The sequence below is a fragment of the Chaetodon trifascialis genome, chromosome 2, assembly GCF_039877785.1.
Source record: "Chaetodon trifascialis isolate fChaTrf1 chromosome 2, fChaTrf1.hap1, whole genome shotgun sequence".
In the NCBI taxonomy this organism is placed as follows: Eukaryota; Metazoa; Chordata; class Actinopteri; order Chaetodontiformes; family Chaetodontidae; genus Chaetodon; species Chaetodon trifascialis.
The window spans coordinates 21,837,479-21,958,679 of NC_092057.1; the positions used below are offsets into that span (position 1 = coordinate 21,837,479).

General features: G+C 43.4%; 14 protein-coding genes across 21 annotated transcripts in view; 6 read left to right on the plus strand and 8 right to left on the minus strand.

The window, feature by feature from the left end:
• The window catches only part of nt5c2b (5'-nucleotidase, cytosolic IIb), a 21,297-nt gene extending 20,917 nt beyond the window's left edge, over positions 1 to 380 (minus strand). Inside the window, exon 1 of one of the 2 annotated variants that reach the window (XM_070975006.1) lies at positions 175 to 380. The gene's annotated coding sequence lies outside the window, so the exon portion shown is untranslated. The remainder of the gene's footprint in view (positions 1 to 174) is intronic. The other variant, XM_070975015.1, reaches the window with a different exon arrangement.
• An 8,189-nt stretch (positions 381 to 8,569) lies between these two features.
• inab (internexin neuronal intermediate filament protein, alpha b) lies at positions 8,570 to 13,430 on the plus strand. The gene is made up of 3 exons (XM_070984886.1): positions 8,570 to 9,645; positions 10,188 to 10,312; positions 10,534 to 13,430. The coding sequence occupies exons 1-3, from the start codon at positions 8,599 to 8,601 to the stop codon at positions 10,820 to 10,822; spliced, it is 1,461 nt and encodes a 486-aa protein (XP_070840987.1). The 5' UTR covers positions 8,570 to 8,598; the 3' UTR covers positions 10,823 to 13,430.
• An 18,954-nt stretch (positions 13,431 to 32,384) lies between these two features.
• taf5 (TAF5 RNA polymerase II, TATA box binding protein (TBP)-associated factor) lies at positions 32,385 to 36,960 on the plus strand. Of its 2 annotated transcripts, none has more exons than XM_070990253.1 (11): positions 32,385 to 32,811; positions 33,146 to 33,371; positions 33,468 to 33,783; positions 33,886 to 34,049; positions 34,379 to 34,514; positions 34,615 to 34,735; positions 34,841 to 34,970; positions 35,279 to 35,443; positions 35,539 to 35,716; positions 35,966 to 36,143; positions 36,378 to 36,960. In XM_070990253.1, the coding sequence occupies exons 1-11, from the start codon at positions 32,403 to 32,405 to the stop codon at positions 36,590 to 36,592; spliced, it is 2,238 nt and encodes a 745-aa protein (XP_070846354.1). In that variant the 5' UTR covers positions 32,385 to 32,402; the 3' UTR covers positions 36,593 to 36,960. The 2 variants fall into 2 exon arrangements, with proteins under 2 accessions (XP_070846354.1, XP_070846363.1); XM_070990262.1 differs by having other exon boundaries at positions 32,403 to 32,811; positions 33,149 to 33,371; positions 36,378 to 36,953.
• On the minus strand, positions 36,945 to 38,362 carry atp5md (ATP synthase membrane subunit k). Its single transcript, XM_070990274.1, has 4 exons — positions 38,277 to 38,362; positions 37,385 to 37,489; positions 37,183 to 37,276; positions 36,945 to 37,074 (listed from the first exon to the last, which is right to left on the minus strand). The coding sequence occupies exons 2-3, from the start codon at positions 37,469 to 37,471 to the stop codon at positions 37,187 to 37,189; spliced, it is 177 nt and encodes a 58-aa protein (XP_070846375.1). The 5' UTR covers positions 37,472 to 37,489; positions 38,277 to 38,362; the 3' UTR covers positions 36,945 to 37,074; positions 37,183 to 37,186.
• Positions 38,363 to 38,505: 143 nt separating this feature from the next.
• Positions 38,506 to 50,834, plus strand: pdcd11 (programmed cell death 11). 3 transcript variants are annotated; one of them, XM_070974433.1, is made up of 36 exons: positions 38,506 to 38,552; positions 39,084 to 39,206; positions 39,361 to 39,507; positions 39,636 to 39,800; positions 39,922 to 40,083; positions 40,189 to 40,309; positions 40,542 to 40,717; positions 40,905 to 41,012; positions 41,260 to 41,472; positions 41,605 to 41,729; positions 41,827 to 41,887; positions 42,187 to 42,333; positions 42,452 to 42,703; positions 42,823 to 42,948; positions 43,041 to 43,232; positions 43,383 to 43,553; positions 43,652 to 43,865; positions 44,041 to 44,190; positions 44,661 to 44,773; positions 44,947 to 45,437; positions 45,581 to 45,643; positions 46,112 to 46,211; positions 46,376 to 46,465; positions 46,560 to 46,662; positions 46,748 to 46,925; positions 47,111 to 47,167; positions 47,276 to 47,398; positions 47,599 to 47,721; positions 47,893 to 48,061; positions 48,355 to 48,495; positions 48,640 to 48,786; positions 48,940 to 49,190; positions 49,341 to 49,509; positions 49,618 to 49,771; positions 49,935 to 50,100; positions 50,310 to 50,834. In XM_070974433.1, exons 2-36 carry the CDS (start codon positions 39,096 to 39,098, stop codon positions 50,479 to 50,481), a joined length of 5,451 nt encoding a protein of 1,816 aa, XP_070830534.1. In that variant the 5' UTR covers positions 38,506 to 38,552; positions 39,084 to 39,095; the 3' UTR covers positions 50,482 to 50,834. The 3 variants fall into 3 exon arrangements, with proteins under 3 accessions (XP_070830534.1, XP_070830525.1, XP_070830544.1); XM_070974424.1 differs by having other exon boundaries at positions 38,508 to 38,585; XM_070974443.1 differs by having other exon boundaries at positions 38,515 to 38,585; positions 48,643 to 48,786; positions 50,310 to 50,812.
• Positions 50,835 to 50,866: 32 nt separating this feature from the next.
• On the minus strand, positions 50,867 to 56,897 carry LOC139339034 (RING finger protein 122). Its single transcript, XM_070974466.1, has 7 exons — positions 56,596 to 56,897; positions 56,034 to 56,402; positions 54,451 to 54,604; positions 53,520 to 53,562; positions 53,025 to 53,066; positions 52,257 to 52,339; positions 50,867 to 51,762 (listed from the first exon to the last, which is right to left on the minus strand). Exons 2-7 carry the CDS (start codon positions 56,056 to 56,058, stop codon positions 51,642 to 51,644), a joined length of 468 nt encoding a protein of 155 aa, XP_070830567.1. The 5' UTR covers positions 56,059 to 56,402; positions 56,596 to 56,897; the 3' UTR covers positions 50,867 to 51,641.
• A 413-nt stretch (positions 56,898 to 57,310) lies between these two features.
• calhm1b (calcium homeostasis modulator 1b) lies at positions 57,311 to 61,796 on the minus strand. Its single transcript, XM_070974455.1, has 3 exons — positions 61,251 to 61,796; positions 59,587 to 60,088; positions 57,311 to 57,342 (listed from the first exon to the last, which is right to left on the minus strand). The coding sequence occupies exons 1-3, from the start codon at positions 61,794 to 61,796 to the stop codon at positions 57,311 to 57,313; spliced, it is 1,080 nt and encodes a 359-aa protein (XP_070830556.1).
• Positions 61,797 to 63,745: 1,949 nt separating this feature from the next.
• On the plus strand, positions 63,746 to 65,972 carry LOC139337299 (inositol 1,4,5-trisphosphate receptor-interacting protein). The gene is made up of 2 exons (XM_070971831.1): positions 63,746 to 63,795; positions 64,092 to 65,972. The coding sequence occupies exon 2, from the start codon at positions 64,101 to 64,103 to the stop codon at positions 65,970 to 65,972; it is 1,872 nt and encodes a 623-aa protein (XP_070827932.1). The 5' UTR covers positions 63,746 to 63,795; positions 64,092 to 64,100.
• Positions 65,973 to 66,062: 90 nt separating this feature from the next.
• zp3c (zona pellucida glycoprotein 3c) lies at positions 66,063 to 69,265 on the minus strand. Its single transcript, XM_070986996.1, has 8 exons — positions 68,679 to 69,265; positions 68,474 to 68,580; positions 68,188 to 68,291; positions 67,227 to 67,410; positions 67,017 to 67,143; positions 66,847 to 66,935; positions 66,564 to 66,637; positions 66,063 to 66,294 (listed from the first exon to the last, which is right to left on the minus strand). Exons 1-8 carry the CDS (start codon positions 69,222 to 69,224, stop codon positions 66,122 to 66,124), a joined length of 1,404 nt encoding a protein of 467 aa, XP_070843097.1. The 5' UTR covers positions 69,225 to 69,265; the 3' UTR covers positions 66,063 to 66,121.
• Positions 69,266 to 69,903: 638 nt separating this feature from the next.
• LOC139347447 (ras-related protein Rab-40C-like) lies at positions 69,904 to 74,449 on the plus strand. The gene is made up of 6 exons (XM_070987069.1): positions 69,904 to 70,614; positions 70,727 to 70,787; positions 70,935 to 70,995; positions 71,089 to 71,166; positions 71,357 to 71,579; positions 72,162 to 74,449. The coding sequence occupies exons 1-6, from the start codon at positions 70,461 to 70,463 to the stop codon at positions 72,461 to 72,463; spliced, it is 879 nt and encodes a 292-aa protein (XP_070843170.1). The 5' UTR covers positions 69,904 to 70,460; the 3' UTR covers positions 72,464 to 74,449.
• A 1,289-nt stretch (positions 74,450 to 75,738) lies between these two features.
• wfikkn1 (WAP, follistatin/kazal, immunoglobulin, kunitz and netrin domain containing 1) lies at positions 75,739 to 77,612 on the plus strand. The gene is made up of 2 exons (XM_070987057.1): positions 75,739 to 75,999; positions 76,095 to 77,612. Exons 1-2 carry the CDS (start codon positions 75,739 to 75,741, stop codon positions 77,610 to 77,612), a joined length of 1,779 nt encoding a protein of 592 aa, XP_070843158.1.
• A 658-nt stretch (positions 77,613 to 78,270) lies between these two features.
• mettl26 (methyltransferase like 26) lies at positions 78,271 to 80,781 on the minus strand. The gene is made up of 6 exons (XM_070981760.1): positions 80,438 to 80,781; positions 80,043 to 80,205; positions 79,170 to 79,229; positions 79,001 to 79,068; positions 78,637 to 78,715; positions 78,271 to 78,547 (listed from the first exon to the last, which is right to left on the minus strand). The coding sequence occupies exons 1-6, from the start codon at positions 80,629 to 80,631 to the stop codon at positions 78,491 to 78,493; spliced, it is 621 nt and encodes a 206-aa protein (XP_070837861.1). The 5' UTR covers positions 80,632 to 80,781; the 3' UTR covers positions 78,271 to 78,490.
• A 95-nt stretch (positions 80,782 to 80,876) lies between these two features.
• Positions 80,877 to 100,436, minus strand: ccdc88aa (coiled-coil domain containing 88Aa). 4 transcript variants are annotated; one of them, XM_070978708.1, is made up of 28 exons: positions 100,016 to 100,224; positions 99,843 to 99,934; positions 98,153 to 98,258; positions 96,416 to 96,485; positions 95,734 to 95,792; positions 95,564 to 95,647; positions 95,296 to 95,436; positions 94,872 to 95,050; positions 93,725 to 93,806; positions 92,705 to 92,863; positions 91,391 to 91,537; positions 91,072 to 91,216; positions 89,920 to 90,597; positions 89,617 to 89,822; positions 89,336 to 89,530; positions 88,904 to 89,034; positions 88,659 to 88,800; positions 88,376 to 88,549; positions 87,981 to 88,142; positions 87,552 to 87,829; positions 87,314 to 87,457; positions 87,030 to 87,216; positions 86,555 to 86,700; positions 86,311 to 86,403; positions 85,562 to 85,773; positions 83,866 to 83,946; positions 82,828 to 83,321; positions 80,878 to 82,596 (listed from the first exon to the last, which is right to left on the minus strand). In XM_070978708.1, exons 1-28 carry the CDS (start codon positions 100,115 to 100,117, stop codon positions 82,591 to 82,593), a joined length of 4,695 nt encoding a protein of 1,564 aa, XP_070834809.1. In that variant the 5' UTR covers positions 100,118 to 100,224; the 3' UTR covers positions 80,878 to 82,590. The 4 variants fall into 4 exon arrangements, with proteins under 4 accessions (XP_070834799.1, XP_070834809.1, XP_070834791.1 ...); XM_070978690.1 differs by having other exon boundaries at positions 80,883 to 82,596; positions 82,828 to 82,893; positions 100,016 to 100,436; XM_070978717.1 differs by having other exon boundaries at positions 80,883 to 82,596; positions 82,828 to 82,893; positions 88,659 to 88,797.
• A 2,222-nt stretch (positions 100,437 to 102,658) lies between these two features.
• Positions 102,659 to 113,283, minus strand: pld5 (phospholipase D family member 5). The gene is made up of 10 exons (XM_070984738.1): positions 112,911 to 113,283; positions 110,600 to 110,736; positions 109,790 to 109,973; positions 109,461 to 109,569; positions 108,897 to 109,024; positions 106,636 to 106,833; positions 105,765 to 105,916; positions 105,456 to 105,621; positions 105,207 to 105,297; positions 102,659 to 103,634 (listed from the first exon to the last, which is right to left on the minus strand). The coding sequence occupies exons 1-10, from the start codon at positions 112,941 to 112,943 to the stop codon at positions 103,393 to 103,395; spliced, it is 1,440 nt and encodes a 479-aa protein (XP_070840839.1). The 5' UTR covers positions 112,944 to 113,283; the 3' UTR covers positions 102,659 to 103,392.
• Between the last annotated feature and the right edge of the window lie 7,918 nt (positions 113,284 to 121,201).

Consider the following 121,201-nt stretch of genomic DNA (forward strand, 5'->3'; position numbering starts at 1 on the left):
TTGTGAGAGCTAGCTAACAGCCTCTGTCCGGCTGGTTTTTATCTGACATTGATGAGAAGGACAGCAGCCGGACAAAGCTAACGCGTTAGCTGGCTTTCATACAAAAACAAACGCCACAAAGTATCGCAGCAGATTTCAACTGCGTTTAGCTGCGGCTGGCGTTGCTGTACTCACCTTTGACTTCCCGAATAAAACAACTGCACCGTCGGTTAGTCTGAGCATGCGCTGTGTGTAAGTCGGAGAAGTGTCTGATGTGTGTTTTCTTCCAGAGAGCGCAGTCAGAGCGATGATGTGTTCACTGTACAACCAAGCAGCAGATGAGTGTATCTGCTCTCTCTCTGTCCCTCTCTCTCCCTCTTTGAGCAGCCAGCTGTTGTTATGACATCCAAGGGGCGGGGTTTAATCCTGTCTATCAGGAGGAGGCGGGACGATCTGTCGTCGTGGCACAGACACGTGACTCGCATCTGTCATTGGTTGAGTACATTAATGTGTAGAACTGCATCTATTTGATTTGGTGCAGGGATTTATTGGATTTCGGTGAACCTGCGGCAGAGTAAATCAGTGATCTACCCAAGATGAAATACTATTATATTACTAACATTTGTTTACTCAACTAGAACAACAAAAATTGCAAGTGCACAAATAAAGTCAAGCACTGTTGTCTCATGTGAGCTGATTACTTAGATGCATTCCCATTTGTTCAGGTGCTGAAACATCTGACAACATTGTACTGTACCCCGTGGTGGATATATGCATACACAGTATATACGGCTATTCCATTACAATAAAAGTCCTGCATTCAATATCCTCTGAAAGTAAAACGTCCAAATGTATTATCAGCACAATGCAGCTGCTTCTAGTGTAAAAAGTACCAAAGTAAAAGCATTATTATATACAGTACGACATTACATTGTTAATTACTGATGCAACAATGCATAAGTAGCTTTTTTTTTTTTTTTTTTTTTTTACTGACTTTTTTTTTACTTGACTTTATACAGTTAGGTAGTTTATTCCAGGACCTTCTAAAGGGTCAACCATCTGAATCTGAAGGGTCCGGAGATAATTAATGGGGGAGAAAGGAGGAAATTTTAAGTTTTGCTTCACAGATTGTGGTTATTTCTGTAATCTTTGCTAGTTTTACATCTTTGGGCCTCAAACAGTCAATGAAATGAAACCATGTGAGAAGTTTAGAGGGGAAATGAAACTGCTAACAACTCATAGACATCTGGAACGTGACTAGAAGCCCAATCTACACACTGCTCTGTTTGTTCATTTGTTTGTTTCTTGTAAGGTTAGGTTATGTAAATTCTTTAAGGTGATCACAGCTGTCAGACAGTCCAGTAAAAAGTGCATTATTACTCTCTGAAATTTAATGGAATAGTAGTATAAAGTAGTATAAAATGGAAATACTTAACTAAAGTACAAATACCTCAAAATTGCACTTATAGCACTTGAGTTAGCATACCTAACCACTGTCAACCATTGGATACTACACAGCAGCTTTAAAACTAAATGTCAGTTCACTATCATTGTTACATTTCGCATACACCAGAGAGGAGAAACTACTTTGTTGCTTCAAATACTTTTTGAATATGTGCTATAAGCACAAGTAGGGTTTTTGAAAAATACCCCAATTACAAGCACAAAAAAATGCACAAAAATATACTCAGTTACAGTAACAGGACAAAATACAACCCAAAACATTTAGATGAGATTTCACCCAGGTCAGCATTTGAGGAAAAAGTCAAAAATGCATTTCTCCAGATAACTCTGGGAATGAAATATTTCCCATTGACATTGTCACTATAGCGACGTGCCTCCCCAGCCACAAGCTGATTTTGGCTTGCAAGACTTCATTTTATTCACACAGACTTCATTATCACAGACTTTACAACACTGTTTGATACCAGCACAGATTCCTGGAGAAAGGTAAAAAGGTCCTCCAAGGTATTTGTAGGGCAAGTCAGAGGCTCAGGTTTGAATATCCTGCATAAATATAATGCGTGTCATTCAGCTTGCACATGCTTTATTGAGGGAAATCGCTGTCATCTGTCAGCTCACCTGTTCATCCATGAATTCACCTGAACATTCAAAATCCAGAAGGCTGCATTCATTATTATACTTTATATGTTCAAGAAAAAATATGATCTGAATTTGTGGCATTGGCTGACTATATGTAGTTTATTATGGTGTATGAACATTGAAGTTAAGTAGGTTATTATAGATAAAATTCACTGCTCTATCCCCCATAGCTGTTTTCAGCCCTGTAAATACATTTGCCAAGTTCTAAACCTTGATGGTGAATCATGCATGGAGGCCTTTCATCCAGCTGCTGCAGCCGTCTTGTAACCTATTATGCATAATATAAGGTGAGTATCTGCAGTGGCATGCTATCTGCAATCATACGCTGCGATCATAAGTGCAGGTAAAGATAATGTGACCTGTGGCACCTCCAGGCAGCGTATGTTCTCAGGCTCTGACTGCATTGTTGCACAATTTCCACATGTGCACTGATACAAACAAATAAAAAAAATGACAATTCATGCATGTATAAAGCTAAAGAAATAAGAAACCTTGCATACCAGTATTTACAACCAGTAATAGCACCCACATTTTAGATTTGAATGTGTGTCCTCTAGCTAGCTGCTTTTTCTCAGCCTGAGGTGAATGGCCAGTAGTGCTGGTCGGCAGTGTCGTCTCTGTGCGCTCTACCCATTCATGTGTAAATGACAAAGACCACTGAAACTAACAGCATGCATAGACCGGTCAATGTCTCAGCAACCCAGTGGTCAAATATGATGATCGACACCTCTATTGACCAGTCAGAGTCAAGAGAATCGAGGGGCAGCACCCAAGTTCACCATAGAAACATCAATGATAATCCAGAAGGAAGTAACCCCAGAGATATATTGCATGAAGAGCAGCCCCCCCACTCTAGAAATCCCCTCCTCTTTATGTAAACAACCAAGGCCTTCAGACTCTCTGCTTTCATCTGATACCTGGCTTGTGTGGTTTGGAACTGAAAGTCTGAGGTGTACAAGGTGAAGAGAAAAGGAGACAGAACAGTCCCCTGTACTACTTTCCACAGTCTCAGACAGAACTTTGCCCAGTCGGACAAACTGCGGTCTGTCTGTCAGGTAGTCAGTAATCCAAGAGATTGTGGGCGCGTTGACTCCCATCACCAGCAGCTTCTCACCCAGGAGCAGCGGCTGGATGGTAGTAAATGCACTGGAGAAATCAAAGGAGGTTATCCTCACAGTGATGCTGCTACAATCCAGGTGGGCGTGAGCACGCTGCAGCAGGTGTATGATGGCGTCATCCACACCCAGATTTGTTTGGTAGTAGAGGGTCCAGTGATGATTTCACCTGCGGTCAGTGGTAGGCCAGGACCAGCCTCTCCAGCACCTTCACCATGAGCGATGTAAGGGCAATGGGTCTGTAGTCTTTGGGGCCAGATGGAGATTTCTTCTTTAGAACAGGAACCACGCAGGACGTCTTCCACAGCAGTGGGACTCTCTGCAGGCTCAGGCTCAGGTTGAAGAGGTGACCCAGGATCACGGACAGCTGGCTGGCACAAGTCCTCAGGACTCTGGAACTAATGTCCAGCATCTTTGCTGGCTTGTTTGTCCGTGAGACTTGGATCACAAATCTAGTTGAGAAACACAAACACTGGAAAACTGTAAGCTGAGGTGTTCAAACCCTTTACTGAATACAAGAAGAAGTACCATAGTTAAATGGTTTACAGCACAGTACAGTACAGTACAGCATAATACATGTCATATATATTCCTACCCACCTATATACATATTATGATTTTTGTAAATGTTTTTGTACAGTGTAATGCAACTCCTCACTGTTTGCATTTTTCTCTATTATTGCCATTTATAACATTTCCTGTTATAATGTGTCCACGTGTTAAAGCTAGAAACAATACAGATGATAATTTGTTGTGGTGATTTATATCAATATTGGTGTCATGACTGAAATTTTGCTCAGATAAACTTTATCAAGATCAGTTCTTAACAATACATTTTCAATTTTATTCTTCTAGTGTATGATTTGCCCATCAGAGAGAACACATGAATTCTCATGTACTTACATATCACACTGCACATTTGCCATGTATTACTCATCTTACTCATCTCAACAAAACACAACTCCCCACAATGTAAATCATTCAATTGTAGGGCGAAGACTCACTGTAACAAATTACTGTATTAAAATACAGGAAATTCTGTCTAGTAATGTACTTTTCTTCGTAAATACAGTTCAATGCTGCACATATCAGAGTAACAAAATATTAGGAACAGCAAACTAACGTCAAATCTTAACAGACGTAATACATCATAAATTATTTGTCATTTGTGTCCGCCCGTTTCTCATCTCAGTGAAGTCGTGTTGAATCCAGTCCCATCACCTCACTTAGCTCACAGTCAGTATAAAGATACTAACAAATAGGCGTAAATATTGTGGATCATTGATCGCACGGCGCAGCATCATCCATCCTGCTCCCGTGCTTTACTGATTGAGCGTGACCCTGTAATATATCCCACTTTATATTATATTTACATAACTTTTCTCTTTCTTGTTCACCACATGATGCTAACATGCGTGCAGGTGTTTCCAGCTAACGTTAGCTAACCCTTCAGCTGCTCAGTGGACAGCATCTGATATCTGTCTGTCAAAGCACCGTAACAATAACATGGCGATTTATTTGATTTTTATGGCCACAAGGTCGGATTTATACACAGCAACAAACTACGTTGAGTTAGCTAGCTCGATGATTCACGATCAACTCATGTTAATTTAAAAAAAAAAAAAAAAATTGATCGTCTATTATGTGTTACATGAGGGACTAGGGTGTGTTTTTTTTGTTTTTGAGCTATTTCATGTTCTTTATGATGTGTCGTGTTGCTTTTCTCCCCATCGTTTCTCATTATGATAAAATAGCTTACAGTATATTGAGACCATTGTCTCATAATGATGAGTCACAGACGTGAAGAAAACATCCTTGAATTTTCCTTTGTTGAATGCATTACGTGCAGCCAATCTTTACTTACCACACCAAATATATACTTTCTCTGTTATTACACATTCAGATTCAGGCTTCATTGGTATCAACCCCAAAGAGGAACAAAGTCCAGCGAGGGGACGGTGGTGTCCAAGAAGCAGCTGTTGATCTTCATGTGACTTTAGGCCACAACACATCTCCACATGGACCTCACTTTGACAAAGGAACAGCCCACACTGCAGCCAGATGGTCCTGTTATTTCAAGGTAACATGTCTCAAGTTCAGTATAGTTCACTGTAGTTGTCTCTTTTCTGCAGTTCCAGACTTGCTCTTTCACTTGCTTTTTATTGCACATGATCAAAACTGATGAAAGAATGGCACTGAAGGCAGGGTGCAGTTTGTTTGATAAGTTTGATATGAAGAAATTGTTGAAAACCTTTTTCACATGATTAATTACTCTCATGGATTGTATTTGGCAATCATTTTATTATTTGAAGTGCAGTGGCTACTGAGCGAAATAAATGTAATGGGATATAGACATCACTTGTCATAGTTCAAGACAAAAAGAAAATGAATTGAGGGCACGAAGACGAGGACATGCAAGCTGAAATCCTGTTCAGCACGAGGAATGGTGTTTTTATGGATCCTGTTTTATGTTTTCTACAAAAATGAATTGACTTTAATAAAAGACTGTAAGGCCATCACTTGTCCAGGTCATTTCCGTGCTCGCAGGGTTTTCATTCTTCATTCTACTGCTCTGTAATACAATACACCAGTAATACACTGGATATGGACATTACAGTAGGACTACTAAAATAACAGTATCATGCAACCAACCAGCTGACAGTATGATACTGTAAAGCTAAATATTATACAACACACACATTCTTTTACAGGAATAAACTGTTGTTATAGATTACAGGAGGTACTCTGCTGAATAGCAGTTTCATGCTGGCAACTAAAGCTGCCCATATTTACTGTAATTTAACAGGGAAATTTCTTACAGTGTGGGTGAAGGTTTGTGTAAGGGTTGGGCAAGCATGGTTAGGATAAGTCTCCAAGAAATGAGTGTAAGTCTATGTAATGTCCCCAGAACTGATGGAAACATGACTGCGAGACAGATGCAGAGGCTTTTAAGTATGAAGTTTGCAGACTTCATGGCTGGATTAACCTATTTGGAAAAATGGGCAAAATTTGCTGTTGGGCCCAACTCCTCTACATGACAGGCACCATCCCAGGTTTGATTTCTGGATGCCATTCCTCCCTTTCATCCTCATGTTTCCCTGTCCTGCTCCTGTGGTTAATTAAATGTTAGGCAGAGGGCCTGAATGATTTCTTTAGACCCAAAGGTGCAGACCAGAGAGGGAATCTATCAAACAAAAATAATTTATTTTAAACAAGAAATATACAACAAAAAACACACTCATAAAGAGTGGACAAAATAAACACAAAAAGCACTCAAAAGGAGTGGAGAAAGAACAAAGAAAAGCGCACTGATGAGGCAGGCAGACAAAATTGAAACACAGAGCACACTATGATAGCAGTCCAAAACAAACTCACTGAATGAATACTCACACTGAATGAAGAAAAACAACGCCAAGGATTCAGGACAATCCGGCCACAGGTAGGAGAGAGCTCTCCCCTTTTATCCTGCGCCTATAACAGGGTCATGTGCATCAGGTGTGCACCTGAGGAGGCGGAGCTGGCCAGGTGTAGAGACACACCCAGATAGACAGACAGGGGAAAAAAGACAGACAGCACATAACTTAACCAACATAACCTAATTTACCACATATTACCACCCACATCCATGTGACCTATCACAATCATCATAATTACGAAATAACAAATAAACAATCAAAAATAACCAAATTGCAAATATATAAACCATAACAAAAGGATCTATTAACACTAAATCCATTATGGCCATTACATAACAATTACTCACATTACACACATTAATAGGAGGCATGAAGTAATTAAAGCTCAATAAAAAGTTCAGAAAATTACTTTACATTTCTGTCTTCTTTCTTCCTCCCGATCCTGTAAATGGGTCATAAGTCAGTAAGACCAGAGGTTACTGGCACATAGCCTTATTCAAGAGTGATCTTCACCATCACTCTGTCAGTCAAGGTCAGGGTCAGAGTCAAGGTAGGCGTCACAATGTGCAACTGCCACTCTTCATCCAGGTTTGGGCTCCTGTAACAGACAGACCTTGGTTATTGGCCGGTCCATCCAGCTGCTCTTTGTCTTAATTTGCACCTGATGCACCAAGCCTCTCCTGTCTGGAAAGGTTTGTGGGATTCTTCCCATAACCCATAACCCATGAGTTGCAAGGTGCTGTGTTTTGCACTATAAGCACTATATCTCCAGGGACTAGGTTGCGTTTCACTCCTGACCATCTCTGACACTCCTGCAGTATTCCTTAAACCATCTTTTCCAGAGCAAGTTTGACATGTACTGGACCTGCTTCCATCGCCTCTGAGCGAACAGTATAATATACTGCGAAAATATACTGTGAAATATTCGTGGTTGCTTGCAGTGTGCCACAGTTTGACAACAGAGGGCAGCAAAGGCCTGTCAGCAGGACGCTGTTTTCAAGGAATGTGGAACAAAACCCCAAAGTCCATGACTTTGTGTGAATAAAGATCTTAACGTTTTTCTTCTTCTTGAAGATTCAACTCTAAACTCTCCAGCGACACCTTCAAGGCCAACCCGAGGACATAAGACGCAGTTTGTTGCTTCCACCTGTATGAACAAATCCATCTCCATACGGAGAGTCCTCACTCGCTCCTCTGCTGGTGGTCAGCGGGTGCACAAAAATCTCTCCCTTTCGTTCTGGAAATTTTCAGCATCTCTATTTAGCCTCATTGTCCCTGCAGACGCCCGAGAAGAAGAGGTGCGAAACACGCACGCTCCTTCATCATTTTAAAGGTGTAAAACCAAACATTTTGTCCAGGACATTTGGGGAATAATATCTTTGAATATACACAGAAGTTTAAAGCTCATCAGAAATATCATTTTGTGGAAAGTGGAACTGTAATGTTTTAGAGAGCAGTAACACTGTTAGTTGTCAACTACCAGTTGCAGCTTTGTACAACAGCAAAAAGTTTTGAAGCGCACCTTCGCCATTCTGCCTGAAAACCACTGGACTTTTAAGGTAGAGGTATCTCAATGTTTTTCTAGACACACTGAAAGCAGGCTGGAGGTCACCTTGACATCAACATCTTATGATCTGCTTCTGGAAGAACATTTCAGAGTTTTTTGTTTGTTTGTTTGTTTTAAGGGTAAATGTGCATCAAACACTGACGCATCACCACTGCGCCACAAAGGACAGTAGGACAGTTCCATCTGCTGCACACAAAGAACAGTGTCCAGAGCGCACATCTGGACTAATGTCAGGATTATAGTAGACTAATTATGAGCCGAGACGAATTAATGTATGACACAAAATTCACACTGATACCTGACGCATGTGGAACGAATGAGTCCTGATGTTGCCGTCGGGCATTAATTAGTGATTGGGTTGGTCCCCCTATATAAAGGAGACGCGCCCACTGCTCTGCTCTGTCTCCATACAAGCCAAGATGAGCTACGGATCTGAGGTCTTTTCCTCCTCCTCTTACCGTAAGATTTTCGGGGATTCTCCCCGTTACGCGTCCTCGCCTTCACGGACACCGGTGAACATGTCCTCTCGGGCAGGTTACCGCTCCTCTTCTCTATCCCGGAGCAACATTTCAGCCCCGATCTCGTACAGCAGAAAGTCCGGCCGCTCCTTCTCCTCCATGCCACTGGAGACCTTCGACCTGACACAGAGCAGCGTCCTCACCAATGAGTTCAAAATCGTCCGCACCAATGAGAAGGAACAAATGCAGGGTCTTAATGACCGCTTTGCAATGTTCATCGAGAAAGTGCATAACTTGGAGCAGCACAACAAAGTGCTGGAGACGGAGCTGACTGCGCTGCGCCAGCGGCAGACCGAGCCGTCCCGCTTGGCCGAGATTTACCAGCAAGAGATCCGCGAACTGCGCTCGCAGCTCGAAGAGCTGAACGGGGAGAAGTCCCAGCTCTTGATCGAGAGGGATGCTATTGAAGACGACCTGCAGAAGCTCAGGGGGAAATATGAGGAGGAGTTCCGTGCCCGAGAGGAGGCAGAGGCCACCCTAAAGGCTTTTAAGAAAGATGTGGACGATGCCACCATGGTGCGCCTGGACCTGGAGAAGAAGGTGGAATCTCTGCTGGACGAGATCAACTTCCTCAGGAAGGTGCACGAGGAGGAGGTGGCCGAGCTGATGGACATGATCCAGGCTGCCCAGGTGTCTGTGGAGATGGAGGTGTCCAAGCCGGATCTCACCTCCGCCCTCAAGGAGATCCGAGGCCAGTACGAGTCCATGGCGTCCAAGAACCTGCAGTCCGCCGAGGAGTGGTACAAGAGCAAGTTCGCCGACTTGTCCGCGCAGGCCAACCGGAGTAACGAGGCCATCCGCGCCAGCAGGGAAGAGATGAACGAGTTCAGGAGGCAGCTGCAGTCCAAGACCATCGAGATAGAGAGTCTGAGGGGAACCAACGAGTCTATGGAAAAGCAACTCCGGGATATGGAGGACAGGCACAGCGTGGAGATAGGAAACTACCAGGTAATCACATTTAAATTACTCGACAACCCAAAGATGATTAAAAAAATCATAACGTCATAAAAGTTGATTATTATTTCCATCGAAATGAATAGACTGTTTTTCATCTGTAGAAGTGAACGTCAGAGCAGTGATCAGATGAGGGGCAGCTGCTGCGGGTCGGGCTCTGTCCGTGGTGCTGAAAGTCTCTCCCACGGGACAGCGCGCTCAGCAGCTGCATCTGACAACGCCCACTGAGCGTATATGTGCTGCAAATGAGTAATTTCATCAGGTGTTGTTTTTGATTCAGCACTCCCAACTGAGAATATGCTTTAAGAACAAACATTTCAACCCAGTTTTGCTCTTAATCGACTCTAATCTCCAGCTACACATCGCACAGCCAGAGGTCTTTGTCTGGCCACTGTGATTCTTCCTCTGCCCACCATGTGGTCACAGATTATTATCTCTGACTTACTTTGTCTCTCTCTCTCTCTTTTTTTTTTTTTTTTTAAATCTAAACCCTGGTCCACTGTTCTTTTATTGCTTTCTTGATGTGTTTTCTTTAGGATAGCATGGCAGAGCTGGAGAATGAGCTGAGGACCACTAAGAGCGAAATGGCTCGTCACCTGAGGGAGTACCAGGACCTGCTGAATGTCAAGATGGCTCTGGATATTGAAATAGCAGCTTACAGGTATGCTGCTCTCTCAAAAACAACGCACACATTATCAGCTGTGATAAGTTCTATGACGTGGAGGTGAAAGAATTTAAAAGCACTAAGATAGAGATTTTCAGTGGGGAAAATGTCCCCCTCTCCCTTGTTTAATTGCTGTTCCTGTCCATTACCCTTTATCTTTATCTCCTCCTCTATATGTCATCCTTTCTAAACCCTTCCCTCCATCCTCCTCTGTGCAGGAAACTACTGGAGGGCGAGGAGACCCGCATTGGGACTGGGATCACCTATCCTGGCCTCGCCATGAGCTCAGGTGGTGGGCAAGGCTATAACTACCAGTCCCGTATTTACACCAGCTCCAGCAGGGGCTCCAAGAAGGAGGGCAAGGACGAGGACCAGCAGCAACAGCAGCAGAGCAAGTCTGGAGGCAAGGTGTCCCAGCGCGAAGTCTATGAGGAGACGGTGGTCACCACAAAGAAGATGGAGAAGCAGCAAGACTCCGGTGATATTCCCACCAATCAGAAAAATTAAGAGCCTACTGTAAGCCTGTTTTTGACCCCTGAAGCGTCCCTTTTACCCTGCAAACCCAAACCTTTCTTCATTTCCCACCCTTAAACAAACCCTGAGCCTTTACACTCAAGCACTTGTGGGGATCTTAGATGAAAGCTCTGCTTTCGTCTTTATGTTCTAATCATAGTAAGATGGTCATGGTTTCTATCTGAACTATTGTGTGCTGGATGTCCACAAGTGTGTAGAGTGCGGGACCTGGATGTTTGTTTTACGTAGGGTTTATTCCTCCTCATCCCGTTGGTCCCCCACATGTGTTCCCCAAAGGAAATCCATTACAACTCTACTGTCACTCTATTCAAAACCACACTGCATCTGTTCTCTCTCTTTCACACCCTCAGCATCAGACAATGACAAGCACTTAGGTAGCATCTCTTACAAGTACGGTCTTTCTAAATACAATACTCTGGTCTTTCACACTGTGGGCTAATGTTACATTAATATGTCATACTGACACTCAGTAGATGATAACTCTGGTCATTCACTATTACCACAAGCTGTGAGATATTCTCAACACATTCCAATGGAGGCACAAGTGTGCGAGTGTTACTGTGCACATTTCAAAAGAACAAAAGCTTCAATTCACACCAGCTGGTGTCAGTTATTGCTTCTACTTCCACTTATACATTACAAATAAAATTATTCTTGATATAACAACAATTTAGTAAGGAAGCACACACTCTACAGTTGCAGGAATCCAGACAAAAAAAAAAATATATATATATAAGATTGCGTCTTGCTGAGCCATTATTTTGAGTCTCTAAAAATGGAGTTTCTAAGCAAAATGTCTGCTTATATCTCCCATTGCACAATTTTTTTGATCACAGTTGGTGCACTGACAGTTTGGCTGTTGTCCAATTTGCTCTGCATGACAACAGTATGAAAGAGGATGAACAACCTCAGACTTCACTCTCCAAGTGGATTGCTGAAGCTATTTTAAAAAGATCTGAAGCCAACACGAAAACAAATGTATCAAGGATAATTTGCATGGTGTATGTAGATGTCATGCTTGCATGGAAATCCATCAGCCCATTGGTCATTTGACACAATTTTGTTGTTTAAAATTAAAAGGTTGGCCATCTACCATGCTGAGCATCATCATGCAAAACACTCAACTGTAGTAGACATGTGCTTGTTAGCCTGTAGGCTAGATTAGAGGAGGATTATCATAGCTCCCTCTGTAGGATGTGATTTAGGTAGGTTACAGATCTTTGCTGCTGATGCTATGAGAATAAGAAGGGAAGATCCTATTTAAGGCACTTATACAGGATTGTCAAACTACCTATTTGGAACAGTTTGCACAATGTGATATGAAGGATTCTGGGAAAAGGGAAGAAAAGATGCTCTAAAGGAGACAAAATGCAGGTAATATGATAAGAAAGAGGAAGGGATTTTCCTCCAGTCCGTTAGAGACTGAATTGTAAATTATGCTTTAGCACAAATGTGCAAGATTCTGTATGATCCATCCATGTAACACCATTACCCATGTGCCATCGATGATGCTTTTGTGCCCCAGAATCCATGTCATATCACTCAGCCAGAGGACAAACCAATGCCATCAACACGCAAAATCCATCTCAGATTCAGTCAGAAGCTGCTAGACCACGATGTGTTTGAAACAACTTGACCTCGCTCTTTATAACTGTGGCCATGACTGGATACAATGTCTGTTGTAGTACGACCTCACCACTAGAAATCCTTCAGTATGAGACTTATAGCTTGTTTTTCTGCTTGTGCACTGCCAACTTTAACACAATTATCTTATTCTATTGCTGCTGCTAGTCACGGTGATCCACGCCCTGACAAACTGCACTCACACAGAAAACAGAAAACCACTGACTGTCCAGCAGACTGCTCTGGATCAGGTTCCTTTTGTCTTACTTTAGGCTTGTGATAAGTATCTTAGTACTGTAGTGAGTGTGTTTATATCTCTACACAGTGGCCTATCATAACTGGAACTATTTGAGGGGCAAAAAATCTGAAAGTTTGGCAATTTCTTTTATGGATTGGTGAATTTAAGTGTAAAACCGACATAAAACGAACAAGAACTGAAAAATATAAGCAGCATTTTATAGTATGCAGCTATAACAATGTATGAATGGTTCATGGGTGCAAATATCAAGCGTTTATCTTTACACTGTAAACCAAAAGAGTTTTCATTGGTGCGACGTCTGAAGAAAAAATTTCACGACTACTTCTACAGCACTGCCAAACCTTTGTAAGTGCGCACACAGAACACCACTTCATGGAAAAACATCAAGTATTTTCTGAAAATAAAAAGTGTCACTGTTCCAAAACCAACAATCAAGATTTAGCCATAGAACAAATACTGTAGGATATAAAATGCCTTAAAACACCAGCAGCTTTTATTCTGGCCATGTGTGTGATGTGTATGATTCTGTTCAGTGGGGTGTTTAATCATATCTCTTTATTAGTATTTATTAGAGCTACCATGACTACAAAAGCATAGGGATTGAATGTAGTTGATGTGCTATTCTCTTTACTGTTGTTACTACTTATGTATTGCTATATGACACAATATGAATAAAAACTTGACATTAATGAGGCTGCATATGAGTTCATTGTGGTTATTTGAATGCTACACACACTTTTTAGGCAAGGATAACCTATTGATAAGTGTAGCCAGTCAGTCTGAGTCATCAGTCCAAGCATGCATTATCCATTAGCATTCCATTAATGGTGTTTTAATAACTTACCTGAACTCTTTCTTACTCCACTGCATGTATATGAAAGCTATAGTTACTATTGACTTTGCAGATTCAGATTAATAATACAAAATATTGTGAAGAAAATATGTATTATTACAGGTTAAGATTAATTATTGAGATCTGAGGGGAAATTCACAGGTTATGCAGCAGTACATAAAGTTATTGAAATTAACTCCATGTAAAACTGTAATATAAATATTCTTCCAGCATGTTCTCAAGTCTGAAGAAAAAAAATCTCTTGCTTTGATTTAGCTGTAAAGGTAAATATTGCTTTGCACCAAAAGTCACCTTGACCTCTTCCTTGGAGATATCCTTTGCTTCTCAGGGCCACAGTGCAGATGTGTACTAAAGAGATATGATGGATTACATGCTGCTGTACTGTACATTGATCTTTGCTCCACACACTTACACACACATACATACATACACACAGTCCTAGACCTTGAGACCCTGGGTCCATGGATTATCTCTGATAAGCTCATCTCTCCTCGCCCACCAACTGGGTGGGACAACCTCAGCACCGGGTGTGCATGTGTGACGCAGGTTGCAGTTCTTCAAAGATTTATACCCCTGCAATGCTGCTGAGTAGAAGGTGTGGTGAGAGACATCCACTGAAATGCCACTGTAAAAGCCCTGTTATGAAACAGCCCTCCCTGCTTTTGCTTCAAACTTGAAAAGTGCTTCAACTTTCTATTCTCTGTCTCACCTTACAGCCACCCTGCCCCTTCTTCATAACCCCCAAACACGAGAGTGTTATGAGGCTATAAAAACATATAAAACTGGACTGACTGTGACCACGTATACATTTTTGCCTCCTCTAACAAACTCTGGGATTAATTTCAAATTTATAGCTGCTTAAAGCCATCAGTGGGTGTTGCACCTTCAGTACCAATGCAATCAACATGCGCTGTAGCCAGCTGATTTCTCAAGTGTGTCATTCTATGATTATTGCACACATGCTTGTCTTAAAACAGAGGCTACCAGTATATTGACACAAACCAATTTTTCTCTATTGATTTCTCACACCTCATTATAGTAACATCTACTTTCCCCCTTTTTATTTTCCATTGGATAGCTTTAAGGTTGGAAAAATATCTAATCGCAAACTCTCTACCTATTGATTTGTTTCAGCTCTTTAAACCCAAGAGTCCATGTTTTTATATTTTTTATGTTCTATATGACTCATGCATTGTCTTGTATACATTTTCACAAAATTTTGCTTGTCCATATTCTGCAGTTTTGCAATCTCCACGTACAAATTAAAAGCAGCTAAAGTTCTGTGGGTCTTAAAAATGTTTGGATGCATGGTATGAGAGGTTTGAGAGGTTAATAAATATCAATTACACATGCACACTCCTCACTGACTGTGGCAATCTTTCCTTTTCATGGCTTCTCTTTTGGGACAAAGGAGGCTGTGTGGAGGGAGAAGCATGTTTTATGTTCTGTCTGATAGTAAGTGTCTGTGTGGGGTTGTGATGGTGGTGGAAATGAGAGTCAGGCGGTGCAGCGAGGAGGCCGCGGCTGTAAATTTCTTCGGTTTGATAGCGTCTCTCGAATCAAACCCATTCCTCTTCCCTGGACGGAGGCGTCGGCTCTGCAGAAATATATAAAATGTGAACGTGTGTGACCTTACAAACAGAGAAAGATCAGATACAGAAATACGTTTGTTTCTTGTCTTAGTGGCAGTTACACAAGAAGATGCTCTCTGTGTAGGATGTGTTAGCCTAGCTTAGCTGGCGCAAACAGGAAAAAAAACAAAAAACAAAAAAAAAACTTCCAGCTCCAAAATTGTCTTTTTACATGTTGTAAGTAGCTAGCTAGCTAGCAAACTCACTCATTAGACAAAACACAAAAACAAAAATTCAATGTGTAAATGTGACTAGCTAGCTTTGTGCTATGCTAAGCTAGGCTTTACACACCAGCTCGCACAGACTTGAAACTGCAATGAAACAAGCTGATTTCCTAAAATACCAGAGTATTCCTTCTTTATTCATTACACACAGAGAGGCAGACATTTTTCCAATACGCCTTTGGTGGGACTCATTGTGCCATTTGACCATGTGCCAGATGCTTGTGCATACTTCACTCCCTGTACCTGCACAGAAAGTGTTATTTTGTGAGTGGCTGGTGCCGTTGCCTTGGAATCTGTTGCTAGCATCCCGCTGTGCTTCAGCAGCCTCGGGGAATTACCGCTCTGAGAGCGGCAGAATTCACTCTCGTCCGCACGGGCAGACAAAGAGGTCTGAAGAGAGGCATGTGAAGGGATACAGGAGCCACTCAGCAAATAGAATAACAACAAACAGATTGAGGAGAGCAGATTTGTCACATGTAAGCTAATAGCACACCGTGGTAGATGTTGCATGTAAACTGGATGAGCTTAAAAACTGTGGAGGCAACAACATAAAAAAAGAAACACTTTGGTGACTATTTAGCATTAAATTACCAGTTCAATCTTTTTCCTTGCCTGGCAGAGAGTGCTGAATCATTTTGAGGTAGGCCCTGTGTGTGACGTGACGTTCTCTCACTCACTGTGGGTTGTTTTTTTTTTTTTTTTTTTTGCTTGGTGCTAATAATAGCAGAGGCAGGGCCAGAGAGAGCCAGACGTGCAGACAGACAGACTGTTTTTCCCTGAACAAAGGGGAAGGTCGTCGCAGCCCTGTGCTTAACCTCTGTTTAAGCGTCTGTGAGGGTGGATAGAGTGCTATTTCAACCTGAGAAATGCAATTACATTAGCCGGAAAATCCATCTCACTAATCAGACGCTGGAGTGGACGTGGCCGTTGTTGTTCTTCAAATATTTCTAATATTGTAAAGAATCGGATTGAGGTTTAAAGATTTGATTTGTAGAGCAAAGGTTACCTGATTTAATCTAGTATAGATGTGCTCCGTGTTTTTCTTTGTTTTTTAGTTTTATATTTTGACAGATCTCTTAAATGCTGGTTCAAACAGATATTCGGTTTGCACAGGTCTTTTATACTGAACAGACCTGAATAAAGCCTTTCAAGGACAAGCAGGAGTACTTGTTAATAGGTATAAAGCTACACACACTTATGCAATAATTATAGGCTACACCAAAACACAGAGTACTGACAGATATCTATGCTGATATGGCTAAATACATTTAAATACAACTGTGTTTCAATTAGACTACCAGAAAACATGCATGTAAAATGCATCACACAAGAACTATTTTAGGGTGAAATCTCACTCCTTTCTCATGTGTATTAAAGTGTGATTTATCATTTCCTCCAGTGATTGAACAGATTTCATAACGACCCACTGTAAAACCGGAAAACTTCTGATGAAATGTTAAAAAGGTAGATATTTTTAGGTTTCAGCTGGCTGCAACAAAAGCTGGAGAAGGAGGAAGGTCCTGTATTGAGAAACTGTTATGTGCATCCTGAGCAGCAGAACTGAAGCTTTGCAGACTGCCGTTGGATGCACTGGAGGCACAAAATGTCGCTGTGTAGATAAATCTGATAAATGAATCTGCCCTTCACAAATTTCAAACAGTTCAGCAATATTTTGATATGTGATGGCCATCAGTTAATAAATATCATACATGCTAGTCAAAGTCACTTATCTGTTACAGTTACTGTCTGTCAAACTTTCGTAGAGGCACAGTCACTGACTTGAAGCAGAAGTGCTGTTCCCAATTCAGATGGGACTCATTATATTGGAGGAGGCTGGGGAAGGTGCAGGAGTGCAGCAAAACAAGTTCAACCAACAGAGATCCTCTGTCCTTAAAGCAACCTTGTGCTGCAGTGTGCAACTGCTGACAGTATTGTCAGATGTAATGTGGAATCACACTCACATTAAGATATCCATTTGGATAATGGTTTATAGGTCAATAACAAGGCAATGGACTTATAAAACTCCAGCCAATTCCAGAAGTATATTTCATATTGGCTGTTTAAGATCTATAGTCTTACATAATACATTCTTGTTATTCTTGATTCAGACGTGGATAACACAGAAGTGCATACACAATTTTTTTTTTTTTTAGACAAATGGTGCTCCTAATGATCACATTGTACCATCATGTTTTAAAATGTTCCCTCAGCTCCTTGGGGGAGGTGAGAGGTGTGTGCTGCCGCTGCCTAATCCATAATAGAGCAGCTGAGCCCAGCAGGGCTTTCGATTCAGCATCCAGCCTGCAGACTATGACACAGCATTTTGAGAGTGAGAGATCAAAAGGAAATTGCAAGTATAAAGATAGAGCTGAGCTCAACCTGATGTTGAAAAGAATTCTCTCCAAGGCATCATGAGGGATTAAAACCCAGAAGTTAAGCAGTTGTAAGAACAGTAAGAGTAGTGAATGTGTCAGATGGAATAATTAATGAACAGGAGCGCAAAGCTTTGAAAAGGAGTGAGGCCTCTGATCAGTTTTATATGATTCTGTTTCAACGGTCGGCCTTAAGAATTCCCTTTTTCACTTATGACAGAGCTGCAATGACAGATGTAGCCTGATCGGATAAAAGGTTACATGAAAGCTAAACTTTTTGCCACGATTTTACTCAAAACTTTTCCTTTCTTTGTTCTTATTTCTTAGTGGTAAAATATTAAAATGGCCTCGTCGCTGTCGAATATCTGATCACCTACCAATTACTGTTGAATGCCTGCTGCTGGAGAGTTGGTGCAGCAATGCTGTGATGATACATGAATATCTACATCATACCACTTCCCCTGCCCTATAAAAAAACATCCACTTATTTCCAGTGATATTATCAGGAAGAACACTGGTTAAATATTGCATTTTATTATTAGCTTTTTTTTCTTTTTTTTTTCTTTTGCATAATTAGGCCACATCATTGTGAGCATTAATTTCCTCTACTGAGCAGGTGTAAAACAGAGTAACTGAGCTATTATTAATCTTCAGGCCCTGAGGTCTTCAGTTCAGGCCATGCACCTTTAAAATTACACTAAGGGATATTTCATTAAGGCCATTAATATCAAAGTAACATCAAAAGATTACTATAAAGTTACCGGCACTGTATGCTTGTGTGGGGATAAATCAGCTTTGCTCTCTGTTAGCGACTGATCTTCTCCAGTCAGAGATGTTCTCCTGGTCTTTGCTCTTATTGAACCCAGGGACATACTACAAAATATAGAGGCCAATTAAAACCCTGTTTGACTGATTTTCAGGATGATGGACTGTCTGCACTGGTCTGTGCTCACAACAAAGGGCCACCTTGGACAGTCTGCAGGTATTATCCTGTTATGTGGTTGTAATGGGATTCAGGATTTACATCTCATCCCTGTCAATTGAATCTCACACATGTTGGAGGTGTCAACATGCTTTGGGGATTAATCTGCAAGTGAGCTGATTGACAAAAGAAATATGAAAAAACTTTAGAGCGGATTATCTTAAAGGAATACATTTTAGCAAATACTGTTATTTGCTTTCTTGCCAAGAGTTAGGTAAGAAGATAGACACCTAGTTTAGCATAAAGACTGGAAACAGGAGGAAACAGTGTGCCTGGCTCTGTTCAGAGATAAGAAATCAGTCTGCCAGTACCTGAAATGTTCGCTGAATGACACATTATATCTTGTTTGTTAATCTGCACAAAAAAGAAAGTGTTAAAAGACCATCCCCTCTTTCCAGTCTGTGCTAAGCTAAGCTAACCCGCAGCTGGCTGGAGCTTCATATTTGACAGACAACAGGAGAGTGGTATTAGTCTTCATATCTAAAATCCTGTGGGATTTTAGAGTTTCTTCCCAACCGAAATAATTCCCTGGAAGATGCAGAAATGCTCCATAGAACTGAGGGGATGTGCAGAGTCAGGTGATAATTCCCTGTGTGTTCATAGAAACAATCCCTTTTGTATGATATATTATCAGCTGACCCGTCATTGATGTAAAGATAGTTAATAGTGGAGCTTAAAAGAAAACTCCGCCAGTTTCTACCTCCTCTTAAGATCTCACTTGTGGGGTTGGCATTATCTCTTTATCTTTAAAGGATTTGTGTCATTGTCATTATATAGTCTTAATTTAGTGTGTGATTATGTTGAGCACATCATTGCAATTTTCTAACAGAGCTGTCAGTTGAAACATGTCGAGTGCCTTATCTACAAAAATGAAACACATGTAGCCTTGGCTGCATTATTGAGGCTTTTGCTTCTCAGGCTGCTGTGATTATTTAAGCTCCACTAAAACAACCAGCAGGTATTTTTTATTTCCTTTCCCTATCATAGACCAAGGATACATTCTACAAACAATATCACGTCTGAAGTTATCCTCTCATCTAGTTTCACAGTGAGAGTGAGATTACCGTATGATTCATACATTAAACTGCCTCAGTAGCTACCTACCAGCGTGCAGCAGAGGATGTAAGAGGTGGAAACGGACACAGAGAGGGACCCTCCCCCACACAGAGGGCTGCGGGCTGTCAGGCTGGAGGAATAAAGATTACCTGCCTCCAGAGGCCGACTATTGACAAATCTCCCATGCTCCAGTCACTATATAGTCTTCAAACATCCAGACGTGCACACCGCAGCTGGGTGGGGGTGGTCAGGGCCTGCTTGAAGGGAGGAGGCCCTGTTTTTGTGTCTGTCTGCTTTTCACAGACCTGTCTTCTATGAGGTGCAGGAACAATAGTGATACCAAATGAGACATAAAGGTGGGAAGTCTCTGCTGCTGCAAGCCACTCCTGCTGATTCAGCACTGATCAGTCACTAGTGACTGATTAAAGCACTTATATGTCCACTAATTTGTGTTTTTTCACAATGCCTACATAGCTGCCACACCTTCTCCTTGCAGTGCTTTCTGTTCGGCATCCTAACACTCACCAGTCATCTCTCACTCTAACCTCATTTGCTGAAACGCAGTAAGAACTAATGGAGAAATCCTGCATCACGTCTGAGTCTGTTAGAAATTACAATGTCTCCCAGTGCAGGAGGCGGCCCATCAAAATGCAAAGCACACTCATGATGTTAAAGGCATGAAGGTCATTCATGTTTGAACGTGTCCTAGCCGTAAAGAAAATGAAAAATGCAAAATTGCCTTAGAAGAAGTTGAAAAGATATTTGTTGAAAAGATATCATGTGTATGCAGTGCTGTTCATATTGAGATGAGGTCAAGAAAAGGAATTATCTTAAATCATCCAAGGACCCGTGCAGCGACAGTCATTGTGCATAGGTTTCTCATAGAAAATACAAATCACACAAAATTAGCTGATTAAAGGCATTTGATGCAGGTCAATGCACACCAGTTTCAACTCGCAGTAAGGAGTTTATATTTTTTATACTCACAAAGATCCTTAAAAAATTAAAACTTTCACATCAATGGTTGGACTTATTTGCTTTGCATTTCTAAATGTAAAATAACCATCAACAGCAACATGTATGAGGAGCTTACAGACACTGCAAATCCTTGTATGGAAAGTGTTGGCCAATAATAAGAGTGCAAAAATAACTCATCAGCTCTGTTGTGGGATGGCACTGTTTCAATGGGATGGACAATATTGGTGGGTTTCAAAACATATAGTACAACTTTCTAAAATTTTGCTTTGCAGTGTTGTGGAAAAATCCCTTCAGCTGGTGCTTCTCCTTCTTTGCTTTGTCTTTTGTTTTTTGTTTTTTTAAATCTAGCTCTTAAATTCATCAGTAAGACCCTGATGCAGAGCATCCAAACCAAAAATCCATTTATTAAAAGAATACTGTTCAACATTTGGGGAAATATACTTATTTGCTTTCTTGCTGAGAGTTACGTGAGAACATTGATATCACTCCCATGTCTGCACAGTAAATATGATGCTAAAAGGTTAGCTCAGACAGGAAACACAGGAAAACAGCTAGCCTCACTCTGTCCAAAGGAAACTAAATCTGCCCATCAGCACCGCTAAAGCTTGCAAATTAACACAATAAACGTTGTTTGTTTATTTTGTACAAAAACTGAGGTGTAAAAACATCAAGTTGTCATGTGACTTCTCCTACAGTGATGAGCGGACCCCAGGAAATCACTCAGACACATTTTGTAGCCTTTGGACAGAGTCATGCTACCGGTCTCCCTCTGTTTCCTGTCATTACGCTAAAAAACCACAGCCTTTTATTAATTAAACTTAGCCTCTTTCTTAAAGCCATCATGTGTGAGGAGTAAATGATTTATGAAGCATTAATTCAGCCATTCGGCGCAAGTTATAAATGGTTAATAAAGTGTACCTTACTGAGAAATGGTTTTGGCTGAAGAATTTCAGCTGCTTAAACTGTGAAGTGGCTACCAGATTTTATTGTCCCATTACTGCTCCATGCATCTTTGAGCCTTCACCCACTGGAGGTGCTAATGGCTTTGTATATGACGTGTGTGCTCTGTGGGCAGGCGGTTAGGTGGGTGGTGCTAAAGTTCCAACAGCACCAATCTTACTCCCCTGTGCCTGTCTGAGTGGCAATGTCTATTTCAACCTTGAAGCGTGACGAAATGACATTAAGATTAGCGATGGACTGCTGCTCAGTGTTTACCTGGAAGAGACTCATTCAATCTAACCTGCTAGTCATGGGTGAGCGCAGGGCGATAACACAACATCATTCAAAGATCTTAAGGCAGCAAAGAATGACTTCATGCCATTATGATCTCCAATGACTGTCATTGCATGGAGAAGAAATGGCAGGCTGGAGTTAACAGAGTAATTGTTCTCTAAATAAAAGCAGACAGTTATGGGAACAGATCACACTAATGCCTGCTTTCATTAATCAAACGTTGTCGTGGAAACCTTTGGACAGATGTCCTTAACTCAATGATTCAATTTGTTTTGGCAGCGCAGCAGATGTGCCAAAAATCATGGCGCTTGAGAGACTATGGATGACAAAAAGTCTTTTTTTTTTTTGTGAGCACGGCCATTTATTTCACTTGTCTCATGTGTGGTGTCCCACGCTTGAGACACTATCGGCAATAAGTGTGAGGGTTTGAACATCCATCAGTGAAGAACCATGAGCATCTCTATCAACGGCTGCAGAGCCTGACAGAGGACCAGGTGGTGGCTGCGGGCCTTCTTTGCATGAAATAGACACAAAATAGCATGAATTCATACAACTTTACACTCACTCAAGCATTCATCATCATCATCATCATCATCATCAGTCAGCATCCAGATTGAATTCATTTTCATTTGTTTTCTTGTGCATTTTGTTTTTTCTTCTCTGTGTCTGTCTGAGTTCACATTGCGGTGTTACAGCTTGCAGATCCGTTAGAGACACCGTTTAAAGCCACCATGCGAGGAATGCTGACACCGCTGGCTCCACCCTCTGTGCTGCACTGCATCAACATGGCAAATACATGCAATACCAAGGCATCCCATGCATCTGCAGGCCTACAGCGTGCATATGCCTGTGTGTGTCCCCCTGCCTGCCTCCTCTCCTCCCCACTCCTCTCCCATCATCCAAAGTGCTGACTGGAGTCATTCTCCACCTGCTGGCAGTCTGCCCAGAGGCTGATATACTGTGTCACTGTACACACATAAACAGCTATTGATCGGCCAGAAAACACCAAAAGCATTCCATTATCTTGACGCAGCCGTAGTTAAAACTGTCGTCTCATTCTGAGCCCGTGGGACTCGTGGCTGAAGACTCATTCAGGCAACGTTTCTGGCTGGTAAAATGTTAAAATATTTAACTCCCACAGTGAAGTGGCTACAGTGAAATGTCTGGCTGAGTGGTGCGGAGGTATGCATGATGTGTCTGTATGTATGTGTGTGTGTGTGCAGATGGTTTTGTAGAGGGGGTTGTGTGTATCACAAGGGCAGCTGATCTATGGTGAGCTAACGCCCCATAATTAGAGAGCAGATCGATGGAGCAGGATCAGCTATTAATTAAAAGGCAGTTTAGAGGCTTGTATGGCAGCCTGAGAGGTCGTATATCACTCGTCTGTGTAAATCTCTTCAGGCCTGTTCACAGCTCAGTCTATCTGTTAGTGTTTTGGTCTGCATGCTCAGATTTAAGCGTCTTGTTTCAGTTGTAGCTTTCGGAGCAGAGAGGTACAGTATAAGATGTGTGTGTGCGTTGTGAGGTACACATCTGAGACTATTGCCTAATTGACTCTCTAACTGGTGTTCACTGTGCACATCTTTTTTCATCAAATAGCATAATTACAGGCTCTCTGAGGGTGAATATGTCCTGCTATTGCTCAGGGAGATGGAAATGTCAATGGAAATGTTAATTACACTGAATAATTTGCTCTCTAAGCCTGAGACATCTCACTGTACAATATAAGTGGACATTAAATTCATTCAGATTCCATTAGAGATAGATAGAAAATAACTAACTCGCTCCTCTGGTCAATGCTCTATGGGCAATTTTAGATGTAGCTAAAAAAATCTATTAATATTTCATGTTTTGGAGTGTATGTCCTTTTGAGCTGCTTTTTAGTACAAATAGGGTCTAGATCTAAATGTTCTTCTTATTACTCTTCCCATCAGCAGAATTATATTGGCTACATATCTGTTTTTGGCTTAATACATGTAATCTCAAGCCAATAGAGCCAAACCTGCAGACCCACTGACAAGAAGTGATTCCCACAGCATCTATTTATATTCTCCGGACGTCACTGATTACTGTATTTCTAGTTAGAGTGAAGATTCTGAGGGCTTTTTGGAGTCGTGTTTTTAATGGCTCAGTGTGTCATAAATCTGTTGTCTACAACCAAAATTGAAATACAGACTGGTTGTTTCTGAGTGAGTGTAAACGTATATGCAATCGTATGTATTTGTGTGTGAAATCTGTGTGTTTCTGTGTGTTCATGAATATACCAGTCTGTGCATGTGCCTCCACATGTCTGTCTGTCGCTGTGTTTACACAGGTCGGTCGGTCCCCAGGGACATTCCCATCCTCCTGTTCACCCTCCCCTTCTGGTGACATCATGTCATGGTAACAAAGGAAAACCTGGTCCACCCCCTTCCTCTATTTTACAACTGAGACTCACACATACACACACACTTCAAGGAGAACAAGGACGATTTGCTTTACCATGAACAGGTTTGTTTATGCATTTGCCTGTTTGTCATTTTTGATGTATAGTTTTGCTGCAGAGACAGTGATTGACTGTACGTTTGCCCTGCAGTAGCCCAAGTCCCTGACCTCCATGATGAAAGGCAACTGAATGAAAATCAATGTATCCTTTTCAACAAATTAACTGATAACCTACAATGAAAATGTGCTCTTGAACACTTTGCAGATCAGATCAGGATTTAGTCCAGGTCCCATTGACAGACTTCAGGCTTTACCACAGCTCCCTATGTGCGTGAAAGGGGTCTTTGTATCTGCCAGTCTGTTGTCCTGGACGTTCTCTCAGGAGATTTGCTGTCAATGTGACACACACTAGGTGGGAGATGTGCAATATTCCTTAATAAATTATTCTAATTTATGATGGGATACCTCAGGAAAATGTGAAATGGATGGAAAGGGCGAGGACAGTGTTTTTTCACTTCTATATCCACACAAGCACCCACACACTTTGAAGAAGAGCTGCTACTCTACCTTTACTGTAAAACCGCAGACAATAAATGTATACCGTAATCCAGATAGTACACCTGCTGACAAAAGGAATGCTATAATGCGTAAATCATAAAATTATCTTAATTATTTGTCTCTAAAATGTTTGTGTTGCCATTGGTTACAAAATTGTAATTATTGATTAGGGCTCTGAGTACTGGGGTGCTGACCTTTAGCAAATTGGATACCACCTCTTTATCTTACCCTCACAGTAGCTGTCAGATAGTGTGTGTGTGTGTGTGTGTGTGTGTGTGTGTGTGTGTGTGTGTGTGTGTGTGTGTGTGTGTGTGTGTGTGTGTGTGTTTCTGGCACAGGCTGCTTTCGGGGACAGATTTCAGACTAAAGACCAGTTAATTGTGGGATGGCTCATCCACCTGACCATGTCCCAGTTGAAAAACAGCTGATTTTTGCATCAGTGGTCAAGGTTAGAGTTGGGGCGAGGTGAAGGTTTGGGTAAGTGTCAGGGTTAAGATGAGTATCCAGGAAATGAATGTAAGTATATGAGACGTCTCCAAAAGTGAAACATGATTGTGTGTGTGTGTGTGTGTGTGTGTGTGTGTGAGTGTGTGTGTGTGTGTGATAATCTTTAGACAGTGCTCGTTGGACCGCAGAGAAGGCTAATTTGGTAGAGAAGCTATCTGAAGAGGTTAGCATTGCAGGGAACAAAGGACATCCATGTGGGAGTTGTCTCTTAGATCAAGCTGCTTTTTGTAATAACATGGTTCAACGACAAACAGTGAATTAGACTATAATCACAGCAAAGAATGATGACATATGAGATAAAGAGACATACAATTTTGAATCAAAATGCTCCAGCAGAACTCAGCGTGTTCTTGGTTTGAGTTTGTGACGTCTCCTCGCTGTGCCGTGCTGTCTCATTAGCTTTAGACGGGGCCTGCATTATTTATAGTGATAAAGAAACTGTGGTGCGCAACATTGTGTTGTGAAGGCCCTGTGGTGGTGGTGGTGGGGGGGGGGCTGCTTAAGTGCCTGGTTAGGTCTCCAGCGGCAGAAAATGCGTGGGAGGGAACAGAGAGAACGAGCAAGTGAAGGGAGGGAGAGAGAGGAGAGGCTGTGTTGAAAATGACAACTTCTTCACGTGAAATGGTTTAAAATAAGATCATTGGGATCAAAAACACCATGCTACATGTTTTCTAGCAGATGTCCGACTGTAGAGGTAATCCTTTCCAGATAATGAGGAGATCTGTGTAACTCTTGCATCACACATCTCTAGGGGCTACACACACACACACACACACACACACACACACACACACACACACACACACACACACACACACACACACACACAGACAAATAAAACCACAACAGAAAATACTCTACAATTGAAGACATTTAACACCAAAGTGCTCCAAAAACATCCCCAAGAATCAATTTTTGGTGCATTCACTTTAGTTTTACCTTCTAGCAAAGTGGCTTATAACAACAATAATAATATAATAACAATAAAGTTTATTTGTATAGCACCTTTCTTACTTTAATTGCTGCTCAAAGTACTGTACAAGAAAGAAATCACATGCACCAAGTGTTTATATACAGTATTCTGGACAGATCTCAGCAGTTAACATGGCAAGTACAATGTTATAACAGATGGATGATGGCAGCAACAAAAGTAAAACTCAAGGTCTTAAACCAAAGGTGAGATACACCTACTGGCACCTTTGAAGTCAACCCATCCTCACTCCCAGAGCATCAAATACAGACGCTTGGTCACGTCCCTCTATGTCTCATACAGACACAGAAGGTAGCCTTTCGCCTCTGACTCCAATGTGAACCCATCTGTGGCGATATTAGACCCCAGGGGCAACTGCTCTGGCAGTCCAACAGGTTCTCATCCCGAGACAGCACAAAGCCTTCCTGCTGGAAAACATTTCCGACATGTGGTTAATATGGTGAAATGTTTGCAGTTATGTTTAGGAATCAAACTACTTGGTTAGGTTTAGGAAAACATAATTCCCTTTTGGTTCACTTTGGGTTTCTCATGGGACATGAATCCCAGTCTGCTAGGAGAGAAGTCATATGTCTATTTGACCTATCACCTCACCTTCTTCCATTCATGGACTTCCTTGCTCTTTATACCATTTCACCTTGCTCTGAGCGTTTAATATAATGGATGGGTTTACTGTGAGTGCGCGTGCCTCACAGCAAGAAGGTTGCCAGTTCGATCCCCGGGTCAGGCGGGGCCTTTCTGTGTGAAGTTTGCATGTTCTTCCCGTGCATGCGTGGGTTCTCTCCGGGTACTCCGGCTTCCTCCCACAGACCAAAAACATGCTCATTAGGTTAATTGATGACTCTAAATTGTCCGTAGGTGTGAGTTTGAGTGTGAATGTTTGTTTGTCCTTGCATGTGGCCCTGCAATCGGCTGGCGACCGGTTCAGGGTGTACCCCGCCTCTCACCCATTGTAGCTGGGATAGGCTCCAGCCCCCCGCAACCCCGAAAGGGATAGGCGGTATAGATAATGGATGGATGGATAGATGGGTTTACAGTGGAGTTACCTGAAAGCTAAGGGGGTACCTTGTGCGCGTGTATGAGACACAGACGGGTGTGATAAAATGTATTTCACACCGTCTCAACTCTTGTTTAATTTGTACAAAAATCTACATAACTGTAAAAACTAACCCTAGCCAGCTGCTGGCTGTTCCTTTATATTTACTGTACAGACATGAAAGTGATACAGATCTCTGAAATAAAATTTTAACCTCAGAAATTTTGATGACTCAGTACTGAACGACTGAACTTTTTGCAGTGTCATGACTCAAATCTACCTCAACCCTTTAATGACGGTTGTTACAGCAGCTGCCTTTGAGCAGATAGGGATACAATGCCTTGCCTAAGGGTTCAAAGACAAGATTATTTCTAGCTGTTCCGGGGGTTTCAAACAAGTTTGCCATCACCCATCCATAAGGATGGTAGCGCCAACAACTGCGTGCAGGATCCAGCTCTCCAGTTAGGTCAGTATTGAATAATGCAGGATCCCCATATTTCAGCCCCCAAAATGGAGATCTCTAGTGCCACAGCACTGCCTTCATGCCCATTATTCCACTTGGATGGGCTAACGTCTCAAAGATGCATTCATGCACGCACAAAAGTGCACCATCACACACACACACACACACACACACACCTCTCACAGGCCAAAGAAAATAAGAGCAGCCAGTACAAGACAAGAAATGACAGGATTAGAAGCGAACCAGAACTTTATGTTTGAGCTCTGAGTTACAGGAACATGAAGGTGGATTTCAGAGAATTTGGATGCAACCAAACCTATACATATTTCCAGCTCCAGGTTTTGTGATACGGCTGGTCTATAAAGGTATTTTTCAGGTGGGCTGAAGGTTTACAACCCAGTTGCTTAAGCCCCTGGTGCAAATTAAAGCAATATCTGCCGGAAGAAAAGTGTTTGAGTTTTTAGAAATGATCTATATCCAAGAAGCAGTATCAGAAAAACTGCAGCTCGTTTAATGCTTCACCTCACTGTGATGAAACAGGGTGAGGATGCAAGTCTTCCTTTTTCCTCTTTTCCATCTCTGCTCGACTCACAGATCACTGAGGAAATCTGCGTTGCTATTAGCTCTCTTCATTAGCTGTTTCTCTCATGTTTCACGGCCCCCCTACACCTGCCTCTCACCGTTATACGTCACCTCTCACATTCACAGTCTCATCTAAGCTCCCCTCAATCAAGCATACACCCTCTGAGTTTAAGGTACCATCTTTGCTGTCTTGTTACCGTTCCCCATGCGCTGCCCCACCCCTCCTCTTCCCTGACCTGCTCCCCATCCCACCCACCATGCTGCCTTCCCCCTACACCCTCCTTCTACTCTTTTCTCTCCCTTCATCTTAGTCTCACTCTCACCCTCCCTCTCCCCTTCTCCTGGGGCATTTTCTACCTCTTCTGAGAGTCACACTTCATGAATGATTTACTTGTGCATCACAGTGGGGGATTTTGCTGCGTTTCCTGACCGTTTAACATTCAAAGATAGACAGGCGCTGTTTGCTGAGAGGCACAAACTGGTGTTTTCCTTTATGTTGCAGTTAAACGTCACAGATCTTCTGGTTCACACCCTCACTGCCTGGCCGACTGCTGGGCGCTCCTGCCTGAGCAACTATAGCATCAACACTAACACCATCATAACAAGCTGAAGATGGACAAACACAGCAAGCCAGGGAAGCATCATTCGAGTGTTAAATATATTCAGGGTGCAGTTGTCACATTCTGGGCAATTTATGGCAAGTCTCCGGCATTTTATGGAGATGGTGAATATATATAAAGTAATCAGCAGATACAGCTCGACCGTAGCATTTGTCGCAGCTGGGAAAAAGCGTGCGTTCACTGAAATCCAACATAAAAGCACTGGAAGCGAGTAAGGAACTGCCACACCCCTGCACTCTGCTCTCCCAGGACTACCTCACTCTCTGTTGCCTCACACACAAACATGCACATCCACAAAGCAAAGCTTCTTTTAATACGTCTTGTTGTTTATCTTTTTACAATTTACAGCACATGAAGAAGGTAAAAGTGATGTCAAACTAATAGAAATTTCCATCTGAATGAGCACATCACAGCACTCAGGAACCTGCTCAGGGCATTTTACTAGCACATAACAGCTTGAGGAGACGTCCAGAACAGCACATCTTCTCCTGATGCGCATTAACCACAAAGCGATAGTCTTTTAATTTGAATCAGTGGAGCATGTCAGTGGTAGCAGCACTGTACTGGTAAGTACCATATGAAGATCTGACATCAAGCAAAGAAATGGCAGCAATTGGCATGATAATGACATGACCTTTATATAATGCTAAATAATGCATAACAGTGAGTTTCCCATTTTTGGATTGCATATTATTGTAAAAAGCATTGCTATGGCTCTACAGCAATTCAGATGTGAGGGGTTTGAATGCTCATGAAACAGTGTTGTTCTTTCAGGGTCTGTGTGTGTGCTCCTAGAAAACTGTGTCTGCTTGGTGAAGCCACACCCTGCTGCTTCCTCACAGGAAGAAAGAAAGAGAGAGGTGGTGGTGGTGGTGGTGGTGGCGGCACAAGGTTGCTGCAAGGTACTAAAGCAGCTGAGGGGTTCACAGTTCTAGATATAAAGTAATGATAATGTAATAACAGAATGTAAAATGATGGCGCTTCATTGTGTAGATAGTATTTAGAATATTAGACGCTCCAACAGAAACACCTCAACACACCAGTGAAGTGATTATATGCAAATATAAAATGTGTCCTTTATGATGGCGCAGGTGCTGTACATTGAAATCACTGGGTGCAGCACCGCAGGCTCTTTCTAAATCGCTATTTGAAGGGAACACTTATAGATCTCAAATCAATAACCTTTAGCCTGACTTGCGTTGCAGCCCTGATCATCTGCATATCTACTGGGTAAGAGAGGAGGGGAATACAGCGAGAGCTATCTCAGCCATTTATAGCACCATTCATATTAACATTGCTGATCTTTGAGCACATGCATCGGTACTGTCATTCAGTGAATGACACCAAAGGGAGACATGAATCCTCACTCCCTAATTAGCAGCATCACAGTGAGCCTGCACAGATGACCGCGCCCTCAGATGCTAACGTGTGTGTCTCCTACACCCACCCACCCAACCAACCAATCAACCCACCCCACCCCCATCTCTCCTCCACACAGAGCAATGCCACCGCAATGTTATACAACACCCTGCTGCTTCTGCTGTGAGCACTTCTTTTGTCCTACCCTGTGGACCTCAGTCTGCATGTCAAACCTGCTGCTGAGAGCTCACTCTAATGATATCCAGCGTGCATGACAGGAGAGAGGAGTTCGACGAGTGCATCTGAGCCTGAAGAGACGTGTTTTTGATCATTATCTCTTTGGACTGAAATATTCTTTCTACTTTATATTGTTCACTTTTGCACAATGCATCCTCTCCATTTCAGACACTGAACAGCCCTTTTCATTTTAAAAAACAGATATGTTTTACACATTTATTACTGGAAATGTTTCCATTTTATATTTATGAGTCTTGATTTTTGCATTAGTTGCCAAAAAAAAAAAATAAATAAAAATTCTGAGGCAAATTCCTTTTTTTTTTTGTTGTGGCAAACCTACTTGGCAATAAACCTGGTTTTGATTCTGAAATAAGCTGGTAATAAGTAGATAATTTGAAAATATATTGCTTATGAGGTTATTTCGGTCTACAGAGGTTTAAGTAAAAACAAAAACAAATGATAGATTTGAATAGATTTGATAGATAGAAGTCTGTTATCTAATATTCCTAAATGAAATATTAATATGAAATATCTAAATATTCCCAATGAAATCAAGTGCTGATTTTGTACTGACAGTCTTTTAGAAATGAAAACGGATGCTGTGCTGACCTGAAACATGCACAGTCAGCGGTATATGAGCTCGCCTCTGAGTGGGAGTTCAGAGCGCTCAGAGACAGGAGAAGGTGTGTTTTTCTGTATAGGTAGAAATTCAGCCTCAGCAGAATGCAAAGTGAATACTGCTGATACTTGGATGTACTTTGTGTTGATCTTCTCTGCTACAAGTTGTACATAAAACTATTCACTATCAAAACCATGGTGCTTTTTAGTAAAACCTATGTGTTCCTCCCCTTATTGCATCATGTATTGCCTGACAATAATTACATGTATATCAAATAAAGGGGAGGATAGTGCATTGTTTTAAAACCATGGAAGGAAATGTCAGGTTTTCTTACTCTTCTATGATAACAGACTGACAGATCTGTGGGATTTGTGATGAAAATGTTTCATTTGCAGACCTATAAATAAAACACATAATGGAACAATAAACAATTATGAGATTAATTGATCATGAAAATAATTGTTTGTTGCAGCTGTATTTTTCTTTACGTTTCATTCATGGCATGGGTGATATGTTGTCCAAGAGGTCATCAGGCTGAGATGCTTCAGGCTGGGCAGGGTTGTGTGGGACCAAAGTGCCACCACCTGGTGCAAAATGGTATATATATTAAAATAGACGAAACATAAAACAAATTCATATTCTAGCTGAACCTGAATAGAATGAAGATTACAACGAATGCAATAGGTACATCTGAAAATGGCTTATTTTAGGTCTATTAGAGCAGAATCTAACCTGATGATCATGAAATGATGAGTTATAAATTTAGGTCGACTCCAATTTCTTGAACAACCCCGTTTCCATTGAGTTACAGCTGTTAGTGTAGAGCGAGGCGGGACTTCCGCTCTACATAGCATGACGCAGCATTAATAAGCACCAATCAGGTGATCTGATTTTGCAAGGTCGGCGGTTTCCGTTTTCAAACCTCGCACATGCGCAATTCATTTGGAAGATGGCGGCCGTACAAGGTAGTCTGGTCGAAGAGAAAGACATAAAAACAGAACCGTCAAACGATGGCGGTGGAAATAATAACGCAAACGACGGCAGAGTGCTCTCTACGTCCCCCGGCTCCAGTGCTTCGTCTGGAAGTAACAAAAGTACGACGGGAGCCCCGGAGGACCAGCAGACGCTGCTGGCAGTCCTGCAATTCCTCAGAAAGAACAATCTGACCGAGTCCGTCGAAATTTTGCGTCGTGAAGCGGGATTACCCGAAGATTCACTGGATCCGAAGGGAGGCGATTCTTCCGGGGCAGGCTCGGGTTCTGCTGCGGGCGGTGTGGACCTAGAAGGCGTGGATGCGAGCTCTCTCCTCAGCCGGGTGACCGTCTCATCCTCCGCTGCAGCTCAGGCGCCAAACAAAGGTAGAACCGGGCTAACGTTACCGTGTGTGACACGCTGTGTTCAACCAATCCAAACCTTTCCTGTTACTATACCACCACCTGTGAGCTCCTCCAGGCATTACTATTACACGGCTATAACAGAGTCACTACAAATGGACTCTCAATGACCGGAAATAAAAATAAGATAACTTTAACTGCAGAGTTTCACACAGGTAGTGTGTTGCAGGAATGCTTCGGCGGGGTTGCTCTGTACAGGTGTTTTTATGAGATGCCACATGACTCACAATTAATGACATATTGATTTTAAAAACTGTAGTTTGGCGGTACTGATGAATGCATGTGTGACCTCTGTCAGTAGCAGAGGATCAGCCGGACGTCAACGTGGTGCTGTCAGCGTACAGCCAGCAGGGAGACCCGGCTCTGTACGAGGTTTACTACAGCGGCCTGAAGAAGTTCATAGAATCGGTTTTGGACTGTCACCGAGCAGAGCTGTCCCAGGTCTTCTACCCACTGTTTGTGCACATGTATCTGGAGCTGGTGTACAATAATCACGAAAATGAGGCCAAGGCCTTCTTTGAAAAGTGAGTTTTCTTCACACATTGTATGTTCTTCCAGCTGCAAACATTAAATCCCACACACTTGAATAACTCTGCCCTTTTCGCCTCCCTTCATCCCAGGTTCAGCGGGGATCAAGAGTGCTACTACGAGGATGACTTACGAGTTTTGTCCAGCCTGACCAAGAAGGAGCACATGAGAGGCAATGAGACCCTGCTGGACTTCCGCACCAGCAAGTTTGTGCTGCGCATCTCCCGCGACTCTTACCAGCTGCTGAAGAGGCACCTGCAGGAGCGCCAGAACAACCAGATCTGGAATATCATCCAAGAGCACCTCTACATCGACATCTTTGATGGCATGCCGCGCAGCAAGAGCCAGATTGACGCCATGTCTGGCAGCCTGGCTGGAGAGGCCAAGAGAGAGGCCAATAAGGCGAAGGTTGGATTTCTACACTGATGTACATATGTTCATGATGGGATGCGTTTTTAAACAGCTTTGTTGAATTCGTGACACGTTCTTGTTTTATTACCGTTCAATTAGGTTTACTATGGTCTGCTGAAAGAACCAGAAATTGAGCTGCCTCTCGATGATGAGGACGAGGAGGCAGAGAACGAGGAGGGAAAACCCAAGAAGAAGAAACCCAAGAAAGACAGCATGGGCTCCAAGAGCAAGAAGCAGGATCCGAATGCACCTTCACAGACCAGGTAGATCCAGATATATATGGCTCTGAACATGTGCTGCTGGTTTATCATTGCTGGTGGCAACATCCTGTTTATGAATTAAAACTTTTAATTTAAAGGAAAAAGTTTTTCTCCTCATATTATTACAGCCATGCAAAAAGTAGCCTATACTGCCTCCTCCTGACGAAACTATGCTATGCATAACCTGGTTTTTTTGTGCCAGAACCAGTTGATAGAGACCTGGCTAATTTGGATTTTCTTTTATTCCTCTTTTGCAAAATTTCAAAAGTTTGATCGAATTTGTTTCAGTTAGATTAAAACATGGCTTGTGATCTCTGTTTCTTGTTATCCAGGATACCCCTTCCAGAACTAAAGGATTCAGACAAGCTGGACAAGATCATGTACATGAAGGAAGCCACCAAGAGGATCCGCCTGGGACCAGATAACCTCCCCTCCATCTGCTTCTACACTTTTCTCAACGCTTACCAGGTCAATAACTCTGCACTTTTAAGCAAGTAATGGAGACTGGACAGTTAGTCGTAAACTATATTAGAATCATGTCTTATTATTCCCCCTTTTGCACCTGCAGGGTCTGACGGCCGTGGACTTTACAGATGACTCCAGCCTGATTGCAGGAGGCTTTGCAGACTCCACAGTACGGGTGTGGAGTGTCACGCCGAAAAAGCTCCGCAGGGTCAAGTCTGCGGCAGGTACGGTGTGTGAGAGTGATGACTGACGAAGGACTGACGGCCTCACTTGATGTTATCCAGACTCTCTATATCAGGAATCATTTTTCCCTTGTTGTCTCTTTCAAGACTTGAACCTGATTGACAAAGAGTCAGACGATGTGCTGGAGAGGATCATGGATGAGAAGACGGCCAGTGAGTCAAAGATCCTCTACGGACACAGTGGCCCCGTGTATGGCATCAGCTTCAGTCCAGACAGGTATAAGTTAATCATGGCTTACATTGTAAAGTCAACCTGAACACCCATTACAACATTTAACCCAGAAGAATTATTAGTAATTATTTTAGGTCAAGTAGAAAGGGGATGTTGATGAAGAGCTGATGGAGGGAATCAGACTACACCCTTCTTAATGTGCATGTAAACTAGAGATGGGTGGATGCTGCTGAAGCTATGAAGCTTGTTGCACTCCTGTGAAACGCAGTGAACGATGACATCAGAAGCTTTGAGCGTCACCAGTGCTTCAGAGAGTGCATCATTCCTGCTGAACTTCTGCTTTTGCTTTTCAGAAACTACTTGCTGTCGAGTTCAGAAGATGGTACGATCAGGCTGTGGAGTCTCCAAACATTTACTTGTCTGGTGGGCTATAAAGGCCACAACTACCCAGTGTGGGACACCCAGTTTTCCCCCCATGGGTACTATTTTATTTCTGGGGGACATGACAGAGTTGCCCGGTAAGAACCTTCTGTATTTAACACAGAGCTGTCAGTACACTGCAACTCTCTGTACAGATACTTGTCATTGGTCTATGTTGTGCTCTCTCCAACAGTCTGTGGGCAACAGATCACTACCAGCCTCTGCGGATGTTTTCAGGTCACCTCGCCGATGTCACTTGCACCCGCTTTCACCCCAACTCCAATTATGTCGTCACGGGGTCATCTGATCGCACCATCCGGCTCTGGGATGTCCTGAGCGGGAACTGTGTCCGCATCTTCACTGGTCACAAGGTCAGCTGAGTCACCAGACCAGTACCAAGATGTCTTGTCTCCTATTCAGCAGAATTTTATGGAGAGGAACTGTTGATGAACTGTTGTCTGAAGTAATGAAATGAAGCACCCATGTGTTTACTTTCTTTTTCTTTTTCATTTCTGCTGGATCATCTTAGAGCTGTTCAGTTTTTTTCTTTCCACCCACAGAGTTAAAGATCCCGAAAAGTCACTAATTTACTTGACTGAGCCTGTCTTTCAATTCAACAGGGTCCTATCCATGCGCTGGCTTTCTCTCCCAATGGGAAGTTCTTGGCTTCAGGAGCCACTGACGGCAGAGTTCTTCTGTGGGACATCGGTCATGGACTCATGTTCGGAGAACTCAAAGGCCACACAGATACCATCTACTCCCTCAGATTCAGCAGAGACGGCGAGATCCTTGCCTCCGGTGTGTGACCTGTGTCTCTTTATTTTCCATCAGTTGAATATCCATCAACTGCAGAACTGGAAGCATTTGATGTCAGATCTGTTGAAGCTGAATCTGATTTTATGAACAATTAAGCTACAGAGGACCATACCCCTGTAGCCTCTTTGTATTTGTTTCAATGCTACCTCACTCAGGTTTTAGTGGAGTTTCTGCAGTTATACTCGCAGTAACAATGTTTCGTCTGGTTTGTTCTAGGCTCCATGGACAACACAGTTCGTCTGTGGGACGCAACGAAAGCATTTGATGATTTAGAGACTGACGACTTCACAGCAGCTACAGGACACATCCATCTACAAGATAACTCCCAGGAGCTTCTGCTGGGCACCTACATGTCTAAATCCACACCTGTCATACACCTACACTTCACCCGCAGGAACCTGCTGCTGGCCGCTGGGGCCTACAACCCATGAGACATTACTGAATTATCACAAGGTAAAACTTGAAAAGACGCAGACTTCTCATCCCCGAACTCCTCAACTCATTGAAGAAGTTTTGGGTGCAGTGGGAATAAAACAAAGCTATTATGAAAAGGAATAAATCACCTTTGGTGAACATGTAGCCATGAATGATGAAAGGCCACAATTCAAGGTGATCCATTACAGATCTCCCCTCACCTGAGAGAAGTGCCATTGTTGATTGAGGACCTTTTTTTTTTTTTTTTTTTTTAAAATCACTGCCATGACTACAGCTTTGTTCTCCACATGGCTGACTGTTCTGTATCATAGTCTTTTATACTGGTCTAAACTGTAAATAAAACAAGTGTTTTCTATGTTTTGGGAATAAATGTTCTTTATTGTTAACACATGGAAACCAAACAGCCATATTTTACTACAAGCATGTGCAGCTGCTTCCTCCTCTCCCAGCTGTTAGAAATGATGGTCAAACTGGACACCTGTAAAGACACAATAGGGGTCTTGAGTTTCATCCAGTGGAGCAAGACTTTGCTGAAGTAGATGAAGGTCTGGAAAGTCACTGGATGGAAATCTTTGAATGCACTTACATGATCACTTTTCGGCAATGGCGGCCTGTTTCTTGGGTTTCAATTTGAAGTAAAGGATAATGCCTAATATGCCAGCATATGTGGCAAAAACACACTGAAGGAAACAAAAAAAAGACAATGAGAAATTCATGGAGGCACGACAGTTTTAGACTGCTGGAGAGTTTCAGTGTTTAATGTGGCATTACAGATTATTTATACTCACATTCCTCCTTCCTGTGATTGTGTATGAATTGAAGTACTTGGCAATCCCAGTGAACTGGCGCTCGTTTCCGACCTCATGTCCTCCCATGGTGGATTGTTAATGGTCCTGCCACAAGGAGAACAAGTTATCAAGAGTGATCAATAAGTCATATTATTAACTTGGTCTTCTGCGCTAATAACTTAAACATCTTGTGGTTTGGGACAAAGCAAATCTCTTGAGGACCTCACCTTGGGCCCTGGGAAACAAATGGACATTTACCAATACGGTATTTCATTGATAAAGTTAGAGAGTTAGAGAAATCAGCCAAATAATATCGGTGATGACACAATCACTTTCGAATGAAGAGGACGTTAATGTTGGTGCTAGCACGTTAAAAAGCACGGTAACACTGACGTTAGTAATTTACTTGGAGGAGATCTTCAGATTGAGTGTTTTATTATCGACATCCACATAAATAAACTACTGTCTGACAATTGCAAACAAGCTAACTGAGTGACAAGAACGTGCAACATTACTGGTGGTCAGCTCGGCATGCTAACTGTTACTCCGGCAAAATCCTCTTGTTAAGACGCTGATAAGAAACGTCCGTGCAAAACTAGAGTATATTTTTTTTAGGTTAAGACGCTTAAATTCAATAAAACCGCGAAAGACAAGTGGACAAACAGCAGCATTCAATCTGACTTTCATCGGTCATAGTTGCTTAGCTCGTTAGCGAGCGCACTTATAGTAAGTTGACGTTAGCTTGCTGGTTAGCCTGTTAGCTAATTGAACTTTCAGACCATTGGCTAAATAATACATTTTCACATAGGTGTTTCAAAAATATCACGGGTACTATTCTGCATTTTAAAACCAAACTGAGAGGGCTGATTTGTATCTAAGCGGCATGTCTTACCTTTAACACGCGACCCTAGTGCGAGCAGAATAAGACAAGTGCCCTTCAGCAGAGGCTGCAATGCTAAAGTAACAAGGAAATTCCGCCTATTCTGAGCGATCAAAGGTGCATCAGTATTGGTCCAAAACAATGTCAATCAAAGTTAAGGTCCAACTCGACCATTGACTGGCTAATGATAGTATCAATCATTCTTTCTAGTCTGTGATTGGACAAAGGATGAACCGGCCATATGGGTTTTCTTCCGGGTTGTAATCATGGCGTGTTGCTGAACAACATGTGAGTACGATACCCACAAGCCGAGGATTCAATGTAAGGAAACATTTCTCCTGAAACTCTGAAAGAACGATTTGCTCATTGTTGAATCAAAAGCATGTTGGTCTGTACCGGAATAGGCATTTTGTCTGCTGGCAAACTGGCTTTGCTTTTAGCCGTAGTGCTAAACTGTGATACAGGTAGCTAATATTGTCTCGTGCATTTTTAGGGGTAACTTCATGTGCAGCATTATTGCAACTGATCCAGATGAACAACGTTATGTTTCTCCAACCAGTTCAAATAAGTAGATGTGCATGAGATTAATCAAACATTGACTGGCGAAGCTGCTGTTAGTGTCTCTCGTAACTGTTTTCACGTTTGCGACTTAGCGTCTGTAGCACTTAAATGTAACGTATAAACGATGATAGTTACACAAGAGCGGGGTCTGGTTCTAATACTACCCATTCGTTACTTGACATAACCTAACTCTGTATCAACAGCATGCTTGAGGTTTTTAAATGATCTGTTTATTGACAGTAACTTTGGTTTTCTTAGACATCTGAAACAATGTCAAACATGGCAGCAGTGGAGGAGGACTTCCCTCGAGGGGGGTCGTCAAAGAAGCGCACAGAGAGTAAAATAGTGGTGCAGCGGACAGAAGTGGACAACCTGTTCCAGGTAGAGATCCACTCCTTTCTGTCTTTCTGTATCCACAACACTGTGATCCATACTGTCATGATAACCCACAGAAAGAGGATAATCACACAACATCTTTAGGGTGCATCATTAAAATGTCCTCCAACGTAAACAATATTTTGCTTTTCTCTTGCAGTCAAATGAACAAGTAGAAGCTAAGAAACGAAAGGCGGCGTTCGAAGATGACGACAAGAAGCTCAAGAAGCCAAAGCCGGGCAGAGAAAAAGAAGGTGGTCTGACGCTGAATGCAGCAGCCAAGTGTGTGGAAATTCTACATTTGAAGGTGAGACTTTTGTCAAGAACAAACATATATTTATGAGGGTTTAAATCTTACTTTCGGGAATCAAAAAGGCATCCAGCACAGTGCCTCATCTGATAATGTGTGCGGGTTTTTTTTTTTGCATTTGCCAGAATGTGAAGGAGGGGATGCTGATGCTGGGCTGTGTGAAGGATGTAACAGACTTCGAGGTGACCGTCAGCCTGCCTTGTGGCCTGCAAGGCTTCCTCAGCATCAAGAACATCTGTGACTCGTACGCCAAGCTGCTCACCGAGCAACTGGATTCAGTTGATATAGAGGTAGACTTGCGGAGTGATGACTCGAATGCGCTGCTTTTTGGTTTTACCGGATCAAGAGTTTGCTCATGTTGCAGGATATTTGGTGATATTGAAGAGGCGGATCTTGTATTTTACTTCACAGGAGTTCTGCTCTCTGCCACACCTCTTCCACCCGGGCATGGTGATCAGGTGTGTGGTCGCCAAGTTGGACGTAGCCAAAGGAGGCTCTCTGAGCATCCAGCTGTCAATCAATCCAAAGCTGGTCAACAAGGCTCTCACCTCAAGCTCTCTGAAAGCTGGCATGGTGAGTCATAAATGAGCATCTTCAGTTGATTTGGTTGGTGTTTTAGTTGAAACATTCAGCTTTCTTGTTTTTAACCAATAATTTTGTCGTTGTGTAACATTCCAGGTCTTGAGTGGGTGTGTGGAGAGTGTGGAGGATCATGGCTGCATAGTTGACATTGGCATCAACGGAACCAAAGCCTTCCTGCCCAGGAAAGCCGAAAAGGACAAACAAAACAACCCAGAAGGTATGACAGAGTATTTCAGATCACCTGTCATTGACCAAGGAAATAATCCCAGTCGAGTCCTTTCTCATGCAGAGTAGCGTTTCGCCTCACCTGGACCGTTGGGTTGTTGTCCAGTTTTTATCAAACACATTCACAAACTAAGGCATTGGAAAGAAGTGTCAATACATGTCTCAATCATGTGTGTGTTGTCATGTCATGTGTGTTAACCATGTGTGTGTTGTCATGTGTCCAGAGCTGAAAGTGGGTCAGTATGTGACTTCTCGAGTGGAACAAGTGAAGAACAAAGGGCGTGTGGTCCACCTGTCTGTCAGCCCACCGACCGTCGCCCGGGCCTGTGCTGACTCTGAGCAGGGTTGGAACCTCACTAACCTTCTGCCCGGTCTTCAGGTCAAAGCTACGATCAATAAGGTAGAGGCTTTTATTTTAGTAACGCTGTTTAGCCTCTTTTTATCAGATTGAGATGAATGCATCGTCTGTCGTGAGATATGAGGATTTTTTCCCCCTGTTTTCTTTTATCCAATGAATGATCTAGTATTGCCTTCATTACATGGTAGCTGTGTGTCATTTTAACTAAATGTGCATGTTGGTATTGTAGGTGACCAAACATGGGCTGATCCTGGACTTCCTGTCCTCCTTCAGTGGCCAGGTGGACTTTCTCCACATGGAGCAAGAACAGGCATCCAGCTACACTGAGGGAGCTGAGGTAAAGCTGACTTGGTCTATTGCTCCTTTAGGCTTACACAAGATGTGCACCACTTTGGCGTTGTTCAGACAGCAAATCCTTTTTTGGCATGTCCACATTGATTGAAATTTAAGAAACCAGTCTGATTTGCCTTCAAATGCATCATATTAACATCCTTTTAAATGAAGGTGTTCAATGTTACCAGTCAGTGGTTCCCATGTGTTTATGTAGAGTATAAAGTAATCCAGTTGTGCCTCAATCCGTGCAGGTGCGAGCCTGTGTGCTGTATGTGGAGCCGTCCAGCCGTCTGGTGGCCCTGAGCCTGCGCAGCTACCTCGTTCAGCCCGGGAATGGAGTCAACCCCTTTCCTGCTGGAGGTGACCGCATTGGTGAGGTGGTGAACGGCTGCAAGATGACCGCCATGCACCACATGTCTGGAGCCATGTTGGAGCTGCCAGACAAAACGAAAGCGTTTGTACATGTGAGTCAGGGCCACGCTGTGGATATTTAATGCTGCTTTGGCTGTTCAGTGGAATAAATGCCATGAGTGCTCTCTGTAAATATTCAGCTGACTCAGCATTTTGAGAATCACTTCATTCATCTTTCTTGACAGAGGTACCACCTGAAGGAGTCAAAGGAGCCACATAATGAAAACAGAGTGCTGGCCATGCCTGAGCACACCTGCAGGATCCTGGACTTCAGCCCCATGGACCAAATCCACTTTGTCAGTCTGCGCAAGTATGTGGCACCTCAATGATGCGTCTTTGTCCCTTTAAGCATGGACCTCACCTTTCCAATTTCATGTATTGACAGCCTTATTTTGTCTTGATTTCAGGAGCATGATTGAGAAGGCTTTTTTCAGATACCATGATCTCCAGGCTGGTCAGGTTGTAGAGGTAAGAATAAAGCATCGTCGCCTGTCCAAGCCTGTCTTCGATTTCACTTATTTTAGAATCTGTTACAGCACGAAATGTCTTTCCAATTTAAAAGAACAGCTGCTTAAATCATACAGTTTATATAGAAAGTTTCCTTTGTGTTAAAATAGATTGTATTTAAAGGAATAGTCCATAGAGGCAGTTTAACTCTCCTCTCCTGTTATTTTTATTTGTCTGGTTTCCCTGTCTCATTCTGCTCTGTCCCTGGTCCTCTCAGCTGTGTCACACATTGTCTTCCTTCCTGTGTCTCTCCCTCCCAGGGGACAGTGTCAGTCCTGCTCAGTCATGGCATGGTGGTGCATCTGTCTGAGCACATTAAAGGGCTGGTGCCCCGGATACACCTGTCTGACGTTGTCCTTAACAACCCAGAGAAGAAGTACACGGAGGGCATGAGGATCAAATGTCGGGTCAGTCCAGTTCTCTACTTTGCTTCAAAGCCACTGAGAGGAGCGCTGCCAGAGAGTAAGATCTGTAACCTCTAGTTTCACCTGTGTGTTTAATGTTTGTGTGAACGTGGTCCTTTAGGTGCTGTCAGTAGATGCAAGGAATAAGAAGCTGTACCTGACCAGAAAGAAGGCCCTGGTTGAAAGCTCCCTGCCGTTGATCCTCAGCTTTGCCGATGCCCGTCCTGGCCGCGTGTCCCACGGCCACATCGTGTGCATCAGAGATTTTGGCTGCATCTTTCGTTTCTACAACAACGTCAAGGGTCTGGTGCCGCTCAGGGAGCTCAGTTCAGAGGCTATCACAAATCCAGAGGAGCTCTTCTATGTGGGACAGGTGAGGAGCTCAGTGTGGACAGACGGCGTCTTTGTTCAAGACGATAGGCAACCATTCTAAACAATGTGGCTGTGAGTGATATGGCTTTGAATAAGTTGTTTGTTTTCTTGATTCTCCAGGTGTTAAAGGCTAAAGTTCTTCACTGTGACCCCGATAAGGAAAAGATGGTGCTGTCATTTAAGGCTGCGGTGGAGGGAGACACCGAGGAAGCTGCCACGGCCCAGTTTGACTGTGAGGTGGGGAAGGTAAGTGAAAGACTTGTGCCTCTTGTTTTTCTTCTTTCTGATATCTCAGTTTCTCTGATTTTGACCTGAACATGTGCGTTTGCATGGCATAGAGGCTGGAGGCCAAGGTGCTAAAAAAGTCAGTCAACAGCCTGGAGGTGGCCATCCTGCCCGACGACATCCGCGCCGTACTACCCACAATGCACCTTTCTGATCACTTATCCAACTGCCCTCTGCTGTGGGAGACACTGCAGGAGGGAGACAACATCTCGAACCTCGTCTGCATCAACAACAGACAGAATATTGTATCCTGTTCGAAAACTTAACTCTTACTTTGATTATAAACAATATGAAATATTTTACTGGCCTTTGATGCTCATCAGGAAGTGAATTCATACACTTCCTGGTTGTGAACAGCCTGAAAGCGGTTTTCCTTAGCTGCTCCTCTGTGAAAGACCCTCACCAAGAAACCAGCAGTAAGATGGTCACTGGAGGAAGGAGTGGTTGCCAAGGATTTCTCTGAGATCACAGTTGGAATGGAGCTGATTGGCTGGATCAAGAACATCATGTCCTATGGCGTCTTTGTAGAGTTCCCGTATGGCCTTTTTGGTCTGGCGCCCAAGTCGGTGAGTAAAGGGTTTTGTGTTATGACTTCTAGCCTGAAAATTTACCTCCAAGTTGTTGTTTCCCCTCTAAAATCCCCCCCTGCTCTGCTTTCCTTCAGGCCATATCCGACAATTTCATCAGGGATGTGACGACTTGCTTCCAGCTGGGCCAGACGGTGATCGCTAAAGTGACCAACCTGGATGAGGAAAAGCGGCGTTTTCTGGTCACGCTGAAGATTTCAGAGGTCATACCTCCAGAGAGTGATGCCCAGACCAGACTCCTTAACGGTCTGCAGGAGAAGAAAGCGGTGACCGAAATGTTGGCTCTGAGAGGTGTGATCGCTTTGGTCTGCCCTGCTCTTTGTCTTTATCTTGTGATGAAGATCCATCTAGATAAATATCCTCTTGGAAGTAGCTTCAATAAAAATGTGATATTTGGGTTGCCTAATTCTTCCTTTGAAGTTGTCTTCAGTGTCAAACCTCTCGTCATCTTTGCCTTTGCTCTCAGATAACAGTGATCTCCGCCAGCAGCTGGCTGCTCTGTCTGTTGGTCAGAAGCTGAAGCTGACTGTAGATACCGTGATGGACAGCGGTGCCATCTTTAAATCTGATGATTTGGTGGGTGCTTCCATACAGGCCACCAAGCACCATGTCATGGGTATGTATTTGGTTAAATAGTAGCTATTCTTTGGCATTTCAGGCCTTTGTTACAGAGTAGAGAGATGACAGGAGACAAAGAAATGGCAGTGTACAGTCAGGGTACGTCAGTTCAAGTATACCTCTTCCATAACTTTGGGGGACGTGTCAGAGGCAGATGAAAAAGAGAATGGTCAGAATTGATGCTGCTGAATCCTTGATGTCCTGACTTTTATTTTATAGTATGGGTCAAATTATAAAAGCATTGGATCCTACATTTCCTGTAAATCATAGCGACTTTCCCTTAATTTTGTATGTCCACGTCTCCAAGCCTGAGCTGAAAGCAGCCTTTAGAGATGTTCCTCCAGAGCCACAGTGTTTGTCTCACCTCTGATTGGACAGTTGTTTTGCTTTTCATCTGATTGAATCCAGTGTGTGTAACACACCTCTTACAGTGATGGTGTAAGTGATAGAATTGTCTGTTGATTCCAGGCGTTAACGTGACCCCCGGACAGAAGGTCACCGCAGCCATCCTCCATATTGACATCCTGTCCACTTGTGTCCACGTGTCCATCCTTTCCAAGCTGGTGGGGAAGAAGAAATCTGTGAGTATTCATTTTCTGAATGCCATTCTGTTGTTTGGAAACAAAGGTGACGTTTAGACTCTTTATGTGCTGTGGTTGGGAAGGTTGGACTGAACTTGCATTTCCAGTGCTGCTCATATAGAGCCATGTCTTGTAGTTATTGACCCTTATTGTCTGCGTTTTACTTTTCGCAGTTAAATGAAGGATCGAAGTACACGGCAATGGTGCAGCACATCGACAAAGACTTTGCCATCATCTCCCTGGATGATACGGCGCAGCTGACCGTGATCCAAACCAGCCGCCACCTGAATGAGATATTTCTGTCTGATTCAGAGAAGCTGAAGGTCGGGATGAGTTTGTCCGTTGAGGTTATAGAATCCAGCTGCGAGGAGGCGCAGGGGCTCCCTCTAGTGTCGTGGGAGCACTGTACACCAAAACGACAGCGCACGACCTCAGAAAGCCAGAAGGGTCACCGCTTTGGCGAAATCGTGCAGGGTAAAGTGCGGAAAGTGAAGCCTACCTCCATTCAGGTCACGCTCGAGGATGGAAGCACAGGCAACGTGCACGTGTCTGAGGTGATGGAGGTCACAGAAATGAGTCTGGGATCTTTCCCCACATCCTCGGTCAAAGTGGGCAGTGCGGTCACGGCCAGGGTCATCGGAGGACGACACGCCTCCAGTTACAGGTTCGTACTTTCATTTTCCATGTTGGAAAAGACATTAATTGTTATCGAAGTTCCTACTTTTGATCAGTTTGAAAAAAAAAGCTGAATGTGATGGTTTTTAATGCATTATTTGTCATATTGAACTTAAAATTGTCTTGTTTCAGATTCTTGCCCTTCTCCCATCCCAGATTTACCTACACTATTCCTGAGCTCACACTAATACCCAGGTAACTGTATACCACAGTTCATTGTGCCTGGTAATTATCATGGCCAGTATGACTGTGATGCACTGATGATAGCCTGATTGTTATTTATTCCAAAAGTAAATGAGTAAATCTACAGCGCTCAGACGTTGTTGTCTGCTGCCTTTTGTTTTAGTCAATGATTGTTCACAGTGTTGTCATGAATGCTGATGTGTGATGTGATGTCAAAAAGAACCTTCACACAGTGTTGGTACACAAAAAGTAAATGTTTTCTTTAATTTGTAGGCTTACACATTCTTTATGTTATTAAATGATCATTTTACACACATGGTTTTGAAAAAGTATCGATACTTTTGGCAATATTAATTGTACGGAGATTAAAAGTGTGAATTGTAGCAATATAAACCCGTGTGTATGTTACTGCTGTTCATGTTTTATGCCATGATGTGTCATCCTTTGTCACTCCCGCCCTGTTTGTTCTTCTCTGTGCAGCAAAGTGGATACAAGTGGTGCAGATTTCAAACCTGTTCCAGCAGAAGAAAAGCTGAAGGGCTATGAGGTCGGGGAGGAACTGACGTGCTTTGTATCAAAGGTGAGTTGGGGACATCAACTTGCTGTCACTTGCTTTATTCCTGGCAGTCTCCACAAAATGTACTTTCTCGTCAAAAGTTGACAAATCCAAAATAAATCAAAAGGAACTTTAAAGGAGTGGAACTGCTGTCAGGGTTTTCACCGTGTTCATGCTTCTGTCTCCAGTTTAATCCAGCGAGGAAGTCGTTGGAGGTCACCATCGATCCCTGTGTTAATGGGACAGTTGAACTGCTGGCCATGATCACGGATCCAAAAGTAAGTTTAAACTTGAATCCAGGTTATGATAGAAAATGAAGAGGAAATGAATTTTCGAAGCGCTTTGATTTTTTGGAATTCTGCGTATTTTCAGTATGCCCATCACCCAGAGAAGCTGTACAAACTGGGCCAAGTAGTCCGTGCCAAGGTGGTAGAGGTGAACTGCAAACCTCAGCGCTTTGTGCTGTCACTCATCGGTGAGAGAAGCTCAGACTGTTTCCTGCTTTCTCAACGTCACACCACACATGTTTCTCATCATGGTTTCTTCCTTTTCTTTTCCAGGTGTCCATAAGCTGGAAAAAGGCAGTGTTACTCTAGGGATGGTGATCAATATTCACCCCCAAGCTGGCCTCCTGCTCAGACTGCCCTTTGGCGCCAAGGGGACTGTTGCCATCACTGACCTGGCTGATGCCTACAAGCCGAACCTCCTGGACAAGTACAGCAAGGATCAGCTGCTCAGGTCAGTGGAATCAGCAGTGACGTTTGGCTGAAATGCTTTTTAATATGTGCACACAGTCTGAAGCAGGCATTGTTATGATTATAAACAGTCATTTCTGGTGCCACTGACAGACTTTAAAATCCACTTAGATTTAGTTGAAGTGCTGATTCAAGATGGATTCTTTGCCTCTTCTTCTTCTTCTTCAGGTGTTTCCTTCTTGGAAGTGAAAACGGCAAGTGGCAGTTGTCTCTACGTCCATCAAGGTATGAGAAAGTTTGATTGGGTTTGTTTGGTTCTGTAACAAAATTCAAAGCTTTCCAGGACAAGTGTGTTATTAAGACAGGTGGTTCACTGAAACTTTGTCCTTCCAGGCTGAACCCCGAGCAGGCCAAGCCAGCGAAAGATGAAGAAGTTTTGTCTATGGACAAACTGAAGGCGGGCCAGATCGTCAGAGGCTTCGTCAGTTCTGTTGGAGAGCATGGGGTCTTCATCAGGTAACAAAGAAAATCCAGCAGACTGGACAGATGGTTACTTTCATATCTAAACTCCACAGAAACATGAACATCTCAGAGGAACAGCCTGCTGCATATATATCTGGAAATTGTAATATCAGGGCAGATATTTCAGCAGTTATCTGGACGGGTATCCTCGCTCCTGCCCCTGAAGGCATCATTATTTCATGTTTGTCTTCCAGGTTGTCAAGGAGCATCACAGGAAGAGCCCAGTTTCAGCACTCCACCAAGTACTTTGTCATCAACCACAAGGTCCTCTCTGATCACCTGCCTCCCAACACCCTGCTCACTACCAAGATCCTCAAGTAAGAGAAGCACTGACGTCCATTCTGTGGTTTGAAAATGAAAGACAGGAGTCTGGCGGTGCAATGCTGATGGTGTGTCTTTACATCAGGCAGCTTTAGGTTGCAGCCATTTATAGAATCAATACATCATGCCACGTTTAGTCTGCAGCTATTTTCTATTCTTGTCCTCAGTGTTAACAAAGAGGAGGAGTTGGTTGACCTCTCTCTGCTGTCCGAGGACACCGGGAAGCCGGACGTCCTTCCAGAGTCTCTCAATCTGCCGCTGCGTCTGATTGGAGAGGAGAAGAAGAAACACGATGCTCAGAGGATGAAGAAGCGCAAACTGTCTGAGAGCGAACCGGTAACAAACAGCCTCCGTTTCCTTTCACTGTCACGCCACACTGCTTCACATGAAATAGTAAAGATGCTGTAGATGACTCAGAGGTGCTGGAGGTGAACAGTCCTGCATATGAAAACTGCTTCCACACAGATCAAAGGCGTCTTCAGTTATCAATCATTCATCATCCTTTGGTCTGACAGCAATAAACGCTGCCTTGATCTTCCCCTCAGTTTAAAACTCATGCTCTGCAGCTTTAACTGTGGCCTGACGGTCGCTGAAGCACTTATTTGTATGTGTTGTGGTGTGTTTGACAGAAACAAGCAGAGTCCAAGGTCCCAAAGAAGAAGAAGAAAGCAAACAAAGCAAAGACTGATGACAGCGACAGTGGCGTGGAGGTGTACTTCAGAGAGGAGGACAAGGAGGACGAAGAAGAACCCAAATCCAACTCTGTGAAAGTAAGTGAAAATGTGCTGCTGCTCTGTGTTTTTTTTTTTTGTGTGTGTGTTTTTTTTTTTTAAGTCAAGCAAATCTCCCTAGATTTGCTACAGTAATCTCATTATGCAGAAGCTGGAAAATAGATTTGCCCTCCTCTCTCTCAGCAGGTGAAGCACAGCTCAGCGGGACCATCCAGGCTGCAGGTGACAGCAGGCTTCTCCTGGGACGTGGGGCTGAGCTCCCTGAAGCCTGCCTCTGCAGCGCAGGAGGGAGACTCCAGTGACGGAGAGGACCAAGACGGAAGCAGCAAGGTGAGCTGACCATAAAGAGTCATGAAACGTGTTGGGATCATTAGAGGAATCCAACTTTCTGTCATTGTTTTTGTATGCAGCTCAAGGACGAGTCTCTCTTTGCAATTTATGGCTTCATCAAACTCACCACTCATCTTCTCTCCTGTCTGCCAGCCCCAGAAGAAGTCTCGTCATGAGCAAGAGCAAGAGAAAAAGGCAGCCGAGAAAGCCCTGGTGCAGCGGGAGGCGGAGCTGATGGATCCCAGCCTGCGGCCCCAGGATGCGCCCGCCTTCGAGCGCCTGCTCCTCGCATCCCCCAACAGTTCCCTGCTTTGGCTCCAGTACATGGCTCACCATCTGCAGGCCACCCAGATCGAGCAGGCCCGTTCTGTGGCCGAGAGGGCCCTCAAAACCATCTCCTTCAGGTGACTGATGGAATAGATATATAATTTTTTTTTTAAATTAACTGTGTGAGTGTCATTAAGATAAGACATTATCTCCATCCATACACGGTTGTGTTGATGGATGGAGACAAACGTTAAAGACATTTGGTTGTATTTTTGTGTCGGTTCCAGGGAGGAGCAGGAGAAGCTGAATGTGTGGGTGGCCCTGCTGAACCTGGAGAACATGTACGGCACAGAGGAGAGCCTCAAGAAAGTGTTTGAGCGGGCGCTGCAGTTCTGTGAGCCCATGCCTGTGTACCAGCAGCTGGCTGACATCTACACAAAGTCCGACAAGATCAAGGTACACACTACACCACACTTCACATCCCGTCTGTTTGTTGCGACTGATGCTAAAATTCAGTGATCTTTAGCCACTAATGTCTGCTGCTCTGTCTGTGTCTGTGTCCAGGAGGCAGAGGGCCTGTATAAGACGATGGTGAAGCGTTTCCGTCAGAATAAGGCGGTTTGGCTGAGCTACGGCACATTCCTGCTCCAGCAGGGTCAGGGTGACGCTGCCAGTGCTGTTCTGCAGAGGGCGCTGAAGAGTCTGCCCGCCAAAGAAAGTAAGATGGCCTGTCCAAAGCACAGTTTGACGCATATTGACTGAGCTGAATTAAAGCAGCCAGCTCTCATCGTTTCCCTGTAGTGTAGTCAGTGTCATTGTGCTGTTCCAGCTGTGTATCTCCACAGGATTTAACCTTTATGTATTGTCATTCTTCCTCTCAGGTGTGGACGTGATCGGGAAGTTCGCTCAGCTGGAGTTCCGTTATGGTGATTCAGAGAAAGGTCGCGCCATGTTTGACAAAATCCTGACGAGCTACCCGAAACGCACTGACCTGTGGTCCGTCTTCATCGACCTCATGGTCAAACACGGATCACAGAAGGAAGTCAGGTGAGCTTGCTTCACATTTAGTTTAATTCCTTGTAGCTTCTCTGTTCATAAATAAGTAAATACACTTGCTAAAATATGCAGTCCCACATAAACTAGTCAGACTTAATGATCTGTGTGATGGAAATTGGCATTAGTGAGCTGGTTATGTGTTTAAAGTCCAGCTCTATAAAGAGCGCTTCATGGAGTTTCCAACTTCCTGTCTCCCGCAGGGCGCTCTTTGATCGTGTGATCCACCTGAGTGTTTCAGTCAAAAAGATCAAGTTCTTCTTCAAGCGCTACTTGGAGTACGAGAAGAAGCACGGCACCCCGCAGAGCATCCAGGCCGTCAAAGAGAAGGCCATGGAGTTCGTGGAAGCTAAAGGAATGGAGGCTGCCAGCTAATGACCAGATACACACAATATGCACACTGTGTATGTGTGCAGACTGCAGAGTTAAACCCTGCCTACAGATTCCATCAGGAAATGAAACGATCGGCTTCTTGGCTTGTAATTTAGCTTTTTTTTTATTGTTGTGGACTGGGAGACTCCTGAGCACACCTTTGTAAGCGGGTTGTAATCATCTATAAATGTTAAAAACAAACTGGTATTTAACATTTCATCAACTTCCTGTGAGTCACATCTGTATGAAAATGAGTGTGACCTATGAAGAGAATAATTAACGTTATGACTATTTACTGCTTTTTGGAATCGATTTATTAAAGGACCCTTTACACATTTGTGGGAGCATTTTCTATTTATCCGGCTGGCCTCTCAATAAATCCACCGCGTTACAATACATTACGTGACTTTTATTTAAAAGCAACAAATACAAAATAACAATATATAGGGACATGTTTACATACAATACATACAGGCAAGACGAGTTTTCCATCAGTCTCTTTTAAAAGGAAAGGGCCTGGGACACAATCGGTAACAACAGTGTCTACTTAAATCGTCATGGTTGTAATCCCGCTGGTCTTGGTTTCAGCCGGAGGTTGTGGCGACCTCTGACTTCTGGAGCCTTCCACCTACATTGGCAGTATTGAAGATGCATGTGTGGCACAGAGTTATAGGGTGACTGACATGGTTTGTGCTGGCTGTATAGGTAACACCCCTGAGATATTAGAGGTATCCATACTGATCCTGTACTCTGATGTCCTGCTCAGGGCCTGAAGTGGTGTTGGTCTCTGGCAGTGCTGCACTCGTCGTCCAGTGACAGTGGCAATGATATCCTGCTCTCTAATGTGGCTCTTTTCCTGGCCTTTTTTTTGTTTGTTTTTTTTGGTGAACAGTGCAATATGGAAGTAGAACTAGGAGCATTTTTATGAAAAGGTCCTATTCATCCCACTGACTGATCCCTGACTGATCTGACCAAATCATTTTGCTGCTGTCAATATTCAATTCCCACCAAGGCATATTGCTCAAAGGTCAGCAGCAGGGCGGCCGCTCGGGATCATTATCAACATTTCCTGTGAGATGTCTTTAAAGATGATCACTGTCCATCATCCCTAGTGTATATAATGTGTGTGTTTTCTCCGTCCTGTTTCCTCTTTCCCCGCTCCTTCACACCTCCTCCGGGTCCATGGGACCCTCGGCACCCTGGGGAGCGTCTGTGTGGAGCCGGAGGATGGGTTTGTTACACATGGGGCACACGCTGCGGATCTCCAGCCACTTAAGCAGGCACCTGACAGGACAAGAAGGACAACCGTTATCTTTCAGATCAGCATGATATTAGGAGAACAAATTCACACATGTGACTTAAAAAAGGAACCAGAGAGAGCCACCCAACCCTCACTGATTTCTGTAATTACATGATCAATTAAGATTTATTCATTTAAATAGTTGTTCAAATAGGTTTTACACCTGAGAATAGCATTTTAGCTCCAGATTTCTACATTTATTTTGATCTGTATTAGTTGGACTTAGTTAACCAGTTTCTAATGAAGTCAAAGACTGCGCATTTCCAACAGCCAGCACCTTTGACAGCTCACTAATTAAGACATTCAACTTCCTTGATTCTTGTTGTCATTGGAGGAGGGTAGCTGTTTCTGTTAAGCTTAGCTAACCATTAGCAGGCTGTGGCCTATTTGCTCGACACAAGCGTGGCCTTTTTTCCTCCACATGCTGAATTATTTCTTGAAAATATCTAATTCTGATTTCCAGTTTAATGGCACTCACTTCTTGTGAAATGCATGTGAGCATGGGCACACCCCCAGTTCATCTCTGGTCCTGAATTCTTCCAGACACACCGCACAGGTTTGCTGCAAGAACAAAAATAACAGCAAGGTTCAATGTTTTTGGTTTTTTTCCTGTCTCTATTCAACAGTGGGTTTACAGCAGCCAAGAACACTGGCATTTGTAAATCTGACCATTAAATTAAATTGACCTAGATTTAGCGCACAAGTACAAACCGGTGTTTTGAAATGACGCTTTTATCTTAACTACGTTTCCAGGTAACAGGACCACTGCATTTCATCCTTCCCCTGTGCGAAACAGGGATTGAACATTAAATAGTAAACCAAATGACCCCTGACCACCACCGCTGCCTTGTAAAAAGGGAAAGAACTTGAAAAAAGCATTCTTTACAGAAATCACAAGAGACAGAGGAGAGGTCTTTTCTAATGCATTTTGAATGAGTGCAGTTATTCCTGGGGTCCTAAATTCTGCTCCAAGCAGAGAGCCAAGCAGGCGCTCTGACATGGTCCTTAAATGGCTGCATTTGAGATACAAGATAGTTTCAGGACATCTCTGAGTGTGTGTGCTGCATGTTAATCACATCTGACAGAAGAAACTGATTGAGTTAACCAACCGAACCCTCCCAGCTCACGATGGGTCATCTGAGCTGGTGCGGACGCAGCGTGGGTGAAATGTGCACAGCTGCCGTGTTTTAACGTATATGTTCAGCACAAGTGACGCATAAAAGCTTTTGCGGGAGACATAACTTACTCCTAGGAGGCTCAGCTTCTTGCTTGCTCCCTTCAGCACCACCTATAGTTGGAAAAGGGAGAGGAGGGAGAGAAGCGTTGGGTCATGTGTCTGATGTGTCAGCACTATTATGCTGGCAGAAAATCTATGGTGTAAAACAAACACTTCAGATGGGCTCAGTGTCCTGATGTGACTGGCTTAAAAATATCTGCAAGAGTGGTGTGCACACTTTTGTTTGTTGCATCGTTAAAAACTCATTATGAATACAGATAATACAGACAGCTGCAGCTGGAGTTCAACCTTCCCCGCAGCTGAAAACACTATCACCTCACCTACAGCCCTGCAATGTCACACCTCGCTACCTGCTGGGTTAACAGTTCTGAATCAGTGTAGGTAATGACAGCCTCAAGGTCATCTGAGAAGGTCTGTGTTAGGCATCATTGTTGACTGTAACAGCGTGAGCAGCAGTATTTATAACCTGCCTCAGAAACTGGTGTAGCATGTTCACCCACATACCTCATTGTAGCTGAACTGCTCCCTTGTTCCTTGTTGCTTCAACCTGAGAGAGGCAGAGAGATAACAACATCTGTACAGGTGACTGGTGAAACATCTGTAATTTAAGGCAGTGGTTGAGGTTGGGGGCTGGGACCCCCACAAGGGGTCATGTGATGAATCAAAGGGGCTGTGAGATAATCACTCAGGTAGAAAATAAAAACAAGCAAAATTCTGCTAATTTTTGGGACTTATGGGTATTTATAGTACTCTACAGTGACAAGTGATGCTGCATTTGAGGCCAACAATCATCTCACAGATATGTTGGATGTATCATTGTGTCATTTTTAGAGTAAACAAATAACAAACATTTTGGATAAGGGTCCTTTAAGTGTTGATAGTCTGAGCCAATTGATTTGTCGGCCACATGGGGTCAGCATAGCAAGCTGCCATACAATGCAATATTGACATAATACCACTTTCTGAAGTTGATATGGCAAACATGTTAGCAAACAGTTGTTGCTTTACTCACCCTGCAGACATGGAGCATTCAAGTTATTGGAGGGGTCAACTCCCTTTGCATTTGCCACTGCAGCATATATATGTGCTATATATTGTAACATATATGTATAAATAGCAGCAAAGATTGATGTTTTTTTTCTAGCAACTTTGGCACCTCTGCAGGACAACACTGCATAAATTAGCATCATTGTTGCTGATGTCATCATTTTAAGCTCTTACTCTCAGGGTAGTTGTGACTTCATTTCAACCCACTGTGGCACACTGTGTGGCAACGCTTGTTCAAACTGTCAACAAACCTCTAACAGGCTCACCCTCTTGCTCTTAATGTCATTTGTCTTTTTGTACTTTTGTTCTTCTTGTCTTTTTTCCCCACATGCCTCATTCCCATTTTCAGTCCCCCAGTTCATCTTCCTCTCAAATGTCTGCTACCCACCTGAAAAGGTAGCAGCAGAAGATGAGGCTGAGCATGAAGACGAAGAGGCCAATGCCCAGCACAATGACATACACATTGAGCGGGAGGTGATAGATGTCAGACGTCATGCTGCAGTAGTGTTCAGTGCGCTGAGAACCCAGACCACACAAGCATCCTGCCGGGAAGAGTTTGCACATACAGAATACATACTTAACACACATTTAACTGTTTCCTTGCAAGGTTAAGAGTCCAGCATGTTAGATGTTAGACTAAGTGAGTTTAATAAATGTTCGTCTTCTTTTATGTTTCTGTATTCTCTGTTTGTTTACAGCCTTAGTCTTTTAAACTACATGTTCCCCTCAAATGAAAGAGCGACTGAAAAAACAATATCTACTGTTGCAACTGCATTCTTTCCTTTCCCTCTACAACCACCAAAGCTCCCTAAAGACCTACAGAATCCATTTGTTGGTATTGACAGAGCAAGTCTGGATTGGTAGCATTAACTTCAGATGCTGCAATTTGTACAGAGAGTTGCACCACCAGGCTGTGAGTCTGGCTACCAGCGCATAAGAAACCATACAGAAACGTAGTAGCTGCTGTTTGTTTGGATGCAGGTGTGTCCAGGGAGCTGTGACTGGCACTGTGGTGGCAACTGAGGCGCTCATAGGACTGTGCGTTAATTGGCTGTGAACAAGACAAACATGGAGGACAGACAGCACTTCCGCCACACCACCATCTGTTCCACAGACTCTATAGGGGTGACTGGTTGTGTGTGTGTGTGTATGTGTGTGTGTGTGTGTGTGACAGCACTGGGGGATGGAAGGGGAGGGCTGTCTGTCTGCATTTATTTGTAAGACAGAAATGAGTGCGTGCGTGTGTGTGTGTGTGTGTGTGTGTGTGTGTGTGTGTGTGTGTGTGTGTGTGTGTGTGTGTGTGTGTGTGTGTGTGTGTGTGTGTAGGTGTGTGTGTGTCTGTGTGTCTGTGTGTTGCAGGTGGCAGGGGGTGGGGTCTATTAAATAGGATGAACTCTGGGGACTAAAGGAGCATTTGGTAAAACAATAGCAGAGGAAGCCCCACTTCCACAGGCCACATGTGTTCCTATTAATTTGCGGCGGGGATGCTCTTTGCCAGCCCCTAAACGTCCATGTGTCTCTCTTTAGAGTGAATGAATGGGTACAGCTTGCTCACTGTGGGGGGTATGAGTTGGATAATTTAACATGGCTGGGGGTTGGGGGATTTACAAGGGGGGTTAGTGTAGGGAAGACCTCGGGTAGCATAATGAGAGATGCAATTATGACCCAGGCATGGATACACTGCAGAAACAGTCGCCAGTAACAAACCAAGAATATAGAACAAGGTTAGAGAATGGAACATCTTCTCTTTCTGTTTTCGGAGCTGTCAAGCAGACATGACCTTGAATGAGGCTTATTTTCACTGAGGCCTCCTCTCTCTCTGTAATTCACAATTTCACAAGCACATCCATTACATGGATCGCATAAGCTGACAGCCAGCAACTGACTAAGCAGCTGAGTTTATGAGGTACAAGCACACGTGCTGCCTCCTCTTGTGTATTTGGCAGATGGGAAAGAAATCCACTCACTTACCGTTACACCATTGGAATGGTTGCATGAAATTTGACTCCCAGGGCAGCAGCAGTGTATTCAGGCCCTGTCAGGAGAAGGCTGGAGAGGGCCGGGCTCGCGGGCCTGAGCTCCGGACACTGGATCTGTTTGGAGTCTGGGTTCAGGCACCCCGTGCTGGATCGCCCTCTTGTTGGCTTGGGTTGGCTCCTCCAAAAACAACCATCAAGATTTTCAGATTTGCTCAGATTCCACAAATCCTCGGGAGGTGCGGTCTCGTTGGCTCAGCAGTCTGTGCTGCCCAGCATTCCCAAATCTGGATTAACCACTCCGTGTAAAGATTGGGAGATTTGGGACTGGGGTTTGGACTGGGACCGAAGACCTCATGTGCTCCTGGATCCCAGTGAGAATGATGTCATCACAGGAGAGGGAAGGAGAGACAAAGAAATCTTGTTGAGAAGACATGATTGTTTTGCAGATGCCTCGCACCATGTGTTATTAGGGAGCTGTTATTGTGAAACGCTGAATCTCACTCGGCCACAATGTCATAAACAACACAGGCTGCTTGGCAACAGGAAATACTTACATCTCCAGCAGAAAAAGGGCCTCTTTGACTTCACTTTGCGTCTGCCGTGTCGTCCCCTCACCAAATTCAATGACAGCCACCGTTCGAAATGACAGTCCTCGTCCAATCAAGGTAATTATCTGGCATTAGTCCGGGCTTTGTCTTCCTCCCAAAGCTGCTTTTTTTAACAGAGGATTTTCACAAGTCTCATCCCCCTCTCCTCTCCTCTTTTGTCTCCTCCTCCAGTCCTCTGATCCTGCAGTGGGTATTCCTCCTCAGTGTAGAAGGCAGAGATGTGCTTCCCTCTAAAGCCCAGACAAAGTGAGGACAGCTCCATGCAGTCAACAACAGTCCTCTAGCTGGGCTTGGTATTTTGCTGGTGAGTGTGTGTTTGCGTGTCACTCAGTGTGTGTGCGTAGGGGGGGATCCTACTCTCCCTCTAACCATCTGCTCCTTCAATTGAGAAAAAAAAAAAATCAGAGACAAAGGCAGTGTGTGTGTGCGTGTGTGTGTTTATGAGTGTGTCTGTGTGTGTCCTATCTAATTTCTCCCACCTCCAACTGGCTTTGTCATGGCAGGCTTCCCCTCTTCCTCTTCCAGTCCTTAATGGTGCTCAGACAGACTCTGCAGTTTGCCTTTCCCTTCCTCCCTTTGCTCCTGCTCTGCTCTGCCTTGGGTTTGTAAACAGATCTCTGCTCATGTGACCAGCCGTTTTGCCTCGCAACTCTCCTCTCCCTCAGCCCTCCCTCACTGCCTCTGTCCTCCAATCTGCAGGCAGAAGGAAGGCAGAATGAGCCAGACACTGACGAATGGGGCGCCTGCAAGCGTGCTGATGTGTGTGTTTGTGTATGTGCGTGTGCGCACACCCCTGTGCATGTATATGTGAGAGCGAGACAAGAGAGACATTTGCAGCAAAGTCAAGGGAGGCCTTGGTCAGTAAGAAGCGCATGGCTGATGTCCTGACAACCAAAACAAAGCCATCAGTGTGAAGTGGAGGTCAGCGAGAGAAGAGATGAAGTGACCTCAGTCACCATTTCCTCCCGTCTGCACACACACAGATTGTATTTTTAGAGCTACGGCAGATTCTTTTTCATGTTTGGCTTGCTTGATCTATATATAAACACCATGTCACTCTTTTGCAGCGGAAGAACGAGACAGGTAGAGCAGGAGGAGGTATTTCACCTGATAGAGGGGACAAGAGACAAGATGTGAGGGGAAATAACATCAAGAGAGAAAAATCACAGTGTGGATAAAGATGTCCACCCCCACACCAGCGGCCCTGGCTGCCAATTCGGTGAGGGAGAGAACAGCTGCTGGGCTACTGGGCGAGATGTGAGACGGTCAAGGGGAGTGCTGCTCCACCAACCCCCCTGGGGGAAGGAGGGAGGGAGAGGCTTCAGTGGGACCTGTGCCATTTCCATTCACCCTCCCCTCCTCCCCTCCTGCTCTAGTACCGGCACTACTGCTGAATACTGAGGAACAGCTGGATTGATCGTACAGATGCACGAGCATAAATCCAGCCTTTAATACACTGTATGCATTGTTGGGTGTTTACAGCTGTTTCACAATCAGCGATGATTGCGGCTCCAGGGTTGGGCTGGCTGGTGGTTTTGGTAACAGCGTGCCCTCTTATGATGAAAACACCATTATATCAACAACTCCCTGGAGATATGCACTAAATGAAAATGATCAGGTTCTACGTATCCAGCTGTAATGAAAGTGCTGTTAAAGATATTGAAAAGGCTGTTTCAGACTGAATATAATTCCTCATTCTTTCAGTGACCAGGGTTTTGTAAGGGAGTGACTGATTAAACTGAGAACCAAGCGAGAACATGAGGGAGAGAGAGAGAGAGAGAGAGAGAGAGAGAGAGAGATGCAAATGTTGACCTTGTTTTCTTAGTGACATGTAAATTGTTTTGGCTGTCACAACCTTTTGTTTCTGCATAAATCATAGCTGAGCCTGATTTGAACTATAGTAGTGTGTGTAGGGTTCTCTGCTCATGACAAGGTCTAAGGCCCAGAATGTGTCTGCAAAGCATAATAAACTAACATACAAGTGTTCCTGTGGAAAGGTTGCTGTTTTTGAACTGGCGAGTTGATAATTTTACATGAGACTGCTAAACTCTTGTTACATGAGCACAGATGAAGTATTTGTCCAAAGTCCATTTAATTGTTAAGCTAGAATGTGGCTTTAAAGCGACTTGTGCTGAACAGTAAATGCTAAAATGTAGTAGATGTGTGTACAGTAGATGTGATGTCAGCTGCATAGCAATATCCATATCAAGGTAGCTAACATTAGCCACTATAAGCTACTGGTCATACCAGACCAAGTAGGACAAAACACCTGAGTGTCTTGAATTGAGCAAAAGTCTGTTTAATTGCTTCTTAGTTCAACTCTCCATTTGTAAAAGAAAGATTGTGTCATTTCTTTCTTTATATCTCTTTCAAAAGTTACATAGTGTCGCTTTAAAGCAGCCATATTAACACGTTCTATTTTGTGCCCTGGGAATATTTATGGTGGCCCCAGAGGCACAAACATTCAAACATTTATTAGTGCTGTTATCAACGAGAGCTCTCTAGAGTGCTGTGATAATATTTTACTATCAGACTGATACAGGAGCTCTGCCTCTGCAACCAAGAATTTACACACAGAAGATTTTTGGCCTCAGAGAGCAGCTCATAACATGCACATAGTTGTGCAGTCAAAACAACAGATTCTGGGTTACATCCAGTACTAGATGCTCAAGTATTGTACCATTAGTCAAACTCTATATTGCACTAAATTCAGTTAATATTAATTTACATGTTCTATGCATTGCAGTAAAAGCTTCTACTAGATTCCAATATCATATTTCTAACTTTGACAAATGAAAATGAATGAATGAAATGAATAAAGTTGTCCCTGCGTATACAAACATAATGATTCCTAAAACTTTGAAACAATATGATTGCCTGAATATTAAGGAAGAGCCAATGCATTTTCTTTGCCCATTTAAGCTGTTCAGACCTTACTGTAATACACTGCCCATTCCTTTTTCTCCACCTCATGGGCGTGTCCCTTTACAAAGCCATTTGCTGCTCCATTGGCCTCTCCATTCACTCTCCCATTGTTTTCACCATTTATTTGGTTCTTTCTCAGTGCCAGGGCTGGCTTACAGGTGTGCCAGTTCCATAAAACTTTATTCATATCCTCCTGGGCCCTGATACCCAGAAGCTTTTCTTCATCGCTTCTCTTGCTGTCTTCGTCCTCGTCGCTGCTCTCGTCCTTGCTGGAGTGATGGTGGTGGATACTGGACATCTGCCCGCTGATGTTCTCAAAGTACTCCTGGATGCAAATCTTGGCGAAACTCTTGGCGTGCTCCTTACAGGTCTCATCGAACATCTTGCGCTCAATGTCGATGTAGTGAGACCAGTACTTGGTCTTGAGGAAGGCGGCTTGAGTAAAGCATGGTCGAATGGCTCGGATCAGGAAAGCTGTGAAGGTCATCATGAGCAAAAACATCCACCCACATGCCTGTAAAGAATAGACATTAATTAATACACTTGGCGCTGCAAACCAAAACTTAAAAATACTACAGTACATGAGCAAAATACAGATGACAGAGGAATGGACTTTTGTTGAGAACCTGGTTGACCTTGACACTTTCAGCCTGTCAGACCAACACTTACAGCTGTATTTAATGTTGTGTTTTGTGTTCTTACTGCAGATACTGAAGATAGTGGACGTCAAGTAGTCCAAAGTGTGATTGAAAAAGAATGCGTAGGAGTTTCCTGAGAGTTTCATAGCTCATTAACAGAATCTGTATATCAATAGACTTTTTAGAGACATTACTTTTAAGGTTGTATAATTGCCCTTCGGCTGATCAAAGACCCAAATAACAGTGTGGGTGTTTTTGGATGGATTGAAATAGGTCCCAGCTCCATGAATAATACATTTTGAGGCTTATCTATCCCTCTAATAAGCGAACGGGAAAGCTTCAGTGAGCTCAAAGCGCAAAGCTAGAGTCTGGTGGGGGGATTTAAGTTAACGACAGTTTTTGAGGAATAAAGTAAGGAAAATTAAATTTGCTTAGTCATCATATCCTGTGATGAAATTGGAAAACTGCCCTCTGAAAGTGTCCTAACTTTTGGCCACACTTAATTGTATTTAAAAAAAGTGTTATCTTTACATTATAAATGCCTCTATAGTCAGAGAATCCCCAAATACTGAAAACACAGCAAACGAATGAAACAATAGTTTGTGTTATTGTATAACCCACAGGTGTCACATTACTTCTACTGAGGACATGACCAGTGTCTTCAAATACCGTTTTTCATGTCATTTTGACACTGTCACTAAGTTAATAATGGCATATTTTATCTCACTGTGGCATGTCGAAATATCTTCTTTAAAAAGGTCCATAGTAGCTATGACCCTGATGACGAGCCTACATTAAGCGCTCTTGTTGCTGAGAAGAGCTCTTGCCTAGCCATGCTGACAGTAAATTAAAATAACCATGATAGCTTATAGCTAACAGCACCAGCCACTTCTGGTCAGATATGTGCTTGCACAATTTGTGCCATTTTTGGTCTTTGAAATTGTATCCTTTCTCTCATGCCTGTCAGAGAGGCTGTCAGCTAATGACCCCTCATTTTAAACCACTCACAGAAAGCGCAGAGAAAATCGGCCGACTGACCTGTGATATACACTTGATGTATCGTGATGCTGCCACTCTTATTTCCTGATGCTCGAATAGGTCTTTGCATGGAATCCTTGCCAGCAGTTTTAGCTTCTCTGTCTCTGACATCCCAGTTATCAAACTGTAGTTCCCAAACCTGTTAATGTCCAAGTTGATGCTGAAAGCGCAGAGGAAGCTCTTCCCATCCATGAGTGTGACAGACACCCATACTGCAGGTGCTATCAAGGATCTCTGTGTGATTGAACAAAACATGTAGCGAAGGATTGACGGATCCTTCCTCCGTCTCCCTGTGGGTCTCTTCCACTCCTCTGCGAGCACCGACACATTATTGTTCAATACAAAACCCAACATAAAGAACCATATAGGTGGAATGATAAGCAGTCCGATCCCGTAGGTGTAGTTGTATTCTGGCATACAGGGGCAGCTGAACTCAAAGGCAGAGTACATCTGTGCACTAGCTAGTGCCATGATACCACAGATCCCATTCATAAAAGATTCCTGGTTGGACTGGAGGAACTGGAACATCATACGAAACTTATCCATCGTGGGAGATGTGGTCGATCTGTGGTTCAGATGGAATTAAGTCTGTGAAAAGACATGAAGTAGTTCAATCTAATGTTAAACACATGGTATTGAAAAAATACTGACACTTTTGACAACCTTAGTTTAATCAGTGAAAAAGTGATAGGAAAGGCCTGACAGCATGCTCATTCTTGTGGCATTATGATGCACATAATTTACTTGAGAACCAATGTGTTGTGCTACTTTCCTATTGTGTTAAATGGTTCAGTAGAAACCACTTCGCAACTTTCTGATGAGAGCCTCTGTAAGGGATTATGAGTTGTATGTAATTGCTTCATTATGCTAAACAAGCTGTTTACTAATGTTCCATCAAACGGCAGGAAACAATCTATATAGATCAGTCATAAGATATTAACGAGAACAACTTTTGGACTGACAGATTGTAAAATATCTTAAGTCTGCTGTTATAAATGTTAATAAGTCACAAACAAAGGGCCAAGAGTTTCTGACTTTTCTTATAAGCCTGAAACCAAAGTTAGTAAGCCATCAACATTATATGTTAATAACTCATTAATAAAGAGACCTTACAATAATCCAAGTCTGTTAATAATAAGCTGTTAATAATTCATTGTCAAGATGCTCTGCAGTTGTTTTCCAGAAGTTCGGAGGCTCAAAAGCTGGAGAGATTTTTCTTATCTGCCAATCCAAAAGTTGTGCTCATTTATGGCTTATTACATTCTGTAAAGAAAATTATTAACCATTGATAAGACATTAAAACCCCTTCATAAAGGTTATCTTATTAGAATTGGCACCAGAATCTCATGTGTTCATAGTGAACTGTGACTCTTATTCTAAACCAGCTTTCAAGCAGGAATATCCCAGTTTCATCAGTTGTAAATGGATGTAATAGTACAATGTTAGGCATCCACGAGCAATGATTAGAAAGTAACATCACACACCAGCACTCACTTACCTGTTGTGGATGAATGAAAGGAAAGGAAAACTTTATGTGAAGACAATGTCCATAGTAAATAACCTGCAGTCCTTTGCGTAGCTCTCAGACATTGTAGCTCTGAGCGACTGTAAGGTGTTTCTCGAACTCTCAGTGGTGATGTTCAGACTGACCACATCGTCTGTCACCATGCCCCACCCTTCACTGATGTTTAGTGGATCCAACAAAAGACTCATTCAACCCACACTTTATCAAACATAAACCTGTTAGCAGTGCTCAGAAAGCACTTCCAATTCAGTGCTTTCACAATTCATAGTAATGTTTTTTCTTGAGTGAAAATAGTGTATGGCAGTGCTAACTCGAGTCACACGAAACCAGGAGGTGAAGTGTTGTTCAGCTGAAGCCTTAACGATCCAGACATGCAAAAATGGCCTCAAACCATTCAAATATCTGTGGTTTTGGCTGGAAAATTTGGTTGTTGTCAAAGAGATGAGGGTTGAATATGTTTGTTGTTTGATTAGAACAAAAAAAAAAATCAAGGGACAGCAGCTTATCACATACAAAAATGATAACTATTAAATCTCAGAGGGATTTTTGAAAAATTATTATTAGCCCTTTGAACTCAACTGCGCCCACTGAATGAGACAGAGCTCAACGAACTAGTTAGAAAGCCACAAGAGGGTAAAAGGCAGGGGTTAACCTTAGATACAAACCGTGTTAACAATAGCATGTGGCCTAATGTTTGCTCTTAATGACATAATATAACATGTCGTCGTGATTCATCCAGTGACTCGGAGTGAATGGCTCATTTCACATTCTGAATATGCAGTTAAACTTACAGGAAGTCTACACTATCTGTTATCATCTGTCTGTTGCACAAGATAGTGTCACAGTTGAACACATGTGCAGGGTGTGCAGGAAATAAGTCAAGAAAGACAACCTACAACTGTACCTAAAACAGGAAGAGAGCTCTTTGGCTGTGCAAGGTTATTCTCTTGCTTCCTCCTTTGCACCTATTCACACTTTACTGGAACATCGCACCAGTGAGATAACTGATCACTTCTTTTGGTATGTATTCTTGTTCCTCTGCTTTAATGTTATGTGCAGGAGTAAATGCTGTTTGATACACAGTGCCATGACAGAAATGAATAGAGAGGATGCTTCAACGACATTGAGGAAGTAGTTTCTTTCTTCTTTGCTTTGCATCACTGTGAAATTTGCCAGCAGGAACATTTCTCATTGAGTATTTTTACATATAATTACACAGACCTTTAGTCCATCTTTTGTTTTCACATATTTCAAATAACACTAATGCACAGAAATGATTTGTAACAATTCTTTTACACTGTTTGACTTGTTCACAGACAGTATTTATGATGCAAGACACTCTGCTGCGGGTGTTTGTGGTGACTCTGAGTCTTCTTACGTATCCGAGGGATGACCCCGGGGTTGAGGAATGGGATGATATCACCACAGTGGGAATCCAAATGCATGAAGAGAGGCTGCTGAGAGGAGGAGATCAACTGGACCACAAAATGGCACCTGTTAGCGAGGAAATGACACAAGCTGAGAACAACGTGCCTCTGGATGACGTCAAAAACATTCTCAAGGAACAAAATCTGCCTGACCAGCATGTTACTGAGAAAGATCAAATGTCAGTCTTAGAAGAGGTGAGTGCCACCAAACAATATTCAGAAGAGAACAGTGCTGAACGGCTCCAAAACCCCAGAAGTGGACATGAGACTTCACCAGTTGACCATGACGAAAAGAGGGAAGACATCCAGACCATTGACTCTTTTAGAGATCCAATTGGACCACAAGGACAACAAGAAAATCCCAAGAAGGAGGACATCAACTCCAAAGACCAACTTCAGAACAAGACTTCAGAGAAGGCCACCGCTGCCTGGGAGCATGATTACCTTTGGTACATATGGAACACATTCTCCATCATTTCTATGATCCGCTTGTTTAGGAAATATCTCGGGAGAACTTCACAAGTCAAACAAGAAGAAACCAAGCCCTTCCCAGTGATCTGCACCGCTGCTGACGTGCCACTACCAGACAGCGACGCTCTGCAGAGATTTCATTCTAAATGCATTCAAGCCTCATCTGATAAGAAGTGGAGGGAGGATGACTTTTTGGAGGGGTTCGCAAGCGATCTATTGGATGCAATGAGGAGTGTCTGTGATAGAAACAGCAGCATGGTGATTGAGGACTTTCAGATGGTGGATGTGTACAATATCATCATCCCCTTTAGCCCACCTGATCCGTATCATTTTCAGTGTCTGCTCTGGAACAACCAGGCCAGTGACCTGCTGCCAGATATGCAAGTCTGTGGTCAAATAAAGCTGGTGGAACATAAGATCCAGAATGGCTGCCATTGTCAGTCTCCTGATGTGGAAGATGTGGTTTGCCTGCTGCACTGTGAGACTGAGAAAGTGCAGGTGAAAATGACTGAGGTTTGTGATGGCCTGCTTTGCATGAAGAACTCTCCATTCCTGTCAAAATCACAGGTTACCAGATGGTTTCAGAGCACCATTAAACAAGCATGGGCGCAGATTTCACACAAGTATGAGTTTGAACTGAACATTCGCTACATTGATGCTCCAGGTGCTCTCGTAGTTCGGTTCAGATCAGGGAAGAAGATTAACTTCAGTATGAATCCTGTGGTTAAACTCAATGCTGATGCTCATTTCTTTGTTATTCCCTGCTCCCCAAACAGCTTGGATACTTTCTGGACACTTTCCCTGACCAACTATGAAGAAAGCTTTTTAGAGCACATCTCTAAACGCCTGCCTGAAAACTCATGCCACAGACAAACTCTTGAAATTGCACATTTCCTTCACAAGCGACAGACAGCACTGTCAGGAAGTAGTGCTCTCAAGGATTTTCATTTCAAAACTGCACTAATGCATCTGCTTTTGACCAAAGACCCGTCACAGTGGAAAGCCAGCTTTACAGCTTGTAGGCTACGAGACTTGCTGGAGTTCATGGAGAAAAGCCTTGAGAAAAAGCTTCTGCACCACGTTCTTATTGGGAACCCTTCAACTCGGAAGGTTCTTGAACTCCCTGTTGAGTTTACTCAAACAAAGGCTGTGAATCTCTTCCATCCCCTTGTGGTACACAACTGTATCTACAGACACGCTGTGATGCATTTCCAGGAAATGCTTAAAAACGCACACATGCTGATACATGATTACATTGATCAGAGTATTGACAGTGCCACCAAAGAGTTTAAGAGTTAAGCATTCAAGTTTTAATCTCTGTTCCAACAGCAAAACAAGCTATGGTTGATTCATTAAGTAATGGCGTGTTATGCAAGAGAAACATCAAGTACAAGATAAAGCAACTGATTTATTTAAAAATTCTGATCATTTCCACATGACAATTTTATTTAGTAATCATTCTCCCAGTACTTCAGGAAGTCTTCATGCTCTGTCAAGTCTGGGTCTTCCAAACCAAATGTATCAGTGTCAAGGGATTTCATCCGAGGGTCAACCTCCGTATATCCGTCCTTGCTGCTCAGGTCAATCTTCCAAGAGTGGCTGGAGATTATATTCCTAGAAGCTGTTGAAACAGAGACATGATCAATTCCAAACCTTAATTTGTGGAAGAGCAGCTTTAAGTATTTATGCCATGTTTTTGAAAGACTGCTTGAGTGTTAAGGGATAAGCACACAAGTGATTTGCATTAATACTGCCTGTATATGACAGCAAAATGCTTCTTGAAATAACTGATGCTCAAGTTAAGGATCATGGACTACAGCTGCTGTATTTCAGATGGACCGGTTTTACCACCACGCCCCAAAATGTGTAAACACAAAAAGGAAAACTTACCTTTGGTCTGTGGCGAGGAGCAGGTGGATTCACAGCAGGTGCACACAGAGTCATCATTGTACAGCTCCTTCCACCTAAAACACAAACAAGGTTATCAGGTCAAACACAGACAATTCTCAATTCAACTGAGTGGGGTGGGGAAGGAAAAAAAAGAAAAAAAAAAAAAAAAAAAAAGAAGCTTAATTTATTTCGGTTGTCAAGCACACATGAAACATTTCTTCATACAAGACCTTCAAAGAGCTCCTGCCACAAGGAGGTTTTACTTTAACCAGAGTCAACTCACTTTTTGGTAGCTGAATCATAATTGCAAGCCTTTGAACTCTGAGTTGGGCTAAGTTTCCCCAGAAGGACCTCGCAGTGCATGTAGAGTTGCTGAAAGACATCAGGTTTTAGCATTAGTTTACATTCTCTATAAAGACAACAGAGATTTGCACCGATTGCTCTTGACAGTACCTGTGATGAAGACGAAGTGGACACTGCGTTCTTGAAAATCAAGGAGCCCACGCTGAATTTCTGGACCATCTTGGAGGAACCACTGAGGAATTTTGACTGGCTAGTCACCTTGCCGTCAACCATACAGCTGCAGTTAGAGAGAACATGCATGTTTACCTCCAAACACCAAGTGATTATGGCCATCTAACTCTGAATTAATGTACATCTTACCCTTGGTTGTCAATGACTGTATATTTGGGATTTGAACTGGAGTCTTTGGAAGCTGTTGTGAAGCACTTATTGATGTATATCCTCTGATCTCCAGATTTTGCTGTGCCTTCAGGTTGCTTGACCTCAAAGTACATTGGCTGCCCCAAGATGTAGCTTTTGGCACCTGTGATTTCATTCCCTGATGCTGTGGCAAAAGTGAAGAACAATCACTGAACAATTTAAAATATCTACAGTTAAGTCATTGGGTTACCAAACCCCAAGTTTGCCCTTGGCACTCTGAATATGCATTCTTGAAAATACTTTCAGTACATGCTGCATTGCATGTATGCATATGTTAATGTACCTTCAAATGCTTAAGGACAGAATGACTTTGCTATGTTGCCATTAAAAATGCTTTTTTTTTTTAAATGTATATATATTTTTTAAATTTTTTTTAAAGGGGGGGGTACAGAGTTTGAATTTGAATGCAACATTGCCATTTGTACAGGTGTGTTTAGCTCAAATAAAGCTGAAGTCCCAATATACCACAACTTAGTTTCCTTTGTTTTCCCTTCATATACAGAAGTATTAGTAGTTTGAAAAAATAGATATGCTTTGTGGGATTCCAAATTGCCCATTTAAGATCAAGTGAACCAACTCGTACCACCTCAGTAGTTTATCCTGGTCTTAGTCCACATTTTATCATCTTACTACAATGACTAAAATTATATTGTACAACATTTACAGTGCCCCTCCCTTTTCTTCTGTAAATATCTAGACTGAAGACTAACTTTCTAGCAGGGTTTATTTCAGATATCTTTGTGCTTTCCCGAGTTATGACTTTAGACACTTAAAATACCTGCTCCTGTTAATCAAAGCACTTTTGCTAGTAACACTAATCAGCAGCTTTGCATCTTACAATACAATCACACATGAACAGGTGTTGAGTCACAAAAAAAAAAAAAAAAAAAAGTGAACATACCATCTTGAGGAGTAAGGGTAAAACTACTTTTTGGTTGGAGTGCTCTGAAAACCGTGCCTCCCTGCAGTTTGGGATAGATGCCAACTTTGAAAGAGTGAAAAAACCTGCAACAGTCAAGTGAAAACTGTTAATCCAAAATTAGGAAACAGCAATTACAGGATTTCTTTGTAGACTTAACAGCATGCCGGTTGTTGATTTTTTCCCCAACCTTAACATTCATTGTTGGTAGTTAGGTGATAAAGTCAAATATTAAATTCTCATACATCTAGCCAACACAAAATCTTACCTGGGAAATTTACATTGCAGAGGAATGTCAAATGGCATTTCCCTTAAAACTGGACCAGGTGGCTTGTAGTGGAGCATATTGCTAACGTACCTGTAATCTACAGTGTTCTGGAACATACGAACATTTCTGTGTCGGTTGTAGTTTGTCAAAATGATGCACAAAAATGTTACTTATTGAAAACAAAGAAATAGAATCTTTTCCCAACCTCTTTCTTGAATCCACAGTCAGTCTTCAGAAGGTACAGAAGGAAGTAATGTGCTGCGTTACCTTGGTTAACAGGACAGGTGCCTAGTTTTAGATATTTGTATGCGTCCTTGGTCTTAAAGACTTCTCTACTGATTCTTACATACATTCTGTCAACATGGCACAGAATTTCTATCAGCTTTGATTTGGCTGCTTCGTCAGACGTGGCAGAAGCTGCAAGTAACATTTCCTTGATCGAGTTAGGGAGGGGTCTAGCACCCTTTTCTGGCTTGAAAACCTCTTTCTGGACCTTGGAGGCTGGGACAATCACATACTCAGGAACCTTCAGTGCTTCAGGTATAGAGGATCCACCCGAAGCACTCCTCCAGAATTTGGTTTCAGGTGCAGGGGCTTCATGCGGCATGTCTTCACCTATCACTTTCTCCATTCTCTCCCACTCTAATTCAGGATCTTGCACAAACCGGCCATACCCAGACCTACTTCTAAACTGATAACTATAGGCAGAACAAAAAAGCAATAAGAAAAGGCCAGCATACGTCAGCTCCATTTTCACTCCTGCAGCTGTCTCCGAAGCTGACCCCTCACCTACACACTGAGTGTGACAGTGGTGTTTCACCTGTTTTGTATTCTGCAATCAAGAGAGAATCCCTACAGCTGCTGCAAGTGCCAATCAAGAGCAGGCAATGAGAGGTGACCAATGATAATCACACTTTACTGGCTATACCTTTCTCTGTGCCATTCACCACTTTGGGTTTGTAATGTATATCATAACGTGACATTTCCTTATACATTGAATTGGAACGGACAACACGGAAAATAATCTCAATAAAACATGAATCATACGTAGAATGAGGGTGATAGAGCCAAAACATTAGTTGATCACTATTGTAAAGTGTAAACAGTTAAGTACCCTGTAGGCTATTAGTATGACATGTTAAATAAACAGGGACATTGCATCACAATAAAGATTAAATAAAAAGGTCCAAAAGGAATAGGCAGTTTAATATTTCTTTTAGTATCTCCCTAAGCAGATTAAGTTGACACTGATCACTTAAATCGACGTCATTTCCAGCAATAAAAGATCAAATTCAAACTATGTGGGCATTTTAAGCACTTGGACTAACGTATCTGAAATGTGGCTAATAAAACAAGTAATTTAACAAAAAATATCATTAGGTGTTTCTTTTATTTTTAAAATCATACCCGGATGTTACGCGTTTAATGACGTCAAAACCAGGAAGTTCCAACACACTCTTGTAGTCGTTGTGCGCGAAAGCTGAACATCCCCCGTTGGTTCTTTTTGTTTGTAAAGAAAGTGGAACGGTGTATCTGCGTTGGTAGGTTGTCGTTTTCTGTCGGACTCAAACGCCTTGTTTTTACTGTGGCTCTTCTTTCTGTGCCTGAATGCGCTGTTACCGTTTGCGTTAGCTGGCTAGCTAACAAATCAGCTAACAGCTAGTTAAGGTTGTTTTGATTGTTGATGTGAACATTGACGTTACATCGACGGTGTCTGGAGTCAGGTTCCACTGCTAACAGCGTACACTTAAAGGTTTGCTTGACATATTCTACTCGAATCAGGAAATTATTTTATGTCTTAGGCGTCACAGAGGACAGAGTTGATGTAAATTGTGGGTCGTGCACCCGCTAGCTGGTTAGTGTACGTTAACCGCGGTCGCCTGCCTCTAGCTACTCAGTTACCACCGTAGGGGACTATCTGGTTTGTCCCTCGCCCTGAACAGTGGACGTCTGGTGAGCTTAAAAAGCTCTCTGTGAACCGGATCCAATGCGTGGGATGATGGGGACTCAGAGTAGTCCTGTCAAGAGTTACGATTATCTCCTGAAATTCCTTCTGGTGGGAGACAGCGATGTCGGGAAGGGAGAAATCTTGGACAGTTTGCAAGACGGATCGGTCGAGTCTCCCTACGCCTACAGCAGCGGTGAGGAACGAGCTGTGCTCTTGGTCAAGTGTTAAGAAATGTAGAGAAATCAGTTAAAATCCACAGAATGACCAACGTGAATTAACTTTGTGTGTATTCCCTGTAAACTCAGGGATCGATTACAAAACCACCACAATCCTGCTGGATGGAAGAAGAGTGAAATTAGAGTTATGGTAAGTGTTTTTGGCAACATGGATTTGTCCAGTCAATAGTGGCTGCAGAATGAACAAACTCATAGCATATTGTCTGACTTGTCTGTGTGTGTGTGTGTGTGTGTGTGTGTGTGTGTGTGTGTGTGTGTGTGTCTCCGTCTTGAACAGGGACACATCAGGTCAAGGCAGATTCTGCACCATCTTCAGATCTTATTCTCGTGGTGCACAGGTGAGGACCTGTAGAGCAATTTGGAGTTTTTCCCCTCATTTTGCTGTCCTATATCTATCTATATGTGTGTTTACATGTTAACATGTTTAACAGGGCATCCTGCTTGTGTATGACATCACTAACGGCTGGTCGTTTGATGGCATTGACCGCTGGATCCGGGAAATTGACGAGGTAATCCCATTCAACATGTGACTGACAAACAATTACAGGAAGTACATGGGAAGGGGTTATATCCTGTGTCTGCATCCTTCGAACCCCTGAGAAAGAATGAGAGATGTCATCAGAAATTATGTTTCAGAGATACAACAACTTTTGGTAACATTACCTAAATGTAACAACAGTATTGTTTTTTTTCCTTCAGCATGCCCCAGGTGTACCCAGAATCCTTGTGGGCAACCGGCTTCACCTGGCTTTCAAGCGGCAGGTGCCAACGGAGCAGGCAAGGGCTTACGCAGAGAAGAACAGCATGACGTTCTTTGAGGTCAGTCCGCTGTGCAACTTCAACGTCATTGAGTCCTTCACAGAACTGTCGCGCATTGTGCTGATGAGGCATGGGATGGAGAAATTCTGGAGGCCCAACAGAGGTGAGCTGCCTCATCATTTTTGTGTGCTAATTCTGTCAGATTAGGCATGTATGCTTATGTTTTTGTATTGTACAAAGATGGTCAGTTCTCACTAACGATGAAACGGATTGGACGGATGTCCAGAGGAACCTGGACATTGTTTCTAGTGGCACTTGAAATTTTTGAAGTTTTTCTCAAAGTTCAGTGAATGCATGATGTTTACAAATTTAGTGAGCAATTGTGTTAAATAATTATGATCTCAGACTGAAATCATATGTTTTTTAAAAGCTATACGTTATTGTTTTATAGCCATCTAGCTGTTAGACAACCAGGTTTGTAAATGTAAGCTTTGTCAGCTTGACAAGGGACTGAAAAATGAAGAGAAAATAAAACAGGACAAAATGTATCTTAAATACCGGCAAGACCGTGAAACAAAAACAAATTTATGTATAGTGCAGACAGTAAGAAATGTGCATGGGTCAAACTCTTATCTGGCAGAGAGTATCATCTTTGTCTCTATGTTTTGTGATTATATTAGTATTATAGATGTATCTGACGTGACATCCAGTCCTAACATCCATATTCCCCCTTCTCGTTCCACAGTGTTCAGCCTCCAAGATCTGTGCTGCCGTTCCATCGTCTCCTGCACGCCGGTGCACCTTATTGACAAACTGCCCCTCCCTGTGGCCATCAAGTCCCACCTCAAGTCTTTCTCTATGGCCAATGGCATGAACGCAGTCATGATGCATGGACGCTCCTACTCAGTGGCCAACAGTGCGGCCTCAGGCGGAAGCGGTGGTGGAAGCAAAGCCAACAGTCTCAAACGCTCAAAGTCCTTCAGGCCTCCACAGAGTCCACCGAAGAACTCAACGTCGTCCTCGAAGGGGAACTGTAAGATTTCATAGTGAAGGAGCGGACTGATGGTTGCCTCCACAGGGCCAGTATTAAAGGTTGTGTTGTTGCTCCAGGAGGTCACGTGGGGCACAGAAGAGCACGGAGAGCTACCAGCAATCTTCACCAGAAACAGACACAGCTGTGAACTTACATTCACCTTTGGGAACCGTCTTGGACGGCAGGTTTGGTTTCTGTTCTCTCTGCGCTTGCTGCTGCCATCTTGTGGACGTCCGTTTCCCCGTACTCTTTACAACAGAGGCTCACTGTGATCAAGTAGAACAAGATGTCCCTGGGACCAACGGATGTGATTCGAGGATGATACCTCACCTGCTAACACTACACATGAGTGGAGGGACATGAGCTTTCTTTTATTTGGAAAAGGAGTGTTTATTGTATTTAAAGTTGAACTTGTAAATATGCTGTTTGTGCTCGTTGTTTTGGTCCGTGTTTGGTGATTGATCCTGGAGATGCTTGTTTTGTCTTGAATGTTTTGGGAGACTTGCTTCAGTGAGACTTGCTTCAGTGTGTGTGTGTGTGTGTGTGTGTGTGTGTGTGTGTGTGTGTGTGTGTGTGTGTGTGTGTGTGTGTGTGTGTGTGTGTGTGTGTGTGTGTGTGTGTGTGTGTGTGTGTGTGTGTGTGTGTGTGTGTGTGTGTGTGTGTGTGTGTGTGTGTCTGTGTGTGTCTGTGTGTGTGTCTTGTACCCTTTATCTACAGTATAAGAATTCCCTTTGCGACCTCGAGGGTGCTGAGCCACTTATTTAAAACTCAGACTTGTTAAGTTTTGAATAAGACCGGCTTCAATTGAATGTTATAAGAAGAGCGGGGCTGGTTTCCCAGACAGATTAGTACTAGACTTAAGACAAATTCAGAAGAGTTATCCGTTGAAAGAGGTTCTTTGTCTAGCACTGCTTAATCTGTTCAACTGTCCCGCAAAGTTGAGCCAAATTGTCTTGTTTTGAAGGCTTCCTGCGGTGCCCCTAAATTCCAGCCCAGATGAATTCACCCTCCGTCAGTCATTGGCTTGAACATCTGTTGACTTTCTCGGGCCATGTTTGCCTCCTCAGTTGTACCATTGCTTTAACTTAACCACCAACAGCATGATCAATGTCAGTCTAGTAACTCTGGTGCAATTCGGAAATCGCTTGGTGCTGATGAGGAAACCTGATTGGTTTGAACAAGTCATGGCGGGCTGCCTTCAGAGAGCGCTGCAGTCGCCTCTTGGATCTAAGCGGGAGTCTGTAAACTCAGTGGACATTGGTGAGAGGATTGTTTTAATTTGATTGCTTTTTTTGGGTATTTTATGTACATGATATGTATTTATGAATGTAAAACAATAACCATCAGCAGCTTTTCTGTGGCCATGTGGTAAAACGTGGAACTGTAATAATCAGAGGTGGAAAGTCATGTGCTGCTGTAATATTTTTTATTGGCTGTTGCTTCTCTTCTGAGTATTTGTACTTTTGCTGCTTGAATTGATTCTTCTTTTCCGACGCTCTAATGAAATAGGAGGCGCTCGGCTGGTGTGGTGGTCACAGGGTAACAATGTGAGAGTGTCAGATGAGCTTGAAGACTTCAGAAAGAGCACAGAAAGTGTTTCTTTAATCAGAGCTGACTAATGATATTGTTTATTTTAATATCTGAATGATCTACACAGATCCTTTTGTGCTGATATAAATTCTCACTTCTTTCCACCTCTGATTGACATGTATTAACAAGTGTTTCCACTTGAACATTCCCAGTGGCTGTATGTCTGTGATGAGCTCATCCAGGGCATAAAAAACTGGTGCATGTTTTGTACTGGTGCCTGTTTTCTGTGGTGTGTTTTGAGAGCAGAACAATGGGTTCACAGAACTCTTGAGTGAACAGTAAAGCACTATATGTAAACGTTTGATACTGATCTGTGTGTTCAGGGTTTGGATGCGGGATTCATTCTGATTTGTCTCATTGAAAACAGTCACCCATAGAAATAAAGGCTAAAAGTATTTGTGTTCTCATCAGCTTGTGCTGCAGTGATTTTTCATTCATTTATCAAGGTCACTGTGGGAATTGTGGGAATATCTTTTTGGACCCTTTGTCCAGTCCGGGGCGGCCGGTGCCCAAGTGCAATAAAACCCGGTGGGGGTGGGTGCGGGGGCTGAATTGATTAGCAGCTCTCTATTGGCCAGTTTTGGATCACTGGCACATCGCCGCAGCGCATGAATGCAGCGCGGTCAAAAGTCACCCAAAGGTTGCAGGGTCACTTCCAATGAAAAGATGAGGGGTGCTCCTTCTCATCGCCTCGGAGCCGCGCCGAGACAAAGATGAGCCGCATGCTATTGAGAATGTGGCGCTTTACGCCTTCCCACCTGACCGCGGCATCTCTGAGCTCCGTGTGAATGAGGGACGGTGGTAAACTGACCGACGTCTAGACAAGAAGGACGTAAACAGCATGTTTTGCGAGACACGACACGACACGCCCCGTGTTTGGGTGTCACGCTTTCCGCCTTGCGCTCCGGGCGACTTTTAACAGTTTGCTCGTTGATCTTGTGCAAGAAAACTGGTCTCTGCGCAAGTCTGCGGTGCCTTAAAACATCTGGAAATATGTTACTAGAACTGAAGATGACACTCTAACTACAGCATCTCTCGGCGAGAAAACAGCTCATTACCTTAAGTATGAATGACACCTCTATAAATTCTGTCTGGACACAGTTAACGTTGGATTTCTCACCGGAATGTGTGGCTCCGTGCGCGCGGTCGTTGGGACAGCTTGCCACCATGGCCCCACGTCTTCTTTGATGTTTTTTACAATGTTTGTCCAGTTGCTTAGCGCATGGTGCTGCTTCATAAGAGTTTCAGACACTGGGCGACCATGGGGGCGGTCAGAGGGGCTGCCCTTTCCACCTCCATTCACACTCTGAAAGGCTGATGTTGCGTCTTCCTCTCTCTCATTGTGCACATTTCGTTCGCTTATGTCGCCGTTGGCTGAAATCGACCTGGATGAGAGTTTGCCCACTGTGGCAAGAGTTGTGTTTTGATTAACAGGGCGAATGTTTCATGCAACCGATCTGCATTTTTAAAACATCTTTCTGGGATGAATTTTGTTCAGTAGATGTCCGGCTGACGGGAACTCGTCCTGATCTTTGGGATTGCTGCAACTCTCTCTCTGCGCTCAGCGAGATGATTTCCACAATGCTTGCGCAACGATCGGACGACCACCTTTGAAAGTCGATATTAAACTTAATCCGACTTTGAAGACCTAAAGGAGGAATGGATTTACTCGGTGATCGACTCATGCAAAAGAGCAATAATGTATAAAATCCCTCTACAACTTTTGGAGGATAGATGTATAAAGGATAAAAGTTGGCATAACGCACCCAATAAACTACTATCAGGATGGATATGCGGGTACTTCTTCATGCTCTTGGTTTTCGATTTACCCGAACTTTCATTGTGTGCAAGTGTGGCAGGACCCAAACCCAAACACGAAGGATTTTGTCCCAACAAGCTGAATTCCAATCTGTGGGTTGATGCGCAAAGCACCTGCGAGAGGGAGTGCAACGTCGATGAGGTGTTGTTACTTATGTTATCTCCATTTCTGTTATTCATCTGTTCGTTGTGTTTACATTTGCTCTCATAAACGGTGTTTTGTGTGTGTCTGCGCAGGACTGTGCCGACTTTGAGAAATGCTGCACCAACGTGTGTGGCCTCAACAGTTGTGTGGCTGCACGTTTTTCTGATGGCACGCCTGCCCGGCCAGATGGGCAGGGTGGAGGAAAAGAAAGTGATGCCCTCACCTCCACCGCTACCTGTGAGGGATTTATCTGCAGCCAGCAGGGGGCAATCTGTGATATCTGGGACGGACAGCCCATCTGCAAGTGCCAGGACCGCTGCGAGAAAGAGCCCAACTTCACCTGTGCTTCAGATGGCCTCACCTACTTCAACCGCTGCTACATGGATGCAGAGGCCTGCATCCGTGGGGTGATGTTGACTGTGATCACCTGCCGCTTCTACCTAGCAGGGCCCCACACCAGTCCACTGCCTCAGGACACCACAGCTAACCCCACCCCAACATCCTCCCAGGAGGACCCCATGCCCCCCACACTGTACTCCAACCCTCACCACCAGTCCATCTATGTTGGAGGCACCGTCAGCTTCCACTGTGACGTTATTGGAGTCCCCCGACCTGATGTGACTTGGGAGAAGCAGAGTGAGCGGCGTGAACGTCTGGTCATGAGGCCTGACCAGATGTACGGAAACGTGGTTATCACCAACATTGGCCAGCTTGTCATTTACAACGCCCAGGTGTGGGATACAGGTATCTACACCTGCATCGCACGGAATTCTGTGGGAGTTCTTCATGCAGACTACCCGCTGTCTGTCATCCGCCGGGCTGATGATGATTTCTCTGAAGATCCCGAGATGCTCATGGGGCGCCCATTCTCACCAGCAGACTGCCTGGCTGAAGTAGACCTGCGAGTGTGTAGTGGTGAGCGCCACGTGGACTGGTATTATGACAGCAAGCTGGGCTCCTGCATGGCCTTCAGTAATGGTGGATGTGACGACAGCCGCAACCGATTTGAGACTTATGAGGAGTGCAAGGCCTCCTGTCAGAGGGAGGGGATGGGCATCTGCTCCCTGCCTGCCGTCCAGGGCCCCTGCAAAGCTTGGGAGCCACGTTGGGCCTGGAATTCCCTCATGAAACAGTGCCAAGCCTTTGCCTATGGTGGCTGCCATGGGAACGCAAACAGCTTCCACACCAAGAAGGAGTGTGAGGCAAACTGCCCACAACCCAAAAGAAAATCATGTAAGACCTGCCGGGTGAAGGGGAAAATGGTGCCCAGCTTATGCCGCAGTGATTTTGCGATTGTGGGGCGGCTGACAGAGCTGGTGGAGGATCTGGACTCTGGGTTAGCCCGCTTTAGCTTGGAGGAGGTCCTGAGAGATGAAAAGATGGGCTTGGCTTTCTTTAATACCAAACATCTAGAGGTGACTATCGCCAGGATAGACTGGAGCTGCCCCTGTCCCAACATCACCATGGAGGAAAACCCCTTGCTGGTGATGGGTGTAGTGCAGGATGGCATGGCCGTCATCCAGTCAGACAGCTATGTCAGAGCCATAACTGAACGCAGACTCAAGAAGCTACGCGAGGTTGTGAATAAAAAGACCTGCGAGGCCTCATAAAAGTCCTGAGCCTTGGACTTGAGTCTGTGGACAGCTTCACCTTTAGCACTGAAGAAACGCATCAGGATTGCAACACAAAAAACTGATATTTAATAACTCTTCAAATCAAAAGACAAAAATATGTGAAATACTGTGTGCGAATGAAGCTATGAAAGATACTTTGTATGTTCAATGTCGGTATATTCACGATTACACAGGTTGTTCAACATTCCACGTGTTACTGCCATTAATATCAGTGCTGAAGTGCTCTTTTTAAATAAGCTTAAATCTAGATATTCTTTCTTTTGATGTCTTCTGTATGTTTGTATGTGGAAAAATAAGACAGTAGCCAGAATAGCAGCCACACAGGCTGAACAAGTGCCTAGCGTGTGATGCTAAAGATATAGACTCCTGCAGTGTATTACATTTTTTTTCTGTTTTACTGTGTTGTGCTTACTTTGTATTGGGCTCTTTATACATTTCCATAGGTGTTTGATGATATATTCCTTCTGTTGTTATGTCTGATTTCAAGATCTAATGTACAGCACATTATCTCTTACATACCTCACTCTGCAAAGCACTTCTGCTAACTTAGCTTTACTGACGGTCTGCAAACTGAATGAAGAAATAAAAAGGTTGGCTGGATCAAGGTAAACACAGTAAACAGACAACAAGTATGTGAGCTTGATCAACTTTACTCAACTGTGCAATACAGAGGAATACAGTGTACAATAGAGTACATTATTTCTGGTCTGATTAAAGACTCTCATCTTACGTCAGTATGTGTTAGAATATGGGGAAACGATTCATTAACAGTTCTGGAAAATTTGGCAATGTATCTGAGTTCCAAGTGTAAGTTAAGGCGTCTGGACCATCCTGCTCCGGAGTAACAGGACACTTCACACCAAACTCTCCTTCCTGAACAGAAGACACTTGTTGTTTGCTGGCATGTCCACCTGGCAAAGAAAGCATTTCAAATCAGACATCGGTGTCAAGATAGAAGATAAGTGATTGTGTTGGATGCTTAAAGGAGCTGTTCACTTACTATCTTCTCCAGGAACAAACCATTTCTTTGTGCTGTAGAGCTGAGGAGGGAGATGTCCCTGAGTCCCCACTCTGGGTTCCTGTAAGACAAAAGAATACAGCGTTTCTATCCCCCAGTCACCTTTGCATTATCAGCTGTATGGGTGAGAAAAACAAATGAAACCTTCACGATTATGCATACAATGCTGCTCTCAAAGCAAATATATGCTACTTTACATCACATTTGATGAGGAATTAATAACTTCTATGAAAAATTGAGTTCAAGTTATTGACAGGAAAAAAACTGTGACCACTAAAATCACCTTATTATAATATTAACTTTGACGAAGCATTAAAAAAGACTCTGAAAACACAGAGCCCTGTACCTCTGCCGTAGGCTGTAGTCAAAATCAAGGTTACTTTGAGGGGTGATCTGTCCATTCACTGCGTAGGGCTGAGGGGAACGACAAAAGATTGTCATCAGAAGTGATAATAACATGTCATGAATGTGGTTAAGTGCATGTTTATGACAGCATGAAATGGTTTTTCACTCACCCCGTACGTCAATAGAAGACCTTGCGGCTTCAGCACTGCTCCAGCTCCTCTGAATAAACCCTGCAAGAAAACAGTGACGTCTTACAGCTAGCAGTGGGGGTGGAGTGGCAGGAGGGACAACTACTCCAGCCCTTTGTGTTCTGGGTCTTTTTTAGAGGCAGATATTGTAAAGGGGCATTGCCTACAGTTATTATCTGAGGAGTCATGAGCCAAAAGGGTCATAATGTACACTCTGGGAGGCATACGCTGCAGTATGTCTGCTTTATGGAAGATGAACACCAGCACCAGTCGACAGATCACTGTACAACATTTGAAGCTGAACTGTACATTTGGAAAGAAGAAATGACTCAATCTTTTCCTTAGAAATTTAAAGTTAGAATTTAAAAGTAATAAAACAGGTTTTGCATAATTCAATACACTCAAACATTTTGCTCCTACAGCCTTACTTGGTCTGGTATGACCAGTAGCATATTTTGGCTCATATTAGCTTATGTAAGCAAGGTATCACTGTGCAACTGACATTAATTGGTAAGGTTTGAGACTTGACACTTTTGTAAGCATGTAAGCACAATATAAACCCATACATTACAGGCCTTAAAACTGGATTTTAACTCTGGGCCCTTCTGCTACACAGGGCGTCAAGATTAGATTGAGTGCAGGTGTTGATAAGACACAGTTTACTCTGAGTTTGAGGGGTGCATACAGTATTACCCAACAAATGTGCAATTTATCAAATTACCACAAATAGCCACACATTTAACTTGGGTGCTTCAGAGGCCCCGAGGACCCTTGGCAGTTGCCCACTTAGTCATCCAGTTTTTGATCTTTGGGTTGGATGAGTCCAATCACATCAAATGAAATCAGCAGTCCTACCTGTGTGCAAGCAATCGGAGAAATGTGGATCATGTTGATGTTGACGACCAGATCGAGGCTCTCTGGCTGGATTCCTCCCCAGTACTGATGGGGCAGAGAAGCATCCAGGTGGATGGCAGGCATCACATTGTGCAGCTGGTAGTGGGCTCTGTACGCTTCTATACTGAGAATGAGAACAAAAGACATTATTGTTAATGCAGGAATCCTCCAACAGAGCACAGCGCAGCACACAAGTCCTGCATACTGAAATAACAACCATAAACCTGCGTTAAATGGGCGAAGCTTTTCTTCAAGTTTGCTACGCAGAAATTAATAAATACCGTTAATATCCGAGTTTATAAGCCGTTAGTGAGGCATAGCGGTGATGTAAATTGCTATACACAATCTGAATTTACCTGGCAAGAGACTGGCGGTCATATTCTGACGGCTGCCAGATGATATTCCGCAGGGCCTGAGCGAAGTGTGTGACATGCTGCCCGGTCCCGGAGGAGATCTCCAGAGCCTGCAGGGGTCTCCCGGTGTTCACGCTCTCCCGGAGCACCGCCAGGATGGGCTCCTTGTTCCTCTCCGCAGCGGCGGCGCTCAGCATCTTGCCAAACCCCGGGTAAAGCTGTCGCGTTATGCGGTACAGTGCGCGGAACCACTCCAGCGGACCTGAGTAACGTCAGCCTAGATTGAATAACTCCACACCACCCACGAATGTTTTGTTTTTCGGCTGAAAATGGCCCACTTCCGGATTGCCTCACGTGACTGACCCAACACCCAATAAGATTACTGGGCGGGTACAAGTTCTCGCGCACCGTTATAAAAGAATGACAATGCAAATAAATATTTTACATACAGGGTTTCTTTAATTGAAGGGATGAGTGGACAGGTACACGTCCTGATTTTACAAGCTTTACACAGTTTCACACAAACGAACGTCACATTTCCCTCCGGATAAAATTCAAAAGACGAATCAATCAACTTAAAATAATTTAAAAGTTCTGCACAGGAACAGAGCATAAATAGAAACAGAGGAAACGAACAAAACGTTTTGGCAAACACAAACATAACAGGATTGTCAGTGTAGTAAACGGTAAACAGCCTGGAGTCACAACACCTATCTAATTTTTAATGGGCAAAAGAGGATATCTATCCATACATCATTCAGTCATATTAAACAGATTTTGTCCAAAAAGAGAACCACAATGGAAAGATAATACTGTGAATCTCTAGATCTACACCCAGGTTTATTAATGTGCTGCAAAAGCTAGTGATGTTACTACAGCAGCGTGAAAAAACATTTCCTTTACACTTTTTAAGATAACTGTATACTCAGGTAGTCAGTGGAATAAAATGCAATTACATTATAGTGAGTTAAATTGTGTGCTTCGGTTGATGTGATGGAAAGTGGCCCCTGCTTTAGAGAGCCAAAACATTTACATTCACTGATGTGACAGCTGCTTTCATGCAATAGTGAGCGGCCGGTCCTTCTCTTCCAGCCCTGCTGCATGTTCTGCATTTTGACTCTGCTCATTTTCCACGCTGAGCTGTGTGTGTGGTGTGTTAGGAGGAGACTCCTGGGTCTCAAGTGGACAGTTTCGCACCGGGGATGGATCTGGATAGTGGATGGCCTGGTTGTTGCCCAGGGCATCCAGACTAGTCGTGGTTGTGACTACAGAATCGCTGAAGATTGTGTTTGAGAAGACAGAGTTGAAAGTGAATGAGGAGCCAAAAAGTGACTCCTGCACAGGGGACTTGGGTTGGTCTGCAGGAACAACTACTGCTGGGTCTCTGGGAGGTTTGACTGGAGGAATGGGCTCAGGCTCACTGGTATTGGTGTCTGGTTCTGGTTGCTGCTGACCGGCTGTTTCCTCCTGATTATTGCTCTCTTCTAAAATCTGGACAGACGGTGGGTCAGTCTTGGCCGTCACCCTGCAGTCGCTGTTCACACTGGCGCGTCTGGACGATCCCTCTGCTGTGGAAATGACGCTGCTGGCTCGGGGGAGACTTTTGGGTGACCTGGGCCCTTTCAGTCGCCCCTCTTTGCCCAGAGGGGTGGAGAAGCAGTTGAGGCAGCCAGACATTGAAGACGACTTACCCTGAACATACAGCACTGTGACAGGTGAACAAACTGAAGCTCGGGTAGTCTCAGCTTTGCTAGAGCTCAGTGTTGAATTCACCCCATTGAGCCCTGGGTTTGCTTTGACTGTGCCTCCTGAATCTGATGAGCGTCGTGTCACTTTTCCTCTCGACCCCCTTCGGATGCTCTTTGTTCCCCTTGTGAGCCAGAAGTCCTGAGAGAGGCCAGGATCTTTCTGTTTTGGTATAAACTGGATGTCTGAATTCTGAATGCCAGTGATGGGAATGGTAGAGGTCTTGTCCTTGTGCTGCTGCTTCAGTGTGTGTTGGGGGGTGGAGGTATCACTGGGTGGCTGGTTGGAAGAGGAGGAGCGGCGTGACGGGGGCTGCTGGACAGGGCTGCTGCCATTTGACCATGGCTCGTTTTCCAGACTCAGGCTGAACTCACCGCTGCTCTCACTTTGGGCTCGACTTTGTACGCCATTCAGCCCTAGAAAGAGATTATGATGCTTTTTTTAAGAGCTACAACAATGAGTATACTTAATGACCAACAGGGGGCAGCACAGTCCTTCTATAACAGTTGGTGGTCTTTGTGGTCAGCGTAGAGATTAATATGAAACAAGGTCATGATTGCAATTTGATGGATTTACTCTAATTCCTGAGCTGGTAATACATCTGTACGCTTGCTGAATCCTCTAAACGAGTATCCACAGGGCTTTACCGTGATTCTGCAGCTCGTCGTTGTCCTCAAATCCAGATGGCACAGCGCTGTCATTCGAATCCTTGTCTGTGGAGCATGAGAAATCACTGAATGGCTACATGAGAGACACTTTACTGAAAAATGAGAGAAAGCAGACAAAGAGTGCTGTCTTTCCTCCCCTCTCCTCCACACTTTATTCTGGCGTCTACCTACTGAAGATGACATCAAACAGAACAGTGGCTTGTGACTGCCTATACCTGTCACCCAATGCTCAGACACATCTGGAGCAGTGTCGGTGGTGTCAGTGGTTGTGGTGGTGGTGGTGACGTGGCCAGATGGTACAGAAGTGGGATGATTGAGGTGGAGGATGGACAAGATGGATGTAGTAAGGGATGAGGTCAATGCGCTCTTCCTGTCCTCCTCCACATCAGCCTGTGACCCCTCCAGCTGCTCTGAGCTGCTTGCCCACCGCTCCTCCTCCAATGTGGCCGAGGGGTACGCCAAGCTGCTCAGGGCTGCATTGTTGGATGGAGGAGTGGAAGAAGTGGGAAGTGGATGGGGTAGGGGGACAGACAGGTGAATTGATCAGGGAGATTAGGAGGTCTTTTTGTGCTATGGTGTGGAGAACACAGAGACAGGGGTGGTCTGCATCCTCCATAGGATTTAAAATGTTTCCCTACAGTGTGGCTGTCTCCTGGAAGGACAGAGCTCATGCAGCACCGGTGTCCTCCTGCAATGCAGCATTTCTATGACCTCTATTAACAACATACCCCAGATTGTCTTCAAATATAGCCACCCTGCTAGAAAATGACTGGTGCAGATGCCTAAAGCTGAAATTTTAAGTTAGTGCAGTGAAATGAGGTTGTGATGGACAGAGCACTGACATGGCTACTGATTTTACACCTGCTGCGAAGCATCCTTGCTGACAATGACAAAGCTGTTATATCACATAGCAGATGGTGAAGAAAAGCATAGATTCACTTAGTATTATCAAGTTAGCAGTGAAATAAAAGTCTACAGTCAAGATGAGGGAAGGCGTCGGACCACAGTCTTTCTTACACATGGAACGACGGAAGAGGGACTTGACTTTGTCTCTGTCCTTCAGCCTGTTCCTCATACGGGGAAACATTTTCAGAGGGGCTATTTAACAGCAAGTGCAGCCACATGGGAGGTAGACAAAGGGATGGATGCAAGTGGAGAGAGGGATGTCAGGGAGGACAGGGGTAGGAAGGGACGGAAAAGACAAGGGAAAGAAGGAGGGAAGGCAGGAGTGAAGAAATACATTAACGAACAAGAAGACACAGAGGGTGCTTTTCATTACGTTTAATTGTGCCTCCTCGTCTCCTCTCTCCTTCATCGACCCGGAAGTCGTTTCCCCTCCGCCATGATGAAGGATCTTCCAATTGCTTAAATGCACCCGAAGGAGACGAGGAGCGAGGAGAGAGGAGGCTTCTGAAGGAGATCAGAGTGAGGATACACCGGTGTAGCCTACGCGGAAGTCTTTTATTATTTAAGGGGCGTGTCGTATGTGGCACACGTTTGAATCATGGCGGGAGCAGATCTTCACAAGTGTAATCTTGATTCTTGTTTCAACTGTGTCCTTTTAACAATTGTATCTGTCACCAAGAAATTAATGAAAATTCTTGGTATATATTTACAGTTTTTTAAAGTGAGGCTACAAGGCTGTTGGTTTAATCTACCACACAGTCGTCCTCTGTTATGCCTCTAATGGCATATAATTGAAACCTCATCAATAGCAATCAGGAGTAGAACAGTCTGACTGCAGATCTGACCATAATATCACATTTTACAGCTTTTACAGCTGTGCAAACGTCATCGGTAATTGACGTCGCTTCGGACTGACGCTGTGGAGCGAGGATTTTTCATTTCGGAGTTTCGTCTCCTCTGTCCTCACGTCCCTTCCTCGTATCCCTCTTTCATGTCCTCGCTGGGCAGAGCTAAGACGCGAGGAGAGGAAGCGAGTGGAGGAGACGAGGAGACCAATTTATGGAATGAAAAGCACCCAGGGAAGACATATTGAGGAAAGTTCACTCACATCATGCATCAGGAAGAATGACCCTTTGGACCTCTCTCTCTCTCTCTCTCACACACACACACACACACACACACACACACACACACACACACACACACACACACACACAAACTCTCATACTCGCTCTTTTGCTATTTCTCACCTGAAATACTTGCAACATTTATTTATTCATTATGCAGACTGTCTGAACTGAAACTTCTTCACTGGACACATTCACTAACTAAGAGCCCATTCTTCAAATGTAAGTGTTAGTAAACACATAAGTTTGCAGAATACTGAAATTCTCTTCAGCACTTCAATCTTTTGTTAACATAAAATGGAGTTAATAAAACACTGTGCATGTATACCGCTGTGTATGACGGATAAGCTTAAAGAAGTTCACATGACAACAGTGCTTGAACAGTTTTACTTTGAAATCCATTTACTCAAAAATGTGGAGGTGGAGGCAGAAGTTTGGTCAAATTTTCACAGGATGTCTGTCCTCCAAATGCAGCTTCATGTGTGTGAATCATCTCTCTGTCCTCTGGCTGTGGGCTGGACCTTACATGAACACAGTGAAAGATGTTTGTGCCCTGCCTCTGATGGTGACCTTACTTCCTGGTCTATGACTGAAGCAGCAGTGAGGGGGGGGACTTTGGTGTCTTGATTCCACGAAGTCAATGGGAGATGATCTGGTGAATTCAAGAAGGTCATACTCACTGCTGTGACGTTGGGGTGAGATGGCATCACCTGCTGGAGTGGAGGCTGAGCCTCCAGAGCCATCTAAGCTGATGAAGGAGCTGTTGTCGTGACAGAAGTGGTGTGGCTCAGCAATGCCTGAGTGTGTGGGTGTGGGTGGGCGGTCGGGTCCATGCTCACGACTACTGGATTTAATCAGCTTCTTCAGTTTCAGAGTGATCCAGTTTCCACGTCTGTGGGCAGATATACAAGAGGAGACAGTAACAGAATGGGACACAGATAACATGTACTGGGAGGCCTGTACTGGGTACCAGTCCGTCAATCACCAAACATGGAGATTTGAGCTGGACTAGCGATGAATGTCTAATTTCCGGATTAAATAAAGGATACCTAAAGCTGCAGTATTCTTACATTGACAATGGGCTACCACACATAACAAATGTGTCTGTGAAAGGGGTCATACGTAGTGACAAATCCATACAGAATTACTATCCAACTCTGCATCTCAGCTTTCCTACGGGTATGAATGTCTTGAAGGTCAATGTTTAGATTTCACAGCACGCGACTACTGTTTTGGTTCACTCAACATGTCCTGTTGATCAAATAATGTATGTGAACTGAAATGACAAAATTCAACACTGAAGAGCGTCAATTAACCAAATACCAATGTAGAATGTGTTGAAACCGAAAACAGAAATTTGACCTGTCACAGTCATTTCACCATAGTAATGGTAAGGAAATCATAGGTATCAGTATTATAGATAACTTACCTGCGAGGAGGCGATGGCTCATAGAACTTGTACTGGTCCATTATCTTTTCCTCCAGCTTCTCCTTCTGCCTCCTCAAATCATTAAGCTTGTCTCTGAACAGCGACAGGCAGAGAGAGAAAATTGTTTAATGTTTGTTTGTTTATTGCATTAGCTCACTGATAAATGAAACATGCTGTAAATCAACACATTACATCCTGTTTCGTGCTATATTATCTCGTCCTGGTGTCAGCCCTAATTACTTACATATACTGTCGCTCTTCAACGTGAAACAGATCCTTGCTCTCCATAGTCTGTTCTAACAAAGTTCGGTTCTGTAGCATCAGGGTCTCGATCTGGCTGAGCAGGTGGCGATTCTCCTCCTCCAGGTTGCCCTTCAACTGGCTCAGCAACTAAACATCCCATAGAAAAGCAGGCGTACGTGCACATGTGTAAGCATGCATACAAAACACACACTCATGCAATCATTAAAGGTGCAATATGTAAAAATTGGCCACGTGTCGAATTCGTACTCCAAACAAATAACGGGCTGCATATCATCACAGCAACTGCTGCTAACAGTGGCATTAGCTTGTTAGCTCAGTTAGCCATGCAGCTAGTGATCCTATTAGCTGACTGAGCTAGTTTTTATTTTTTTAATGTTTTAAACTAAAATTCTTACATGTTGCTCTTTTAAAACAAAGAATCGCAATACCAGCGATAACCTGCTGCATGTCAGTACCTCACACTGGTTGGTAAGCTTTGTGGAAGTGATGTCCAGCTGCTGAAACTCCTTCTTGAGCTTGGAGAAGTCAGCCTCCAGCCAGGTGTGCTCCAGCTTGGCCTCATTCAGCTGGCTCTTGAGCTGCTTGTGATCCGCTGTCAGCAACTCGTTGTCGTTCAGAAGCTGACGGTATGTCTGGTTCAGCCTTAAAAGATGATGTACAGTGATGTTTAGCCACACATTTGTCCAGCCGTGCATTAGAGTGTATGTACTCCAGCCGGTTCATGCTTCGGCCTCCTTACCAGTCCTTCTCGTCACGAAGCCTGCAACATTCAGCAGCAGTGGTCCTGTGCTGTTCTTTCTCCAGAGCCATCCTCATCTGCTCCTCCTTCAGGGCTTTCTCCAGGTCCTCGAGCTTGGTCCGCTGCTGCAACAGGCTGTTGTACCTTAAGATACCATCAAACACACAGACAAGCATCTCGTACCATGTGACAATTCATCCACAGTGCCTTGATTGTGACTGCCTCTCCTTTAATCCACCTGTCCTGCAGCGTGCGATGCTCCAGCTCCAGTGTGCGATGGGCGTTTTTCAAACAGCCATGCTTGCCCATCAGGACCTCATACTCCATGGCCTGCCGCTCGTGCAGAGCGGCCAGTCGCTCGTGATCTCGTAATAGCTGCTCATGAACACCACGCAGCTCTTCACGTTCCCGTATGGCGCTGTCCCGCTCGCTCTCTGTCCCTGACTGCTGCTGCTGCAGCTGAGCATTCTGGGCCATAAGGGAGGCACTCTGTGAGTTCAGAGTGGATTTCTCCACCTGCAGAAGAATGGGAGCCAATTGATTAGGAGTTAATGTGGCATAAATGCTTTCAGTGTACATGCTGTCAGCATGCATACTGATGCAGAGGCTTATATAAGATTCTTCCAGGACTCTATCAGCAATAATCGTGTGTGTGTTGTGGTGGCACCTGTAGGTTAGCGTTGTGTGTCTGCAGGGCTGTGTTGTTCTCCTGCAGTGAGGCAGCCTGCCTCTGCAGGGCGAGGATCTGAGCCTGCTGGCTGTCAGACTGACTCTCCAGCTGCTTCAGCAGAGCCTGCATAGACAGGCGCTCTGCCTCCAGTGTCGCATTCTGGAGAGGCGAGGGAGAGAAGGGGAGAACAGAATAGAAGAGAGACGTAAGATGCTGATAATACTTTGCCAAACTGCAGAGAGAAGGAGAACATGACATCCTCATGCCCTTGATACATTGTTAAGTCTGTCATTAACATAAATCAATACCAAAAGCAAGGGCTAGTGTGTTTAAGTACCAAAAGTATTAAGTTATAAATTGGTCATCTACTTTAATGAAGGCCAACCACTGACATTCCTTTCCACTTCAATGAGACGGTCTTTGAGCTTCAGCAGTTCCTTGGTGGCCTCCTGGCTTTCACGCAGCCATTCGCTCATTGCTCTGCCAGTCTCTCTGGGAGGGGTGGAGCTTGATGCTGTCAACTCTTCCTCCTGCCTCTGTTGCAAGGCCTCATAGCTCAGCTTCACCTGTGAGGTAAAAGAGGTCAAACACTTCAATCTGTAACAAAGTACAATGCATTTTTCTCAGATGTGACACTAACAGGCCTGCAAAGGTGAATTTTCAGACATGACTTACAGTCTTGAGCTCTTGGCGCAGCTGCTGGTTCAGGTTGGACGATTCCTGAAGACGAACTTCTAAAGCTGCCATCTTGTCCTCTTTAATCTGGAGAGATTTTTTCAGAGATGACTCAAACTCTGACTCCAGCATCTTGAACCTGCTGCATAGAGGAGAGAAGCTCTGTGACATTATAACACTCCACACTTCTTACCATATTCCCTTCAAAAGTTACAGGATGGTAACTCCAAGTCGTATGTAAGCACCTGTTGTCTGGGGCCTCCTCTTCAGCCAGCTGTGTACCTTCCTGGTTCAGGGCCTTCATTTCCAACTCATGGGCCAGCCTCTCCAGTTCATTGTCTCTCTGCTGGGTCTTCAGCTTCTCGCTCACCAGTTCCTAAAGATGTACAGTATACCTGGATTACACGACAGAGTCTGTTTTCATACATTCATTTTACAGTATTTTTACTTGCTTTCATCATTTTTTTTTTTTCAAAATAAATGTTTGTACTTAGAGTTGGATGAGTTGTGGATCTTTGTGATATCTTGCATCTGACCAAATCATAAAATCTATCAAAGGTAAAATCCTCTGTGTGCCTCTGTAAAAAATGTGCACACTGCAGCTGTAGCATTATCAGTGAAACGTCAGGGCAGGTCAGGGCAGATTATGTCTTCAGTCAGTGTAAATTCGTCAGCACCTCTCTGAGGGTGGCCAGGGTCCTCTGGTCGATAGCTGTTTGCTTGGTCAGTTCTCTGTTGTCTCCCTCCAGGCCTTTGACCCTCTCAGCGGTCTCCCTTAATGCCTCCACCTCCTTGACAAGAAAGCGCACCTCCCTTTCCAGGCCAGCCATACAGACATTGCTGCTGTCTAAGTTGGCTTCCTGAATTTCAGCCTGAGACAGAGGTAGAACAGAAGCCATGTTATTAAAGGGCAGTGTAATCTTTCCAAACAGTATCCCTTATATAAAAGCCTACCTACCTGCTGGCGGAGCCTTCTATTCTCTTTCTCTAGCTGCCTCTTTTCCCTCTCCAGGACTGTGGTTTCTTGCTCCAGGCTTTGCTTCTCTTTTTCTAGTTGCTCCAGGCGGCGTGCAGAGATCTGAAGTTCTTCTAAAGAGGCCTGCAGACTCTGGTTCTCCGCCTCCAGTTCCTGAACCTCTGCCTCTAGCCGCTGAACTTTGCGGTCTAAATAGATGGAGGGCAGAAGAAGAAATAAACTAATTAGTACATGCATGACAGCATGATTGCAATCTTTAATGTTTTTTTGATCTACAGAACCTACCAGTGTTGTCGAGGGAAGTCTGTAGATGCTGATTAACCGTGTCCAGGGCCCTGCACTTGGCCTCCAGCCGCTGTGTGTGCTTGCTGGCGTAGGAGGAACGTGTTGGCAGACCTGTGAAGATGCTGTCATGGCAGGGACTCCTGCTCTTGGAGCCAGGGGAGTGATCACGCGATCCCACAAAACAATGGAGCCTGTTGTGACTGTTTTCTAAGACTTCCAGGTCCGACATCAGTTCTTTGAAATGATCTCCACTGTCTGTGTCCTCTAGCTGTCCTTTCTCCTGAATATGAAGGTCTGGAATATCTGTGAGGAGGATCTCACTTTGGTCTCCTTCCAGCTCTTCTGTGTTTAGCAGCTGATGGCAGTTTGAATCTCCGTTCAGTATCGGCTGTATTGCTGTTCTGAGCGGGAACACATTAGCGCTGTTTTCCATATTTGAGCGGGAGGTTTGCAGACTGGTGGGCTCATCTGTTGATGAGATGCAGTTGTTGGTGCTACGCCTCACCTGGCAGACATGGTCACACTCAAGGTGGAGGCTATGTTTGGGCTGTGTGCTGTTGTTCATAGAGGCAGCTCTGAGTTCCTCTATGGTCCTTAAGAGACTTTGGTTCTCCTTCTCCAGCTTCAGCATCCGACTGCAGGTCTTCTCACTCACCTCCTCGCTAAGAGTCAGCTGACCTTTACACAAACACATGATGGCAATTAACTGAGGGAGGTGGGGACGTGAGACAGACAGAATGAAAGACTAGCTGTGAACACTTCAAGGAGGCGTGAAGCTTTTCGTATGCAGAGTGAGACACACTTCAGTTCACTAGCAGCGGGATCAGTTGCAGCTTCAATATTAGGGACATACCAGTGTTTAAGTTCACATATGCAGTTATTATACATCATATATACTGTACAAAATCCTAGTAATTCATTTGCTTTAACAAAGACACATTACTGAGATAAATCTGTAAATCCTAATTTACAGTGTTTGGTGAAACCTCTCCTGATCCATGCACACCCAGTGAAGGAGCTGATAAGCTCATGTTTCAGCATACATTCAAACTGCATGCACATAGCAAGTACTAGTAAATTAAAGCACACATGCAATCAATCCCATCCACTAACTCTCCCATTACTTCACCATACGGTATCAACAGCTCTTACCCTTAGAGTTGTCAGTGGTCTTAGAGAGCTGCTCTAACTCCCAGCCCAGGTGCTGGGACTCCTCCATGCTCCTCCTCTGAGCCAAACACAGAGCCAGGTTCTCCTCCTGCAGCTCCTCGACACGCCTCCGGTCTGCCTCCCTCTCCTGAAGTGACGACACAAAGTATCAGCTGTCCTGTCCGAGTCCTGTCCAGCTGCTGAAAGGACTAGACGACCTTTTAATCTTAAAGAGGACTTTGCTTTCTAGCTGTTTTTGAATGTGATACAAGGTAACACAAAGATAACAAAGACAACACATCCTTGTGTGCAGATGTCTGACCTGCTCCATGTCGTGGACCCGGGCCTTCAGCAGCAGACTGTGCTTCTCCAGCTGGTGGATTTTATCTGAGCGTGCCCTCCAGCCTGCCAACTGATCCTCCAACACCTCTTTGGTCTCCTGTAGCACCCTGTTATCCTCCTTTAGCTCCTGAAACACAAAACACCTCTCAGATTTATATATATTTTAACTTCAACACATGAAAAGTTGCTCTTTATCTCCATCTTTCAATTTTCTTGTCCATCTCTGATGAAAGCTCACCTCATCTTATCACGCAGTAAATCATTTAAACTTTTGCTGGAGCAGAGTACTCAGTGATTGCTAGAAGTTTTAGAGTTGGGACTGATCCGATCCAATATTTGTATGGGGTGCTGATACTGATGCTATTCACTTATCGGATATCAGACTGACCCAGATTCCAATCTACTTCCTGTTAACTTATTTCATAGGGTCTTTTGATAGTGTAGATATTTATTTCTCTACATAGTTCTTGCACTTTTATTTCAAATATTCATTGAAAACCCTATGAAGGAGTTTGCCATTGCACCCTTTGAAATTCCATCCATCCATTTTCTATACCGACCATCCCTTTCGGGGGTTGCGGGGGGGCTGGAGCCTATCCCAGCTGTCAACGGGCGAGAGGCGGGGTACACCCTGGACCCGGCGCCAGTCAATTGCAGGGCAACATATAGAGACAGACAACATTCACGCTCACACTCACACCTAAGGACGATTTAGAGTCACCAATCAACCTAATGAGCATGTTTTTGGTCTGTGGGAGGAAGCCGGAGTGCCCGGAGAGAACCCACGCATGCACGGGAAGAACAAGCAAACTTCACACAGAAAGGCCCGACCCGGGAATCGAACCGCCGACTTTCTTGCTGTGAGGCATGCGCATTACCTGCTGTGCCGTGCAGTAACCTCTTGTGATTTTTGAACTTGTATAGAAATTGATTTATTAGCAGTTGATAATGCATTACTGTGTAATTGATGTGCTCAAGCTTTTTTAAGTACAAATATTTATATGTGTAGCCTTTTTAACCTATAGTTCAAACAAATTGCTTTGGAGTGCATTTAAATCTAATGCATAGCCTCATGTAACCTTACTACCAGCAACAACAACAGCAGTAATAATAATAGTAATAATAATGACAATGGAGAAAAAAGAGCTTTGGCATCAGTATCAATGACGGAATTCAGGTATTGAAATCAGATCGGGACTGAATAAAGTAGATCAGTGCATTCAAGTTCCAACCATATATCAAAAAATGTATGTCTCAAAATTTACTGCTAAAGCACTTATGAGACTGCATCAACCTCCACTTTGGCTTTGTAGAACTCCATCTTGTGCAGCTGCTCCCTGTAGCGTCCCACTTCACTCTCCAGCTTGTCTGCCTTCATGGCTCTCTCTCTCTGCGCGTCCAGCTCGTCACGGTAGGTGCGGGCTGCACGGGCGTCTACGAGCAGCTGGGAGTTCTGATGAAGGTTCACACAGAAGCATGATTTATAGCAGTCAGCTCACGCAACCATTCTTTTTCAACTAGTCTTTACTGTGGGAAATTTCCTCAGAAGAATCTTTTCCATTAAAACTACACCAAATGACAACCTGCACTCTGAAAGGTGTGGCTCCTTGTGACGAACCCACAGAGAATAATCACCCAACGCTGCAATTCCCCTTTAGCTTTCCCTTCTGTTAGCTTTTTCTGTCATTTAGCTCATTGCTTTGGTGTTACAGACAGCTACTTTATTGCTTTGGTTCTCTCTCACAGCTCTCATCAACCTCATTTTGAGGTGCAGCAGGCTGCTGTTTTTAGAAGGCAGTTATGATGAACCCACTTTACGGTATCGGCCAGACACCAAACGGCACACAGACAGGGTTAGGGTTAGTTAGAGATTAGCTGGTGGAGCGTTTAGCAGCTAAAGAGCCAGATATTTCCCTCAGAAGTTTTCACTGGACATTCATCAGGCGGACACAAACATGACTATGAATGAATGGTAATGTCTAAATATGCCTATAGATAAGCAGCTGTTGGCATATTAACCTGTTCCGCTGCCCCAAAGTGACTTAAAAAAATCAGTTCACCCCGCTTTAATTTCCAGTGTGGTCACTGGAAACCATGCTAACTTGCCTAGGCCACACACTCTGATTCAGACAGATCCACATTAGCTTTAATTGTGTCTCTGAGTCCGAGTTTGTAGGTTGACATTTGCTGTCATTAAGTGCTTCTCTGCAGCAAACGATGGTGTGTAGTAATCTGTGTAATCTGCAGAGCGGTCAGGAGGTTACTGTGTGTCACCATCAGAAGGAGCTGCCATCTATCCTTCTATTCTTCAAACCTCCTGCTGGATCCTCTTCAGCTCAGCCTCCATGTTCTCCAGCTCATGTCTGCAGTCCAGCATCTGCTCACTCTTCTCCTCTCTGGTGGTCAGATGTGCAGTGCACAGACACAAGCATGTGTGTTGGTTAGTTATTAGCAGTTACTGCTTTTCTCCAATACTTTTATGTATATTTAAACACACCAAATGACCAAACACATGACGGAGCACATATATACACATACATCCCCTTTCAGTCAATTTGTTTTTAATAGTTTTTCTATTTTCAAATGCTGAGTGGCAAATTCCAAATGATAAGTAGACTCTATTAATGAGAATATAAAGCTCAATAAAACCCCATTTTAGCTTCTTTCCCATGTTATTGAGCCATTGCTGGTTCAGATCTATGCATATGAAAGAAGTGAAAGGCCAGGGCTGTTCAGAAGCTCAAAGTCAAGCCATACAGATAAGTTTAAGGGATATTGTGTTTGCTCAGAGGCAGCAGTATGTGAATCTGAGCATCCCAACAAGACAGGACAATACAGCCGAGAAGATGGGATGGAGAGCAAAGATGGAACTGAGGTCTTGATCGGATCAGGGTTAGTGTGTGTGTGAATGTGTGTGTGTGTGTGTGTGCATGCAGTGCTGAAATTCAGAGGCAATGTGGGTCAGTGGTAGTGCACAGCCATGGAACCTGCCAAGCAGGCAGTAATGTGGGCCAAACTCCCCAGGGCTTCTCTTATCCTGTAGTATCTCTCTCTCTCTCTCTCTCTCTCTCTCTCTCTCTCTCTCTCTCTGCCTCTCATTCACTCTGTATTGGCAGTTCCCCAGAGGAAAGACTAACTCTTTACCAGCAGCCATCCTGACAGAGAAACTCATACTATAGCAAGAGACAATATTAAACCCAACAATCACTTGCTGTGGGAATGGACAACTTCTATCACTTGTGTGTATTCCCACACCAATAGAGCTCAGAGCAACAGTTTGATAGGCACTGGCACGTCTGCTCAAAGATGCTTTTATGAGGGTGAAATTTCAAAGGAATCATTTTTTTCTGTTCACCTAATTGCATGAACTAAATGCAGAGGCTTTTTATACTACTTCTCCCCAGACACTCTCTCATTTAACTGCATTGTACTTTATTTTTCTCTGTTCACTTGGTACTCACAGTTCTTGTCTCAGTCGTCTGATCTTGGCCTTAGAGTCGGCCAACTCCACCGCCAGGTGTTGCTGACTCCCCGCTTGCTGCTGCTGCAAGCTGGGAGAGTAGCTGGCAGACTGTGGGCTGGAGGGGCTATTGAGCAAGCTAATCACACCTTCCTTCTCCTGCATTAGATCTGATATAGTCTGCAAAAAAGACAGGTTACAGATTACCTTTAGCATACGACTCAATACGCTCATTCTGAGTAGAATTGTAGAAACTTGTCAATTGAAACAGCTTCACTTACTACAGAGAAGTTTCTACCAATATACAACTTCATATACAAAACATGTGTGGATTCATACATAAGTTGGCAAACTCACAGAAACCAAGCAGGTAATACGCATCTCTTAAACAAGCAGAATAAAAGATGTACGACAATCAAATATACCTCTAGATGGGCGTCCCTCTGGTCCAGCAGATGCCGGAGGTGTGTGGCCATGTTCCTCGCCGCGGCCTCCAGCTCATCTGGGTGCACCTCACTGGACTCCAACCACTGCAGATCCAGCACGTTCACCTGACTGTGGGTCAACTGGTAAACATGGGAAGGGACACTCAGCATAGTAGGAAAAACTATGATGTATAATGTGATACAAGCACAACTACACACATTTTTTCTGCTGCGGCATTTTGAAGTAGTGTCACATAAAGTCAGGTACCTCCTGAATATGTGCAGCTATGGCAGCTTTCGTGTCAAAGTCAAGCGTCTGGATCCTCTCAATGTACTCCTCCTTCTTCTCACACTGGATATAAAAATAGAAAGACGTTTAGATCTTCACAGCCCACGCAGTCTGTGTCAGGTTTCTGCACACAAACCGTCAGCCTTTACCTGGACTGCACATCCTAACAGCAGCAGCAAAAGCTTCTTTATTTCCTCGACACTTTGTTCTGTGGGGAAAGGAAAAAAGTTAATTGTATGAAACAAAACTGTGAGTTTGAGGCAGTGAGGGCTGCTGGCATGGATTGAAGTCGAAACGAGTGTAAGCTGGTGAATTTGGGTCACCCCGTGCCAAAGCCTTACCATCACAAGCCAATGTGGTTATCAGACTGATAGAGTGCAATTGAATTACAACTGTATCAGAAAGAGCTAAAGCAGTTTGTCTGTGAGGAAATACTATCACTGCTGGGAAGCCTGTTTTGAGGAAAAATTACCCTTTTCATTGATCATTATTTATTCACTTGCTTTGTATTGTTGCAATGCAATTAATAATTATGTCAATACTAATATTTCAATTTAGTTTCATTGGCGAGGTTGTCTTCTTAATTTTTCAAATAAATCATAAATCACTCTTAATTAAACTCTTCATTTTCTCTTTTAATTTGACCTATCAAGCAATGAGCCACCAAAGTTTTACACATGTCCTAATCCAAGGTGAATGATGGGAAATCAATGCAGTGCTTATTGAGTATCAGCACACAGACTAATCAGGCTTCCAACCGAACACTGACTTAGCAGCTCCAATAGAGAGGAGAGACGAGGAATAGTCTGAGAGTCCTTTAAAAGAGCATACCACAGTAAGGATTCCTGCCAAGCAGAAACACGTTTGGCAAAGGGATCATGATTAGTTGTCTCAGATTATCCTGCAAAAAAAGAAAGAGAGAGAAACAGAGAGAGAGATGAGGGAGATGGGTTGAGAAAACGGAAGATCAACACATTTAAGGCCAAACTGAAACAAGGACAGAATACAACACTTCTTGAGGTCTAGCCAAAGTGCCTGAATGGACAGGGGCGTATGTATGTACAGCACATAGCAGCTGCTTTAACACATGTAAAGAAACCCAGCCAACAAATGGAGGAGTGCTCTGAATGGGTGGATGACAGAGCCAGTTTCCCTGGTGCAGGGTGAAATCCACCAAAACTGTTTGGTACAGCCTTGCATCAGGCTGTAAGTGGCTTGTGTTCATGCATGTGTGTACAGTATGTGCGCTGTGCAGTGTAACAGTGGTTTTTAATAGCTCCTAATGATGATAAGTGACCCTGTACAGTTCAGGAAGCTATTACTAATCCCCATATGCAAGGAAAGCTGCAGTTGACTGGAGTCATTTAGTCTTTGATGTAAAAGTCTGCACCAACAGTCGTGTTTTTCAGCGACCGCCACCGTGACCCGTTCAGGAAAGCTCAACTGACTGACCATGAATCTCCCATCATCCTCTCCTTTGCTAGCTTAATGTGGCTTGACCAAGACAGCGACCATGGTAAACATTAGAGCAGCTAAAACATGACCACGTTAGCATTGTTATTGTAAAAATCTCAGCATTTTGACATTAGCGTGTATCTCAAAGCACCATTGCAACAAAACAGAGGCTAACAGAGCTGCTAGCACGGCACTCTTCAGTCTTATTTTTCATCCAGTGGAGCAGCCGAGTGCTTCAACTGACCCGACAGCATAAAAATAACCCACATCTGACCAGAATGGGTGTGACGTTTCCATGACAGACCTACATCCACTTTTACTGAAGTGTGCTTGATGAAGAGTTATCTTTACATGAGCAAAGGCACAAATAAAAAGCTGCAGTGTCTTAAATAAGGTGGCAGGCATACATAAATTATGATGTTTTTCCCTAATGTTAGTTACTTGTACTGAGAGACGAAGTAAATGTTACTAAGTTTAGCAGGAGTCACTGCAGCCGAAACAGTGATTAGACAAGCCATTGTTGATATCAGATATACTGTTAATCTGCGGTAACAAAAACGATATAAGGCCGTCATTCCTTTGCAGTGTCAGTCTGAAGAAGAACTTGATGGTCCTGTCCTAATTGAAAGCACTGTTCTTGTGATCTTAACAGATTTTAACAAAAGAAAGCTTAGCTCCAACTGCACTTAATCACTTTGACACAGATGGAAAGTCCAAGATTCAACTTCAGCGGAGTCTGCCCATGAATCTCATGACTTCATGTGTCACTTTAAAGCTCCATCTGCCTGTGGCTCAGACTGCAGCTTTACTCCGGCCCTCTGCAGTGCTCCAGCCTCACTCCTGTGCTGATTACACAGATGTGTACATGGCGGATATTTAGGGCATGCATCTTAAGAGGAACTAGTTGATCTGCTGGGACACAAGTGCTACCAACTATCTGCTCTGCGCATGTGTCAGCCAGTGCGTGCGTGATGGATGATGCAAATTGAGGTAGGGCTGAAAAAATCCAAATCAAATGTTGAGATATCATAATCCGATGCAGATGGAAAGCTTTGCAGCCTGAAGCTTGGATGTGTTGTATGACATATTATACAGCTGAGAAGCAAAACTCACCAGATAAAACGTCTTGATTTGCTGGATGAGGAAGTTCAGGTTCTGGATCCTCTGACCTGCATCGCTGCTCGCTTTGTTTGCACTCTGAGGTGTAGCAGGGGGATTTCTGATGATGGAACACAACATACAGTAAACGCATTTCACTTGACATTTCTGCTATTCACATACAAACAAACGGTTGTCAGTGGAATGGAGTGAGAGGAAGCTGCGAGCTGGCACAAGTCTTGGCTCAAGGATCACCCTGAAAACTTGTATGAGGTCTCTATTCATTCCTAACTTTAGCCTGTGTGACGTCATTCCTTTCAGCCAACAAACTGGGTTGTTTTCGAGCCAAACAGGGTGGCATGAGACTTTCCACCCAAAGGAGACCCTTTCGCTGGATGCTTGGTATGTTGGCTCAGGCCCACTGTAGTCTGGGCTTGAACTGTAATACATTATACTTGAAATGTTTTTCAATTTCATGCTGTTTTATAGGTCAGACTTCACCTTGTTGCTCAGAAAAGGGAATAAATGCATTCTACGCCTGGGAAGAAAGGCAGAGAGACAGACATCATGGATGAAAGGGAGACAGAGATGCTGCACAGTGCATCACATCTTTTAGCCTGCCTGTCTTCATCTCTGTGCTGTTTTTCCTCTTTCTGGGCCTCCTCCTCCCTCCCATCTGTGTCCCAGTGCTGCTAAACACCAGCAACAAGGCCCTAATCCCATAGGGTCTCCCAATCCAGGAGATTATCCCGCCTGTTGCCCTCCCCTCCCCTCCCCTCCCCTGGGCACAGAATTGTTTTGCATTTAGAGCTGGTTATTGTGACCCTGGGGGATAAGTGGGATGAATGGATACTGTAGACTTGGGGTGGCTAGACAGCATTATCCACAAGTGCATTGGGTCATCAGTTTTTTACCCTTTGTTTGCAACTCTTCAATTTCAGTCCTTACTCTACCGTGAAGAGTCATTTCATCCTGACAGGGCAGCTACAGTAAGTGTTAGCTCACAGAAGTCTTCAACACATCGCAAACTGCCACAGGACCATAAGTCGCTGTTTGTGAAGGGTGAGGGTAATTCTCTCAGAACATAAGGCACCCCAATCATAATCTCTTAAGTAGCATCTTGACAGTGTCTGATGGACCTCATGACTGGGCAGATATGGTCCATTTGTTCTTCTAGGTGATGCCCATTTGTTCTTCTAGGTGATGCCCATCGGTGTTGGTCTCAGTATCTGTAACATTCATGCTAATTCTACCATTTCTTCAGAGAAACCCTAACCTGTAAGTAACGAGGGAGTTGCATTTAAAAACTGCTGCAGACTACAAAGATCCCCTTTATTGCTGCAGAGTGACAAAGCCGGTACTGTTGGTGTCTGGATAAGAATGCAGGCAGAAGCTTGGTACTGTATCAGAGGCTGCTACAGATGGCGTGAGGAGAAGAGACACCTAAATCTTAAAAAAAGAAGACTTTCATTGGGATGATGTCTAGTATTTGAATAATGTGCAACCACTGACATTTCATCCAAGCCTCTTCCCTTTAAACCTCACAGTTAATCACAACTTAATGATTGATGCAACATCAAGCTGCAACAGATAACAGCTTCAAAACACAGGCTGCTAATCTGAATATCCATCTGGGCCACCTCCATTAGAAATGTGACAAATGACATATAAGCTGCAAGAACAAAGCTGGCATGAGGTGACTTACATTTGTGCCATTATGTCATTCAGAAAGACTCCATCCAGCAATTCAGAAAAGTCCAAGTGCGCGCCCGCATCATGTGGCACAAATGTCTTCACCTAAAGAAGAAAGACAACGCAGGATGAGAGGCTTGATATCACAGTGTCTGACAGGAAATCACTGCCTCCCGCATGACTTACCCAAGTGACAAGTGGGCTCAGCATGAACTGATCCAGACAGGGCAGAAAAACTCCACTTTCCATCGTCGCCGAGCTTGTGGGTGATCGGTCTGGACAGAACATCCCAGCTGTTTCAACCAGGAACCGGCTGGTGGCGACCTGGCAGCTACATTCTCCTCAGAAGTGAGCCAGTCCTGCAGAAGTGCACCATTCAGGTCGCCCCATCCATCTTCTTCAAAACTAGTTGAGAATGTCTTCTTGCCACTGCGGCTGAGATGCTCGGCGTTTTCTCTCACAGGGCTCCGCTTGCAACAGCTACATCCACACCATCCCGCAGTCGGTGTTCACGCACAGTCCTGTCCGCATTTTGTCCCGCAACACCACACACAAGCTAACACATCCTCCTCTCTGCTGCAAAGGCATCTGCCGACAGTCCCCCCACAACCCCTCCTCCTCCTCCTCCTCCTCCTCCTCCTCCCAGCCTCCCTGCTCGTCACACAGGAGTTAGCACTGATCTGTGAGTGACTCTTAAAAAATATTAAGCAACCAAAAGTGACACTTTCAGCCAAATGTGCTAATTCCCTTTAAAAAAAACTCAGAGTCTAGGCAGCAGAAAACGACATGTTCCGCAGCAGAAGTGCTAAAAGAGCTATCTGAAATATCTTTGCCTCTAATCTGTTACCATGACGACGGCGCCCCCAGCCGTCCCCATCAGCAGCAGCCTGTTTTTCACGCGACAACAAAAGCAACAGTGCTGCTCACACACCCTCTGCGACCACCGCCTCAGATGACGATCCCAGAGCCGGAGCAGAAGTAGGATACGTGGCCACGGGCAACGACAACATGTTGCAAAGTTTTGAATGTGTGTGTGTGTGTGTGTGTGTGTGTGTGTGTGTGTGTGTGTGTGTGTGTGTGTGTGTGTGTAATTATTATCACCTGATTAACAATTACAAACATAAAGTTTTCTTTTGTAAATTCCCTGAACATGATTACTGATGATGAAGCCTAATATGGTTTTAAAATGAATAAGTTGAACTCAGCTCTAATAATAAAAAAAAAATCATGAACTGGATCTGAAAGGGTGTATTTTATCCGAGACAGATGGATGGCAGTTCATATATGTGATGAGGTTCTTTCCTCTGAACACAAAGCCTCCAGTTTAATCATGCCAAACTTTGCTGCCAAGCTAGGAACTGACTGGATGGTGCAATGGCATCATCTTGTGTTCAAGACTGGTATCGCACCTGGACTCTGGTGCTGTCCGAGATGTCTGTTATAGATACTGCAAAAACCTTATAATACTATCCTGTTTTTTTCTGTACATTAAAGGTGTACATAATATGTTATAATAAACAAGCCAAACAAAATTAAATTCTAATAAATTTGACAAATTCTTGAAGGGAATCATATAATACAACAGTCTTGCTCCAGCATAAAGCCCTTGTTCATGGAAGTTGTTGTTTGCCTCACACTTTTGTAGGATGTACTTTGTGGTGCTGTTGGACTGTAATGCAAACACAGAGATATGTTTCCATTATTTACTGTAGTCTACCCCCACTGTTGGACAAAACAATAAAAACACCTGTCAGAGTAACGCTGCCAAGTTCAGCAGCACCACAAAAATGTGAAATGACCTGCGCACCCACCCACACATGTACACGCACCCACCCACCCACCCACACACACACACACACACACACACACACACACAAACACACAAATGCACACACTCATGTTTAAGCATTTTTGGGGACATTACGTAGGCTTACATTCATTTTCTGGAGACTTACCTGAACCTAACCAGAACCACTATGTGCATAACCCTAAGCCTTACCCTAACAAATGCACACACACACGCACGCACGCACGCACGCACGCACGCACGCACGCACGCACGCACACAGAGCTGCTGTGTTGTGTTGTTTTTGTTATGATGATATGATTTATTTAGAAGAATGACAAAGATTTAATAAATGTGATAGAAAAAAATGCCAGATAAGAGATGTTTTCACTCATTTAACAGCCCGTTTATAATTATACTACAGGTACTACAGTATAGTTTCTAATGTTATTTGACATAAAATTAAATCCAAGTACTCAATTTGATGTACTGATTAGACTACTGGAATTTGATTCCACTGGTTTGATACTGTAATCCTGTGTGTGGGTGGTGTGTAGGCCACTGTTTGCTAACACACCACCAGGCTAAATTTGGTTCATGCAGTCTATTGCACAGACTTCAAATGAAAGTAAATTCATGTTTTGGGCTGTTTCTAGTCTAACAGAGTAATTCCTTGGACATACTGGAGTTACTCTGTTTCAGCAACAAGTGGCTCTGTTATTCCAATAATCCAAAACTATTTGAAATGTGGTGTAGGTGCAAGTTGAGAAGGTTATATTACACACACTGGCCTTGTTAGATACAACTGTGTCCACATATGTTTTCTAATTACATGAAAACTGTGAAGGCCTTTATTTAAACCCAACAACAGGATCAGATTCGGGTAGTCAAGAGGCCTCCTTATTTAGTAACTACCTTGCAGCTTGTTAGTGGTTCTGGTGAATGGAACATGTGAACAATGGTTGGGGAGCTACATTAGTCAGTGCTGATAGAAAACTGCACATCAGGAAACAAATTCAGGAGAAGGCAAGACACAGACATGTCAGTCTCATTATTATCTGTTGAGAAGCACCTGGCCTTGTTTTATTGGGACTAGTGAAGAGATAGAAAAAAAAAGAAAATAACAATAATTAGGAAAAGGGTACATTTTATGAGGACGGATGGACATTTTTAATGAAATGATAAACAGCTGCTGTTATGTCTGTAAAACTATAACATAAGCCTTTCTGTGTGAGGTAACCACATCAATTAAAACTGCAGGAAGTTTAGCATTAGAGTCCTAAATGCTATACAAATCCAAAAGTATTAAAAAAAACATATAAAATACATATTAAAACTGTTAAAAAAAAAACTCATCATGATTAAATACTAAATGTGATTTGTTGTGGTTGTAAATGAAACTGATTTTTGTTGTTTGATGGGACATGTTTCTGGATTTACAGTAAATAAGGTTCACATCGAGCATATTGATTTTATAATCAGCATATTGCTTGTTCCAGTATATAGTGTGAATATGAATATTTCTTTCAATATTCATGCAGCATAGCATGCTCATATAACAGTCAACAATTCGTTAAGCAGTTCAATACTATTACTGTACTTGCAGCTGAGTCAAAGTATTACCTCAGCATTTTCTTTATTAACTTTTAAAATAACGTGGTGTTCAAGTCTAATAGTGTAAACCACATTCTCATATTGTGTTAATGTGTCGTATAATCTACCATATTCAGCCTTATGAGCATTTAGGATATTTAAAGACATTGTATAAAGGCTTGTTTTACTCGTTTTCCTCCTTCGCCTCCATGTGAATTTTGGCTTGATGCAGATTTCTGTATTTTCCCTGCTGATCTTTGTTTCCTTGCAGACTCTTAGCGTAACGTGACCTCCAGTCTCTCTCAAAAGCAGCCTTGACGCGTTCCAGGATTGTCACTCCTCTCTCGTGAAGATCATTTTTCATCTTGACCACCAGCCCAACTCCTGCGTTATAAGCAAAGTCACTGCCAACCCAGTCGTGGCTACCTGTGAACAAACAGCAAACATTACGTTTTGTGTCTGTAACGAGTCTCTCTGAATAAATCTGCCAACCAGCACTTTTAAAGCTCATTGACTGACACTTTTGATGTTGTTAGCTTAATCTTAACAAAAAACAATATGTATACAATGAACAGTTAGCACTTTAATGAAGAGTTATGTGGTGGACTTTTTCTTGTCTTGTCTTCCTTTTTCTTTACTTGTCCCCCCCAACTCTGTGACCTGTCTGACAGCTCTCAGCTGGCTGGAAACAGAAGTGACCTTGCTTGTGGGAGAGCTTCTGTGTGTTTGGTTTGAGCTCAGCCTCTGACTGAAAGAGCTCCCCACAGACTCCAGCTCTCTCTGTTATTTCCTCCCACTTTCTCTCCTTTGTCTTGTCGTGTGTGTGTTGATGAAGCAGATTCACAAAGCCCTGGGAGCTTGTTGTTTCCCCCTTTTTTCAGTCTTTGTTTGAAGCTACGCAAACTGTCTGCTGGCTGTAGCTTCATATTTAATGGCAACAAATTGACAGTGGTACCAATCTTCCCGTCTGAGTCTCAGCAACACAGAGAACAAGCCTATTTCTCAAAATTTCTACTAGATCAACGACCAAAATTGTTCCTTTAAATAAAGAACTGTGTAATGTTTGAAAATTGCACTCAGTATAAAATGAAGATGTTCTGAAATACCTTTAAAATGTGTGGCTGTAAATAAAATCAACAAAAAGAAAAAGTAAACTGAACTACAGACAATGGGATAAGACCAACCGTGACCCAGGAGTACTCAATAGTCATTACTACAGTATCATATCACTGCTCAGTGCTCATGGGTTGGATCACACTCATCTATGAACCTGGCCTTCATTTTGATCTCAACGACACGCCTGTGAAGTCTCATGACTGCGTCTTGCACTGTTATGATGCTATTGCATTGACAAAATCTGTCTATAGACAGAAATACAGGCAGACAGACATACAGACACAACAAATGAGAGAAAATCAGCTTGGTAGTAATTTCTGTTATAGGAGATGTCAAGCCATATTTCACTATGATGACAAACACAGACTCAGATGGTGAAAACAGTACCAGCTGGTAACCTAAGCCGGCAGCACATTCTACAATTTGATCCACTGGAAATGAATGTTGACTGACTTTGTCCTCTGTTTTCACATGCTTCATTGCACTTATTCACAATGCATACATCCTACAAATCTCCATGCATTGCTACATATTTTACTTTAGCACCCTGAGCTGCTAATGTCCAAAGGTTTTTGCAGATTATATTTGAGATTTTTCACATCTTCTTCCTTGAATCCAATATGCTTGTTTGATAGTGAGTCGACTCATCTCCCCTCACTAAACTTATCCCAGATCCCAGACCAGATCTTATTCTCTCTGTTTTGTTCTTCTACTCTGTTGTCATACCAACACACACACACACACACACACACACACACACACACACACACACACACACACACACACACACACACACACACACACACACACACACACACACACACACACACACACACACACACACTCTGGTAATTAGTTGCAAACTCGTGATACTTCGCCTACCAATGTAGACAGCATTGTCGGTCACCATGTACTTGTTGTGATTGAGTCCATGTTGAATATCATCCTTCTGCTCCTTGTGACTAAAAAACCTCTGCAAAAAAAATTGATCAAACAAAATCAGCACATGAAGACATCACTCTCATTCTCAATTTGATACTTGCATAATCAATCAAGAAGAACGTCCACAAGTTCACTCTAAACTAGAGCTTTCACAAACCATATTTGGAGGAATTACGTCAAACCACGTACCACCTCTAATGAGCAGTTGAGCAGCTGCATGCAGAGCGACTTGAGGGAGGAGACAAAGTTAAAGGTGAGGGGGTGAGTCTTCTTCCAGAAGCTTATCAGCAGGCGAACTCTGATACTTCTCAGTACCACCGCCTCTCTGATCACCTCATCAATAGCCGACCAATACCTGTTGATGCAACCATTGCAATGACACACATTTTTATAATCTAAAGGCAGTGATACACATACAGTGTTTTTACGTCGCTGAAAGATTTGATTTCAGTTAATGAAATTTATCTGTCAGAAGAAACTGCGTTTGTTTCGATGTACCTTGTGACGGAGGTTCCTCTGAAACTCCTGCTCACCAGAGGGAGGTAGTCGGTCACGGATATGAAGATGAATGTCTTTGCGCTCTGGATGACTTGATAGATTGCGTCTACATCTCTGGTGCGATCTTTAGAGCAGAAGAGATCAGGAGAGGTCTGCAGGAAAGATGCATCACTCAGACAAGTTTGTACCCAAATTCAATTAAAGATTATGAAAGTTGAAGAACTGAAAGGTGGACAAAAATATGCTTTTGGCAACTTTTAATATCCAGTTTCTATCAGTTCACTAAAGAAAAGTTGATAAAAGAATCTTTTAATTAACACCTCACTGAAATGCCACACTGATAAGGACAACATAATTTGTGTTTATGATCTTCCAAGACAGTCAGTGTAACATTTTATAATGTAGTAAAGGGCAAGAAATACAAAAAGGCCCATTTCTCCAACCGTGCATCACTACCAGCGAGGTGCAAGAGCAGGTTGGAGTTGGCAGCAGCTTGTGTCAGCATGGCTCCATTAGTTCCTTTAAGATGATAAATGTCCTAAATGCATCTGATAAGCATCCTGTCGCTTGGAGGGCAACAAGATTCATTACTGTCAAATTAGGCAGAGGTACTGATATATTCAGACTCAAGATGCTCCTCAGCATGATATTACCATGATTAATCACCCCCTGTGTGTGTCTGTTATTAGTTGGTAATGAAACTTTAAAGACGTCTAGTCCAGAGTCAGGAAATTGGTGCCCTAAGAGGAATATAAACCAGTCTAAGAATTTATTACACTCTCAACCTGTGGTTTGTGCGTGTTGGATTTTTAGAGTCTAATTATGTGTTAACATACACCAAATATTGCAACATAACAAAGTCGTTCCTTACAGACACATAAGCTGTGGCCTCGGCTGCATTCAGTTGCAGCTCCAGGGCATCGTGCCTCCCATAGAGGGCTGTGACTCTCTTCGACCAGATGGAGGGGATGTAATCCCTCTCGTGAAGCTGCCAGTAAAATGAAAAGATTCGGTGGAAGTCCAGAGCCAGACAGCTGCAGTTGTATAGCACCACCCCCAGTTCTTTCCTCTGTGGGGCGTCAGAAAGGAGCACACAGGAAGAGGTGATGCAGCAGAAAAGTTGCAGTCTCAGTGTAGGTGTGTTCACTGGAGAGACATGCTCTAGCAAAGTGAGAAAGGAAGTTATATAAAAGGCAAAGGTGATGCTGGTTTTAGAGTGAGAATAGAAACGCTCTGGGAGAGGATTTGATAGTCTAATCACGGCCTAAAGACTGACAGAGTAAATGTGTGATACAGCTTTAACATTTTCTCACTAGTTTGATGGTGAGATATTTTATTTAGGTAGTTAAAATTAGACATTCTAGTAGTTGTTTAGGCTATAACGTTTTATGTGTTACCTGTTAGGTGAAATAGAATGATAGCTACTCTGGATCTTTTGATAACGGTGAAGTTATCTACAAGAGTAAGAGTGCCATCTGCTGGGTCATGTGACTATACAGCAACAGGTTTTATTTCTGCCCAGCTAGCTGCTGTATGTGGATTGAAACTGCAGTTTCATTTACAGCTGCATTCAGTGTGGTCACAAAGCGTCCCTGACCACCTCTGGAGGAAGCACAATCTGTCCTCAGTGTGTCTTGGGTGCATTTACACCTGTACTGTCATGTGGTTAAGCGCTATCCAACTGCAATATGATCACCCAAAACACATTTTAAAGCAAAGTGTAAAGGGGGTCAAAGACTCAAAACATGAAATGTTGCAGTATACAGTCAGACACAAAGTTAGGCTAAGGTTTTTTCATTTTGCCAGACACCGATAGATTTGATGAACATTGACAGATGACAAATGACTGGAGACAGTGATAGATAATGACGGCTAATATGCTATCCTACGCCCCAGAATACTCCAGGATTTCTTTTCACGACAGAGCAACTAAGACTCTCTACAGCTGCAGTGACTCTGTGGGGCTAAAGGTCAACATCAGCAGGCTTACACACTGACAATGATGATGCTAACATGCTGACGTTCAGGTATAGGTCAGTATTTACATTGTATGATAAACATGGAAAATGTCCAGTTGTGTGTATTAGCATGTTAACATTTGCTAACTAGCAATGATTAGTTAACAAGTTTCACAATTCATCCTGAGGGTGATGCTCATGTGTAGCACCAAAGGTCATGACAGATCTATCCAAGAGATGAGACATTTCACGCAAAACCACAAATATCAACCTGATGGCAGCACTAGAGGAAACATCAGGGGATCACTTAAATCAATAGGATTCATCCTGTGAGTGCAATGGTTATATGTATTTCATGGCAATCCAGACAGTTGTTGTGGAGACATTTCAGTCTGGACCGAAGTGGTGGACCAGCATTGCCACGCATGGAGCTGCTCGCACAGCGAAAACAGCAAAATGAAAAGTAAGCAAGAGGCAAACTTTCTAAATATATTCTCGCCTGCTCATTAATTACACAACAAATTTTTTTTGTGTGTTTATTCTCTTCTGGTGTGTGACCCAGAAGGAAGCACGCAGAGGTTTCACTCCATTTCGCCTCTGCCCCCTTCGTCTCTCTTCTTTCCCGCCCTTCTGTCATTTACTGTGTGTGTGTACACACCACACACACATTCAGACATGTGCCCATTCCTTCCTTCCCTCTGGCTCCTTAGTTAATTATACTGAACAGTAGTTCTACCTCCAGGCAGTGCTGACGCATGAAAAGTGCCAGGTAATCACTTCAAGGAGTAGTACGCTAATGCTCCATGGTTCTTGCTCTATTGTGAATTACATACAAAATGCAAAGTGAAATGCTACTTGTCTTCCTGTCCTGCCTCAGACAGCAATCTTAAATCATCCCTGATGCCTGTTAAGAGTTGCTGGAGTAACTGCATAAAGAGGTACAGGTGTGCAGTGGAACTAATCCAGACTGTGCATTATGTTTGAAGTCCCTGTGGGGTGCCAAGGTTATTATTTAATTCAATACATGTTTGTCCAGGTCTAATATCTGAGAGACCAATAGCTACAGAAGCCATTCAGAGGCCAGACATGAACTGCAGACCTGACCACACCTGACTGCAGAGGCTCATATATCCTCTGTTCTGAAATTCCTCTTGTCGTTGATGTTTGTTGTTACCTTGGAGAGTGACCTCCAATCCATATCAGCGCTCCCGATGTAAATGTGCTTCCGATCCACTATCCAGAATGAGGAATGCAGTCCTCCTCTGGTAAGAGCTGTCATATTAACAAAATGAACCTCTGCATCTAGACATGGTGAGACAGACAGAGAGTGGTGGCAGTATGAAAAGTTGGAAAGAATGAGATGGAGAGAATAGTGGAAGTCTGCCAACTGGCCTTGGACTGTCTGACAGACATGTGGGCAAAGCAGGCAGGTGGCCTGAGAGGTACATTTGCACATTCATGATTTTTTGACCTTTCATTGTGAAGTTTGGCAGACATGAAGGTTATATGACATGTGCTGCAGAGCTGCTGGATGGGGCTGCACGGTGTAAATGAGCGCACATCTGTTTTACTTGACGAGATGCTATGTGTGATAAGTACAATATTGTGCTGCTGACAACAAAAATTTTTACCAGAAATGTTGTCAGGTGAGTTGTTAGGAGCTATAAATCTTCATTCTGGTTGGCTACAGTGGTGTAACAAATTGCTTTTCTCAAATCAAAATATGACAGCCACTCACTGTGTGCTGCCAAAGTCTTCAGTTCAGCAGAGTTAGTCAGACTGCTGGCAATCTTCAGTTTCACCCCACGAGATTTCAGGCTGAGCAGTCTCTGGAACAAAAGCTGACCCTGAGGAGGAGAGCGATGTTCTGTCGTTTGAGCAGTGTTTCTGGATGTCTCTTAAAAGGGCACTGCTTACATCTCAGCAGGACTAACCTCATTAAAAGACTCCATACACATTTACTTGAAAATAATTGCATTTCCTCTTAACAGAACACCTGGGAAATGCTTCATGTTCTGCGGGATTGTAGGGGGATATATATTAAGGCAGTTTGTTGTGACTTTGTACCTGTTTGGCAGTGCTTGGTATTGTTTCCAGGCCCCACGGGTTTAAGGTCCAGACAGGTGACACCACCTCAACTGAGTGCTTTGCCTGGTCCAACAGTGTGTGAAAGCCAACAGAGAGAGGGAGGTGGGGTCTGCCATCCACAGGGAGGGAGAGGTCATCTGGAATATTCTCAACAAGCTCGATGCTGAAAGGAACACATGCGTCTTGAGTTTCTGGAGCCTGAAAGGGCATCTCAACAATTCTGCACATCAAATTTCGACATTTTGAAAGAAAAAGAATAAAAAATATGAAACTTTAAAACTGTACACTGTGACTGTGAATTTTAGAGTGGAATGCCCAATAGGCTGGCAGTTAGATCCCCAGTTAGCGTCTATGTGCAAGATACTGCTCTGCATGGACAGGCCAGCACCTTGCAAGGTGGCTTAGGCGCCATCTGTGTGTGTGTGTGTGTGTGTGTGTGTGTGTGTGCGTGTGTGTGTGTGTGTGTGTGTGTGTGTGTGTGTGTGTGTGTGTGTGAATAGGTGCATAACAAACCAATTGTGAAGCACTTTTCTGTGAAGGTAGAAAAGTGCTACATAAGGGCAGTTTTTTACTGTAGTATGCTCTTTAACAACACGTTACCATAAGGTAGTAATAGGAGGAACCAGTGAAGAACCAATTAGAAATGAGACCTGATCATTTATGAATCAAACTTGTTCCTAAATAATTCGGAATTGATGATTATGCATTAGACTTGATATCTTGATTTGTTCATAGATATTTTGCACTGTACACAAATGTCTTGTTATCAGATTTCACAGATCACCTTACCGGCAGTCTGTGCTACAGTTTTCCTCTGTGATACCGTCCTCATCATCCCCCCAGATGTTGACTGATGAAAAGATCAGTGCCACCAGCACAGCGAAGCAGCAGAGAAGGGCAAAGATGGCAATGCACTTCTGCTGGTTCTGGAAGATGAGTTACACAGACATACTGAGCAAAAGTCAGCAGCACTGTACAGCTCAACCCCTCCCCCGGTGTTCGATAGCAACTAGCAACGGAGACGTTGACAAGGCAGTTAGTTTTGGGTGGTGTACAAAAGGCAAATTATCAGCCCTTAAATGTTAATGTCCTCAGTCAATACCATTGACTAGAGATTAGCATTCATGATCAATACAGAACAACATCTTATTGTGACAGTAGAAACCCTTGATTTGACAAGCAAGGAGCAGAGGAATTCACAACTCTGGAGCAAACCTCCCCCCAGAGCTTCACAAATCTCACTTTATGCCACAGAGCAGAGGACAAGTGAAGTGGAACGCTCTCCAGCTGAAGGCAAATTGACACACACTAAAGCCCAACTATAAGAAATATTGGAAAGCTCTGGTTTATGCTTTTCTGTATACGGGCTGCTTTGTTATTTGAATCCCAGCTGAAAGAGATTTTATGACCTCTGTGTCAGAGTGGATACACCCAATGTCGCATTTACTGTATGAGAAACAATATTAAAGGCTTTATTAGTGTGCATGCATGTGTGTGCAGTATATGGCATATACTGGCTGTATTAGAGGTGGAATGGGAGTCAGTGTGGTCAGAGGTTATGATGCAGCAGCCTTATTGCACTGATCCAGCCCGAGCAGTCTCGATTTTCACTGTTTTAAAAGTGCAGTTAGGCAATTCTTTTTGCATACGACTACAGATTTTCACCCTCTCATTCCCCGCCCTGTTTGGCTTTGTCGTTTTTTTTTTTTTTTTGAGCTGTCATCACATCACATTACATATTCTCTTTTGTTGTGTTCAATCAATCACATGATTTGCATCCCACTGATGCCATTCAGCACCGAGTCATATAGAAGATGGTGGTTGGAGGATATTTGTCAACCTCATCTACCACACGTTAATGAGGTTGAAACACTGGAGCCAGTCGGTTACACCTAACACTCCTCTGCTGTCCACTGAGACCACTGAGCTCTTCATCACATTTAGCAGAGTCAAGGACCATTCTTGACTTGTGGAGATGCGCATGGCTGCGAAGAAATAAAGCCTCATGATACAGAACAAGACTAGCGCAGCGAGACAGGTCAACGATGCAGTAAGATGCAATATTTCCTTCACTTCAAAAACATAGTAACACACTGTTTAAGCAGCTTGTCTCCACAGCTGTTTTTAAGGCAGTCAACATAACCTCACATAGCTAGAAATGAGTTTTGAGCTGATGAATTCACTTATGTGCCTGAAAGAAAGTCCGGTGACAAAAAGGAAAAGATGAAAAGAAAATATCCCTGACAATTATCTGGCAAATATTGAGCTAAATGAAATGACTTTGGGTTTTGAGAAAATTGATTTTCTGATATTTTTTTAGTTGAATCATGAACAGAAAATTAATTGGAAATAATTGAATAGATTCAATAGAATCTGTCATTCAAAAATGACAAACATTAGTTAGTTTGAGGCCTCTCTCATGTGAGAAATGTCTTTTTTTCTTGTTTTTGACAAAAAAAAAAAAAAGAAGCAATTTGAAGAGTTAACCCTTTATGGGCTCTGGGAAATTGGTCAGGTTTTCACTATTTTCTGACATTTTACATACTAAATCAATAATTGAAAATTAATTTTGATGATCAGTGGAATCATTTAAGTCTTTTAACTAGCAAAATGCCAAATATTAGTTGGTTCTATCTTCCCAAATGTGTGGATTTTCTTCTTTGTCCAGTTTAAGTTTACATAATTGTAAATTGAATATATTTGACTTGGTTGATTGGACTAAACATGCAATGTGAAGACGTCCTATTGGGCTTTGGGAAATTGCAACAGACGATTTTATGAAATTTTAAAATTCAGTATATTATCAGCAAAATAATTCAGTAAAATTCATTATTCAAAGAAATTATTTGTAAATTAGTTGGTAATGAAATTGTTAGTTGCAGTCATCCCTAACTGTACTTTTTATACTCATCTTTGTTTTCACTGGATAATTGTATAACACATCCAAATGAATCAGTCAGTGAATAATAAAATGGAAGCCAATAAGAAATGCTGAAGGCAAACATGCAACAAAATCCCACAAACAGACGAAGTGAGAATAATAGCACATATTAAACAGATGCAGAGTGAAGCGAGCATAGTCGAGAGTTGTAAACGTCACCTTCATGGGCTCCTGTGGGGCCGGTCCCGCCATGAGAGCAGCACGCCTTCAAACTTCTCTGACAGGTGGGAAACAGCAGCTCAGTCACACATCTTTTGCCTCTCTGTCTTTAACACCCACCCAGTCAGTCTGTCCCTCTCTGATGTCTTCATTCTTTGACAATGTCTTCATCGTGCTGGTTCCTCACTCTCTGGAAAGTATGTGTGTGCAACTCAGCTCCAGGTCTGTCCCATGTCCTGAAATGGTTCTTCCAGCCTCTTAGTGTGTGCGTCTGTGTGTATGTGTGTGTGAGACAGATGTATGTGTGCTGCTCAGAGTCTGCTTTTCAGCGGAGGTGGCGAGAGAGATGGAGAAAGACCAACCCCTCTTGTTCAAATGGCCAATACAGAGCTGTAGCTCCGAGCCCCAGCAACCCCCCTCCTCCTTCTCAATCCCTCCCTCCTCTTCCTCTTCTCTCTTTATCGTCGTCTTTTATCTGCCTTGTGAACAAACCTCGTCTGGCTGAAAGCAGGTCTGTTTTGGAGGGAAGGGATGCTGAAACATGTCACTGGTAATCCACTTTATTTGACAGCTGCTGCAAAACTGCAAAAACTCATTAGGTGGGACATATACTCAAACACACACACACACACACGCACGCACGCACGCACGCACGCACGCACGCACGCACGCATGCACACACGCACACACACACACACACACACACACACACACACACACACACACACACACACCCACCCAGTTCTGATGGAAAAGACAAAAGAATTTAAAATACTCCTCTAGCTCCAATTAGTAACCCGGACTGACATGTAAGTCAGCAGTAATGTTTACTTTAATCCCGACCAGCATTCATTCGTGCTGCACCCCTACTTCATATAGCATCAAATCTAAAGCGCTGCGTCTTTCTTTTGTAAAGAAGTATATTACAGGGCCTCTGTGGGGAAAAATGAAATATGGAAACACTCTCCTCCACCATTTATTTGCCCCAACCCTTCAAAGATGAATATAGCCTTATAGCAGAAAACAACATATGCCGCTGACTGCAGGCAAGCTGCTGCTGTTTAGAAGTACTGCACTGTATAGGGAGTGAAGGAAGGACCTAATGAGGGACAAGGGAGAAATGAGAGGAGGATATTTTAAAGTTTAATTGGTTTTAATGTCTGACCTATTTAGTAGTAGTCAGTTCACTTAACTAGCACAATGGGATGCAGTCAGACTAATTTAAAAAGTTTCAAGTTTGCTTTTGGCCACGCTAGCGGTTTTGACATTTGTGACAATTGCATGTAATTAGGTAATTAGGTACACATATTCTTTTTTACCCAAGGAAGAATTGTAATGACCTAACTTTTGTGATCCTAGTGATTTTCATCTAGCTCCATCATCTAGCATAAAGTTTTAATTTGTCCAATACTTTGATTTGTGATCAAATGCCTTCAAAACTAACAGCATTCCTGTCAGCCTCAGCTGTACCTTATGTTTTGCTTTTTTGTGTGTCAATTTGCAAATGTTAGCGTGCTAAACTCAGATGGTTAACATGGCAAACATTGTATTTGCTAAACATTAGTGTGTTAGTATTGTCACTGTACATGTTAGCATGCTAATATGCTTAACTAAGATGGTGAACATAGCAAACATTACACTTGCTAAATAACAGTGTGCTTGTATTGTCGGTGTGACCATGTTAGCATGCTAACATGCTAAACTAAAATGGTGAACATGGCAAACATTATGCTTGCTAACCATTAGCTTGCTAGTATTGTTGCTGTGAACATGTTAGCATGCTAGCATGCTAAACTAATAGGGTTGAAATGGCAAACATTATAGAGAGCCAAAAGGATAGCCTCTGTTCCAGAACAGAGGCTATCATGTACTTGTTGTCATGACTTTGGCTATATTACATACATGCTAAATGTCAGTTAGCATTGTCACTGGCACTCTGAGCATCTTGCCTTGATAGCATTCATATTTCGCTTTCAGCACTGCTGTTCCAGCCTCAGTGCTGCAAGTGGCAGTGTCTTAATTTACCCTCTTTACATACTCATCTACAAACTAAGAATTTTTATCTGCGAAACAAATAATGGTTTATTGGTGAAATTCCCAAAAGGCATGTAGGCTAAGGTAAGTTTTAATTACACTAGTGGAGCTCTGTGTGAGATTCCAGGTAGATATTGGTAGCAGAGGAACAAAGTCATAGCAGTGAAACCTGCTGTGTCTGTCTGGGGGAGGTGCCCTCTACACGTCACCCTGTCTGTGAGTAAAAAAAGAGAGAGAAATGTTTGGACCACTTCCCAGGAGAGGTCAATGTTCCTAAAGCAGCATATATGGGGTCAAACAAACACACAAAGGGAAAAACAAAGTGACAAACAGGGTGAGATTGCCACTGTTTCCCTGACCGTCATGAGCACAGATCAGCTAAGTCGGACCCACAGGGAGTTTCTGTATCGGTAACAATATGAACGTGATCCTCAGCTCACAGTAACCAGTGTAGTAGTGGTTTGATATGCACACTTTTCAAGATTTCTTTGTCGTTTTGATGCTGCTTAAAGGTGAGTAGTTCAGAGGTCACAGCAGCCTTTACAGTTTATTACTGCCCCCCCCCCCCCCCTTACAGGACATCATTATCTGATAATATACTGTATAGTCTCCAACACAAGGGACCAATTATAAATAGTCCTCATACTTAAGAGCCACACTGCAAGGCACATTCAGACTTCACACACAAATGAGCAAATCAGAATGCAATGGGCTTGCACCAGTGGAGGTTGTTATGCACAATATAGGTGTGCGTGCGTGCGTGCGTGCGTGCGTGCGTGCGTGCGTGTGTGTGTGTGAGTTTGACAAAAATATGGCGTTGAAAGAACATTGGGGTCTATATTTTTTAACAAGTATTGGTCAGTTACCTCTTTATTGCATGAATGGAAACTGGATCCATGGGTCCACGCTGAAAAATACCCATGAAAACAACTGTTATATGTAAGAGAGAATTCTGTAAACCTTTCACTTTTCAACCAAATGTAATCTAGAAGCCTAGATATTGATTTTGACCTGCAAATGGCCTAAATTATCCTTACAGGTGTACATTTAGGGTCATTTAAAATAATATTTTCTATTATATCGCTATTTAGTTATGCATGAATTATGCTGACAACCCCCCACTCACCCACCCACCCAATCCAAACACACGCCTGTGAGTGCCAATGAAGGACGCCTCAATGTGGGTGTTTCACCTTCACACCAAGAGCTCAACAGCAGGTTTCCATGCATGCATAGGATTTTTTATTTTTTTTTCCATGTTCCTATGGCGTCATACTCAGGGTGATATGTGCTGAGTGAAGGTTTACCGGGCACGGCGCCATGGGAGAGAGCTGGGCCACATGCCAAAGGGACTGTGGATGGGGTGCAGATAGGGCTCCTGCAGTGGTGAAAAAAAATGATCCTTTTCTGCTGTTTTGTTCAGAAAACTCCATCAGTGAGTGTCTGTCCACAGCAGAGCAGCGGAGCACGTTCAGCCTCTAAAGGCCACATGGTTAAAAGAGAGAGGAGGAATGAAGTGTTCAATTGATCATTTGGTAATGGGTGATGGAAAAAAAAACTAGAAAAAAAATAACTAGAAAACACTCAGTGGTGGAAATTATTGACACCTATCTGACACCTTTTTCTGACCCTTTTTAATTTAGTAACGGGAAACAAAAGTAAGGATTAAATTAAACAAATGCAAAGCATGCATTGATCATATCAAATCATCGTAGGTGTTCAATAAACTTTGCAAAAAAGTTCAATGCAAAGGGTTGACAATCCTTTTGGGGCGAAATGCGTGTGAGAACAGAATTTAGCAGGATTTATGATCAACACAGAGTGCCACAACATGGTGTACAATCTGCACCAAAACTAGTCAATTTCTCTTTTGCAGATGGTCTAAACTTAAACCAAGATTTACTGAAATCTGTAAGATTGAACATACTGGACTGAAAGACAACCTCTGTGGTGGAGACAATAAAATAAGGAAAACTGCCTCTCATACAAAAAGAGCACTATTCATGTGAACATGTCATGTGCATAAAAAGGATCCTGCATCCTGAAGCATCTCTGGTTCTGCTCCACCTATTAATGTAGACCCATACAGTAAGCCTAAAACACGACAAGCTTGTGGTTCCTGTCACATTTTAGCCCTTGTTTACATTTTTGGTCCCTTCTACATCTTACTTTATCACACACACCATTGCATTGACCAGAAATACACCCTGAGCTTTTATGACAGGTAAATTCACAGATAACAAACCCAATTGCGTAAGTATTTATTGAAGTCATAAATAAAATATAGCCTGTATTTTATTCATTTGTCTGACTTTTGGATCGGTTCGTCTGAAAGTTTGTGTTTGCTGCACACATCAGCTGATTGTGTCAGCGGATTACAGACCATAGACAGGCTGTAAATATACTGCACGTAAATCTCTGCTTTAGAGATGCCAGAGAAAGAGTAAAATGCCTGTAGCAATTTGCCAGAGCCCAGGGTGAAATATCCACAGTGTTTATTTTGTCTGACCAATGGTCCAAAATGCAAAGACATTAAGTTTTCTCTCATTTAACAAACAGAAAAGCAGCAAAGCTGGAGCCAGCAAATGTTTAGCATTTTTTCTTGGAAAATTGCTTAAAGGATTAATTGATTATCAAAATTGTTGCTCATTTATTTTCTGTCATTGGATAAATTTGAAAAATAATAAATTAATAAAAAAATGTGCATATGAAGATGAAGGTTTACAGTGTTGAAACACGCTGAAACACGAATGAAAATCCAAAAATATCTCAATGAGTCTGTAAGTTCTGTTAGTTAACATTTTAGGATTCTTTGTGTGCATTTTTTTTGTGTTTGTGTGAGTGTACTGGGTGTGTGGTAGCACTGAAGAAAGTGGTAATCAATTCTCATTGGAGGCAGCAGAGCTCAGTTGCACACTTTTCCAGCAGCAATTCTCCAGCGCCAGGCTGATGCACCACAGGCGTTCAGAATGAATGGGTTTCCATTTAATGAAACTAATGCCCCTCCTGGGCTCACAGGATGCCATAATGCACACTGGACAATGAGGCTGTTGAATGAATTCCTCTGAATATACTTTTAAACACTTTGTGTTAAATACTTGTATTTGTTGTTGCATGCCCCTCTTCAAAGTCATCAAACACTGATAAACAGTTGAGTAAATCATGGCATGATATTTGAGAGGTACTCATCTCACCTGTTCCAGCTTGTCTTTGCGTCGGAGAAAGATGGATGCAGAGTAGCCCTGCTGTTGGACAGCACTGGAGCTGCTGCTTCTCATTTGGGACACACAGGACAGGAGTGCTGGGGGAGCCTCTTCTGGACCCCTCGACCTTGGATCATCTGACAGTTCCATTGATGACCTGTGAGCTGCTGCCTGCTGGGGCACAGACAGTCAGATGTACACACACACACACACACACACACACACACACACACACACACACACACACACACACACACTCACAGCCAAGAGCACATAGAGACGCTGTCAGTCCCGTCGTCCCTCTTTTCTCTTCTATCTATCAGTGAAGAGCTGAATCAGCCACTATTGGTCTCTGGTGCCGTCTGAGCGACAGCATGCACCCTGTCTGTATGTGGCCAGAGCAGCAATGCCTCCACACACTCCCACATACTTGTTGGGGAGGGTGTGTGTGTGTGTGTGTGTGTGTGTGTGTGTGTGTGTGTGTGTGTGTGTGTGTGTGTGTGTGTATGTGTGTCTTGGTGTCTGTATGTAGTACAGTCTCACAGGCAGTATGGGAGGGGCAACTGATGGGCTTCTGGATGAGGCGGAGGTGCAACAGGAGCTCCTGCACTGGACAAGAGGGAGAGCAGGAGACAGTGAAGGAGAGTAATCTGATTGAGAAATGTGCGAGGAGACTATCAGACATGAAGACACGTTCACGCACTCTCTCACCCACACAACTGCATAAAATTTAATTCCTTCCATTTGCACCTCACGTACAGAATACTGATACTGGCAGGGACAGAGTGTCCCTGAAGTACTCAGGCCTCAACTTAAGAAACCTTTGGCACACATAGAGATGGGCACCATATGCCAGCTACAAAAGGGGTAAACACACACACACACACACACACACACACACACACACACACACACACACACACACACACACACACACACACACACACACACACACACACACACACACACACACACACACACTAAAGAAAAATGGACTTATCACTGATGTAATTCAAAGCACAGATTCCCCTGTGGCCTCTGTGTCAATAGGAGCGGAGCCACTGCAAGTGTCATTTAGATTCATTTATTCATTAAGAGGAGCACTGCTTGCTGGTAAACATGGATTTACACAATGTGTCTCTAACTTTTAACAACAGTTGGCTTTGCCTGTGTTTTATGGAGAAGGGAATGTGCTAATCACATTTGTTACACTTCAAGGATGCACTCAATGCATTTTGGGGAGTAGCATAATGATAAACATCAGAAAGCTACACAGGGCACCCTCAAGGGCGAAATCAAATATGTTCACAGTGAAAAACGGGTCATCACAGAGACAGGAGAGACGATAATCATTAAATAAAGGGACAATGGCACATATTTTCAGACAGTCTCTCCTGGACAACATTCATAGAGATGCACTCAGCTTCGCCCTGCCTCCTTTCTTACCTCTGCACAACTGGCTATGTGAAGTGGGAGTGACTGCTGGACTGTTGATTTCAGAAGGTAGCAGAAATGGCTGAACACAGACCCCTCTAGGGAGAAAGGTGTGTATGAAGGGGAGGGGTTTTTCTTTTTTTGTTTTTGTACAGAAATGAGATATAATGTATTACTTAGTGATCTTTAGAAGTGCTATTTGGCAGATTTTCTTACTTTTGGACAGGCTACTTCCACTGCATAAAGTCTTTATGCTAAGCTAAACTAGTTGCTGCTGACTAGTGGTACCACTCAGACTGATACCTGAGTGGTATATCTAACTCAGAGTCTTGAACCATTGCTTTAATAATATCTAATGTCTTACACTGAGGTGGCTAATAAACGGTAAAGATCAATCAGGCATTCCTCCGATGGACTGTACCTTGCTGTAGTTGTTCTGCACCACCCTGTAGTGGATTTGAAAACTATGCTGACAAAGCATTTTTGGCCTTTTTCTGTTCTCCCATTGCCCATGAGCAATGAGGGTCCATCAACGAGGAGGTGCAGAATATGTTAATTCCTTCAGTGTCCTGAACAGACATAAGCATAAGCATCATATGTCTTATTCATTCTGAGGCCACATAGGTGCTAAATCATCAACGGCAATTCAAATTACACTACATAGCACATAGGACACATGCAGTGCATCACCTGAAAATATTTTATATTCATATAAATTTTTAATTTGCCTTCATGAGCAAATAAATACATGCTTTTTATTTTACGGAGGCCCAGACTTACACCTCAGAGCTGCAGTGATATGAATATTTTATGTATATGCAATAAATGCAGGCAGTTAGAGTCCGGTAACAAAGCCTACAGGGAACCTGAACTTAATAAAACTAAGCGGGAAAAAATCAGGCAAACTGTTCTCACTTAGGTGAACACCTGCAGAAGTGTTGATGTGCACCGGCAGCCGTGGTTAGTGTTGCTCACAAGGGAGAAAAACCCTGACACAGCTTTAAGGATTAAGGAAGTAGAGCAGAATATCTGGAGACATACAATTAGTAGTGCAGTGGCTCTGGCAGCGGGCTTTCTAAAGCCTAATTTATTGTGCGTACTTTCCTCTGTAGAGAATGACAGACAGGCCAGACAGGAGGTGGATTGGGCTTTTTATGGATGAAGAATCTGGGAGGTTGTAGTTTTGGATGAGGGCAGCCAAGAGGCTTCAGCTTTTTACCAGAACTACATGAATCTGGCTTGGCCACATCTCTGATATGTTATTTTACTGCATCATCTTATAATATAGAATAAAAACTTAGTGATCAGAGAAGTACCAAAGCACTTTTTACTTATGCATGCTGCAATACCAACACTAAATGTGAAAACTCGGTTACAAACAGTTCAACTAACACCTGCATTCAACATTTTAGTGAACCCTGCAATGGCTTTTTTCTGGAACAAGCTAACACAAACTGACACGATATAACCTTTTCAGTTGATATGGTGAACCTGTCAGCATTCATTTGGAGTTGAATTTCTTTCCACCTGGCAAATGCATATCTGGCTTTTTAGGTGCTAAATGCTCCACTCTGTTCATCGCCTTGTTGCTATCTTTGTCTATCTGCCATGTGGTGCTGA

Excerpts from the sequence above, each read along its gene's own strand:
- inab (XM_070984886.1), top strand. The coding sequence starts at position 8,599 with ATGAGCTACGGATCTGAGGTCTTTTCCTCCTCCTCTTACCGTAAGATT. Across the intron at positions 9,646-10,187 it reads TGGAGATAGGAAACTACCAG|GATAGCATGGCAGAGCTGGA; the intron begins GTAATCACATTT and ends TGTTTTCTTTAG. Across the intron at positions 10,313-10,533 it reads ATTGAAATAGCAGCTTACAG|GAAACTACTGGAGGGCGAGG; the intron begins GTATGCTGCTCT and ends TCCTCTGTGCAG.
- taf5 (XM_070990253.1), top strand. The coding sequence starts at position 32,403 with ATGGCGGCCGTACAAGGTAGTCTGGTCGAAGAGAAAGACATAAAAACA. Across the intron at positions 34,050-34,378 it reads AATGCACCTTCACAGACCAG|GATACCCCTTCCAGAACTAA; the intron begins GTAGATCCAGAT and ends CTTGTTATCCAG. Across the intron at positions 35,717-35,965 it reads GCATCTTCACTGGTCACAAG|GGTCCTATCCATGCGCTGGC; the intron begins GTCAGCTGAGTC and ends TCAATTCAACAG.
- atp5md (XM_070990274.1), bottom strand. The coding sequence starts at position 37,471 with ATGGGAGGACATGAGGTCGGAAACGAGCGCCAGTTCACTGGGATTGCC. Across the intron at positions 37,277-37,384 it reads CAATCACAGGAAGGAGGAAT|TGTGTTTTTGCCACATATGC; the intron begins GTGAGTATAAAT and ends TGTTTCCTTCAG.
- pdcd11 (XM_070974433.1), top strand. The coding sequence starts at position 39,096 with ATGTCAAACATGGCAGCAGTGGAGGAGGACTTCCCTCGAGGGGGGTCG. Across the intron at positions 39,207-39,360 it reads AAGTGGACAACCTGTTCCAG|TCAAATGAACAAGTAGAAGC; the intron begins GTAGAGATCCAC and ends TTTCTCTTGCAG. Across the intron at positions 48,496-48,639 it reads CCAAATCCAACTCTGTGAAA|CAGGTGAAGCACAGCTCAGC; the intron begins GTAAGTGAAAAT and ends CCTCTCTCTCAG.
- LOC139339034 (XM_070974466.1), bottom strand. The coding sequence starts at position 56,058 with ATGCAACCATTCCAATGGTGTAACG. Across the intron at positions 53,563-54,450 it reads TTCTGCTGCTACCTTTTCAG|GTTGAAGCAACAAGGAACAA; the intron begins GTGGGTAGCAGA and ends TGCCTCTCTCAG. Across the intron at positions 52,340-53,024 it reads AGAAGCTGAGCCTCCTAGGA|CAAACCTGTGCGGTGTGTCT; the intron begins GTAAGTTATGTC and ends TTGTTCTTGCAG.
- calhm1b (XM_070974455.1), bottom strand. The coding sequence starts at position 61,796 with ATGGATAAGTTTCGTATGATGTTCCAGTTCCTCCAGTCCAACCAGGAA. Across the intron at positions 60,089-61,250 it reads ACATCAAGTGTATATCACAG|GCATGTGGGTGGATGTTTTT; the intron begins GTCAGTCGGCCG and ends TATTCTTTACAG. Across the intron at positions 57,343-59,586 it reads GGAATGGGCAGTGTATTACA|ATTGGAGGACAGAGGCAGTG; the intron begins GTAAGGTCTGAA and ends TTCTGCCTGCAG.
- LOC139337299 (XM_070971831.1), top strand. The coding sequence starts at position 64,101 with ATGATGCAAGACACTCTGCTGCGGGTGTTTGTGGTGACTCTGAGTCTT.
- zp3c (XM_070986996.1), bottom strand. The coding sequence starts at position 69,224 with ATGGAGCTGACGTATGCTGGCCTTTTCTTATTGCTTTTTTGTTCTGCC. Across the intron at positions 68,581-68,678 it reads ACTGTGGATTCAAGAAAGAG|AACACTGTAGATTACAGGTA; the intron begins GTTGGGAAAAGA and ends CGTATGTTCCAG. Across the intron at positions 67,411-68,187 it reads TACCCTTACTCCTCAAGATG|CATCAGGGAATGAAATCACA; the intron begins GTATGTTCACTT and ends CTTTTGCCACAG.
- LOC139347447 (XM_070987069.1), top strand. The coding sequence starts at position 70,461 with ATGCGTGGGATGATGGGGACTCAGAGTAGTCCTGTCAAGAGTTACGAT. Across the intron at positions 70,996-71,088 it reads CTTATTCTCGTGGTGCACAG|GGCATCCTGCTTGTGTATGA; the intron begins GTGAGGACCTGT and ends CATGTTTAACAG. Across the intron at positions 71,167-71,356 it reads GGATCCGGGAAATTGACGAG|CATGCCCCAGGTGTACCCAG; the intron begins GTAATCCCATTC and ends TTTTTCCTTCAG.
- wfikkn1 (XM_070987057.1), top strand. The coding sequence starts at position 75,739 with ATGTATAAAATCCCTCTACAACTTTTGGAGGATAGATGTATAAAGGAT. Across the intron at positions 76,000-76,094 it reads GGGAGTGCAACGTCGATGAG|GACTGTGCCGACTTTGAGAA; the intron begins GTGTTGTTACTT and ends GTGTCTGCGCAG.
- mettl26 (XM_070981760.1), bottom strand. The coding sequence starts at position 80,631 with ATGCTGAGCGCCGCCGCTGCGGAGAGGAACAAGGAGCCCATCCTGGCG. Across the intron at positions 79,069-79,169 it reads GTCTTCTATTGACGTACGGG|CCCTACGCAGTGAATGGACA; the intron begins GTGAGTGAAAAA and ends CGTTCCCCTCAG. Across the intron at positions 78,548-78,636 it reads GTTTGTTCCTGGAGAAGATA|GTGGACATGCCAGCAAACAA; the intron begins GTAAGTGAACAG and ends TTTCTTTGCCAG.
- ccdc88aa (XM_070978690.1), bottom strand. The coding sequence starts at position 100,117 with ATGTTCTGTCCAGACCGATCACCCACAAGCTCGGCGACGATGGAAAGT. Across the intron at positions 95,648-95,733 it reads TGTTAGGATGTGCAGTCCAG|TGTGAGAAGAAGGAGGAGTA; the intron begins GTAAAGGCTGAC and ends TTTTATATCCAG. Across the intron at positions 89,035-89,335 it reads CCCTGGCCACCCTCAGAGAG|GAACTGGTGAGCGAGAAGCT; the intron begins GTGCTGACGAAT and ends GTACATCTTTAG.
- pld5 (XM_070984738.1), bottom strand. The coding sequence starts at position 112,943 with ATGGCGGGACCGGCCCCACAGGAGCCCATGAAG. Across the intron at positions 110,737-112,910 it reads CCCCACAGGAGCCCATGAAG|AACCAGCAGAAGTGCATTGC; the intron begins GTGACGTTTACA and ends CTCATCTTCCAG. Across the intron at positions 105,917-106,635 it reads AGGCCACAGCTTATGTGTCT|ACCTCTCCTGATCTCTTCTG; the intron begins GTAAGGAACGAC and ends TCTTTCCTGCAG.